This window comes from Nerophis ophidion, linkage group LG20, assembly GCF_033978795.1.
Source record: "Nerophis ophidion isolate RoL-2023_Sa linkage group LG20, RoL_Noph_v1.0, whole genome shotgun sequence".
Lineage (NCBI taxonomy): Eukaryota > Metazoa > Chordata > Actinopteri > Syngnathiformes > Syngnathidae > Nerophis > Nerophis ophidion.
The window spans coordinates 32,592,780-32,736,958 of record NC_084630.1 but is presented as its reverse complement, the minus strand read 5'-3'; the positions used below and the strand labels follow the sequence as shown (position 1 = coordinate 32,736,958).

At 41.3% G+C, this 144,179-nt stretch overlaps 3 protein-coding genes across 7 annotated transcripts in view; all 3 read right to left on the bottom strand.

Moving 5' to 3' along the window:
* Positions 1-3,206, bottom strand: part of myh11a (myosin, heavy chain 11a, smooth muscle) — a 44,661-nt gene extending 41,455 nt beyond the window's left edge. For 2 of the 3 annotated variants that reach the window (XM_061881005.1, XM_061881007.1), the window contains exon 1: positions 3,047-3,206. The gene's annotated coding sequence lies outside the window, so the exon portion shown is untranslated. Of the gene's footprint in view, positions 1-3,042 lie in introns of all 3 variants that reach the window. The other variant, XM_061881006.1, reaches the window with a different exon arrangement.
* Positions 3,207-16,104: 12,898 nt separating this feature from the next.
* On the bottom strand, positions 16,105-34,287 carry cep20 (centrosomal protein 20). Of its 2 annotated transcripts, none has more exons than XM_061881002.1 (4): positions 34,179-34,287; positions 28,445-28,681; positions 17,046-17,130; positions 16,105-16,475 (listed from the first exon to the last, which is right to left on the bottom strand). In XM_061881002.1, the coding sequence occupies exons 1-4, from the start codon at positions 34,204-34,206 to the stop codon at positions 16,352-16,354; spliced, it is 474 nt and encodes a 157-aa protein (XP_061736986.1). In that variant the 5' UTR covers positions 34,207-34,287; the 3' UTR covers positions 16,105-16,351. The 2 variants fall into 2 exon arrangements, with proteins under 2 accessions (XP_061736986.1, XP_061736987.1); XM_061881003.1 differs by having other exon boundaries at positions 28,484-28,681.
* Positions 34,288-38,461: 4,174 nt separating this feature from the next.
* abcc6a (ATP-binding cassette, sub-family C (CFTR/MRP), member 6a) lies at positions 38,462-133,714 on the bottom strand. 2 transcript variants are annotated; one of them, XM_061881000.1, is made up of 31 exons: positions 133,264-133,714; positions 119,098-119,274; positions 118,894-119,019; positions 96,104-96,241; positions 92,333-92,455; positions 86,908-86,969; positions 86,656-86,787; positions 81,127-81,333; positions 75,061-75,238; positions 71,139-71,300; positions 70,968-71,060; positions 69,495-69,698; positions 67,131-67,277; positions 62,660-62,747; positions 62,126-62,195; positions 60,841-60,967; positions 58,590-58,766; positions 56,354-56,521; positions 55,999-56,182; positions 53,158-53,242; positions 52,946-53,063; positions 52,649-52,856; positions 52,273-52,583; positions 50,740-50,939; positions 50,537-50,663; positions 48,872-48,973; positions 48,620-48,766; positions 48,387-48,545; positions 48,098-48,264; positions 46,401-46,595; positions 38,462-39,805 (listed from the first exon to the last, which is right to left on the bottom strand). In XM_061881000.1, the coding sequence occupies exons 1-31, from the start codon at positions 133,303-133,305 to the stop codon at positions 39,697-39,699; spliced, it is 4,533 nt and encodes a 1,510-aa protein (XP_061736984.1). In that variant the 5' UTR covers positions 133,306-133,714; the 3' UTR covers positions 38,462-39,696. The 2 variants fall into 2 exon arrangements, with proteins under 2 accessions (XP_061736984.1, XP_061736985.1); XM_061881001.1 differs by lacking the exons at positions 118,894-119,019; positions 119,098-119,274; positions 133,264-133,714 and adding an exon at positions 106,490-106,607.
* Between the last annotated feature and the right edge of the window lie 10,465 nt (positions 133,715-144,179).

Here is a 144,179-nt window from a genome sequence, read left to right as displayed (position 1 = left end):
ACTCCCAAACAAAGTCCATATAGGGTATAGTATGTCTCGCGCTGCTCTTGTAGTTTACTCCAAAGTGATAATATTAAAGCAGGGAGCTTGAAGGGGGGCCTGGGCATTTAACAATCATGCGTCACATGGACCCCAGGAGAAATCCATTTTTATACTGTATGCAACAGTCATATATTGAATTCTAACAGCCACACAAGCATTGGTTGGAAGGATGCACGTGAAAAATACTTGCTACAACCATGCACTGTACTCTTCTGCTATCACACAGCCTTGGTCCAGTGAACATATGAAAACTACATTCACTTAAATGGGATTGCCCTTTAAACTCTTGAGTAGACAATTGAGTGATTCTTGGATTATGTACTAAGACTGCTGTTTTGACCCCCCTGCCTCTCACTGTACAAAACCACCACTCAATATATGAGAGTGGGAACTATGCTGAAAAAAGCCCCTAAATCCTTCTGAGAAAACATAACTGGACCTCTGGGAGATGCCAAAAAAAAACAACTTTTTTTTTTTTTTTTTTACATGAGATGAGCAGTGACTCAGTCAGCGAATGTACATGCTTCTCAGGAAACAACACTTTCAGATGATACCGCGATGCAGACTTTTCCTGTATGAGCAGCCAGCGTCTTACACACTTGAACTGTCACCACTGTGACTTGCGATAACCCTTCCTTTCGCTCTCTTTATTGTGCCAACACGGCCATTTAATGGGGAGGACACATGTCTGAAGTGGAGTTGACAGGATAATATTAACTGGCAGATTCAAAGACTCTGTTTGACTTCATGACCCCTTTGTTACGGATATTATTATTACCTTAGTCAAAGGTATATTTTCATTAATACAGTATACGATGAAAAAACAACACATTTTGATGACAATCTGGATAAACCACTTTGGTTATATTTTGAGCATTCTTCATTATTGACCTTCATTGCTTAGCAAATGAGAAGAGAATCTATTACGCTTTCTGACTTGGCGCTGATCCAAATAGTAGGACCTCAGAGGATTTCTACTGAGCACTTTTGTGGTGAATGGGTGAATGTGGAGTATAATGTAAAGTGCTTTGGGTATTGTGCAAGTATAGTAGTGAATTATATTTATATAGCGCTTTTTCTCTAGTGACTCAAAACGCTTTACATAGTGAAACCCAATATCTAAGTTACATTCAAACCAGTGTGGGTGGCACTGGGAGCAGGTGGGTAAAGTGTCTTGCCCAAGGACACAACGGCAGTGACTAGGATGGCTGAAGTGGGAATCGAACCTGCAACCCTCAAGTTGCTGGCACGGCCACTCTACCAACCGAGCTATACTATATAAATATACTATCTATATAGTAAAGCACTATATAAATACAGACCATGTACAAATTTATTATTTATAATATATATTGTGTATTTATTATTTTATATTCACAATATTATAATTATTTATAATATATAGTATATATGTATTATTATATATTTACAATATCATTTATAATTATTTATAATCCATCCATTTTCTACCACTTATTCCCTTCGGGGTCGCTGGTAATTATGTATAATATATATTATATATTTATTATTTTATATTTACAATCATATTTATAATTATTTATAATATATAGTATATATGTATTATTATATATTTAAAATATTATTTATAACTATTTATAATCCATCCATCCATCCATTTCCTACCGCTTATTCCCTTTGGGGTCGCTGGTAATTATTTATAATATATATTATATATTTACAATATATACTTATTTGTGTAAGGTAATTACTCTTCTCAGACTAGAATTCTCTGCAGAGACAGGAAATCGCAAAAAGCCGCTGCCTGACCAGAGCTCAGAAAATCTGCAGAGACTCCTCCCACCCCCACCAAAGACTGTTTCCACTGCTGGACTGTAGAAAGAGGTTCCACAGCCTCCGCAGCAGAACCTTCAGATTCTTTATTAGCTTCTTCACTCAGGTCATAAGACTTGAATCCATCACAATAATCCCCTCAATTCCCCCCCAAAAACAGATTAACTCGCTAGAATATAAAGACAATATAACATACATCCATAAACGTGGATGCATATGCGAAAGTGCAATATATTTATCTGTACAGTATTCTATTTATTTATATCTTCACCTTATTGCTCTTTTATCCTGCACTGCAACGAGTTAATGAAACGGAATTTCGCTTTTATCTGTACTTCCATCCATCCATTTCCTACCGCTTGTCCCTTTTAGGGTCGCGGGGGGTGCTGCATTCGGGCAGAAGGCGGAGTACACCCTGGATAAGTCGCCACCTTATCACAGGGCCTTCAGAAATTCAAAATGCATCAAAGTGGACCTGCATCCTTCCAAAAAGTTTGGACACCTATGCGTCGGGAGTGCCAATCATTTCACATGGTTGTACAAGAATAAGAAATATTCTTTATGTAATAGAGCTTATTTTACGATTGCTGCAGTAAACACGACAAGAAAGAACCCAGGGAACAAAGTGACCTTTGCAGGTCCTGTGAAGATTTGACTCATTTCCTCTTTCGGTACAACATTCTTCTCAGTGACTATAAACACATTTAGATCTAAATGGCTTGGTGTTGAACAACATGGGAACAGCAGTATTAAGATTAAAGCAGAAGGATGACACTTCCTTCAAGGGATTATAGCTGTTGAAGTTCTTTGTTTTTTTTTTTATTATTTTACGAAACGTGGTGTGGTTTGTCAAAATATTTTGGTTAAGTTTAATGAAAATAAATCTGATGTTGCTTTTTGGTAATTCAAAGGAAAATGCCGCAATGGTACTTTATGTTTATACATGAGGCAGATTAAGGCACTAAAATATGCACCATCACCATTTTTTACAAATACTTTATTTGGAAGTAACCCGTGTTATTACAAATTCTAAAAACACCACCACTTATTTCAAAAAACATGACAGTAATTTCTAAACCCAAACAGAAATTACAGTCGAATATTACGACAGTCTTCCAGTTCCTCAAACGTCCCACACTCAGCGTTGGCGTTACAACCAAACCCAAAGTTGTAAGTTTGAATACATACTCACTTAAAGTGAAAGAAAGACGTGTTTCAAGGAAAGCCTTGGAAGAAGAAAGCTGTGGTTTTGGAGCGTCCGGCGCAGACGAAGTACTCCACCACACGAACAGTCCGAAAAGACCCCTGTCGAATTGTCAGCCTTACCATTTAAACTGCTCGGTCGCGCGCGTGGGCGGGGCTTCACAGCTGCAATTTCCTCCACCCGGAAGTACGGCACCATCCACGAGGAGGCAGTGAGCATGCGCACTTGACTCTCTGGCAGGTTGGCTAGTGATGCGGTGCACGAAAGGGACTAAGGAATTCTCTTTAAAATAAGATAAAGGACTGTAAAAAAATATACATTCCAATTGAAAAAAATATATAAAGACAGGAAAATAAGATTTTACCATGAATTGGTTAACGTGGACACCAACTTAAACAAGTTGAAAAACTTATTCGGGTGTTACCATTTAGTGGTCAATTGTACGGAATATGTACTGTACTGTGCAAATAAAAGTTTCAATCAATCAATCAATCAATCAATCAATCAATCAATCAATCAATCAATCGAGCGATCAATCAATCAATCAATCAATCAATCCATCATTAAATCAATCAATCAATCAAATCATATGGACGTCCGTAAGTGTTTAAATATTGCTTTATATTTATTTTTTTACTTATTTTTTTTGTCTGGTTTTGTATTTGTTTTGTATCATCCCTTGAGGTACAGTGGGGCAAAAAAATATTTAGTCAGCCACCAATTGTGCAAGTTCTCCCACTTAAAATGATGACAGAGGTCTGTAATTTTCATCATAGGTACACTTCAACTGTGAGAGACAGAATGTGAAAAAAAATCCAGGAACTCACATTGTAGGAATTTTAAATAATTTATTTGTAAATTATGGTGGAAAATAAGTATTTGGTCAGCCATTCAAAGCTCTTACTGATGGAAGGAGGTTTTGGCTCAAAATCTCACGATACATGGCCCCATTCATTCTTTCCTTAAAACGGATCAATGGTTCTGTCCCCTTAGCAGAAAAACAGCCCCAAAGCATGATGTTTCCACCCCCATGCTTCTCAGTAGGTGTGGTGTTCTTGGGATGCAACTCAGTATTCTTCTTCCTCCAAACACGACGAGTTGAGTTTATACCAAAAAGTTATATTTTGGTTTCAGCTGACCACATGACATTCTCCCAATCCTCTGCTGTATCATCCGTGTATCCATTTTGGTATAAACTCAACTCGTCGTGTTTGGAGGAAGAAGAATACTGAGCTGCATCCCAAGAACACCAAACCTACTGTGAAGCATGGGGGTGGAAACATCATGCTTTGGGCCTGTTTTTCTGCTAAGGGGACAGGACGATTGATCCGTGTTAAGGAAAGAATGAATGGGGCCATATATCGTGAGATTTTGAGCCAAAACCTCCTTCCATCAGTGAGAGCTTTGAATGGTTGACCAAATACTTATTTTCCACCATAATTTACAAATAAATGCTTTAAAATTCCTACAATGTGAATTCCTGGATTTTTTTCACATTCTGTCTCTCACAGTTGAAGTGTACCTATGATGAAAATTACACACCTCTGTCATCATTTTAAGTGGGACAACTTGCACAATCGGTGGCTGACTAAATACTTTTTTGCCCCACTGTATATATTACTTTATTTTTGTTTGGTTTCTACTTCATGAAGTTTTGCACTTGTTGTTTTTTTGTTTGTTTTCATTAGATGGTCATGGATGAAGTATTGGCTGTTCAGAGTCGGGACCCAGGGTGGACCGCTCGCCTGTGTATCAGCTGGGGACATCTCTGCGGTGCTGATCCGCCTCCACTGTGGACGGGACTCTCGCTGCTGTGTTGGATCCGCTTTGGACTGGACTCTCGCGGTTGTGTTGGATCCACTACGGATTGAACTTTCACAGTATCATGTTAGACCCGCTCGACATCCATTGCTTTCGGTCCCCTAGAGGGGCCTGGGTTACCCACTTATGCGGTCCTCTCCAGGGTTTATCGTAGTCATAATTTTCACCGATGTCCCAGTGGGTGTGAGTTTTCCTTGCCTTTATGTGGGCCCTACCGAGGATGTCGTAGTGGTTTGTGTTGTGGTTTGTGCAGCCCTTTGAGACACTAGTGATTTAGGGCTATATAAATAAACATTGATTGATTGATTGATTATATATGGATGTATTTGTTTGATTTGTATGCTATCCATTAAGTAAGACTATGTATTATGTTATAGGGAACAGGAAAATATAATATTTTTTTCATCCTGTTCCTTTTTTATTTTTTTATTTTATTTCAATCTTCAATTTTTTTCTCCCATCCCCCCCCACTTGTTTACCTGTAGCTCACCTTTTTTGTAAGCCAGCAGACCTGTCAGCCATCCTGTTCTGTCTCCCTTTAATGTTTGTCTGATCTTGAATGGGATTGTGCTGAAAATTTTAATTTTCCTGAAGGAACTCTCCTGACGGAATAAATAAAATACTATCTAATCTAATCTAATCCATCCATCCATTTTCTTCCGCTTATCTGAGGTTGGGTCGCGGGGGCAATAGCCTAAGCAGTGGATGCAATAGTCCAATGGACGCAATAGTCCAATGCTACTGGACAATTGCGTCCAGTAGCATTGGTGTGTAAATGTGTGTTTAGTTGCTGAGGTTTAATTGTCCATTGATCAAAAATGCACATCAATGAAGGGGAAAAATAAAAAATGAAATGAAATGAATAGGAAACGTGCAATAATATGGAGCAAAGTACAGCTGATCTCTGAACTCTGTGAACACATGCCTACAGAACGTGTGTTTTTATAATATATTATCATGTTGTGCAATACGACACTACTTTGTTTCAATGATGGGCCACAAAGTGGATCCTGAATTTTATTTTTAAAAATAATGCCCCTTTTCGGGGTAACTTAAAGTCGTCCTTGAGTCAGTTGAACTAATTTGATGGATAGGATTTAAATGGCTGTTTTTAAGATTTATTTCTACATTTAAAACATTTCCTTGTGGTCTACATAACATGTAATGGTCAAAATTGGGGGGTCAGCTTTGGTTGATATCAGCACTTCAGTCATCAACAATTGCATCATCTGAGAAATGGACATTGAAACAGTGTAGGTCGGACTTCACAAGATGTGTAACTCAGATATTGGGTTTCTCCATGTAAAGCGCTTTGAGTCACGAGAGAAAAACGCTATATAAATATGATTCACTTCAACTTAGTCACCAGATTTTTCCTGTAAAAATGTTTGGTGGTTTTTACACCAAAAATGGTACCGGGGGCACGGCGTGGCGAAGTTGGGAGAGTGGCCGTGCCAGCAACTTGAGGGTTCCTGGTTCACACCCCACCTTCTACCATCCTAGTCACATCCATTGTGTCCTTGAGCAAGACACTTCACCCTTGCTTCTGATGGGTCTTGGTTAGCGCCTTGCATGGCAGCTCCCGCCATCAGTGTGTGAATGTGTCTGTGAATGGGTGAATGGTGAAATAGTGTCAAAGTGATTTGAGTTCTTTAAAAGGTAGAAAAGCGCTTTACAAGTATAACCCATTTACCGCTGTTGTTTATACATTCCAATTCTGATGAGTGGAATTTAAATGAAATGAGAAATAATATTACTGTTTTTTTAACCGCACATTTTTGGTGACTGAGCTGCTACATTTTTACCGTAAAATCTACATTTCACGTTTTTAAAGTGCATTACTATAAATGGAAAAATTGTATCACTGATAATTTTACGAGTGAAGGAGTTCAAGTACCTCTGAGTCTTGTTCACGAGTGAGGGAAAAGTGGATAGCGAGATCAACAGGCAGATCGGTGCCGCGTCTTCAGTAATGCGGACGCTGTATCGATCCGTTGTGGTGAAGAAGGAGCTGAGCCGGAAGGCAATGCTCTCAACTCACCATTCGATCTACGGTCCCATCCTCACCTATGGTCATGAGCTTTGGGTTATGACTAAAAGGAAAAGATAACGGGTACAAGCGGCCGAGATGAGTTTCCTCCGCCGGGTGGCGGGGCTCTCCCTTAGAGATAGGGTGAGAAGCTCTGCCATTCATGAGGAGCTCGAAGTAAAGCCGCTGCTCCTCCACATGTAGAGGAGCCAGATGAGGTGGTTCGGGCATCTGGTCAGGATGCCACCCGAGTGCCTCCCTAAGGAGATGTTTCGGGCACTTTCGACCAGAAGGAGGCCACAGGGAAGACCCAGGACACGTTGGGAAGACTATGTCTCCTGGCTGGCCTGGGAACGCCTCGGGATCCCCCGGCAGGAGCTGGACGAAGTGGCTGGGGAGAGGGAAGTCTGGGCTTCCCTGCTTAGGCTGCTGCCCCTGCGACCCAACCTCAGAAAAGCAGAAGAAGATGGCTGGATGGATGGATGGATGGATGGATGATCATTTTAGGGTAAATTTCAGGTGACTGAGCTGCCAGGATTTTACAGTAAAATCAACTGTCTTCTTTTGTACAGTGTAGCCTTGCGGACGTGCCATCAATGATTGTACTGCTTGAAAGAGGTCAGGATGAATATGTACTAAATTTGGTAGCCACAATTTGGGCATCCCTGGCATAGATTGTGTCTCCAAGCTACTTTCCGACCCTCTCTACAGAAATGCGCCGTTTTGTGGGCAGTCCTAAATACGTGGCGCACTTTAAATGCATAGTACTTGTACCTTCAAGGTACTCAAAGCGCTTTGACACTACTTCCATATTTACCCAATCACATTTACAGTACTTCATGTGTATTCTCCCCGTCATCTATGTTGTAGTTTATAGCACTTCATATCAAGGCGCCAGTTTATGCGTGACCTTGAACAGGCTATGGCAGGGGTAGGGAACCTATGGCTCTAGAGCCAAATGTGGCTCTTTTGATGACTGCACCTGGCTCTCAGATAAATCTTAGCTGACATCGCTTAACACGATAAGTAATGAATAATTCTGCTGGTAATCACAGTGTCAAAAATAACGTTTAAAATATAAAACATTCTCATGCATTTTCATCCATCCATCCGGTTCCTACCGCACCTGTTCAAGAAGTCGCATTAATGGTAAGAAGTATTTTATTTATTTTTGGTTAGCCTCAGAATAACAATGTTATTAAAACGAATAAGAGACCTATTATACTCTAAAAATGTTGGTCTTTCTTAAAAATGATATAGTTGTATTCAGTGTTAAAAAATAAATAAATGATATGGCTCTCACGAAAATGCTTTTAAAAATATGTGGCTCTCCGCCAAAAAGGTTCCCGACCCCTGGGCTATGGGTAAAAAATTAAAGATTTGGACTTCCAATTACTACTTCACCTGTACACTGCAGAGCTGACAAGGTTGGTTAATTAGGAGAAGGGACATACTGTATTCGGCTAACTTAGAGGCTTGCTTGCATGTTGTTACATTTTCTTAATATTTAAATTGTGTAGTATAGGGAATATGTAATTGACTCAGTCACTCCTCATAAGGCAAGTCAGCGGTCCCCTTTACAGGAATCCCCTTTACTGTAACCGCTCCGGAAATATCCCCCCCCTCAATAAGCAAAGTCATAATTCAGACGTTGTAGGGTCAGTGTGTGTGTGTGTGTGTGTGTGTGTGTGTTTGTGTGTGTGCTTATATACAGCTTTTTGGAATTCCACCACCACAAACAGCGGTACCCCAGCCTTCACATTACCTCTCTCCCCACTCCGTCTTTCCAGTGGAACTTCCTATATAAGGACAGTGTACTATTTGCGCCAATAAATCAAGGTGAGAGTTGATAGCTGGAGCCTGATCTGTGCCAGAGAGTAGAAGCACTGGTGTGTGTGTGTGTGTGTGTGTGTGTGTGTGTGTGTGTGTGTGTGTGTGTGTGTGTGTGTGTGTGTGTGTGTGTGTGTGTGTGTGTACTTACAAGGAGGACCTGAGCACTCCCTCTGGCCAACATCACACAAGCAGTGGTGATGCTCTCAGATTTTAAAAGGTAGGCTGACCGGTGCGTAGTGACGGGACAAGGAATAGGGAGGGAAGAAGAATGAGACGAGGGGCCAATGTGGAGGAGGTGGAGGGAAATAAAGAAGGAGACATATTGAACAGAAGTTGCAGCGTGTTCCATATAAGGAGAACGGGGGGGAGGTGGGGGTGTCTGTTTGGAATCTTAGTTTTCCGTGTTACTTTCAAAGAGTGGCGCAGACGAACAGTACGAGCCCCAGTGACTAAATATGGTACAGCAGCAATAGCTTTGCAGTCATACTAGAAGTGATAGTCTATGGGGATTTTTCATGACCGTATAGCTGTGGCTCACATTTATTCATTTTCTCCCACTTCTTTGGGTCCAAGTCGTGGAGGCAGCCGAGGCTTCTTGAACTTTGGGAACCATTTCTACTGGAGGGGGACCGAGGCATTCCCAAGCCACCTGCAAGATATCCCCCGCCCATTCTTGCTTGATGTACAACTTAAATTGCTCAACACTCCGGGGTCTCCAATGTGGTATTTTGATTCATAGTGCGCCACACATTTTCAATGGGAGACAGGTCTGGACTACAGGCAGGCCAGTCTAGTACCCGCACTTTTTTACTGCAACGCCACGCTGTTTTAACACGTGGCTTGGCATTGTCTTGCTGAAATAAGCAGGGGCATCCATAACAACGTTGCTTGGATGGCAACATATGTTGCTCCAAAACCTGTATGTACCTTTCAGTATTAATGGTGCCTTTACAGATGTGTGAGTTACCCATGCCTTGGGCACTAAAACACCCCCATACCATCACAGATGCTGACTTTTGAACTTTGCACCAATAGCAATCCAGATGGTTTGTTTTCTCTTTGTTCCAGAGGACACAACGTCCATTATTTCCAAAAACAATTAGAAATGTGGACTCGTCAGACCATAGGACACTTTTCCACTTTGCATCAGTCCATCTTAGATGAGCTTGGGCCCAGCAAAGCTGGTGGTGTTTCTGGGTGTTGTTGATAAATGGCTTTCGCGTTGCATAGTACTTTTAACTTGCACTTACAGATGTAGCGACCCACTGTAATTACTGACAGTGGTTTTCTCAAGTGTTACTGAGCCCATGTGGTGATATCCTTTACACACAGATGTCGCTTTTTGATGCAGTACCACCTATGGGATTGAAGGTCTGTAATATCATCACTTACGTGCAGTAATTTCTCCGGATTCTGAACCTTTTGACGATCGTAGACGGTGAAACCCCTAAATTCCTTGCAATAGCTGGTGGAGAAATGTTGTTCTCACGCATTTGTTCACAAAATGGTGAGCCTCGCTGGTTTTGGGTTTTGTAGATGACAGGTCAACCTCAACTGAATCCTCTGAATGTAAATGAGCAGCGGCTCTACTCAACTCCTTCTGAACGACTCCTAACCCTAGCTCTTAAGAACCTACAGATAAAACCACATTTTCTTTACTTGTACCCATGATGTTGCTCTTTCAGTCACTAACCGAAAAGCTTAGGAACATACACCGACCAGTAAATCGAGAGTTTTGCCTTTTGGCTGATACAGAGACCACGTTACTGCAGACGCTGCGACGATTCACGCAGTGGCGCTTGTGTAAAAGCCTGCCCTCACTGGCGAACAAGAACCTGGGATACTTGAACATTTGGAGCAAGACCTCACTGTCAACCCAAAAATTACAGCTATCCTTTCTTTAATGAGAACAATAGCCTTAGAATTGGAGGTGCTGAGTCTCCTTCCAGAGTCTTCATACTTTGTTACAAACTGCCCCATTATACGCTGAATGTTAGGCTTGCCCTTGACAGTTTGTTTGTGTTTTAGTTTTTCCTCTGCATGTGTGTTGTAGTAGTTCCTGTCTTTAGTTCCTGTCAGCACTCTTATTTTTGTTCAGTTTCCTGTTTGTCTCCCTGATTACTGTGTCCCCTCAGCTGCGGCTGATTGGCACTTGGCCACACCTGGCGTCAATTAGCCCATACTATTTAGACCTGTTTGCTCCTCCAGTCTGGGCTGGATTTTTGTATCGTCGCTCATTTCGTATCGTGTCTTTGCAGCGTAGTGGTAAGCTATATTTCGGTAGCTGTTTGTAGCTTACTGTTTTTTGTTCCCTGCTTTCAGTTTGTTTTCATACTACAAGTAAATAATAAATAAATGGGTTGTACCTGTATAGCACTTTTCTACCTTCAAGGTACTCAAAGCGCTTTGACACTACTTCCACAGTCACCCATTCACACACACATTCACACACTGATGGAGGGAGCTGCCATGCAAGGCGCTAACCAGCACCCATCAGGAGCAAGGGTGAAGTGTCTTGCTCAGGACACAACGGACGTGGCGAGGTTGGTACTAGGTGGGTAACAACTTCTGTTTCCTGCTCGTTATCTTCTAGCTCCCATGCTACCTCTTTTAGTTTGTTATCCGCCTTGTGCGTGGCTTTTGTTAGTACCCTTTTTGTTTGTTCTTGTCCTAGTATTTTAATTAAATCATGTTTCCTTACTCAACGCTTGCCTCCTTCTCTGCATCTTGGGGTTCGTCACAAACTAACCCTGACACTGAAGGCCACATCTTCCACAGACCTGAGGGCTCCCAAACTGGACACCTTGAATTGCTTGTTTGTGTCAACAAAATCTGTGCATAAAAATGATGAACAGATCAGAGGCCAACATTCATTTTGAACAGGCTGGACAAAGACTATATGGCAGGGTGGGGTGCAATAGGGTGTCATGAAACCCGCACTCCTGCAGCACCATCAACAAGGCAATATAAGGAGAAACTTCCATGTACCCTTCAGTACCCTTGCAAGGGTGTAAAGCTGATCCAGTGTTCTAAGACCGCGACGAAAACAACATTGCACCTCCTGTAGCCGTGGTTCGACTAAGCGGTCGTACTGTTCTCTCCATCACTCTGGAATAGACTTTCTAATGGAGGCTGAGGAGTGTGATCCCAATGTGGCGAGAATACACTCTCTTTTCGCCCTTCCTGAAAAGTCGGACCTCCAACCTCCAACCCGGTCTGCCAATCCAGATGGGCTGTTCCAGACATTCACTCAATGTTAAAGAGACCTATCAACCATGAGACATATCCGCTCCAGTTAAATATTTGTTTTAGTAATACAAAGTTGAACAAACGTCCAATAAGGAAAATCATCATCTCCTAGCTCAGCTGGCTCCCTCATTTCTTCCAATACTATTGTGACATTCTGGCCTTGCAGTTAATCACTTGTATGCTGATAAAGTGCTGCCTCGCTGTTGTCATTCCGCCGTCATTGTTAAAATCTCAAGCTCTCCTCTCATTAGTATACTTGGACTGGATAAGCACCAAATCAAACAACTGTTTGAAGACCAAACTTTATTTTTCTATGTCAGTGGTGTCAAACTTGTTTTCATTAAGGGCCACATCACTGTTATGGATGCCATCAGAGGTTCGGCTTGTAACAGTGAATAATATATGAATTTGGCTTGGCATTTAATTATTATCTATACAGTTTAGGTACACGTGAAGAAAAAAAATCCATACATTTTACAGTAAAAAACAGACTACCGTATTTCCTTGAATTGCCGCAGGGCATATAGTATGCGCCTGCCTTGAATTACTGCTGGGTCAAACTCGCTTCCCAAAATAATTAGCACATGCTTAGTATTACCGCCTGGTCAAACTCGTGACGTCAAGAGTGACACTTCCCCTGTCATCATTTTCAAAATGGAGGAGGCTGATTTCAATACCGGTAATTTGAAATCGCATAAAGGGAAGAAGATTAAGAGCTATTCAGTAGGTGTTAAGGTCCAAGCTTACATCTAACTCAAATTTTTAATCCATACCTTTGGTAAGTGCCGGAGTGAGAACAGGTTTTAAAATAATTAGCGCATGCTTACTTTTACCCCATGCCTTTGGTAAGCGCAGGAGTGAGAAGAGGTTTTAAAATAACTAGCGCTCCGGCGGCAATTCAAGGAAATACGGTAAACAGTCACTATAATTATATTGTAAAATATACAGTGTTTCTTTACAACATATTACAGTAAATGGAAAAACAATTCAACTGTTTTATAGTTAAAAATTGCAGCTTAGTCACCAGAATTTTACAGTAAAATTTATGTTTTTGAGAACATATTACTTTAAATAGAGACAGTACCACATTTCTTTTTTAATACTCGCAATTGACCTGTTTTTTTTTTCCATTTACAGTATTACACTATACAAACAACAACCATGGATTTTACAGTAAAAATGTCTTGGTTGCCAGAATTTTATAGTTAGAAAAACAAACAGTGTTAGATGTTTTTGTTTTCAATTTAAGAGGAACTCGCATGGCTGCAGTTGTGTGACCCCGAGATGCAAGAATCCAGGAGACCGGAGAGCAGGTAAGATGATTTTAATGTCATCAAAATAACAAAAACAAACATAAAGCAGTCATGCAAAGAAATGTTCCCAACATAGTTTTATCATTGAGCACTGAGGAGTGCTCGAGTGAAACATACATAGACATAGGGACAGCGTGGCGCAGTGGTATAGTGGCCGTGCGCAACCCAAGGGTCCCTGGTTCAATTCCCACCTAGTACCAACCTCGTCACGTCTGTTGTGTCCTGAGCAAGACACTTCACCCTTGCTCCTGATGAGTCCTGGGTAGCGCCTTGCATGGCAGCTCCCTCCATCAGTGTGTGAATGGGTAAATGTGGAAGTAGTGTCAAAGCGCTTTGAGTACCTTGAAGGTAGAAAAGCGCTATACAAGTACAACCCATTTATCATTTATTTATTTATATGTTGATTGACAGCAGGTGTGGACCGCTGCCAATCAACGGCAAGTGAGAAAAAAACAGTGCTCCGCGGAATAAACCGGAAATACAACAAAACAAGAGCACTGACAGTATTTATACCAAAAAGTTCTATTTTGGTTTCATCTGACCACATCCCAATCCTCTGCTGTATCATTCATGTATCCATTTTGGTATAATCTCCACTCGTCGTGTTTGGAGGAAGAAGAATACTGAGTTGCATCCCAAGAACACCATACCTACTGTGAAGCATGGGGGTGGAAACATCATGCTTTGGGGCTGTTTTTCTGCTAAGGGGACAGGACGATTGACCCGTTTTAAGGAAAGAATGAATGGGGATATGTATCCTGAGATTTTGAGCCAAAACCTCCTTCCATCAGTGAGAGCTTTGAATGGTTGACCAAATACTTATTTTCCACCATAATTGACGAATAAATTCTTTAAAATTCCTACAATGTGAATTCCTGGATTTTTTTTTTCACATTCTGTCTCTCACAGTTGAAGTGTACCTATGATGAAAATTACAGACCTCTGTCATCATTTTAAGTGGGAGAACTTGCACAATCGGGGGCTGACTAAATACTTTTTTGCCCCACTGTATATATTACATTCACCCCTGGTTAATGCCATTTTATGCTTGAAAATGTTTAATTTAGACGAAAAATGTGGTAAAGCTACAATATTTGAATGCAATGTGGCAAAAGACAACTTGTATTTGTGGAGGAACATTACTATTTGACAAAAATGGGTAAATATAGGTCCCAATTGATTATTTTTGCGAACCCCAACCATAAATGGCCATCTATTTGAAAGAAAATACATTTGTTGATGTGTTCGACCGCCACAGAATTTGTTTGCTTTCTAATTCGAGCCCCAAGGCAAAGATGAACACACTGTTTTATAGTCAAAGAATACGACCTTTAATATTTATACAACTGTCTCGTTTACACACGACTATTTTATAGTGTGGCAGAGCAGTCCCATCAATCATACGGCAAACTGCCAACTGACCGACCACTGCTCATCTTCCTCCACATATATAGCCATTTACAAGAGTGCACTCAAATCAACTACCAATAAATCATGGGAATCTTATCGCTGCAAATAAGGTTTGGTCCACTGCAACACAAGTCTGGACTAAAGAAGCTTGCTTTAACATTCTATATCTTTAGCTCTTTTTGTTAAGACGTTGTGGGAAATATTATAAATGAAGATACAGCATGTGCTAAAAATCTCAATAAACAGTTACGTAGTTCATTATAAGGTAAAATAAACAGGAAGCAGAAAGTGCAAGATGGTTCATTGTTGAATGGAGTTCATTCATGGTCTCAAATTCTGTGCTCAGCTTGTTGTCAGAGCTGGTAAATTGTCTTCTCCCTAATGATTAAGTTCCAAAAGTTAAAAGTGGTAACAATTTAAGGTTACCTTACAAAGAGAAGAACTGAAATGCACTAACTGGGATCTTGCTTCTGTGGATGTTCATTATTTGTTCCAAAAATCTCTGATTGCACACCAAATGAATGAATGTGAGCTTCCATCACAGTCATCCATCCATTATCTACCGCTTGTCCCTTTCAGGGTCGCAGGGGGTACTGGAGCCTATCTCAGCTGCACAATTTATTTTATTGATTTTCAAGAAGGCACACATCTTTTCTGATTCATGTTTGTGACAATACAAATACAATTTGCTGTTTATATGATCTTCTGATATGTCTATCTGTGTTGGCCCTGCGATGAGGTGGCGACTTGTCCAGGGTGTACCCCGCCTTCCGCCCGATTGCAGCTGAGATAGGCGCCAGCGCGCCCCGCGACCCCAAAAGGGAATAAGCGGTAGAAAATGGATGGATGGATGATCTTCAAGCGAAATATGAATGTTACTACATCTATGATGTAAATATCCAATTTGGGTCTTCGCCTGTAAATTTTGGCAACGCCTAATCTAGGCAGGGGCTTCACGGTGGCAGAGGGGTTAGTGTGTCTGCCTCACAATACGAAGGTCCTGCAGTCCTGGGTTCAAATCCAGGTTCGGGATCTTTCTGTGTGGAGTTTGCATGTTCTCCCCGTGGATGCGTGGGTTCCCTCCGGGTACTCCGGCTTCCTCCCACTTCCAAAGACATGCACCTGGGGATAGGTTGATTGGCAACACTAAATTGGCCCTAGTGTGTGAATGTGAGTGTGAATGTTGTCTGTCTATCTGTGTTGGCCCTGCGATGAGGTGGCGACTTGTCCAGGGTGTACCCCGCTTTCCGCCCGACTGTAGCTGAGATAGGCGCCAGCGCCCCCCGTGAACCCGAAAGGGAATAAGCGGTAGAAAATGGATGGATAATCTAGGCAGTCTTCTCTAAAGAAACACCGCCATCTAGTGGTAATTAGTAAAAACAGCACACCTAAATATTTGATTATTTATTTAAATATCTGAACGAATACAACAAGAAAACATCAACATAAGTATTTAAAAAAAACTAACATAAAATGCCAATGATTTCAGAAATAAAAAACAGATAAATCCATGTCGTATGACCAGGATATTCAAACAAAAAAACTCTAAAAGAGGTGTCATTGAGTTTGTGTTTTTCATCCATCGGCACATTTGTGGTCCACAGCACATCATTCATTACCTCAATGCAGTATCATGTCCTAGCTGTCAACTTTATGTCCTGTCTTGCTGACAGGACCGGGGGGAGCGGTGCCCCTTAGGAACACCTTCCTCCTGTCATCGCCACTATTCCGGAAGTGTGACACCAAACCGTACAGGAGCGGCCTGAAAAAACACAATATTATTGCAATATATTGCATGTTATGGTATTAGGGAAAACATGCTGAATGCTTTGGTTCTGGCTGGGGAAAATGTACTGCTGATGAGCGTGGGCAGAAGTGGTCACATAATGTGTATGTATGAAATATAATGAGAGTGAAGACTCATTGACTTCTCCAACAAATGACCATCCATCCATCCATCCATTTTCTACCGCTTATTCCCTTTCGGGGTCGCGGGGGGCGCTGGCGCCTATCTCAGCTACAATCGGGCGGAAGGCGGGGTACACCCTGGACAAGTCGCCAGCTCATCGCAGGGCCAACACAGATAGACAGACAACATTCACACTCACATTCACACACTAGGGCCAATTTAGTGTTGCCAATCAACCTATCCCCAGGTGCATGTCTTTGGAAGTAGGAGGAAGCCGGAGTACCCGGAGGGAACCCACGCATTCACGGGGAGAACATGCAAACTCCACACAGAAAGATCCCGAGCCTGGATTTGAACCCAGGACTGCAGGACCTTCGTATTGACCAAAGCTCCAAAATGAGTTGTCCTTGCAAGCTCCCTTACACAGACTTGGAGCTCAAATCCTCTGCGACTCCCAGCTCACTCGCCAGAAACGGTCTATCCAGTGGAACTTGGGGTTGGCCTGACTCTGGAACAACAAACAGAGCCGAGGTTAGCTAGAAACACACTTTTGTCAACAATGACGATTGGTTACAATTCAAATAGTACAGCTGCAATCTGACATAAAAATGTCCGTCAAACTGTGGTGCACAAGACGAATAGTTTTTATACTTGGCAATTTCACGCTGACCACTGTGCAAAGAATCCAAAAAGTTTCATAACCATTATTTTGTGCAAAACTAGTCATATTTTAAAAGGCAAGATCAGTAAGATTGAGGCAGGGTTGCACAGTTCCCTTTGGAAGGGAAGGTGTGAGTTTACTGAACCACACAATCCATCCATCCATCTTCTTCCGCTTAGCCGAGGTCGGGTCGTGGGGGCAGCAGCCTAAGCAGGGAAGCCCAGACTTCCCTCTTCCCACCCACCTTGTACAGCTCTTCCTGGGGGATCCCGAGGCGTTCCCAGGCCAGCCGGGAGACATAGTCTTCCCAACGTGTCCTGGGTCTTCCTCATGGCCTCCTACCGGTCGGACGTGCCCTAAACACCTCCCGAGGGAGGCGTTTGAGTGGCATCCTGACCAGATGTCCGAACCACCTCATCTGGCTCCTCTCGATGTGGAGGAGCAGCGGCTTTACTTTGAGTTCCTCTCGGACGGCAGAGCTTCTCACCCTATCTCTAAGGGAGAGCCCCGCCACCTGGCGGAGAAACTCATTTCGGCCGCTTTTATCCGTACGCTTGTCCATTCGGTCATAACCCAAAGCTCATGACCATAGGTGAGGATAGGATCGTAGATCGACCGGTAAATTGAGAGCTTTGCCTTCTGGCTCAGCTCCTTCTTCATCACAACGGATCGATACAACGTCCGCATTACTGAAGACGCCGCACCGATCCGCCTGTCGATCTCACGATCCACTCTTCCCTCACTCGTGAACAAGACTCCATAGTACTTGAACTCCTCTATTTAGGGCAGGGTCTCCCTCCCTACCCGGATATGGCACTCCACCCTTTCCGGGCAAGAACCTTGGACTCGGACTTGGAGGTGCTGATTCTCATCCCAGTCGTTGCACACTCTGCTGCGAACCGATCCAGTGAGAGCTGAAGATCCTGGCCAGATGACACCATCAGGACCACATCATCTGCAAAAAGCAGAGACCTAATCCTGCAGCCACCAAACCGGATCCCATCAACGCCCTGACTAGGCCTGGAAATAAAAGTTATGAACAGAATTGGTGACACAGGGTAGCCCTGGCGGAGTCCAACCCTCACTGGAAACGTGTCTGACTTACTGCAGGCAATGCGCACCACTGCGCCACAATCAGTCCGATACCCCATACTCTCGGAGCACTCCCCACAGGACTTCCCGAGGGACACGGTCAAATGCCTTCTCCAAGTCCACAAAGTACATGTAGACTGGTTGGGCAAACTCCCATGCACCCTCAAGAACCCTGCCGAGAGTATAGAGCTGGTCCACAGTTCCACGACCAGGACGAAAACCGCACTGTTCCTCCTGAATCCGAGGTTCGATTATCCGGCGTACCCCCCTCTCCAGTACACCTGAATAAACCTTACCAGGAAGGCTGAGGAGCGTGATCCCACGGTAGTTGGAACAAACCCTCCGGTTCCCCTTCTTAAAGAGTGAAACCACCACCCCGGTCTGCCAATCCAGATTTAGCGCCGCCGATGTCCACGAGATGTTGCAGTGTCTTGTCAACAAAGACAGCCCCACAGCATCCAGAGCCCTGAGGAACTCCGGGCGGATTTCATCCACCCCCGTGGCCCTGCCACTGAGGAGCTTTTTAACTACCTCAGCAACCTCAGCCCAAGAAATAGGAGAGCCCATCACAGATTCCCCAGGAACTGCTTCCTCATAGGAACCACGGAATTATTGTTATAATGTTGAGCAGCTTGTAATACAGGAGTACAGTATGTAACACACACATAGTTACTCAGTATTGTAGAATGCAACGTGGTTTAATATGGCTGTGTTGACTACATTATGAAATATTTAGTATTTACAACCATCTGCATTGGGGTTGCATCGTATAGATCAGTGCTCTCCGGTTTTCCACTTGTGCCAGATAGAGAAAAAAATAAGTGCATGAGAAATACAACTCAATGTAACGCTGAATTAGTGGGAGCCCCGAGCTTGTTTCTTTGCAATGAGATGCAGATGGAAATCAGCCTTCAGCTACTATCTGTCACATTTATAGTTTATATGTTAATCAATGTACATTGTATCATGTCACAAAGGTATAACACATATAACAAATGGCAACTTTTTCTATGAGGAGTTTTATTGTACATCTATAAACAAGCTTATTGGTGTGTCAAGGGGCACAGGCGAAAATTATGTTGGACAAAATGCAGTCGTTTATAAATTATTTAATGTTTCTCTGCGGCCCGGTAGCAAATGCATCACGGACCGGTGGTTTCGTATTATAAAATTGTATACATGTGGCCGACTTTAGAGTTTTTAGTACTATTTTATGTCGTGATCATGCATGTCGATGACACATTCTAACTGTGTACAACAATTTTGACAGTGACAAGCGAACAAAGGCTTCCTCAAGACACAATAGCAGGGCTATTCAACTGGCAGCCCGGAAATTACACCATATTGGTTTAGTTCAAAACTTAAGCGATTAACATTTTTGAAGCAAATGTTTCTAAAACACTGAAGCGATCCTGTTGTATAGAGGAACTTGAACCAATATAAACTCATTGGCAAGATCCCTGCATTGACGTTTTAACCTTGTTGGCAAGCCTAGAACACTGGAGTCAAATTAGTGATTCGTCAAGGCACCTTTTTAAGTCCTCTACATTTTGTCAGTGACATTTTTTTAACGTAGTATGGTTTTGGTACCTAAGGTTGTGACACTCGCTGCCATTGATGTGCGGGGTACCGCCAGAAAGCACAGACAGGATGCTTCCAAGTATACAGAATTTTAATCTTACAACACAAAATCGTTTCCCTTGTTCGTTCCTGCTATTCAGCAGTGCAAGCGTTCCCAGCCCCCTGGTCGCGTCTCTCTCTCTGGCCCCTCTCATGGTCTCCAGCGCTCAAGATAAAGAGACAGGTGATTAGATGACTCATTCCAGCTGAGAAATCTCCTCACCTGTCATCGCTTCACAGCCGGCTCCTGCACATGCCCCGCCCGCAGGGGACGCGTCGACCACGCCCCTCCACATGCCTCCACCGCCAGTTTAAGGCCGGGCACCCGTTCGGCCGCGACCACTCCCCCCCACCCCCGTAGAGGGGCGAGAGAGGAAGTCGGCCACGGCCATCTGCGTACCCGGCCGGTGGACCACCCGGAAGTTATAGGGTTGCAACGCAAGGTACCACTGGGTGATCCGCGCGTTGGCATCCTTCATGCGGTGGAGCCATTGGAGCGGCTTGTGTTCCGAGCAGAGGCTGAAGGGGCGCCCCAACAGGTAATACCGGAGGGCCCCAACCGCCCATCGGATGGCCAGGCACTCTCTCTCCACCGTGCTATACCTCGTCTCCCGGTCCGAGGGTTTCCGGCTGATGTACAGGATGGGGCGGTCGATACCCCCCACCTGCTGGGACAGCACCGCCCCCAGCCCCCGCTCTGACGCATCCGCCTGCAGACAGAAAGGGATGGAGAAATCAGGCATGCGCAGCACCGGCTCCTCGCAGAGTGGATATTTTACCTGTTCAAACACCCGCTGGCACTGCTCCGTCCACTGGACCAGTTCGGGCGGACCCTTTTGGGTGAGGTCAGTCAGTGGGCTGGTCAGGTCCGCGAACCGGGGAATGAACCGGCGGTAGTACCCAGCCATACCCAAAAACCGCCTCACCTCTTTTTTCGTCTTGGGGGGTGGGCATGCTGCGATCGCCGCCGTTTTGTCAACCTGCGGCCGCACCTGCCCCCCCCCCCAAGTGGTACGCCAGATACTGTATCTCCCTCCGACCAATCGCGCACTTCCCGGGGTTGGCGGTGATCCCCGCCCGCCTCAAGGACTCGAGTACCGCCCCCACCCGCTGCAGATATTCTACCCAGCTGTCACTCTGGATGACGACATCATCCAGGTACGCAGCTGCGTATGCCGCGTGGGGTCGCAGCACCCGGTCCATGAGGCGCTGGAACGTCGCGGGCGCACCGAACAAGCCAAACGGGAGTGTCACGAATTGGTATAAGCCTTCTGGAGTGGAGAAAGTCGTTTTTTCCTCGGGACTCTGGCGATAAGGGAATCTGCCAGTAGCCCTTGGTTAAATCCAGTGTGGAAAAAAAACACGCAGTGCCTAGCCGATCCAGGAGCTCGTTGACCCGAGGCATTGGGTACGCGTCAAAGCGTGACACCTCATTCACCTTGCGGTTGTCCACACAGAACCGTATAGACCCATCTTTCTTCCCTACTAGCACGATGGGGCTACACCATGCACTGTGGGACTCTTCTATTACTCCCAACTCCAGCATGGTTTTTAAGTCTTCCCGGACTATTTTACGCTTGTGCTCGGGAAGCCTATAGGGACGGGACCGCACCGTAATCCCCGGGCTGGTCTCAATGCGATGGCAGATGAGGTTCGTGCGCCCGGGCCGTGCGGAGAACACATCTGAATAGCGCCGCTGTAATTCAGCAACCTCCGCTCTTTGTGCCAATGTGAGCTGGTCATCACAAGGAAGAGGGGGAGGGGCAGAGCGCGGGACCTCAAGCCCCAGCTCCTCCTCCTCCTCCTCCTTCAATACCGTCACCATGGAGATAGGCTCGGCCTCCCTCCATGCCTTCAGCAGGTTCACGTGGTAAATTTGCATGTCTCCGCCCCGGTCCGAGCGCCGGACCTCGTAATCTACATCGCTAGTCTGCTGTGTGACCACAAAGGGCCCTTGCCACTTAGCCAGTAATTTAGAGCTGGAGGTTGGGAGTAGTACAAGTACTTTTTCTCCTGGTGAAAATTTCCTCAGGTGGGTCCCCCGATTGTACGTGCGCTGTTGCCGTTGCTGGGCGCGGAGCAAATTTCTCCGTGATAAGTGTGCCACCTTGTGAAGTTTTGCTCGCATGTCCAACACGTATTTAATTTCATTTTTACTGCGGCTGGAGCCTTCCTCCCAGCTTTCTTTAATAAGGTCCAGCACGCCGCGCGGCCTCCTGCCGTAAAGTAACTCGAATGGCGTAAAGCCGAGAGAGGTCTGGGGTGCCTCCCGCATCGCGAACATCAAGGGATCCAGCCATTTATCCCAATTAGGTTTGTCCTCGTGTATGAATTTACGGATCATGGTTTTCAGTGTTTTATTCAATCTTTCCACCAGGCCATCCGTTTGTGGATGGTAAACGCTGGTGCGGATGGATTGAATTCCCAGTAATCCGTATAATTCCTTTATTGTGCGCGACATAAAGGACGTGCCCTGGTCGGTAAGGATTTATTTCGGAATCCCTACCCGGGAGATGACCGAAAAGAGTGCTTGTGCTACACTCTTTGCAGAGATGGAGCGCAGCGGCACTGCTTCGGGATATCGGGTTGCGTAATCCACTAGGACTAACACAACTCGATATCCCCGTGTGCTCGGGTGAAATGGTCCGATGAGGTCCATTCCGATTCTATCGAATGGGACCTCTATGAGCGGTAATGGCCGCAACGGGGCTTTTGGGATGGCCGTCGGGTTCACCAGCTGACAGTCCGGACAGGCAGTACACCATCGGCGTATGTCCGCCCGGATGCCTGGCCAGTAGAACCGGACCATGACCCGATTAAGTGTTTTTTCGTACCCCATGTGGCCTGCGAGGGGATTGCAATGCCCCGCCTGGAAAACCATTTCCCGGCGGGGTTTTGGCACCAACAATTAGGTGTATTCTTCGCCTGTTTGAGTGTCACGGGTCACTCGGTATAGCCTATCCCTAATAATGGAAAAGTGGGGAAATACCCGCGGTTTCCCCGGGCGCACCAGCTGACCGTCAATGTAATCCACCTGGTCCCGGGCCGCGCGCAGAGTTTCATCCCGGGACTGTTCGAGGGGAAAGTCCTCCGTGGGTCTCCACTGGGGGGCCGGGGGGGCCTCCCGCAAAGCCCCCGCCAGTTCCCGCTCGACAGCGCCGCATGAACTCGCGTCGCCGCTGAGTACTGCGCGGATACTCCCCTGCCCTACAGCCCGTGAACGCATCCCCATACATTGTTCCACTAGCTGGCTAAACCCTGGCCAATTTGTCCCTAAAATCAATGGGTGCGTCAGTCGCGCGCTTACGGCGACTTTAAACCGTATGTTTTTGGCCCCGATACCAGATTTCGACAGGCACCACGGGATACGTGTGCACATCCCCATGTATACACATTATCCTCCCCTGTGTCGCGTGCCTCAACGCCCCGGGTCGAACCAGGTTCTGGTGGATCATGCATTGTTTACAGCCCGAATCCACCATAGCCCGGTGTGTACTCCCTTGTACCTTTACCGGGACACAATACGTCTCCCCTGGATCGGGGGAGGGTGCTGGAGGTCCGGCCACCTGTATCACCTGGCCCACCTCCATTGCGGAGCACTCCCGCCGCATGTGACCAGGCTGTCCACACCCCCAGCACACCTGCCCTGGTGCTCGTAGGGCCGTCTGCGGGGGAAGCCCGCCACCAGCAGCGCCGCTACCCTGGAAGAGAGGAGCAGAGGCACAATTATATCCCCTCGCCCCCCCTTGTGATGATGCTGTTGGTGTGTGTGTTTTTTTTTTTTTTTTTGGTGCAAATGTCCGACACGGGGACCTGCTCGTGGGTCACTGTTGCTGCTGCCGGTCGGACGCGGGGCTCCGATGGTGCTGCTGTCCCAGATGGTGTGGATTGTCTGCGCGGGGCCGGTGTGGGTTTCTCTGCTGTCGCTTCCTCTCTCCGCTCGTTGCGGTGTACCGACAGTTGGTCCTCGGCCAGCGTCACTGCTTCTGTCATTGTGTCCGGCCGGTGGTACCTTATCCACGCCGAGGTGCATGCTGGGATGGCTTCCAGGAATTGCTCCAGCACGATGACCTCGAACATGCGGTTGTCCATATCTGCCGGTCCGAGCCATCTTGCGGCCGCATCGCGGAGCTGCTGCCCGCGGGCGAATGGCCGGTCTTTTGGCCCCAGCCTTAGTGAGCGGAATCGGCGCCGGTGGTCCTCCGCGGTGCTGCCGACCCGGTCCAGGATTGCCCTTCTCAGCTGCGGAAATTGAACTCGGGCTGCCGCCGGTAGGCTGAGCGCCGCCCGCTGTGCCTCCCCCGCCAGGAGCGGCAACAGTCTCACCCCCCACTCTTCCTGCGTCCACCCGCACGCTGTCGCTGTAGCCTCAAAGACATCAATAAATGCTTGCGGGTCTTCTGTCTCTGTCATGCGCTGCATGACCGCGCCCGCTCCGGCGCTTGATGCTCCCCCCTCTCTGTCCATTAGTGTCTGCAGTACCTGCATTTGTTGCTGGCTGGCCGCCGACACCTACGCCAGGACTCTCCCAAGCGCTTCCAGGGGGGTTGTAGTCGTCATTCTCCTTGGTTCACTTTAGTTGGGCGCCAATGTGACACTCGCTGCCGTTGAGGTGCGCGGTACCACCAGAAAGCACAGACAGGATGCTTCCAAGTATACAGAATTTATATCTTACAACACAAAATATTTTCAGGTCTTTCAACATAAAATCTTTTCCCTTGTTCGTTCCTGCTTTTCAGCAGTGCAAACGTTCCCAGCCCCCTGGTCGCGTCTCTCTCTCTGGCCCCTCTCATGGTCTCCAGCGCTCAAGATAAAGAGACAGGTGATTAGATGACTCGTTCCAGCTGAGAAATCTCCTCACCTGTCATCGCTTCACAGCCGGCTCCTGCACATGCCCCGCCCGCAGGGGACGCGTCGACCACGCCCCTCCAAAAAGGTGTTGCTGTAGCTTGTGTACTTCAGATGCAGTCAGTAGTCATTTATTCAACTTCCTTAGTTATACTGATAGTGGTCCTTGAGGATCCCTTTTAGGTCCTCTCTTTTCATCATTTGGGCTATTTAACTGGTGGCCCGCAAGTTTAGTTCAAAATTCTTGTGAAAGAGTCACATTTTTGCAGAAAGTCCTTATAACACCACAGCGCTCCTGATATAATGTAAAAACACTTTACTTACCACTGTGATTAGCGGACTACAATACTCTTCATTCAATGACCTTAAATAATGTAAAAATTATGTAAAAACAAGAGTATAAAAAAGTCCTACCTTTGTTCATACTACTGTCTCTACTCAACTGCCAAAGAACTGTAGACACCTTAATATTTGTTGCTTCCTATACTGTACATACTGTTACACTATTTGATCTTCCACTGGTACTGTATTTGACTACTGTACTTCTACTTGTACTGATACTTCTACCATAACTACTGTGACTTATTGTGCAACTTGTCTTGTAATTAATGTACATCAGAGCTATTAATTTTTTTGTATTTAGTGTATTAGATTCTGCAACTAGTGTTTGGATCCCTCTTTACCCAATATCTGAAGAACATGGAAAAAAGAATTTCACTCTGGTGTAGTCTGCGTGTGACGAATAAACTTTGAAACTTGAACCTAAATGACAAAATAAATAGACTAAAATCAAATATCTAATGTAGAGGATAGTGGTTCTCCAGAATAGTCAAAATAAGACAGTGAAGGTAGAAGTCCGGCATCCTGGTTCTCAGGTTTCTGAAAATGTGGCCCCCAGAATATTCCTGCACTACAGCATTTTAGTTGGTTAATGTCCCTGGACAGTCCAAAGCAGCTTATAAATCACTAATCCTCACCTCCATGGTAGCAAATAAACTGTGTTAGAATTTAATCATGTGTGGGCATTTCGATACAAATATCAACAGTCTTAATACCAGGTATCATTTTAGTAAATGGTTGATATCACAGTTTAGGTCAACATTACCACAAAACTGTTTTTGGCATCGTTGTTACTGTTAACAAACTCAATAAATGGGACAGCTTTATGGCAGCCAATTGTCTCCACGAGTCCATCTTAGCTAAACCTAGCACTGGGCTCGGTCCATCTTTCTGTTGCCAATCATGTAACAGCGTCCATTTTCCAAATACCTGTCAAAACTCCATCTTTTAACTTCCCAATTACAACATGAGTATTAACTTTTTTGTCCCACTCCTATGTGAAACGGGCTGAGCCCATCTTTCCAAAACCTACCACTGGGCTGAGTCCATTATTCTGTGGCCAATCACGCATCTTGATCTATCATTCTAAAAGCCTATCAAATGTCCAGCTCCATCTTTCACGTGAATTTTTTTCTTACCCGCCCCTTCGGAGTGATCATTTGTAAATTGAGCAGTTTTGCACTTTTCATTGCGGCAAGACCTATAGGCAATGCAGCCGATAGACTAGTGATGGGCAAACTACGGCCCGGGGGACACATCTAGCCCTTTGGTCAATTTAAACTGGCCTGCCAAATATTAAAACAAAATTGAGCAAAGATCTGTTTTGAGAATTGCTGGAGCCTATTTTAGCTGCATCCGGGCGGAAGGCGGAGTACACCCTGGATAAGTCGCCACCTCATCACAGCGCCAACAGAGATAGACAGACAACATTCACACTCACATTCATTCACTGATCGTAATAATCCACATTTTGTATCATTGACATCGCTAATAACACGGAAGTGCTGCTGCTGTCTGAACAAGGCACAGAGCTCTGCCCCCAATGCGCGCTCCCGCAGCAGGGAACAAAATATTTCAGGGATACAGTCCTGGGTTCCATGCTGCACTGGGGATCTTTCTGTGTGGAGTTTGCATGTTCTCCCCGTGACTGCGTGGGTTACCTCCGGGTATTCCGGCTTCCTGCCACCTCCAAAGACATGCACCTGGGGATAGGTTGATTGGCAACACTAAACTGGCCCTAGTGTGTGAATGTGAGTATGAATATTGACAGTCTATGTGTTGGCCCTGGAATGAGGAAGCGACTTGTCCAAGGTGTACGCCCAATTGTAGCTGAGATAGGCTCCAGCACCACCCCCCGCGATCCCGAAAGGGATATGCGGTAGAAAATGGATTGATACAGAATTTCGCACGACACCTGAACTGAGAGAGGAAAAATCTGGGAGCCGTCCCTGTATCATTATTGCAAGAGGCTGCAATGTATATATATCGCAGTATAGATTTTATGTCATTATCCTAGGGCTGGGCAACGATAAAAATTTTAATCGAAGTTAATCGCACTATTTCTCTGATTAATCGCGATTAACTGCACTGTATACGCAAAGCCCAATAATGAATTCAAAAGTAGTGTGTAGTGCATCTTTATTGGAATATTCCCCCATATGAACAAAAGCGCCAAAACATTTGTTGTGCAAACACAATTTAAATCAGTCCTTGTTAAACAGTAGAAGTTAAATAGCATATTTTATGAAAATCAACTCAAAAAATGTAAATACAAACACTTAAGCTTATTGCCACTGCCAGGGTATTTAAGTTATCCTGTTTGTTATGGAAAATAAATATAATCTACATACAAATCTCTGAGCCACAATCATAACATCTGAACAGGCAATTTCCGAGGTAACAGCAGAAACATTTTTTTTATCAGAGATCTTATGTTTAAAAAACCTATATTATAGGTAGTGGGCTGTTTTAGGGAATTTTTGATCAAATTATCCATAGTAGCAATATTAATAATGTTGTGTTTATTCTGCGTAGTGCACTTAAAATAATTATGACCATATCTAGGAATTGATATGATGGGAATTTTCCGATAGTTTGCTTGGTGCTTTGATAAACTGAACGCATATACATGGTACTATATTGTGATGTTATGAGCCAGGGAATAAAAGAACTACCCTACCCAGCATGCAACAGGAGTGACGAGCATGCGCAGTAGCCCGGTATAGGTTGTGTCGCCATGACGGCATTTTGTATGTTGTGATATGCACGCTCTGAAAGCAAATGTTAAGAACTCAGCCAACACGCCTCGTCTGCATTATTGATAAATAGACAGACAACACATATACTCCGCTGCTTCACAGGCCGCTGGATTCCCATGCTAGCTAGCCGGTCTAGCAAGCACGCGTCATTCAGTCCAAAACGGCCCGATCTATCCACATTCAGAATTGTCTGGCGGTCGTAAGTGATCCCGGAGTGACCACGCTGTAAGCCAGCCATGAAATTTGCAGAATTGTCAGGTATTTTTGCCATATGTTCCATCTTTACCAAGAGACCCTCGACGCCGAGCGACGCTATCTTGTTAAGAAAAGGCGTTAACAAAATAAAAGCATGTAAACAACATACGCAAATGTGCGATAAAATAATTGTCGGCGTTAATAGATTAATGAGTTAACTCATAATTAACGCATTAATTTGCCCACCCCTACATTATCCACTTGTGTATATGGAGCAAAAGAAGTGGCAACAGTTCGTGAAATATTACCTTTATGTGTCCTGCAGAGCCAAACGAGTGAAGGCTTACCAGATGTCAGTACCGATGCCGTGTATCGGTACTTGTTGAACTCTAGGTATTCCCGGATAAGCTCATTGATGAGCAGGTTTTCGTGGGACAACGGCGGACGTTGCTCTCGCTGGTCATCTAGGGCACCGAACACCTCTGCCTGGATGCGAGCTTTTAGCTGGCCCAGTACCCCGCGGGACTCCAGGGTTTCTCGGACCGCTAAAATGTGGGGATTTGAACCAATTAAAGTCTATATAGTCACTTCTAACTAAAACAACTAGAAATTGACCTGTTCGAAGATTCAGTGGTCTGGTTCTCGTGAAACTCTCGTTTGAAAGGTCCAAGGTTGTGAGGGATAAACAAACCGAGAAAATGGCTTCTTTATTATCGAGTGGTGTTGATTTTGGAGAAAATGTTGACTCTTAATATTTTATGCGATGGAGTGTTGACTCCTTGAAAGCCCATTTGGGTCCTTACTGCACCTGTGTTCTTATTTTCACGGTAACTGTTGATGTATATCCCATTTCTAACAATGGCTAAGGGTGGCCATCCGTTGGTTCACCTTTAAAGAAATGTTTACTGCAGATCTGTGAGTCTTTTGTAGGCTTCCAGTCCACCCACTTGTTATTACTGTGAACGTTCATGTTTTTAAGAGCAGGCTTAAGACCCACCTTTTCGATTTGGCTTTTACCTGATATTAATTATTTTATTGAAATAATTTGTATTTTATTTTTTATACTATTAGTTAAGCAAAATTGTATATAGTTATATTTATTTACTGTATATAGATACATATACATATATATCCATCCATCCATTTTCTACCGCTTATTCCCTTCTGGGGTCACGGGGGGTGCTGGTGCCTATCTCAGCTACAATCGGGCGGAAGGCAGAGTACACCCTGGACAAGTCGCCACCTAATCGCAGGGCCAACAAAGATAGACAGACAACATTCACACTCACATTCACACACTAGGGCCAATTTAGTGTTGCCAATCAACCTATCCCCAGGTGCATGTCTTTGGGGGTGGGGGGAAGCTGGAGTACCTGGAGGGAACCCACGCAGTCAAAGGGAGAACATGCAAACTCCACACAGAAATATCCTGAGTACTGTGAGGCAGACGCACTAACCCCTCCATCCATTTCCTACCGCTTAATCCCTTTTTTGGGGGGGTCGCTGGCGCATATCTCAGCTACAATCGGGCGGAAGGCGGGGTACACCCTGGACAAGTCGCAACCTCATCGCAGGGCCAGCACAGATAGACAGACAACATTCACACTCACATTCACACACTAGGGCCAATTTAGTGTTGCCAATCAACCTATCCCCAGGTGCATGTCTTTGGGGGGGGGGGGGAAAGCTGGAGTACCTGGAGGGAACCCACGCAGTCAAAGGGAGAACATGCAAACTCCACACAGAAATATCCTGAGTATTGTGAGGCAGACGCACTAACACCTCTCGACCGTGCTGCCTATATATATTACATATATAAATATATATATATATATATATACCCCAAAAGGGAATAAGCGGTAGAAAATGGATGGATGGATGGATATATATATGTATATATCCATCCATTTTCTACCGCTTATTTCCTTTTGGGGTCGCGGGGGGCGCTGGTACACCCTGGACAAGTCGCCACCTCATCGCAGGGCCAACACAGATAGACAGACAACATTCACACTCACATTCACACACTAGGGCCAATTTAGTGTTGCCAATCAACCTATCCCCAGGTGCATGTTTGTGGAAGTGGGAGGAAGCCGGAGTACCCGGAGGGAACCCACGCATTCACGGGGAGAACATGCAAACTCCACACAGAAAGATCCCGAGCCTGGATTTGAACCCAGGACTGCAGGATCTTCGTATTGTGAGGCAGACGCACTATCCCCTCTGCCACCGTGAAGCCATATATATATATACATATACAGATATAAAGGAAATAAGCGGTAGAAGATGGATATATATATATATATATATATATATATACATACAAACCCCGTTTCCATATGAGTTGGGAAATTGTGTTAGATGTAAATATAAACAGAATACAATGATTTGCAAATCATTTTCAACCCATATTCAGTTGAATATGCTACAAAGACAACATATTTGATGTTCAAACTGATAAACATTTTTTTTTTTGGGAAATACTTATTAACTTTAAAATTTGATGCCAGCAACATGTGACAAAGAAGTTGGGAAAGGATGGGGTGAGGGTCACCACTTTGTAAGCAAATTGTCGAACAGTTTTAGAACAACATTTCTCAATGAGCTATTGCAAGGAATTTAGAGATTTTACCATCTATGGTCCGTAAAATCATCAAAAAGTTCAGAGAATCTGGAGAAATACCTGCACGTAAGCGATGATATTACGGACTTTTGATCCCTCAGGCGGTCCTGCATCAACAACCGACATCAGTGTGTAAAGGATATCGCCACATGGGCTCAGTAACACTTCATAAAACCTCTGTCAGTAACTAGAGTTGGTCGCTACATCTGTAAGTGCAAGTTAAAACTCTACTATGCAAAGCCAAACCCATTTATCAACAATATCATGAAACGCCGCCGGCTTGGCTGGGCCTGAGCTCACCTAAGATGGACGGATGCAAAGTGGAAAGGTGTTCTGTGGTCTGACGAGTCCACATTTCAAATTATATTTGGAAAAAGGGGACGTGGTGTCCTCCAGAACCATTTGGATTGTTATAGGCGCAAAGTTCAAAAGCCAGCATCTGTGATGGTATGGGGGTGTATTAACGCCCAAGGCATGGGTAACTTACACATTTGTGAAGGCCCCATTAATGCTGAAAGGTCCATATAGGTTTTGGAGCAACATATGTTGTCATCCAAGCAACGTTATCATGGACGCCCCTGTTTATTTCAGCAAGACAAGCGTTACAACAGCGTGGCTTCATAAAAAAAGAGTGCGGGTACTTTCCTGGCCCGCCTGCAGCCCAGACCGGCCTCCCATCGAAAATGTGTGGCGCATTATGAAGCGTAAAATACGACAGCGGAGACCCCGGACTGTTGAACGACTGAAACTCTACATAAAACAAGAATGGGAAAGAATTCTACTTTCAATTCTACTTTCAACAATTAGATTCCTCAGTTCCCAAATGTTTATTTAGTGTTGTTAAAAGAAAAATGTGATGTAACAGTGGTGAACATGTCCTTTCCCAACTACTTTGGCACGTGTTGCAGCCATGAAATTTTAAGTTAATTATTATTTCCCCCCCAAAAAACAAAGTTTATGAGTTTGAAAATCAAATATATTGTCTTTGTAGTGCATTCAATTGAATATGGGTTGCAAAGGATTTGCAAATTATTGTATTCCTCTCTGAGCTGCCACCTTATCGTGGTAGAGGAGTTTGCGTGTCCCAATGATCCTAGGAGCTATGTTGTCCGGGGGCTTTATGCCCCCTGGTAGGGTCTCCCAAGGCAAACAGGTTCTAGGTGAGGGATCAGACAAAAAGCAGCTCGAAGACCTCTATGAAGAAGAAAAAACATGGACCCAGATTTCCCTCGCCCGGACGCAGGTCACCGGGGCTTCCCTCTGGAGCCAGGCCCGGAGGTGGGGCACGATGGCGAGCGCCATGGGGCCCGGCCGGGCACAGCCCGAAGAGGCAACATGGGTCACCCCTCCAATGGGCTCACCACCCATAGCAGGGGCCATAGAGGTCGGGTGCAATGTGAGCTGGGTGGAAGCCGAAGGCAGGGCACTTGGCGGTCCGATCCTCGGCTACAGAAGCTAGCTCTTGGGACGTGGAACCTCACCTCACCTCACTGGTTGACAAGACTCTGCAGCATCGCGTGGACATCGGGGGCGGTACCTCTGGATTGGCAGACCGGGGTGGTTGTTCCTCTCTTTAAGAAGGGGGACCGGAGGGTGTGTTCCAACTATCGTGGGATCACACTCCTCAGCCTTCCCGGTAAGGTTTATTCAGGTGTACTGGAGAGGAGGCTACGCCGGATAGTCGAACCTCGGATTCAGGAGGAACAGTGTGGTTTTCGTCCTGGTCGTGGAACTGTGGAACAGCTCTATACTCTCGGCAGGGTTCTTGAGGGTACATGGGAGTTTGCCCAACCAGTCTACATGTGCTTTGTGGACTTGGAGAAGGCATTCGACCGTGTCCCTCGGGAAGTCCTGTGGGGAGTGCTCAGAGAGTATGGGGTATCGGACTGTCTGATTGTGGCGGTTCGCTCCCTGTACGATCAGTGTCAGAGCTTGGTCCGCATTGCCGGCAGTAAGTCGAACACATTTCCAGTGAAGGTTGGACTCCGCAAGAGGCTGTCCTTTGTCACCGATTCTGTTCATAACTTTTATGGACAGAATTTCTAGGCGCAGTCAAGGCGTTGAGGGGTTCCAGTTTGGTGACCGCAGGATTAGGTCTCTGCTTTTTGCAGATTATGTGGTCCTGATGGCTTCATCTGACCGGGATCTTCAGCTCTCACTGGATCGGTTCGCAGCAGAGTGTGAAGCGACCGGAATGAGAATCAGCACCTCGAAGTCCGAGTCCATGGTTCTCGCCGGGAAAAAGGGTGGAATGCCATCTCCGCGTTGGGGAGGAGACCCTGCCCCAAGTGGAGGAGTTCAAGTACCTAGGAGTCTTGTTCACGAGTGGGGGAAGAGTGGATCGTGAGATCGACAGGCGGATCGGTGCGGCGTCTTCAGTAATGCGGACGTTGTACCGATCCGTTGTGGTGAAGAAGGAGCTGAGCCGGAAGGCAAAGCTCTCAATTTACCGGTCGATCTACGTTCCCATCCTCACCTATGGTCATGAGCTTTGGGTCATGACCGAAAGGATAAGATCACGGGTACAAGCGGCCGAAATGAGTTTCCTCCGCCGTGTGGCGGGGCTCTCCCTTAGAGATAGGGTGAGAAGCTCTGCCATCCGGGAGGAACTCAAAGTAAAGCCGCTGCTCCTTCACATCGAGAGGAGCCAGATGAGGTGGTTCGGGCATCTGGTCAGGATGCCACCCGAACGCCTCCCTAGGGAGATGTTTAGGGCACGTCCAACCGGTAGGAGGCCACGGGGAAGGCCCAGGACACGTTGGGAAGACTATGTCTCCCGGCTGGCCTGGGAACGCCTCGGGATCCCCCGGGAAGAGCTAGACGAAGTGGCTGGGGAGAGGGAAGTCTGGGTTTCCCTGCTTAGGCTGTTGCCCCCGTGACCCGACCGCGGATAAGCGGAAGAAGATGGATGGATGGATGGATGTATTCCGTTTATAATAGTAGTATAAAAACTAACCACAAAGTGACGAAGTTTACTGAAAAAAAGTATGGAGACGCTTGGCTTTGTTTATCCCTCCCGAGGACCTCGATAAATTGGTCATGCGCAGAAGCCAACTTCGAACCGGTCAATTGTGTAGAACAGGGACTTTTGCTATATGTCTAACTCGCCTGTTAATAAGACTAAAACTAGCCAACGCAGCTATCAACCTAGCACAACAACAATGATAATATTTAATTTCCCGTGAATACGACGTTTATTAACACACAATGTTATTAATACATTAACATTTTTACCGCAGCAAAGCATTAAAGCCAATGCTAGCTAGCGTAACCGTCGTTATTTACAGTGTAAGCAACAAGCAAAACTAAAAACGACAACAATCTGTGTCATTATAAGTTGCTGCAGAAAAGGTGAGGTATTTCTGGATGTTTAAGGTAAAACTCTAAGAGCAACCAAACAACAATAACAAGCATCTTACCACATTTCAGTTCGGTGATGTTCGCCATTGCAACAAGTGTAAACAAACCAGCGACTTTTCTTTGTGCAGTCTAAAATGAGGCTGTCTGATACGTGACTGCCATCTAGGGGCCAACTGGCAGTACTACACATAACTGGAGCAAAATACATATGCACCATAGTATATTTGAACACCTGTTTTAGTGGTTTTCAACCTTTTTTAAGTGATGTACCCCCGGTGAACATTTTTTTAATTCAAGCACCCCCTAATCAGAGCAAAGAATTTTTGGTTGGAAAAAAAAAGAGATAAAGAAGTAAAATACAGCACTAGGTCATCAGTTTCTGATTTGTTAAATTGTATAACAGTGCAAAATATTGCTAATTTGTAGGGGTCTTTCTTAAACTATTTGGAAAAAAAAAGATATACAAATAACTAAAAACTTGTTGAAAAATAAACAAGTGATTCAATTATAAATAAAAAGATTTCTACACATAGAAGTAATTATCAACTTAAAGTGCCCTCTTTGGGGATTCTAATAGAGATCCATCTGGATTCATGATCTTAATTCCAAACATTTCTTCACAAAAAAAAAAAAACCCTTAAACATCAATATTTATGGAACATATCCACAAAAAATCCAGCTGTCAAAAGTGAATATTGCGTTGTTGCATTTCTTTTCACAGTTTATGAACTTACAGTCATGTTGTGTTGAAGTATTATTCAATAAATATATTTATAAAGGATTTTGGAATTGTTGTTATTTTTACAATATTTAAAAAAAAATCTCACATACCCCTTGGCATACCTTCAAATACCCCCAGGGGTACGCATACCCCCATTTGAGAACCACTGACTGTTTTACCCGAGGGTAGTTTATATCAAAAAGTGAATGTCTTTTATTTCATGAACAGTAGATTAATCTCACGTGGATTTCTTAATTTCTGAACAATTTTGATTATTACATTTTACAGCAAGCATAAACCAGTACAGTATCTGAATTAATTACAAAACCCACAACCAGTGAAGTTGGCACATTGTGAAAAAGATAAATAAAAACAGAATACAGTGATAGCTTGGTTGGTAGAGCGGCCGTGCCAGCAACTTGAGTGTTGCAGGTTCGATCCCTGCTTCCGCTATCCTAGTCACTGCCGTTGTGTCCTTGGGCAAGACACTTTACCCACTTGCTCCCAGTGCCACCCACACTGGTTTGAATGTAAAAATTAGATATTGGGTTTCACTATGTAAAGTGCTTTGAGTCACTAGAGAAAAAGCGCTATATAAATATAATTCACTTCACATTTGCAAATCCTTTTCAACCTATAATCATTTCAATAGACTGCGAAGACAACATACTAAATGTTCGAACTGGAAAACTTTTTTGCAAATATATTAGGTGCCGGGCAGCACGGTAGTAGAGGGGTTAGTGCATCTGCCTCACAATATGAAGGTCCTGAGTTCGATCCCGTACTCGGGCTCTTTCTGTGTGGAGTTTGCATGTTCTCCCCGTGACTGCGTGGGTTCCCTCCGGGTACTCAGGCTTCCTCCCACCTCCAAAGACATGCACCTGGGGATAGGTTGATTGGCAACACTAAATTGGCCCTAGTGTGTGAATGTGAGTGTGAATGTTGTCTGTCTATCTGTGTTGGCCCTGCGATGAGGTGGCGACTTGTCTAGGGTGTACCCCGCCTTCTGTCTGATTGTACCTGGGATAGGCTTCAGCAACCCCCACGACACCGAACGAGAAAAACAGTCAAAAATGGATGGATGGATATTAGTTTCAAAAAAAGCTGGCACGAGCGGCGAAAAAGATTGAGAAAGTTGAGGAATGCTCATCAAACATTTATTTGGAACATCCCACAGGCGAACAGGCTAATTGGGAACAGGTGGGTGCCATGAGTGGGTATAAAAGCAGCTTCCATGAAATGCTCAGTCATTCACAAACAAAGATGGGGCGAGGCTCACCACTTTGTGAAAAAATGCGTGAGCAAATTGTCCAACAGTTTAAAAACAACATTTCTCAACGAGCTATTGCAAGGAATTTAGGGATTTCACCATCTACGGTCCGTGATATCATCAAAAGGTTCAGAGAATCTGAAGAAATCACTGCACGTAAGCGATGATATTACTGACTTCCGATCCCTCAGGTGATACTGCATCAAAAAGGGACATCAGTGTGTAAAGCATATCACCACATGGGCTCAGGAACACTTCATAAAACCACTGTCAGTAACTACAGTTGGTCGCTACATCTGTAAGTGCAAGTTAAAACTCTACTATGCAAAGGAAATCCATATATCAACAACACCCAGAAACGCCACCGGCTTCAAACTCTGAAGCTGAAGAATTCCACCTGAAAAGCTTAAAAAAATGATCTCCACAGATCCCTGACTTTTACTGAGAGTTGTTAAAAGGAAAGGCCATGTAACGCACTGGTAAAAATGCCCCTGTGCCAACTTTTTTTGCAATGTGTTAATAAAGTCTTTCTCAGTTATAACATTAAGTATCTTGTCTTTGCAGTCTATTCAATTAAATATAAGTTGAAAAGGATTTGCAAATCATTGTATTCTTTTTTATTTACGAATTACACAACATGCCAACGGGCAGCACGGTGGTGCAGGGCTTAGTATGTCTGCTTCACAATACGAAGTTCCTGAGTAGTCCTGAGTTCAATCCTGGGCTCGGGATCTTTCTGTGTGGAGTTTGCATGTTTTCCCCGGGACTCTGGCTTCCTCACACCTCCAAAGACATGCACCTGGGGATAGGTTGATTGGCAACACTAAATTGGCCCTAGTGTGTGAATGTGAGTGTGAATGTTGTCTGTCTATCTGTGTTGGCCCTGCGATGAGATGGCGACTTGTCCATGGTGCACCCCGCCTTCCGCCAGATTGTAGCTGAGATAGGCACCAGCGCCCCCCGCGACCCCAAAGGGAATAAGCGGAAGAAAACTTGCCAACTTCACTAGGTTTTGGGTTTTGTAAACATTTTTAAAAAAAAATATTATTAACTACATTTGCGCTCTAATTATCAAATGAAGTAAATTCATTAAATTCATCTGAATTGAACTCCTGAAATCCAATAACTTCTGCCAGTTATTGTAAATATTGTATCAGTAACATTCTTACTTTGGTTCATATTGCTGTGTGCCAAATGTGAACATTTAGCCACACTTTTCTAGCAGATATTTTAGCTCAATTTTCTCACATTCAACTCACTTTTCTCACATTTAGCTATTTTTTTTTAAATCACAATTAAGTTTAAATGAGATGTTTACTATAAATGTTATATATTAATGGTGAATCTAAATCTAAATGTTGAATCTACAATTAAATTTTACATCTGAATCTATTAAGATGGTTTATAATTAACATTTATATTTATATTTAACATTCATATCTACAATTTAGATCAGGGGTGTCAAAGTAATTTTAGCTCAGGGGGGGCCGCATGGAGGAAAATCTATTCCCAAGTGGGCCGGAATGGTAAAATCATGGCATGATAACTTAAAAATAAAGAATTCCAAGGTGTTTTCTTGGTTTTACTTTGGCTAAGAATAGAACAAGCACATTCTTAAAACATACGAATAACAAATAATCCTCTGGACAAAACACTTCAAGTTTGTTGAAAATTCTGAGAAAATTGGTGCAGCTTCAAAAACACCATGAGCTTAGACTTCATCTCAGTGTATCTACAAAGCAAGGTTTAAACTTTTAAGAAAACGTCTTTCTGGGATTGAACAAAAAACACAACATGTAAACTCTTCTAGGTATCCAATACCTCCTTTGTCATGTCCACAGATCTATTCCAGATCTAACTCAACAAACCGTAAGAAACGGAGGTAAAAACTATTCAAAAGGGTTAAGTTAACTTTTCTCGTGTTTGACAGAGACATTTTGGAGCAACGAAGGTGCCAAATGACGATGTGTTCAAAGCAGAAGACATAAAACGGCAGGTTCTAAGTTTCACGTTGGTCGAGGAGGAGGAACCACAGCCACCCATACTGTGTACCTCTTGCTTGGCCCCAGTATAAACTGTTTGCTTGTCTAACAGAATTGCTATTGTGACATCCAGTGGACACCTTTAGAACAGCAGTTTCTTTCGTTAAAAGGGACGCACAGTAGAAAATGGATGGCTGGATGGAGAAAAGTGAGCTAAATGTGAGAAAATTTGGTTAAAATGTGAAAAAAGTAAGCTAAATGTGAGAAATATATTCCTGCTAGTAAAGTGTGACTTAATGTTTACATTCTGCAGCCCATAGCCATGCAGTTTACATCAAATATGAACTCCAACACATCCATTTCACAGTATTGAGTCAAATACATTTATTATCATCCAGCAGTTTATGTATACAACAAAACAATACAATAATATACATCGATCAGTGAAAAAAGAAATAGCTTGTTATAAAAAGTATAAATATAATACATTTCTCCGAATTTTGAAAAATACCACAAAAATATACTACATGGTTTGTACTGTGTGTATATTGTCTAAACCAGTAAGACAAAACCAGAGTATGAGTTTTCTCTGTGAAAAGTTCATACAATTCTTGGAATCAAGGCAAAAGGTTGTTGCGGACTATCTACACTGTAAATTCTGAAAAAAAAAAAAAAAAATAGAATAGTGAATTCTCTGTAGATCTATATATAGATATATACGTATGGCCTGAGTTGTGTGGTGGTGGCGGAGGGACAGTCACTCACCAAGATTTATTTTCATTGTTTCAAGGAAACGTTCTCTGCATTCATGGCGGTTTTTCAGATACAGAAATCAGGTTAAATCTAACCAACACGGTTTCCTTGGATGTGTTTACTTTGACAGAAATACTCAGCCTGTGAATGTCTCGGTCCAACACTATTGTTTGTCTCCTATTCTGTCATATATTCCATTTTGGCCACTTCGAAATAATTCCCGATGGTTATGAAAAACCTCACTTCCCTCACATTTGCCAGGTTGAACCCTCTGGAGGGTCAGTATGCCAGAGTATTCCCCCTTTCCTCCTTTCTAGGACAGTCAAACAAAAATATAAAAGCAAATGACCGTTTTTTTTTTGGCATTCAAGGCTTTGAAAGTGTATGTAAACATCAACGTTAAAGCCTGAGAAAACATGAAATACATGTCATGTGCTATATAACATTTAGAAAACGACTATAATAATACTGTTCCCATTGGAAAGGGGAATACAAGTCTTTATAATCGGTGCTCCTATTTCATTCCAGGTTTCAGCCTCAAATAGGAAAAAAAAAAAAAGATTCCACTTTCTCTATATACATTACCAATCGCTTGCACACTCCCAGCAACCCGCTATAGCTTTGTTTGAATGTTCATAATCTGAGGTTAACTTCCGGACCGCGTGTCCAAGTGTGAAAAACCCAAGACTGGCGTCTGCAGCGTTTCTGGACAGTCAATCGTAATGCCCTGCTTGCAGCTGCCACAATGTCTGGAAGGGCTGATTCAACTTTTGTTGAAAAGCCATACAAAAAACAACAGAAAGGTGCCAAGTTTGCACGGGAGCGAACGTGGTCTGAGAACTGTAAAAGACTTAGACCAGCCCAGCTTCCCGGCACATTCGGAAGAACTGTCCCTGCTGTGCGATGAGGTTGGCTGGAGAATCCATTTCAGAGATGAGGCCTCGGTCCATAACAATCACTCTGTGGAGAGCAAAGACAGGTTTTGAGCATTTTTGACTCCGGACTATGATAATGTCAATATCAATGATTATGTGAGTTCGTACTGTAGAACTCCAGTTAATGATCTGCATTGTTCCAGTTGTTTCTAGACCAGGGGTAGGGAACCTATGGCTCTAGAGCCAGATGTGGCTCTTTTGATGACTGCAGATGGCTCTAGGATAAATCTTAGCTGACATTGCTTAACACGGTAAGTAATGAACAATTCCGCTGGTAATCACAGTGTCAAAAATAACATTCAATATATAAAACCTTCTCATGCATTTTAATCCATCCATCCGGTTTCTACCGCACCTGTTCAAGAAGTCGCATTATTGGTAAAAAGTATTTTATTTATTGTTGGTTAGCTTCAGAATAATGTTGTTAAAAAGAATAAGAGACTTATTATACTCTAAAAATGTTGGTCTTACTTAAAAATGTATGCATATAGTTGTATTCAGTCTTAAAAAAATATTATATGGCTCTCACAGAAATACTTTAAAATATTTGGCTTGTATGGCTCTCTCAGCCAAAAAGGTTCCCGACCCCTGTTCTGGACTGTGTGTTTCATTCACATTTCATTACTGCCAAAAAAAATGCTTTTAAAATGCGGTGGTATTTCAATTACTGTCACAAAAGGTCAGTCAAAAAACAAATCATACACATTTTTCCCATATGAAGTGATGTAAATCCAAGTAATCCATTCCAAACACACCAAGGTATTAACACAGAACACTTCAAATAGAGAATAATTACAATCACTCGGATATGTCAGGACGAGGAGGTTTTGGCAGCTTGCGGCAAGGATTGTTTTCCCGGGATGCAAACAGACTAAACCGAACATGGCTTGACGTTAGGAACATATTTTATCTCTACTCAAAAGTGGTACAAACAAAAGGCGCTCACAAGGCGAAAACACAAACTTGGCGCAAGGAACAAAACTAACACTTTAACGTAAACCCTGAACATAAAATATACAACACTTACTCTGGCTTGAAAAGAGCAGCAAGGACTATGAACAAGAACTGTGGCATTGACAGAGCAAACACAGAGTAATGTCGCCAGGACGACTAACTGAAAAAACAGGCTTAAATAATAGTCTCTTGATTGGAACAGGTGAGTGCATAAGGCAGGTGAAACTAATGAGTAGTCATGGAAACCAAAACAAACAAGAGTGCACAAAAACAGGAACTAATGGAGTCGTCATGGAAGCTAAAATAAACAAAGGTGCACAAAAACAGGAACTAATGGAGTCCAAAACTAGTAGAAAAAAACAAAACATAATCCAGACCACAGAACATGACAGGAAAAGCCCAGACCTCCGCCAGGTCCTATCTCACAATTGTAAAGAATCCTTTTGAAAAAAAACACTGAATCCACACGGTGATCCCGAAACCTTCAATAAAGTATTTGCTTGTTCTTTATTCAATTTCTGGCATTTCCTGAGAGTTTAATGAAAATCCTCCTATATGTTTTTGAGGTTAAGTTGCTAGCTGACAAACTGACAGTGTCATGTCTTTGTGATTGATCATGTTTTGTTTGGTTATGTTCTGTTGGTTTTTGGACTCTGTCCATGCCATAGTTTGTACTGATGTTCATTATTCATGCTACTTTGCTCATGTCACAGTAAGTGTTGTTTGTTTTATGTTCATAGTTTATGTTTAAGTATTAGTTTTGTTCCCTGCGTTAAGTTTTGTGCCTCCACTGTGAGTGCCTTTTGTTTTGTAGCTTTTGAGTAAAGATTAAAATCATGTATTTACCTTCACGCCATGTCCCGTCACCTTCCTTTGCATTCCGGGAAAACAAACCCCATCACAGACAACCAAACCCCAGCAAATCTAAGGACAAATTACAAACCCTGTTTCCATATGAGTTGGGAAATTGTGTTAGATGTTAATATATACGGAATACAATGATTTGCAAATCCTTTTCAACCCATATTCAATTGATGCACTACGAAGACAAGATATTTGATGTTCAAATTCATAAACTTTATTTTTTTTTGCAAATAATAACTAACTTAGAATTTCTTGGCTGCAACACGTGCCAAAGTAGTTGGGAAAGGGCATGTTCACCACTGTGTTACATCACCTTTTCTTTTAACAACACTCAATAAACATTTGGGAACTGAGGAAACTAATTGTTGAAGCTTTGAAAGTGGAATTTTTTACCATTCTTGCTTGATGTACAGCTTAAGTTCTTCAACAGTCCGGGTCTTGTTGTCGTATTTTATGCTTTATAATGCGCCACACATTTTCGATGGGAGACATGTCTGGACTGCAGGCGGGCCAGGAAAGTAGCCGCACTCTTTTACTACGAAGCCACGCTGTTGTAACACCTGGCTTGGCATTGTTTTGCTGAAATAAACAGGGACGTCCATGATAACGTTGCTTGGATGGCAACATATGTTGCTCCAAAACCTGTATGGACCATTCAGCATTAATGGTGCCTTCACAGATGTGTAAGTTACCCATGCCTTGGGCGTTAATACACCCCTATACCATCACACATGCTGGCTTTTGAACTTTGCGCCTATAACAATCCGTATGGTTATTTTCCTCTTTGTTCCGGAGGACACCACGTCCACAGTTTCCAAATATAATTTGAAATGTGGACTCGTCAGACCACAGAAGACTTTTTCAATTTGCATCAGTCCATTTTAGATGAGCTCGGCCCATCGGTGTTGTTGATAAATGGCTTTCGTAGTAGAGTTTTAACTTGCACTTACAGATGTAGCGACCAACTGTAGTTACTGACAGTGGTTTTATGAAGTGTTCCTGAGGCAATGTGGTGATATCATTTACACACTGATGTCGGTTTTTGATGCAGTACCGCCTGAGGGATCAAAGGTCCGTAATAACATTGCTTACGTGCAGGGATTTCTCCAGATTCTCTGAACCTTTTGACGATTTTACGGACCGTAGATGGTAAAATTCCTAAATACTTTGCAATAGCTCGTTGAGAAATGTTGTTCTAAAACTGTTTGACAATTTGCTTACAAACTGGTGACCCTCGCCCATCCTTGTTTGTGAATTACTTAACATTTCATGGAAGCTGCTTTTATACTCAATCATGGCGCCCACCTGTTCCAAATTAGCCTGCACACCTGTGGGATGTTCCAAATAAGTGTTTGATGAGCATTCCTCAACTTAATCAGTATTTATTGCCACCTTTCCCAACTTCTTTGTCACGTGTTGCTGGCATCAAATTCTAAAGTTATTGATTATTTGCACAAAAAAAAAGTTTATCAGTTTTAACATCAAATATGTTGTCTTTGTAGCATATTCAACTGAATATGGGTTGAAAACAATTTGCAAATCATTGTATTCCGTTTATATGTACATCTAACACAATTTCCCAACTCATATGGAAACGGGGTTTGTACATCATGGCCAGGGGACTACAGATGAAAATTAGCCTTCTGGCAAATCCTGGCTTTTTTTTAACAATGTGTAGTCATGTGTATTATGAAATTGCATTGTACCCTTCGAAATAAACTAATCTAATTTAACGTCTGTAGCTTTAAAACAGGCTGCAAGAGAGTTTTTAGCAGCCGGGGGCGTTTGTTCAATAGCGGACTGAAATAAACTGTCATGTCTTTGTGATCATGTTCTGTTTAGTTATGTTCTGTTTTGTTTTTGACTCCATTAGTTCCTGTTTTTGCGCACCCTGGTTTGTTTTAGTTTCAATGACAACCATTAGTTTCACCTGGCTCATTTGTTTGGACTGACGCACCTGTCAATAATCACAGCACTATTTAGGCCTGTAGTTGCCAGGCAGTCAGGTGGCGACATCACCCTCTACACACCCTCGATACCTGATTGCTCACTTCTTGCCATACATTCATGTTTTTACGTCACAGTAAGTGTTTTCGTTTTTGTTGTTCATAATTCTGCCATTGTGTGAGTTTTTGTTTTTGTACCTCCTCTGTGAGTGCCTTTCATTTGTACCTTTTTTTGAGTTAAGATTAAATGTCATTACCCTCACGCCATGTCCGTTCCAATCGCTTTGCACCACGGGAAAACAAACCACACCATAGTCCACGTTATGACATAAAAAAGTAAACCCTCTTGTTGGTCATGCATTCTCTTTGTCTCTGTGGGACGAGGCGAGGACGATTGCAAGCAAACACAGAAGTTTAACCTTGTAACGCAAACGTAAGGTAACGTAGTGGAAATGATCTGGATTATTTCTAACTAACTGCTGACGGACAAACTACAGCGACAACAAACAGGCTGCGAAAGGGTTCACTCTACATCGGTATCAGCAGCTTGGCGCGTTTGTTCAATAGCAGACTGAAATAAGCAAAGTCAACCCTCTTGTTAGTCATCCATTGTCTTTATCTCTGTGAGTGGAGGCGGGGACCCTAGTATGCACACACAGAGAGGTTCGTTCATGTAACTTAAACGTAAGGTAACATATTATAAATTATCCAGACCACATGTTCCCTGTCGCATTTTCTGGAAGTTCAATCAGAATCTGGATGCTTGCTAACTAAGTAAAAAACTAGCTAACCGACAAACAAACAAACAAACACATTTACTAACTAACAAAGCCCAGCGATTACAAACCGGCTGCAAGTGGGTTCACTCTGCATCGGTATCAGCAGCTGGGTGCATTTGTTTTGATTGATTGATTAAAACTTTTATTAGTAGATTGCACAGTTCAGTACATATTCCGTACAATTGACCTAAATGGCAACACCCGAACAAGTTTTTCAATTCATGGTAAATTGCTATTGTTTAATAGCAGACTGATATAAAGAAAGTAAAACATTTTGTTAGTCCATTTTTTAAATCTGTGGGTGGAGGTGGGGCCCCTAGTACACACACAGAGAGAGGTTCAGCTTTGTAACTTAAACATAAGGAAACATATTGTAAATTATCCAGATCACCCCCACAATTTGATCACATGTTCCCTATCGCATTTCTGACATTTCCTGAAGGTTCAATCCGAATCTGGATTGTTACTAACAACCAACCAACCAACCAACCAACCAACCAACCAACCAACCAACCAACCAACCAACCAACCAACCAACCAACCAACCAACCAACCAACCAACCAACCAACCAACCAACCAACCAACTAACTAACAAACTAACTAACTAACTAACTAACCAACTAACTAACTAAACAACCGACCAACTAACCAACCAACTAACTAACTAACTAACCAACCAACCAACCAACAAACTAACAAACTAACTAACAAACTAACTAACCAACAAACTAACTAACCAACTAACTAACTAACTAACTAACTAACCAACTAACTAACCAACTAACTAACTAACTAACCAACTAACTAACCAACTAACTAACTAAATAACTAACCCTGGCGATTACAAACCGGCTGCAAGTGGGTTGGCGCGTTTGTTTAATAGCAGATTGAAATAAACAAATAAAACCTCTTGTCAGTCCATGTTTTTTTAATCTCTGTGGGTGGAGGCGGGGCCCCCTAGTACATACACACAGAGAGGTTCAGCCTTGTAACATAAACGTAAGGTAACTCAGTAAGAATAATCAAGATCATTAACTATATGAGTAAGAATAATAATATACAGTATGGGCCAAAACTTAGGACACACCTTTTCCTTCAATGTGTTTTCTTTATTTTCATATCAAAACTATGACACCTGTGAAGTGAAAACCATTTTAGGTGACTACCTCTTGAAGCTCATCCAGAGAATGCCATGAGTGTGCAAAGCAGTAATCAGAGCAAAGGGTTTGCTATTTTGAGGAAACTAGAATATAAAACATGTTTTCAGTTATTTCCCCTTTTTTTGTGAATTACATAACTCCACATGTGTTCATTCATGGTTTTGATGCCTTCAGTGACAATCTACAATGTAAATAGTCATGGGAATAAAGAAACCGCATTGAATAAGAAGGTGTGTCCAAACTTTTGGCCTGTACTGTATATATGACACATGAAATAGATAAATTATAATAAATAAATGATAAATGGGTTGTACTTGTATAGCGCTTTTCTACCTTCAAGGTACTCAAAGCGCTTTGACACTACTTCCACATTTACCCATTTACACACACATTCACACACTGATGGAGGGAGCTGCCATGCAAGGCGCCAACCAGCACCCATCAGGAGCAAGGGTGAAGTGTCTTGCTCAGGACACAATGGACATGACGAGGTTGGTACTAGGTGGGATTTGAACCAGGGACCCTCGGGTTGCGCACGGCCACTCTTCCACTGCGCCACGCCGTCCCAATTAATATTTAACACCACTTTTACCTTTTTTGAAGATAAAGAAGGACAGCAGGGGAGAGTCACGACACCTTGGTACTATGCTACAAGTTCTTTGTTGAATTACATAGTGTGTCTCCCCTTTTTTAAAAAAAAATAAAAGTGCACTAGCAACTATAATTTGGATGATTTTGGAGTCCTACAAACTTTTTGGGCACCTGATTCTGCAGAATGATACAGATGCAGACTATTTTGTACGACGTTTAGTCGTACAATACCCAAGACGGTATATTAAAGCTTTTTGGATTGTAATTTCAAACAAAGCATACTAAAACCGATGTATTGCAGTAAATATCTGGATTCAAACTATACCTTGTGTAGTCCATGATAGTGTTGAGGCGGTGAGCGATGGTTAGGACAGTACAGTCTTCAAACTGTGTGCGGATCGTCGACTGGATCAGTGTGTCGGTCTCCAGATCCACCGCGGCCGTTGCCTCGTCCAGGACCAGGATTTTGGTTTTCCTCAGCAAAGCTCTTGCCAGGCACACAAGTTGGCGCTGACCCAAACTGCACATATTTGCAGGAGATAAGAAGGTGTATTAGCTGGCTTGTGTGTGTGTGTGTGTGTGTGTGTGTGTGTGTGTGTGTGTGTGTGCGCGCGTGTTAACGTTGCAACATAGCATTAATCCTTGTGCTGTCAAATGATTAAAAAATGAGTGAATAATTAATTATGTGTAATTAATTCATCTAAATCTATTTTTAATCCCACATCAAATGCTAAAAAAAGCCATGAATTTGAGGTATTTTCATTTAAATGTTTAACATTATTATAAAGAATAAAACATGGCTGTATTAAGTAATTTTAAAAAAAATACTTAAACATATACTAACATAAAACAACAGGTTCATATAACAGGGTTTCTGCAGGTATCAGCAAATCTAACTTAATTCTATTTAATGCATTGATAATACAATTCAAAACTATTTTAATGCCGATGATGTCCTACTTCACATAGTCAAAAGCGTACAATTGTCTGTACAGACAAAATTTTAAGTATATGACAGTGAAAAAGTTGAATAGTTGAAATGTTGACATTGTGGCCCAATTAGACTGCAATGTAATCACAATATACAATAACAATGCAAGTAGCCCTTTCAAACACAATAAACACATTTTTGATTCTTGTAGTATTTTTAACCAATATGATTAGAAGGTCAATAATGTAATTATCCTAAATAGGTTAAAAAAAACATCAAAATCATATGGACTCTCAATATTTTTTGGTAAAAATTGCACTTCAATAAATATTAAACATCTTGAAGTGCAGTTTTTTCCCGAATTGGGGAAAGTGTGGTTTGTTTTGTTGTCTCTTTTGTTGCCAATTGCAATTGTATGATTTTACAATACCTCTAGACATCATATTCAATGATTTTCAATGTCACTTAAGACCTTAAGTTTTGCAAAATCTATTTGATGACTTTTAATGCTTTTTAAAGACCCACGGAAAGTGCTGAAGTTAACAGGTCAAAACAGTAGGAACACGTTTCTGAGCATTAAGCATTCATTACATGTTGAACTTGTTGCTTTTTCCTCTGCTTCAGATAATATGAAACGAATACAACAGACTCATCAATATTATACTATGATAGAGGTAAGTCATTTTAACGTGGGTCAAAACACGTTCTCCATAGCTCGTTAAATAGATTAATGCGTACGTACTTTGCTAAAAACAAGACAAGATTTAAACTTAAATCATAAACACACTTCTGACACATCTTTAAATTATTAAAAGTATTTTACACAATTTGGTAGATATGATTCATCCAATCCCCACTATTTAAAGTCGCTAACATCACTGGCCAAGTCTATGACAGAGTGAGACCTCCCTTTCGCCGTTGTTGCCCTTCGTCAAGCACAAGAATAGGGCGCGGCAACACAAGGACATACAGATTAAAAATTTGATTAACGCGATTAAAAAACTTAACGTGCTAAGTATGACTGTAGTTAATTAATCGCAACTAACATGATAGTTTGACACCACTCGTTATTGCTGCATTCAAGCGTGTACCTCAGGTTCTCTCCCCCCTCTGAGCATTCATGGTTGAGTTTGTCAGGCAGGTTAGATACAAAGTTCTTGAGGTGGGCAAGTTCCAGTGAATTCCAAACATCTTCATCTGTGTAGGTGTCAAAGGGGTCGAGGTTCATCCGTAAGGAGCCAGAGAACAGCACAGGGTCCTGAGGAAAAGTTCCACAGACGATATTTGTCACATGATATACGTTGTAATTATCATCTCGAAGTAATGTAAACAGTTTATGTGAAGAAATCCAGAGCTGAGCATGTGTTGTTAATAACTTACCTGAGGAATAATCGTAATGCGTGATCGCAGATCATGGAGTCCAATGTCGGCGATGTTGACTCCATCTATAAAAATCTTTCCCTTTGCTGCCTCTAAAATTCTGAATATTCCCAAAGCAAGTGAGGATTTCCCAGCTCCCGTCCTTCCAACAATGCCCACCTGGAACACATTTGGGAGAACTCATGTGTCACAAAGTCCTGCGTAAGCCCTGTTATGAAATCCCAATGACTCACTTTCTCTCGTTCATGGATCTGCAAGGTAATGCCTTTCAAAGCCAACTCCAAGCCTTTGCGGTACTGAAGCCCATAGTCCTGAAACTCAATGGTGCCTGTCTGGGGCCAGGCCAGCGGCAAAGAGCTGCCTTCCAGGCTCCAGCTGGCCTGTAGCATGTGAAGACAAGGAACTAAGTCAATGTTGTATTTTTAAATGAGGAAAAAAAGATTCCCTTTTTTCGTTCATTATGTGTCTGAGATGGAAACACTGACCTCTTTTGCAGTGTCAGCATACTCATTGACTCTCTCCACCGAAACAATGTTGTTTTCTACATCGGTCCAGGATCTGACAATCCAGCTCAGGATTCCAGTCACCTGTAATGAGGTCGATGTATTATAACTAGTATTACCATATCCATAAACATATTCATACAGTACTGTGCAAAAGCCCTGGAACAGATAAAGATACTAAATGTACACACAAAAAAACTCCAAACATGTTTCTATGAAACTGAAAGAAAAAATGCATTCAAATGTAATGAGGCTCTTGAAAAGGTGCAGGGATTTATTTTTACTATTATAACATCAATAAAACCTGAACTACGATCCAGGAAGTAGACTAAAGATAACAAACCAATGATTTATTCATAACATCTATTACTTTTGCGCAGGACTCCCTGTCTATTTTTTCATCCATTATTGCCATTGGTTGCATGAACCTCCTGGAGTGTATTATCTAAGCCTTTGATTGTAACCAGTTGACATTGAAAAATATCATGTTAATTGCAATTAATTAATCACAGTCATATTTAGCATGATATATTTTTTAATCACGTTAATCCGATTTTTAATCTGTATGTCCGTGAGTTGCCTCGCCCTACTCTTGTGCTTGACTAAGATCAACAACCCCATAGCTACAGCAAAAAAGGATCTCTCACTCTGTCACAGATTTGGCAACTTTAAAATGTAGGGATAGGATTAATTATTATTAGTGTAAAATATTCACAATTAATTTAAAGATTTATCAGAAGCGTGTTTATGATTTGATAATACAAAAAAGTTAACATGGGGTCCCCTCATATTGTTACAATGTTAAATACATGTGTTAAAAAAAGTCAAAGCATTGAAATAAAATAATTCATGTATTTTGGTATGAGCTTGTATGGAGTTTTGGATGCCTCTGTTTGCAGGGTTTTGCAGTCTGGCTACGTTGTGATGTCACAGCAGGGACGGTCTAATTTAGCCATCAAAGAGAAACAAACATGTCCAGATCCTGGACAGGGAGGACGGACGGTATGAAAGAGGAGTCAGGGAAGCCATTTACGTCAAGGTTGAAAAACCATCCCTGAACAGAGACACACCACCAATCTCCCATAATAAAACATTGTCCTTTCAACCTTTCCGAGAAGACTCTGCAATTTAGCTTCCAACAAATAACAGGAGTTACAAACATTCTATTCACAGATGGTCCTTTGTGTAATTTGTTTATAACTGAATGGAATGCTAGCGTTGGTGATTCCGACTATTTTGTGTTAATAGTGGTCGATCCACAGCAATCGTTCTATCACTCAATACCTCAATGTGGGGATAGTCTACTCCAACAACTTTTGTTGGCTTTGACAGTAAGATTTCTTGTTTGCATCTCAACAGTTGTTTTTCTCACTACGATAGGGCGCAACTATCCTTGCCCAGGCATACTCTCCTGCTGTTGGGTCAGAAATAATTGGGGTTTTGGCATCTGACCAATCTAAGTCCACGACTAGATCTGACCAATCTAAGTCTATGAGCATGAACTGATGAAGCTTACTTGGCGAGTGGCGATCAATTGAATGCCCTCAGAAAACTAATGATACACGTATCACAGTTTGAAGATCCCTGCCCTAGACAAAAGTCATCATTTGCAAATGCCTTTGAGACCCAAACGTGTTGGCGTTTTACCTGGAGGGAGTGTGACACAACCAGACCCACGATGCCAGGACTAAGTGTGTTTTTTCCCATTACAGAAAGAATGGCGGCTGCTAACACCACTCCATTGCCAAGAAACTCCAGATTGACTGCCAACCATCTGTGGGGGAAATATTGCAATTTAATTATTGTAATTCTACCGCACAAATGAATGAACTATAGTGGCGATATCTCACCGCGTGGCCACAAATCGGGGGAAGTAGGAGGTCTGATTGAAGTCTACCCTGTCATTGGCCTGTAGAATAAACCTGGACTGATCGCCAAAGGCCCGAATGACGCTGGCGCCCTGTACCGTCTCGTTGAAGTGGGTGTAGATAGGGGAGCGGCTCACAGCTTCCAGTCTTCGCAGCTGACATGATGTAGCAACGTAGAAGCTCTATAGTGGGAAAAATGAAATAGTTTTATTGACAGATGTAGTCTGGAGCCTATCCCATTTTCACTTGGGTAGAAGGCAGGGTATACCCCGAAACAAGTCACCACCTCATCACAGGTCCATGCATATATATTAGGGCTGTCAAACAATTAAATATATAATTGGGATCGCATTGTTCATAGTTAACTCAAAATTAATTGCGATAACCACAGATATAGTATATATATATATATATATATATATATATACATATATGTATTCATTCATATGTATATATGTATATATATATATATATATATATATATATATATATATATATATATATATATTTTATTGTTTATTGTTATTTTATTTTTTACTGTTACGTCTAAAAGTGTGATTTAATTTACTCTGTCAATATATGTTCTTGTCTATTTTTATTTGTGTTTGACTTTCTCTTCAACTATCACCGAATTACAATATTTGAGTCTTAAACCATCTCTTTATTTAATCTTTTTCTTCTGTTATTATTTGTATTGACAGATGTAGTCTGGAGCCTATCCCATTTTCACTTGGGTAGAAGGCAGGGTATACCCCGAAACAAGTCACCACCTCATCACAGGTCCCTATATATATATATATATATATATATATATATATATATATATATATATATATATATATGTATATATATATATATATAAAAGGGCTGTCAAACAATTACAATAAATAATTGGGATCTCATTGTTCATAGTTAACTCAAAATTAATTGCGATAACCACAGATATAGCATATATACATATATATACACATGTATATATGTATATATATATACATATATAAAATATGTATTCATTTATATATATATATATAAGTATATATACATGTATATATATACATATATAGATTTATTTTATTGTTTATTGTTATTTTATTTTATTGTTTATTGTTATTTTATTTTATTGTTTATTGTTACATCTAAAAGTGTGATTTAATTTACTCTGTAAATATATTTTCTTGTCTATTTTTATTTGTGTTTGACTTTCTCTTCAACTATCACCGAATTACAATATTTGAGTCTTAAAACATCTCTTTATTTAATCTTTTTCTTCTGTTATTATTTGTATTAGCGTTTGTCTGTTCTCACCTGTTGTATCATCTGCAAATAGAACTAACTTTAAGTCCATTGTACCTTTACAAATATAGTTTATATAGAAATTGAACAATTTTGCTCATACTATTGATTTCTGGTGTCCACCACAAATATTTTTGTTGCGGAGTGTGTTTGCCTAGCTTTATGGTTGGTACATGTTGCAATACTGCTTATTCATGACGTACCAAACCATAGGATATTTACCTGGACAAAGGCATAGAGGAAGGCGAGAGGAAGGATGACCACAGCTGCAAAGGGTGTTGCCATCAGCACAATGATGCACACCTCCATGAGTTTAAAGACGTAGCTCAGCATCATCTTTAGGCCCTCTGGCACCATGCAGTCAATGGCGTCAATCTCTTTGGCAAAGCGGTTGAGCAAGTTCCCACTGGGAGTGCATTCGAAGAAAGACATCGGCGAATGCAACACGTTGACCAGCAGATCCATGTGCAAGTGGCGGGAGGCGATGATGCCGCATAGAGAGATAGCCACGGTGGTACCAAAGATGGCAACGCCTGAAAAGACCCCAAATAAGTTGAGTTTTATGAAACATGAAATAATGATTGTCTCTCAGTCTAACCTTGAACAAAGCCCAGCACTCCAAAAACGGCTAGTTTCAGGTCTGCATCGGTCTGAGTACCGTTAACGATTGGGTCATCGGCCCACATGCTGAGCCAGTAGTTATAGGCCAGCGAGGCTCCCTGTTGAAAGGCGTACAGGAAGACAATAGGGATGATGATGGCCAGGCCGATGGTCTTAAAGTACTTTTGGTACATATCCAGCCTCACCTGTAGTGATGGAAAGGTATACACATGATTTAATTTATTGTTGCAGTCTGTTAGTAGATGTTTAACTCATACACAACATTCAGTCTTACTCTTCCAGTGCGGGCCTTATCAACCACCGTCAGCCTGCCGAGGTCCTTCTGGACTTGTTCCTGCTCGGCTTCAGACACAGGCTCCATATTCTGCAGGTTTGTATTAGTTGTGTCACCCCTGGCACACATTCAAAGGAAGGTTTAGGCAATGGAAATTGAATGCTCATCGCTTACCCAATTCCTGTTGTGCTTTTGTGTCCGTGTTGGCCTACCCAATGAGCTGCTCCTGAGATAAATCTCTGGAGAATGGCATGAAATCAACCATGCTGAGACGAGCATTGGACCTCCTTGAACCAGCTGCAAGAAAATACATTGTATAATATCATAAGGTATTTGCTGCATACCCTAAAGAAGAACTGTACTTTTTTGGAATTTGTTTGTTTGACTGTGCCTTTGACTGTGCTTGTGCCTATAAACATGCCATGAGTCTGCATTCAGTGAGAGCAGACATTGTACAACAAGTGATTGCTTTGTTATGTTTGTAGTAAAAATGTATTGTTCAGCACTAAGCAATACTGCTACATAATGCTTTTAGTTTCACTAAAGCTGGATCTATTTAGTACACAGCTTCTAAAACTTGTCGCTCATCTTCCTTATATTCAGGCTGAAAAATATAAGGTTCATGAGCATTATTTGTCCCAAAGTAATTGTTGAAGGGAAAAGCGAACATTCCAGCTATGAAATTAATATAGTGCTTAAAATTACCAAATTGTGTAAATGTTACATGTAATTCTGAATGGTACTGTTACTACATAACATATATACTTAGCGCATGTCTATAAAACATTGATGGATGATTTCTTTAGAGCTGAGGTTCTCGAGCTTTTTTCAGTAATGTACCCCCTGTGAATTTTTTTCAATTCAAGTACCCCCTATTCAGAGCAAAGCATTTTTGGTTGAAAAAAAAGAGATAAAGAAGTAAAATACAGCACTATGTCATCAGTTTTTAATTTATTAAATTGTATAACAGTGCAAAAATATTGCTCATTTGTTGTGGTCTTTCTTGAACTATTTGGAAAAAAATATATAAAGATAACTGAAAACTTGTTTAAAAATAAAGAAGTGATTTAATTATGAATAAAGATTTCTACAAATAGAAGTAGTCATCAACTTAAAGTTGCCTCTTTGGGGATTGTAATAAAGATCCGTATCGATTCATGAACTTAATTCTAAACATTTCTCCACAAATAAAGAAATCTTTAACATCAATATTTACGGAACATGTCCACAAAAAATCTATCTGTCATCATTGAATATTGCATTGCTGTAATTTTTTTCAAAGTTTCTGAAATTACATTCATATTTTGTTGAAGTATTATTCAATAAATATATTCATAAAGGGGCTTCACGGTGGCAGAGGGGTTAGTGCGTCTGCCTCACAATACGAAGGTCCTGCAGTCCTGGGTTCAAATCCAGGCTCGGGATCTTTCTGTGTGGAGTTTGCATGTTCTCCCCGTGAATGCGTGGGTTCTGGCTTCCTCCCACCTCCAAAAACATGCACCTGGGGATAGGTTGATTGGCAACACTAAATTGGCCCTAGTGTGTGAATGTGAGTGTGAATGTTGTATGTCTATCTGTGTTGGCCCTGCGATGAGGTGGCGACTTGTCCAGGGTGTACCCCGCCTTCTGCCTGATTGTAGCTGAGATAGGCGCCAGCACCCCCCGCGACCCCGAAAGGGAATAAGCGGTAGAAAATGGATGGATATTCATAAAGGATTTTTGAATTCTTGCTATTTTTAGAATATTTTTTTTTAAATCTCACGTACCCCTTGGCATACCTTCAAGTACCTCCAAGGGTACGCGTACCCCCATTTGAGAACCACTGCTTTAGAGCACTTTATAGGCAGGCTAGAGCGATTCCTATTGGATCCATTGTTAGCTGACTTTTGCTAACATCTATTTATGAGTTAGAATGCATTAAAAAACATTTGTGTGCTTGTCTCATATACAGATTGTGAATGAAAGGCAACATTCCCCAAAAAGAACAGTTCCCAATTAAATGTTGAACAGCCTTACAATATTATAAGCACAGCCTCATGAGTTTCAAAACAAATACAATTACACTCAGTTCCTATTCAAATAATGGTTCCATAGTATTATTTCGTCAAACAAACAAGTGTTATATTCGACCTGAATCACAAGATCGTTCAGGTCTATTGTGGCGAATTAGTGTTTACTGTACAAGACATTTATCCTCCTGCTAACTGGCATCCTTTGCAGAGGACATTAGTTTTTGGTTTATAGTGATTACTTAACGTAAGAGTGCCCCAACTTAGGAATGTTTTTCGATAACAGCTGTCTCTCAGCGTGTTGTTATGCTTTAAATCGCAAGCATAAATTTCAGTTACATGCATCTGTTAGTTGGTGTTGAAAATGTCACAGTGAATTAAGTAATATCCGACAAAAACATCTGGTCTTACTGGCTAGCTAGAGATTGAAAAAACTTTGCTTTTCCAACCATGGCAAGGAAGAAAATGAGTGTGAAAAATAGTGCTGAGAAGCAGAAGCAGATGATATTCATTGGATTAAAAAATAACTCATCAAAAACATGTCGCCAACTTGGCGAAGCAGTTTGAGCGTATTACTGCTGGTCTGCACCATACTGAAGCAGAAGGACTCCAACGCTGGCCAAGAATGTTAAAATATAATAAAATAATATACAAACAGAAGATGCTGATGGTGTGTTTGACGGAGAAGGAGGTACCATAAAAGTCCACTCTCCAAGATAAATGATCTACATTGATATTACTTTACTTCACAAAACTACTGCAGTTGTTAGTAGTACATTATATTGTATGTTTTTTTATACAATATTTATTATCTAAAAGTGTGTTTTTGTTTTTAAAAGGCATGTTACATGTTACTAGTTACAAGTGTTTTGAGTTATGAGTTGCATCACAGAGCCAAGTTGAGTTAAATAAAACAAATAACAGTGTTTTTCAAAACCAACATATTCAGCACAAGGAACACTGTTTTTTCAAGCGTTATAGATAACAAACACAACAAAACACTAAAAGAAACTTTCCAAAAACTTTCAATTTATGGCTCCTCACCTCTTTGTATGGCGCTTTCTTTCCTCTCTCCACTTGCGAAGGTGTGGATGAAGTCCGCAAAAGCTCCACGGCGGGTAAGGAGTTCCTGGTATGAGCCGCTCTCTGTGATTTCTCCGTTTACGAGGACGAGGATGAGGTCAGCCTGCGGCAGGAAGCTCATCCCATGGGTCACCAAGATGCGGGTCTGCAGAGCCACACAAGCAAAAGGAAAATATGCACAACCAAACGTTAAATTTTGGCTGTCTGAAGAAAAGAAATGTCGACAAAGTCTATGTCTTGTTACGACAACAATGTCGTGAGTGGTCGAGGTGTCAGGAAACTACATTTTCTCTATGTGAGCTCAGTCGTACTCTACCTTGTCTCGAAGTACACCTTTGGGTCCGATAACTTTTTCGAAAATGTGCTGCCCAACGTGTGCGTCAACAGCCGACAGCGGGTCATCCAGCAAGTACACATCTGCTTTTCTATAGACAGCCCTGGCCAGGCTCACCCTCTGCTTCTGTCCACCTGAGAGGTTTAGTCCCTGCAGGAGGAAGATTGGGAGTCAATGCTCATAGAATTTAAATGCAAGACAGAATAAGATACTATAGTGGTAACTAGCTTTTTGTTAGAAAACGTCGGATGAAACAGAATCGTACAAAAACCGAAGCGTTTTTTCGCAAAATAAATAATGTACTGCAACGCCAGTCCATACGTTCCACCCAAAAATTATAACACAAACATATTTAACAAAGAATATATTGTAACTTCCGGTCTGTTAAGCGTACGTATATATAAGCTAATTTTTACTTGTCTCGGCCAGAAATATGCGTTCTAAGAACTCTGGCTTTTCGGGACTCCCTGAGCCCCAAAGAAGTCTGGGCGCTATAGACCGTTTTCTATTCAGGCTCCAGTACTCTGGAATGCCCTCCCAGTAACAGTTAGCGATGCTACCTCAGTAGAAGCATTTAAGTCCCAGCTTAAAACTCAATTAGACACCCTAGCCTTTAAATAGACCCTCTGTTTGACCAGTTGATCTGCCGTGTCTCTTTTCTGGAGTGGTTTTTAGGTGGCATCAGATCAGTTTCTATGTAGGATGCGCGCTAGTTGTTCCAAGTCGAGAACTGGGGTGGACCACCACTCTATGCATGTTCGGGATGTATCTGCGCCCCGATGTGTCTACATGCAACAGGATCCCCTGCTGGCCTCCCTATGGACTGGACTCTCGCATTATTAACAGTATCCACTCGGCATCCATTGCACCGGTCACCCAGGGGGCGAGGGGTACTCACATCTGCGGTCCCTTTGAGGGTTTTTCGTTGTACCATTGGGTTGAATTTTTTCTTGCCCTGATGCGCAATCAGAGCCTATGGTGTCTTTGGGGTTTGTGCAGCACTTTGAGGCTTTTGTGATTAAGAGCTATATAAATAATCTCTAATTGATTTACCCCGCCTTCTGCTCGATTGTAGCTGAGATAGGCACCAGCGCCCCCCGCGCCCCCAAAGGGGAATAATCGGTAGAAAATGGAGGAATTGTATTTTGTACATTTATTGGCATAACAAGTCTAAAGGCTGCAGATCCACACTACAAATTATTTGCCACTTGCCAAGATTTAGAATTTTTTTCTAGAAATTTCCGAAGTTTTAAGAGCTATTTACTTATGTTTTAGTCACTGACTAATCTTAATTTCAGCATGAGTAATACATCTTTTTTCAATTGTAGTTTAAACATGTTAAAAGTGAGAAAATAACTAAATATTTTCAATGTTTTACTCCACATAAAAAACCTTGTTTAAAAATGTTCTGTTGTTAAGTAGAAAATGAATGATAACGCGGGCAAACAGACTAATTTGTTACGCGTTATGTGATAACCTAGATGGCCTACCAAAACCTGTGCAACATTTTGAAAAAATATATAAAATGGGTTAAGATAGGGTTATTTAACTGGCAAGTTGAGTTCAAAATTTGGGAAACAAGCATTTTGCAAACAATCCCTAAAAACACTAGAGCGCTCCTGTATAGAAGAACTTTGACCACTGTAAACATATTTAACTGAGGCATTCCACAGGGCACACCTTTAGGTCTTCTCATATATGACCGTTACAATTTTTTTTTAATAATGTGATCTATCTAACGAATATGTTGCTGTGCCGTGTTTACTTCAGATGCATTTAGTAATCATTTCTTCAACTTTAGTTATACTAGTGGTTTTCCTCAAGGTTCTATTTTAGGTACTCTCTTTTTCATCATTTCATCATTTAGTTGGTAGCCCCTGAGTTCAGGTAAAAAAAAAAAAACAGTGAGAGACTCACATTTATGAAGCAGAGTCGTAAAAATCCTAGAGTGCTGTCATAAAGATGATCTTTGACTAGATTTTTTTGCAGAAGGTCCTTAAAAACAGCAGAGCACACTTGTAACTCTGACAAAATAAACTGAACAAAATCAAATATTTACTGTAGAGTATGCCAGTTGTCTCAAATATACAAATATAGACTGATAGTGAAGGGAGAAGTCCGGACTCCCGGTCCTAAGCTTTTCGAAAAATTTGCCCCAAAACAATTTGATTGAATATCGGTGGCATACGAAAACCAATGTACTTATGTAACTCCTTACCTTTTCTCCAATTTCCGTTGCATCTCCAGCAGGTAGGATGTTTAGGTCAGGCAGCAGTGCGCAGGCCTCCAGCACACGATGGTACCAAGTCTTCAGCTTCTCACGGCCAAATATGATATTATCTTGGACTGTGGCATTCTGGATCCAAGCCTGCTGGGGCACATATGCGGTAGAACCCTGCAAAGAGTCATATCAGAGAGAAGGCTGAGCTAAAGGCTAAGATAGACTTTACTTATCCTATATTGCGGAAACTGTGTAAAATGTACAGTTCACATATATACAGCATAGACAGGAGAACAAAGGTATGCAGTTAAAGTAGGAACATACAAAATACTAAGTAAATACGCTATACACACATATTGCACGCCATAAAAACAGATTATGCTATATACACATTACAGTATTTACAATTGTGGACAGGCATGACATGCAGTAGCTCTCCAAGGTTCCGCACTGTCATTCCACTGGGTTGAGTTTTTCCTTGCCCTGATGTGGGATCTGAACCAAGGATGTCGTTGTGGCTTGTGCAGCCGTTAGAGACACTTGTGATTTAGGGCTGTACAAATAAACATTGGTTAATTGATTGATTGATTGATTGATTGATTGATTGAACAGTCGATGTAACAGTCTGTTGCTAAAGGAGCTACTACTGTACATATACCTTCCTTCAAAGATACGCACACTTTGGGCCTGATTTACAGAAAGTATGCATGTACTTGATAGCACATGCAATGCAGATCTACTAAACGTGTGCAAAGTGGATTGCGTATGTTAAGTGAGCAGAATAAGACGTGCAATCTATTTTGGCTCTCTGTCTTCATTAATATGCAGCATGTATGTTGGTTAGCAAAATGCCCACGAAACTGGGAAAAGATGCAAATATATTACACAGCACGCAAAATGTGATTTTTCAACACTCCTTATGGTTTCGTGAGCACTATTTAGTGTTTTATTTAGCACTGCTGGAAAGTATGCGCAAATTAACAGTTTCACACACGAATGCAGGATCAGTGCTCTCGCTGCCCTCAAGCCGCAAAAAAGGCGAGGAACAGAGAATGTGTGTGTGTCAACCTATTTCCATGGTCTGTCTCTGTTATGAATAAAAATATTAGACATTACATAATTTTTATAAATTTATTGCTGCTTGCTGGGTGAGTGAAGGGGTTAATTAAAACAGATTCCATTGATACGTTTTGGTGTCTGCTGGCGTTTTTTTTATGACGGGCCTTTTTTATATTATCTCCATTAAGAATATGTAATATTAATATATCTCTTATGGTATCGAATCAGACACCTCGGTCTCCTTAGACGCATCCGCTCATCCATGCGGACTGGACACTGGCCGAGAGTTAGTGGGAGGATGAGGGTGGAGTCGGCTCTCTTGGTTGCTTTGTTGGGTCTGCTCCTGTCTCTGGCCATGCTCCCCTACCCCAGCAGAAGATGGGAAGATGGTGTGGAACACCGCAGAGGCCACCACAGTGAATAAGATTTTTTGTTGTTGTCTTTGTTTTACTTTTGTAACCAGCCATTTCTGTATGTAGAAATGGCTGGTTACATCAGTTCTGCTCTTTTAATGTCTTCAATGTCCTTTGTGTTCTCAGATGTTTCCCTCTTACACACATGCTTATGTGTGCTATGGCTATGAGTTTTTTCCCCCCCCTCGGCCTCAGTCTGGACCCCCTCTCCAGGGCCCAGGCTTAGACTGAATATCTTTTTTCAGGCGCCGGAAGTTGGCAGACCCTTCAGCAATCCTGTTCTGTCTCCTCTAAAGTTTGTCTGCTCTTGAATGGGATTTGTGCTGAAAATTAAAATTTCCACTAGGGAACTAATAAGGTATTTCTGATTTTGATTCTGATTCTTATATGAAAAATCACTCCTTGAGCAGAGTAAGTGCAGCGTCTCTCCAATGAGCCCATCTGCAGCGCATACAAATGGGTTTCATTGTGTATACACTGACTGGACTGCTTCTAAAATGCCCGTAAACACATGTATACTGCTTGTTTGATAGCAAAACCCCACAGGCAGGAGCATGATGATTTAAAAGTGCAGTAAATGATCGAGTGTCTCCATGGTGACAGCTGAGTTGTACACGCCAAAACCTCATTTAACTAAGGCGGTCTGCCCCAGTTATGAATAGCACGTGCAATAGTACACACATTTTTATGGATTGCACATGTTGTCCAGCACATGGTATTTGGATCTTTGTAAATGAGGCCGTATGAGTGTTTCATGCGGAGCACATGCTTTGTACCTTCACACTGACATGGCCACTTCTTTTCTCTGTTTCTCCAAGCATGGCGGACAATAAAGAAGACTTCCCGCTGCCCACGTGTCCGACCACAGCCACCAGGGAACCCCGCGGCACACGGATGGAGATCCTGTAATGTGAGGCAAGAATTGTTTTGTAAGTAAATAGTGGTTCTTTTAAAAATGTTATCTTTAAAAAAATACTTGGTAACACTTTAATATGGGGAACATATGAACCATTAATTAGTTGCTTATTAACATAGGGTTATGGTTAGGGTCAGGGTCAGGGTCTGGGATAGGGTTTGGGTTGGGGTGAGTGGTAGGGTTAGGGTTAGGGTTGGGGGTAGGGAAGACACTTAGTTAACGGCTTACTGGTTGTATAATATGGCCATGCAGAATAAGGCATGAATAAATACTTAATAAGTACTTAATAATGACTAATTAACAGCCAATATTAGGGCTGTGAATCTTTGGGTGTTCCATGATTCGATTCAATATCGATTCTTGGGTCACGATTCGATTCAAAATCGATTTTTTTTCCCCATTCAACACGATTCTCGATTGAAAAACGATTTTTTTCCCCCGATTTAAAAGGATTCTCTGTTCATTCAATACATAGGATGTCAGCAGGTACTACTCCAGTCTGATGACATGCAAGCAGAGTAGTAGATTTTTGTAAAAAGCTTTTATAATTGTAAAATACAATGTTTTATCAACTGATTGTAATAATGTAAAACTGTTTTAACTATTAAACAAACCAGAAATATGACTTATTTTGTCTTTGTAAAAATATTGAGATGCGATGCAAGTGTAAGCCACCGTGACACTATTGTTCTTTTTTTTTAATGTTTATGAATGTCTAATAAAAAATTTCAATGAGGGATTTTTATTCACTGCTATGCTGAAATTAGAACTAATATTGATACTGTTGTTGATAATATTCATTTTTGCTTCACTACTTTTGGTTTGTTCTGCGTCATATTTGTGTCTCCTCTCAATTGCTCTGTTTATTGCAGTTCTGAGTGTTGCTGGGTCAGGTTTGGTTTTGGAATTGGATTGCATTGTTATAGTATTGCTGTGTATGGTTTTGTTGGATTGATTTAAAAAAAAAAAAAAAAGAGAATAGATTCTGAATCTCACAACATGAGAATCGCGATTCGAATTGGAATCGATTTTTACCCACACTCCTACCCAATATGTTACTAATTTTCATTTTGATAAGCAAGTAATTAATGGTTCATATATTTCCCATACTAAAGTGTACCAAATACTCTTTTGATGGCGCATACTTTTTAAGACAAGGGGGCCCTTCTGTAGACCAGGTGAAAGTTCCATTTTCAATCGTCACATCCTCTCCATCTACGCAAGGCAGAAAGCAAATCAAGACAAATGAGGAATAACCCTTAGTGGCAAATTACTCTTTCAAAACAAAAAATCCAGAGTCAGTGGGCTGCTGTGGCGTGGATACAAGTCGATTTGCTTCATCATAAGGATTACAAAGCTGTCGCATTTTTTGCAGGGTGTCATAGCAAGTGTTGACAGATGTGAAAAAGGAAACTAACGTGTTCACCTAATTTCACTATAAAGCACACATTTGAATTCTTGCGCTGATTTACGTTTAACCGCTAAATAAGAACATCCTGTCATTACGTTGTCTATCTGTCACACTGGAGGCCCAGGAAGTGACAGTGCACATCATTTATGTCAAACTGTTGTGCTCCACAAACACAAACAACTAAATCTTGCGGTATGATTACATTCCTTCAGACAGCCTGTACAAGGGAAAAACAGTGTAATCATTTGAGCATGGGTGTGGTTCTTACCAGAACTAATTAGAGCCTTTAATACATTGTCCACTTTGAGTTCTTCTGAACACAGATACTTTCCCAGACGTTTTAGGGAAACCACAGCCTGGAACACAGAAAGTAGTTTATCCTCTGACCGACCACAGCTTTATAACCACTTGCATAATCCCATGAGATGTAATACAAGAGCTGCATCTAAATTTTGGATTGAGACTGTCAGAGAAATAAATATTAATTTAACCATTACTTAATTATGGTCAGTTAGTAGTGATATAAAACTGTACCGCGTAATGCTGAGAGACAGATTTTGGAATGATGCAGGGGAATTTGACACCACTGCAAACTACAACCACAGCAATAAACACATTGTCCAAATAAAACCCATTCCAGCATCACTCAATAACCTGAGCGTTAGTTTAAAGATACTCTAAAGAAAATAATTGTCATACAATCCTTGTAGTTATGAGAAACCTGATTCCTTTTATTGACTTAAACATGAATCAGAAACTCGATTCACTCAAGTCACTCATGTGCAGAAACTCAGGTACACGATACTTTGCCTCCTTGAGTCAGTGAAACTCAAGTCTTCGTCAACCCGGGAGTCTGGGAAATTCAAGTCTTCATCAAGTATTTGTGAGTCAGTAAATATCGAGTCTTTGTCAAGTACCTGTGAGTCGGTGAAACTTGTGTTTTTGTCAACTGATGAGTCAGTGAAACTCAAGTCTTTGTCGAGTACGCGTGAGATAGTAAAACTTAAGTTTTTGTGAACCCATAAGTCAGCAAAACTCAAGTCATCATTAGTCTATTAGTTATCAAAAATTATGGTTTTGTCGAGTACTCGTGAGTCAGAGAAACTTGAGTGTTTGTCAAGTTACCGTACGTCAGTAAAACTCGACTTTTTGTCAACTGGTGAATCAGTGAAACTCGAGTCTTTGTAGAGTACCCGTGAATCAGTCAAATTGGAGACTTCGTCAACCTTTGAGTCCGTGAAACTTGAGTCTTTGTGGAGTACTGGTGAGATAGTAAAACTTAAGTTTTCGTGAAACCAAAACTCTATTCACTTGAGTCACTCGTCAAAAAGCACATGCGCAGAAACTCACGTACACAATACTCTGCCTCCTTGAGTCAGTGAAACTCAAGTCTTCGTCAACCCGGGAGTCAGGGAAATTCAAGTCTTCATCAAATATTTGTGAGTCTGTATATATCAAGTCTTCGTCATGTAAGTCAATGAAACTTGTTTTTTTTGGTAAGCCTTGAGTCAGTGATACTTGAGTGTTTGTCGAGGACCTGTAAGTCAATGAAACGCGAATCATTGTCAACAGGTAAATCAGTGAAACTCGAGTCTTTGTAGAGTACCCGTGAATCAGTCAAATTGGAGACTTCGTCAACCTTTGAGTCCGTGAAACTTGAGTCTTTGTGGAGTACTCGTGAGATAGTAAAACTTAAGTTTTCGTGAACCCAAAACTCTATTCACTTGAGTCACTCGTCAAAAAGCACATGCGCAGAAACTCACGTACACAATACTCTGCCTCCTTGAGTCAGTGAAACTCAAGTCTTCGTCAACCCGGGAGTCAGGGAAATTCAAGTCTTCATCAAATATTTGTGAGTCAGTATATATCAAGTCTTCGTCATGTAAGTCAATGAAACTTGTTTTTTTTGGTAAGCCTTGAGTGAGTGACACTTGAGTGTTTGTCGAGGACCTGTAAGTCAATGAAACACGAATCTTTGTCAACAGGTAAATCAGTGAAACTCGAGTCTTTGTAGAGTACCCGTGAATCAGTCAAATTGGAGACTTCGTCAACCTTTGAGTCCGTGAAACTTGAGTTTTTGTGGAGTACTCGTGAGATAGTAAAACTTAAGTTTTCGTGAACCCAAAACTCTATTCACTTGAGTCACTCGTCAAAAAGCACATGCCCAGAAACTCACGTACACAATACTCTGCCTCCTTGAGTCAGTGAAACTCAAGTCTTCGTCAACCCGGGAGTCAGGGAAATTCAAGTCTTCATCAAATATTTGTGAGTCAGTATATATCAAGTCTTCGTCATGTAAGTCAATGAAACTTGTTTTTTTTGGTAAGCCTTGAGTCAGTGACACTTGAGTGTTTGTCGAGGACCTGTAAGTCAATGAAACACGAATCTTTGTCAACAGGTAAATCAGTGAAACTCGAGTCTTTGTAGAGTACCCGCTAATCAGTAAAATCTGAGTCTTCGTAAACCTGTGTGTCAGTGAATCTCGAGTCTTTGCCAACCCATGAGTCAGTGAAACTTGCGTCTTTGTTGAGTACACGTGAGATAGTAAAACGTAAGTTTTTGTGAACCCATAAGTCAGCAAAACTCAAGTCTTTACTAGTTAATTAGTTATCAAAAATCATGTTTTTGAGGAGTACCTGTGAGTCAGAGAAACTTGAGTGTTTGTCAAGAACCCGTATGTCAGTAAACTCAACTCTTTGTCAACTGGTGAATCAGCAAAACTCGAGCCTTTGTACAGTACCCGTGAATCAGTCAAATTGGAGTCTACGACAACCTTTGAGTCAGTGAAACTCTAGTGTTTGTGGAGTACGTGTGCAATTGTAAAACATCAGTTTTTGTGAACCCCTAACTCTATTCACTTGAGTCACTCGTCAAAAAGCACATGGGCAGAAACACACTTACACAATAACTAAAGTATTTGCAGAGCTTCCATTTGTCAGTAAATCTAGCAGGCTTAGTGAGTGAATTGTTTGTTTTGTCGAGCCTGTGATGCAGCTGACAGGAAGGGGAAAAGAGAGGTAAAGGCCTCAAAACAACAAAACTGTAAATGAAATTCTGACTAAAATGATCTGAAGTATTATTCATTCTTCTGTGTTTTTATACCACATACTTTGCAAGGAAAATAATATGCTACATTTCGACCCTGTTTTGTGCATTGGCAAGCTTTTGAGGTGAGACCCCAGAACTGTTTAATTTTCCTCATGAACGAGTTTTAAGGGATGTGTTCATGACTTACTCATCTCTAATGCATTGTATTGGATCTCATTACTAGCTTGTGCAAGTAAGTCACCATGTCATATCATATCAAATCAAATCAAATTAGATTTAATTTTATAAAGCACTTTTTATACATACAAATACAACACCAAGTACTTGACAGACATGCATCAGAAAGGACAATGCATTAACACATGTCATATTCTGGTTTTGTTCTGTTTTTGTATTGCACCCTGTTTGGTTTATGTCTTCCTTAGTTCCTGGTGGAACTTCCTGTTTGCTTCCGTTGCCATAGCTACACATTTATTGTCACCTGCCTCCTGTTTTTCACGCGCACTTGCTTTGTGATTATCATCTTTATTTAAGCCTGCCCTTTTTGTTCACGCGATCTCGCAATTTAGTTTCTGTTTCATGCAACAGGTGAAGACGCTGATTCCGGATTGTGGATTGTACTTGTTAGCTTCCACGCTATTCCTCTGTTTATTCCCTAGTTCACATGCTAGCGCCTTTAGTTCCTTCTAGCTTCCATGCTAGTTCTGTTTGTTTTGTCTTTAGTGCCTTGTGCAAGTGTTTTCTGTTCGTAGTCTGTTCTTTAGTATATAATAAATCTTAATTTCTTACCTTCACGCTGTGTCCAATTCCGACTGCATTATTCGAGAGAACGAACCCGTACCACAATGCCAGAAAAGCGTCACAAAATGGGGCACATTTCAATTTCTCACACAAACTTACATATGTTGGCCAGAGGGGGAGCACTTCAAATTTTTACACACACTTGTAGGTCCATGGGCAGGTCTTTAGTGTCATTGCACAAGTACAACAAAACTTATTATTTCATATGTTGACCAGAGGGCGAAATCTCTTAAAACTGGCACACAGTCCATTTGAAAAATCCCTCCCTTTTGGGACCACCCTAATTTTGATAGAATTAACCACCAGGGGTGCAAATGTTTTTTGTAACGTGCTTAAGGCCAACAACAAACGAGTCACGGACCACAGATGGCCCATGTGCGTTACTTTGGGCTGGGCAAGGCAGCTGTAGAAACTAACTGTTAATGGCTACTATAGTCTTAGTACTGTATTTGTTCATCCTACGGTCACATATGGGTCGCGGGTTGTTTTACGTCAGCACCGGAAGTCGTAAAATCAGCTGTTCACCTGGCGTGTTTTTTCGGGGATGAATAGGGAAGTCCTTATTCAGCTGCCGTCTTCTTTTACCATTTATTGCTGCCTTTGCACCTGTCAATATTTACTTCTATCTGCACATTAAATCAACAAAAAATTCTGACTTTGGAGCAATGTTCACAGACTCTAGTATTTGGCTCTCTATTAGATGCAATGGTTTACAGTATTTGGACCATGATTTCGGACCTAACTTGTTCACCGGAAGGTACTTTTCCTTGTTGATGTCTCAAGAAGGGTAGCAAGAACAAGAACACACACACACACGCGCACACGCACGCACACACACGCAAACGCGCTCACACAACTGAGTGTAATGGCAATCGTGAGTTAAGACATACCTGCATGGTCGTGCTTATTGCAAATGGAAGTTGGCTGAGAGGCGTCTTCAGGATGTTGATCAGCGCCATTGAAACAAAAATCTTCTGAGCATCCAGGATGTTTTTGTCGTCCAGCATTACGTAAACTCCAAACATTGCAAAAGCAATCTGGGGGATGGACAAAACATGACATTTTTAAAAATGACAATTATTATCAACAATACACAACAATGAATCAGAAATGCAGGAGGTGATGACACAAATGTGCTACATTTGCAGATGAAACAGGATGATGTTACTAGTCAAAAATCAACGTCTGTGTTGCAAATGCTTATGGCTATTGATGAACACTAACTAAACAGTTTATTAGTTATGCCGGCAATGTCAGATGCATACATATTCATTTAATATTTGTTCATATAGTAGATTAAAACTGTTGATTTACACTGCATGTACTGACATTTTTTTCTAGTGTGTCTGTCTCTCGTCATGAAATAAAAACAGAGTACGGTGCTACATCAATTTTCATATGGTCAACCATTAACATTTTTGCTGATATTATGGTTTCTGTGCATTTTTTCTTCTTGAGTACAACTGCAAAATAAAACTACCGTGGGGCCAAAGAAAGTTGCAAGTACCAGCACTTTGATAAAGACGGTGAGAAACCTTGGAAAATAAAATAAATTTAGTAGCAAAATACAAATATGGTGTCCTTGTGGCTTTCCCTTTCCCCTAAACTCTTGGTTCTTCACCATCTTCAATAAATGCTGGTTTACAGTATTCATTTTTTCATAATTTATAAGTATTTTATTTTATTCACATTGTTTCCTGCACGTAAAGTATGATTATTCCCTATGCAGAGAGTTTTGTGTTAGTATTTTTGAATGTCTGGAACTGAGTAATTGTATTTATATTATTTTTTATGGAAAAAATAGTTCCGTTATTTGTACAATTCGATCACTATATTGTAGTATTATTAGGGGTGTCCTGATACAATTTTTTCACTTCCGATTAGCTACCACTATTGGAGCCATGACTATTGGCCGAAACAAGTGAAAATACTCAGAGCACAATGGTAAGTATGAAAAACACTAACCTAACCATGTATGCTGTGGAAGTACAGTGTCAATTTGTTTTTGGCGACAACTAGTGGCCACAATAATTAGTTACAATAGTCTCATTATTCGGTAAATTGAACGATCCAGACATGTTTGTTACTAATTAGTTTTTATAACAGTTCGTCTGCTGTGACGACTTTTGTTACGTGATACTTCTATATATTGATAAGTGAAGTGTTTTAGACTTCAATATTGTTCAACATACTTAGTATGTCCAGCTCAGGAGTCGCCAAAATTATTGACTCGGGGGTGGCATTGGGTTAAAACAATTTGGCCGGGGCCGGGCTATATATATATATATATATACATATATAGTGTGTGTGTATATAGAAATGTATGTATATATGTGTACATATGAATATTTGTTGTATATTTTTGTATATAAATATATGTATGTATATATACATATATATGTAATTGTATATATGTATATATATACATGTATGTGTATATATGTATCTATATTTGTATATATAAGTTTATTTATGTATGTATATGTGTATATATATTTATATATAAATATATACGTATATATATGTGTGTATATATAAATGTGTATACATGTATTTGTATATATGATTGACTTGATGTCACGTTATTGATGGAAAAATACATTCCTATAGAATATGATTTCCCTGAGCGGCAAAGAGACACCGAGAGTAACAAGCAGTAGAACATGGATTAGAAAAGACAGATTTAAAAAATCAATAAAAAAAATTAAAATAAAATATATACTTTATTTTTTTATACATTTCAGACTTGGGCCTGATTTTGGACGCTGGCGGGCGTATCTGGCCCGCGGGTTGTAGTCTGGTGACCCCTGGTCTAGCTTGTGTGGTATTGTGTAACCCTGAGCTGTTGTGTAACTCCGAGCTCCCAGAATTGTGTAATATAGCATGTTTACGTTTCGTAAATGACTTATTGGAGGACACTTTGATGTCAACTGGCTGTCTAGGATTTCACAAGTTTTCAACCTGCAGGACTGATTGAATCGGGGCCTAAATATTTTAGATGCAAGCCGAAATCATCCGTCACTTGTTTTTTTTTTTGCTGATATCTCACCGATATCTGATATCAATATTTGACCGAGACACCCCCTAATTATTATTATTTTACTTGGGGAAAAATTACACTGCACAGATAGTGGGTTTCATTGTTAATTGTCAACCATTAAAAAATATATATTTATTTATATACTTCATGCTTTGGTGTGTTTGGTATCTATGTGAAAAACAACTGCCTCGCTACAGTATTCAAGAGTCCTTACCATGAAAGAAGAAGAATTGAAAGATGCAATAGAGATGGAGTAAAGGATTTGGGATTTCTTCAAGGCCTTTAGTTCTTTTTGTCTGTAACCCAGAACTTGCTCCAAGAAGGCCTTTTCCCAGGCGTAGAACTTTAGAATCTTTATCCCATTCAAAATCTCGTTCATGAGTCTGATGCGGCCATCCATGAACTTCATTTGAATCTCCTGTGAAGTGGACAAACGGCAGAGTGAAGCAATACCCAAACGTGTATAGCCGTGGTCAAAAGTTTACATACACTTGTAAAGAACATAATGTCATGGCTGTCTTAGGTTTCAAATGATTTGTACAACTCTTATTTTTTTGTGATAGAGTGATTGGAGCACATACTTGTTTGTTTCAAAAAACATTCATGAGGTTTGGTTCTTTATGAATTTATTATAGGTCTACTAAAAATGTGACCAAATCTGCTGGGTCAAAAGTATACATACAGCAATGTTAGTATTTGGTTACATGTCCCTTGGCAAGTTTCACCGCAATAAGGCGCTTTTGGTAGCCATCCACAAGCTTCTGGAAAGCTTCTGGTGGAATTTTTGACCACTCCTCTTGACGAAATTGGTGAAGTCCAGCTAAATGTGTTGGTTTTCTGACATGAGCTTGTTTCTTCAGCATTGTCCACATGTTTAAGTCAGGACTTTGGGAAGGCAATTCTAAAACCTTAATTCTAGCCTGATTTCGCCATTATTTTACCACTTTTGACGTGTGTTTGAGGTCATTGTCCTGTTGGAACACCTAACTGCGCCCAAGACCAAACCTGATGATTTTAGGTTGTCCTTTTTTACATTTACTCTCTGTAAAGCACCAGTTCTATTGGCAGCAAAACAGGCCCAGGGCATAATGCTACCAATAAAATGCTTGACAGTAGGGATGGTGTTCCTGAGATTAAAGGCTTCACCTTTTCTCCTCCAAACATATTGTTGGGTATTGTGGCATAACAGCTCAATTTTTGTTTCATCTGACCACAAAACTTTCCTCCAGAAGGTCTTATCTTTGTCCATGTGATGTCAGAGGTCAGTAGACCCAGAATAAATTCATAAAAGAACCAAACTTAATAAATGTTTTTTGTGACCAACAAGTATGTGCTCCAATCACTCTAATACAAAAAATAAGAGTTGTAGAAATGTTTGCAAACTCAAGACAGCCATGACATGATGTTCTTTACAAGTGTATGTAAACTTTTGACCATGACTGTATATCAGTGTCCCTGAACCTGATACAAGTAACAATTCATTCAAATTTAGTACTGGGTTTGATAAAAGTAGCTAAAAAAGAAAAATTCTGCCTTCATTCTCTTTCTAGTTATTGTTGTTGTTGAGTTGAAAAACAAAACAAAAAGTAACAATGAAACCATCCAGGCACAAACCCACATGGCTCCTCAGCTATTTAAAGCAGCTGTGGCAAACATGCAACCATCGACTATTCCTAAAGATACGTACCTGCAGCTTGCTCCTTTTCTTGGCGATCAGTCCATTCAGAGGGAAAATGAGAATGACTGTGGCGATTCCTGCTAAAGCTGATGGTCCAAGGTGCTAACAATCAGAAGGGACAGCATGGTTATCGTCATACTTTTTCAGGTATACTCACAAATCGGTTAAAATTGTACGTACTTGCCAAAGGAAGAAGAGGCAAAGGGCGATTTCTATAGGCGCAAGCCACACAGCGTTGAAGTAAACCACAAAGTCCATGAGCTTCTGGGTGTCAGCTGAAACCAAATTGACAATCTCTCCGACGGTGCACGTCCTCCTGGCAGCGCTGTTTATCACCAAAGACTGGATTGACGAGAACAGAAACATTTTCATTTTGAGCATATAATAGTTTAAGTGTAAGGCAATATTTCTGCCCATTCAAAGCTATGAATCCATCAGGAATATGAAAAACCGTACTCGGAAGGACTTTTAGTGCAAAGAGGGTTGATGATGTAATTCCTGTCAACATTTGCATTTTAAATGCACAACACTACTGCAGTGGAACCTCCATTTAGGAACACCTCATTATAAAGACCAGAGATCAAATACAAATATGTTTTGTTGTACTAGGCCGCTTAGTCTGTGATCAACATTTCTTTGTCTACTTTTTTCCTCAACTTTTACAGGCCGTAAGTGGTGACTCATCAGCGTTCCTATTCTGTTACCTTGTACAAAGTGTGTCAGCTCTCAAACGGGTTTGTGCTGAAAATGATATTTCATTGTACTTGTGCAATGACAAGAAAGACCCTTCCTAAACGGTCGAGCATCATCTTATGTTGCTGATTGTATTGTGCTGTATGTTCCGTACCGAAATCTGCATTCTAAGAATGCCGGCTAATTAGTCTGCCGGCTTTAGGATGTTTTCCGTATTTTACCATATTTTCCGGACCATAGGGCACACCTGATTATAAGGCGCACTGCCGATGAATGGTCTATTGTCGATCTTTTTTCATATATAAGGCGCACTGGATTATAGAGCGCATTAAAGGAGTCATATTATCATTATTTTTTTTTCTAAATGGAAAACACTTCCTTGTGGTCTACATAACATGTACGTAATGGTGGTTCTTTGGTCAAAATGTTGCAAAGATGATGTTTTACAGATCATCTTCAAGCCGCTTTCTGACAGTTGCTTTCGGATTCTCCGTTTCGCCGTGGAAGGTCTGATTTATGTGGCTCACCTTCGACAGTGTCTTCTCCCCGTCATCTTTGTTGTAGTGGTGTAGCGTGCAAGGGCGGGAGTGGAAGAAGTGTCAAAAGATGGAGCTAACTGTTTTAATGACATTCAGACTTTAATAGAATAGAATAGAATAAAATAGAAAGTACTTTATTGATCCCTGGGGGAAATTCAGCACCACTGTTCGCTCACAATAGACAATAATAATAATAAATAATATATAACATATATTATATATAATATATATATTATATGAATAATATAATTATATTCTACATATATTCTACATTTAAGTGCAGTCAAGAAGGAACATATGCATTACACAGTCTGATGGCTGTCAGTATGAAAGACCTCCTGTGTCGTTCCGTGTTACATTTTGGGAGTCTGAGCCTTCCACTGAACGTGCTCATTCTCTCCGCAAGGTCCGAGTGTAGTGGGTGGGTGGTGTTGTCCATAATGGCTAGGAATTTTGCTAGACTTCCCCTCTCTGACACCACCGCCAGAGAGTCCAGCTCCACTTCCACCACGTTACTGGCCTTCTCTACCAACTTGTCCGGTCTGTTTGTGTCCCTCACTCTCAGCCCGCTGCCCCAGCAAGCCACGGCGTACAAGAAGGCGCCCGCCACTACCGACTCGTAGAACATCTTCAATATCTTTGTACAGATGAAGGATCCTACTGTAGCCTCCTGAGGAAGTAGAGGCGGCTCTGTCCCTTCTTGTAGAGGGCCTCAGAGTGTTTTGACCCATTCAGCTTGTTGTCGACGTGTACACCGAGGTATTTATAATCCTCAACCATGTCCACATCCACCCCCTTGATGTAAACAGGGGTCGCTGAAGTACTCCCCTCCTTCCCAGGTCCACAACCAGCTCCTTGGTCTTCGTCACATTGAGCTGGAGGTGGTTCTTTCCACACCATGTGACAAAGTCCTCGACCAATGCCCTGTATTCCTCATCATCACCATTCTCAATACACCCCACTATCGCAGAGTCATCAGAAAACTTCTGAAGGTGGCAGGACTCTGATTGATAGTGGAAATCGGTGGTGTAAATGGTGAAGAGGAAGAGGACTGTGCCCTGCGGGGCCTCGGTATTGCTGACCAGCCTGTCAGACACACAGTCCTGCAGTCGCACATACTGTGGTTGTACTTAAATCAATAACAGACCGGCATCTCCTCATCCGGAAACAACAATAAGAAATATGTCCCATTAAAAACCGTCCGTCCGGAACTCTCGAATAACTAAATTCCTTGGGTGAATAATGTAAACTCACTACACCGGTGTGTTTTAGCGCTTTCATGGCAAGTTTACTGACAGATAAAAGTAGGACTAAATTCCTTGGGTGAATAATGTACACTCACTACACCGGTGTGTTTTAGCGCTTTCATGGTGAGTTTACTGACGGATAAAAGTAGGAAATTCACACTACTTTATATTAGAAATGGCAACAGTGGAGGATGAACGTCCCATACCAAGAAGATAAAGAAAAAGAAGAAGTTTATCGACTACCATTTCGACACAAACTACAAAGGCGGACGCGCGCAATTTTTCAGGATTTATACTTGTATGTTTAATGCGACAACAATCCATCAAGCAGTGTGGCTTCAAAGCTTACCAAAGTCCTATTAAAACATTTTGATGGATTTTTGAGCGCTGTGTTGTAATGTTCTATATTTTCAATGGAACACATAAAATGTAAAGTGTTGTTTACTAGGGTCATATTGCCATCATAGTGCAGTCTACACGTATTTCTTATGTTTTACTGCCACTGGTCAAACTTATCATTACACCATGTACCACATAAAATTGCTTCGACGTCAGTAAGAAAAAACATAATTATTCTGTACATTAGGTGCACTGGCTTGTAAGGCACACTGTCCAGTTTTGAGAAGAGAAAAAGGATTTTAAGTGTGCCTGATAGCCCGGGAAATACGGTACACCTTAAAACTCATTTAAAATACTCTAGCTTTAAGTTAGAGCCTGTTTGGACCAGTTGACATGGTGCTCTGTCTTTTTCGCCTGCAGGGAGAGGATACCAGGCAGTTTCGGATCATTTCAGAAGAGGGACCAGCTAGCTACTAATTTGTGTGCTTTTTAAGTGGTTTAAACATTTTTTTTTTAGCCTTTTTACAACCATTTTTGTGGTTTTGCTAGCTCAGTGTTACTTCAAAGAAAATAAAAACTCTTGCTTTATTTGGCTGAACCCCCAAAAATTAATCAACAAGGTAAAGTGTGTAGAAACGTGATGTCCCATTTTCACAACATTACAAAGTGGATTACATTTTTTATTCATAGTCAATGTAGCAACCTGCTGTTAAATTAAAGTTTTGTGATGTCAAATTGTGAGTACACCACAGGGCTAGTGACAATGTGTTATTATTAAATAGAAAGTTGATCCCCTTGTGATGTTTGTTTGATGTACGGTACTGTATAGCAATTTATATTGTGTTTAAAAGTTACACACTTTTATTAAACAATGGACTTTTTTCAAGGTTGGAACCTATTAGTCATGTTTACATTGTTTCTTATGAAGACTTTTGCTTCAACTTTTCTATTTACAAACCCTGTTCAAGAACCAATTAAGTTTGTAAACCAAAGTTCCACTGTATTTTTGAATCGGCATGTGGCTTAAAAGGAAGTTTTTGCCACATTTTTGCTGCTGTATGAGATCCGTGACCCCAAAAAGTGTTGGAGCCACTATGGATTGAATTTTCACAATATCATGTGAGACCCGCTCGACATCCATTGCTTTCGGTCCCGTAGATTGATTGAAAAAGTGTGAGACCCCCTACCTTATTGTGTACATACACCTTTTTATTTTTTTTTACTTTTGTCATTACAGTATCTTGAAATATGTGGCTTGTTGATAAAAAACAAACAAACACTCACCTTTCTGTAAACCAAGCCCATGACAGCCGTCTTAACCCTCATTCCCACTGTGAAGCAAGTGTACATGTACTGATGGTTGAAGAGGGACTGGAGGCAAGAGAGCAGAAACATCAGAGTAGCGTAGAAGTAGCCCTTCCACAATGGAGCATCCTCATCCCTGATAAAGTCCAGGAGAAGACTGCAGAGGTAGAGGAAAAAAATAAAATGTGATCTTCTCTGAAAGTTCATATTTTCCAATTAAAGCAAAGCAGATGAGATTTGACAGTCATGGTGCTTGTAATGTGTCTTTTTTCTTCCATTTGGCATTGATCTTCTGCATAAAAACAGTGTCCAATACTGGCCACACAGTAGCTTGAGTTGCGCAACATTGCCTGGCCTCACACCAAACGAGAGGCTGTCTTATTGCGGTCTACCCTTTATTGTGTGCCTTACCAGGGTAAAGGGCTTTGGCTTGCTAAAATCCATGACCCTATTTAACACTTTCAATAATTGTGTGTTTGTGCATCAAAAACAACATTCCAGGCTGGCCAGGGGTGGCCTTGACCTGTTTAGTTTGCTTGGCATTGACAGAAGTGATTATAGTCAATAAATCAATGCCACACTTGAGTTTGCCCATGAAATTTTTGTTGCACTACGAATGACTGCAACACAACAAAAACATGAGTTCAATCCAAGTAGTTTCAGTCCAACTTGAGGTTTGGAGATGTTGGCAGATTCCTTACACATTACAGTGCACTCGCTGTCACTCTGGTTTGTGGGATGCAGAGCAGTGAAAATGTGTCCCAGCAACACACACTCAACATTTTCTACTTCTAAATATAAAGTATTGCATAACTGCAAATATGCCACAGAACTGATTTTTGTTATTTCAACAGAATAGCTTCATTTGCGTTTAGGAATGGGCACCAAATCTCGGCAACAGTTAGGCGGTAGTGAATGGCAGTGACCAGACTGAAGAACCAAGTAGTCATTGGTGCTAAATTAACAAACTCAGCAACAGACCCGCAGCAAATGCCTGAAAGTTATAATATGCAAGAAACATCTTGTAAGTAGAGATACATATTGTTAGGATTAGCGCTGCAGCAATTGATAATGTTAGTAATTGAGTAATCTATTGATTAATTTGTTCGATTAATCGAGTAATTGGATAAAACACTCTATAACCTAATGCATATTGCTGGAAAAATAATTTCTATGTAACAAATGTTTTTCTGCTTGTCATAATCAGTTATACTTTTCTAATAAATGCGTATCAGTATAGCTCCAGGTTCGATCCCCGTGTCCGCCGCCCTAGTCACAGCCGTTGTGTCCTTGGGCAAGACACTTTACCCACCTACTCCCAGTTCCACCCACACTGGTTTAAATGGAACTCAGATATTGGGTTTCACTATGTAAAGCGCTTTGAGTCACTAGAGAAAAAGCGCTATATACTGTAAATATAATTCACTTCACGAGAACTACAAAACCAATGAATTTGGCACGTTGTGTAAATTTTAAATAAAAACAGAATACAATGATTTGCAAATCCTTTTCAACTTATATTCAATTGAATAGACTGCAAAGACAAGATATTTTATCTTCCAACTGATAAACTTAATTTATTTTTGCAGATAATTATTAACTTAGAATTTAAAGGCGGCAACACATTTCACAGGGGCATTTTTACCACTGTGTTACATGGCCTTTCCTTTCAACAACACTCAGTAAACGTTTGGGAACCGAGGAGACACATTTTTGAAGCTCTTCAAGGGGAATTCTTTCCCATTCTTGCTTGATGTACAGCTTAAGTTGTTCAACAGTTCGGGGTCTACGTTTTGGTATTTTAGGCCTCATATTTCGCCACACATTTTCAATGGGAGACAAGTCCGGACTACAGGCAGGCCAGTCTAGTACCTGCACCATTTTACTATTGTAAACGCTGTTGTAACATGTGCAGAATGTGGCTTGGCATTGTCTTGCTGAAATAAGCAGGGGCGTCCATGATAACGTTGCTTTGATGGCAACGTTATGTTGCTCCAAAACCTGTATGTATGCCTTCACAGATGTGTAAGTTACCCATGCCTTAATCGAGTAATCGGATAAAACACACTCTGTCATCTAATGCTTATTGCTGGAAAAATAGCTTATATACAAGTTTTTTTCTGCTTGTCATAACCTTTGTTATTCTTTTCTAATATATGCATATCATCAACATTAAAATTGCACTTTTAAAATGTGTGCAATAATAAGAATAACAAAAAACGTCAGCTGTTCATGTGCTCTTTTGCAGCGGCTATGCGGAAACTGTCAGTTTAATTCAGGTTTTGGGCACTGCAAGCTTATTAAATGATTAATGTCCGCAACAGAATATAAATCAAAGCTTTTTTTTAATCAAATGTATTGATTAAATTGATGAATTGTTGCTATAGGTAATTTGAGCTGCAACCTTATCGTGGTAGAGGAGTTTGCGTGTCCCAATGATCCTAGGAGCTATGTTGTCCGGGGGCATAAAGCCCCCTGGTAGGGTCTCCCAAGGCAAACAGGTTCTAGGTGAGGGATCAGACAAAGAGCAGCTCGAAGACCTTTATGAAGAAGAAACATCATGGACCCAGATTTCCCTCGCCCGGGTCACCGGGGCCCCCCTCTGGAGCCAGGCCCGGAGGTGGGGCACGATGGCGAGCGCCTGGTGGCCGGGCCTGTTCCCATGGGGCCCGGCCGGGCACAGCCCGAAGAGGCAACGTGGGTCCCCCCTCCAATGGGCTCACCACCCATAGCAGGGGCCATAGAGGTCGGGTGCATTGTGAGCTGGGCGACAGCCGAAGGCAGGGCACTTGGCGGTCCGATCCTCGGCTACAGAAGCTAGCTCTTGGGACGTGGAACGTCACGTCACTGGGGGGGAAAGAGTCTGAGCTATTGCGCGAAGTCGAGAAATTCCGGCTGGATATAGTCGGACTCACTTCGACGCACAGCAAGGGCTCTGGAACCACTTCTCTCGAGAGGGATTGGTCCCTCTTCCACTCTGGCGTTGACGGCAGTGAGAGGCGACGGGCTGGGGTGGCAATTCTTGTTTCCCCCCGGCTCAAAGCCTGTACGTTGGAGTTCAACCCGGTGGACGAAAGGGTAGCCTCCCTCCGCCTTCGGGTGGGGGGACGGGTCCTGACTGTTGTTTGTGCTTATGCACCAAACAGCAGTGCAGAGTACCCACCCTTTTTGGGACACTCGAGGGAGTACTGGAAAGTGCTCCTCCGGGTGATTCCCTTGTCCTACTGGGAGACTTCAACGCTCACGTTGGCAACGACAGTGAAACCTGGAGAGGCGTGATTGGGAAGAATGGCCGCCCGGATCTGAACCCGAGTGGTTTTTTGTTATTGGACTTTTGTGCTCGTCACAGTTTGTCCATAACAAACACCATGTTCAAACATAAGGGTGTCCATATGTGCACTTGGCACCAGGACACCCTAGGCCGCAGTTCCATGATCGACTTTGTAGTTGTGTCATCGGATTTGCGGCCTCATGTTATGGACACTCGGGTGAAGAGAGGGGCGGAGCTTTCTACCGATCACCACCTGGTGGTGAGTTGGCTGCGATGGTGGGGGAGGATGCCGGACAGACCTGGGAGGCCCAAACGCATTGTGAGGGTCTGCTGGGAACGTCTGGCAGAGTCTCCTGTCAGAGAGAGTTTCAATTCCCACCTCCGGAAGAACTTTGAACATGTCACGAGGGAGGTGCTGGACATTGAGTCCGAGTGGACCATGTTCCGCACCTCTATTGTCGAGGCGGCAGATCGGAGCTGTGGCCGCAAGGTAGTTGGTGCCTGTCGGGGCGGCAATCCTAAAACCCGGGAAGTCCTGTGGGGAGTGCTCAGAGAGTATGGGGTATCGGACTGTCTTATTGTGGCGGTCCGTTCCCTGTACGATCAGTGCCAGAGCTTGGTCCGCATTGCCGGCTGTAAGTCGAACACATTTCCAGTGAGGGTTGGACTCCGCCAAGGCTGTCCTTTGTCACCGATTCTGTTCATAACTTTTATGGACAGAATTTCTAGGCGCAGTCAAGGCGTTGAGGGGTTCCGGTTTGGTAACCGCAGGATTAGGTCTCTGCTTTTTGCAGATGATGTGGTCCTGATGGCTTCATCTGACCGGGATCTTCAGCTCTCGCTGGATCGGTTCGCAGCCGAGTGTGAAGCGACCGGAATGAGAATCAGCACCTCCAAGTCCGAGTCCATGGTTCTCGCCCGGAAAAGGGTGGAGTGCCATCTCCGGGTTGGGGAGGAGACCCTGCCCCAAGTGGAGGAGTTCAAGTACCTAGGAGTCTTGTTCACGAGTGAGGGAAGAGTGGATCGTGAGGTCGACAGGCGGATCGGTGCGGCGTCTTCAGTAATGCGGACGTTGTACCGGTCCGTTGTGGTGAAGAAGGAGCTGAGCCGGAAGGCAAAGCTCTCAATTTACCGGTCGATCTACGTTCCCATCCTCACCTATGGTCATGAGCTTTGGGTCATGACCGAAAGGATAAGATCACGGGTACAAGCGGCTGAAATGAGTTTCCTCCGCCGTGTGGCGGGGCTCTCCCTTAGAGATAGGGTGAGAAGCTCTGCCATCCGGGAGGAACTCAAAGTAAAGCCGCTGCTCCTTCACATCGAGAGGAGCCAGATGAGGTGGTTCGGGCATCTGGTCAGGATGCCACCCGAACGCCTCCCTAGGGAGGTGTTTAGGGCACGTCCAACCGGTAGGAGGCCACGGGGAAGACCCAGGACACGTTGGGAAGACTATGTCTCCCGGCTGGCCTGGGAACGCCTCGGGATCCCCCGGGAAGAGCTAGACGAAGTGGCTGGGGAGAGGGAAGTCTGGGTTTCCCTGCTTAGGCTGTTGCCCCCGCGACCCGACCTCGGATAAGCGGAAGATGATGGATGGATGGATGGATGGTAATTTGGTGTAAATAAAGGTGTGAAAAGATGTTAACAGATATTTTTTTTTACCATTTTATTACCATAATATTCACTTGAATATGATTACATATGGTGTTGGCTGATACATGTAGAATTATCATCATTGGACAATACGAATGAAAATAATACATAATTATTATTTTGATAATATTATTATGAGCGCATCTTCTGGGAGTTAAGTCCCTCCATGTTTTTACTGTAAAAAAATATTGATGTTTCTGTAACTTTAACCAAGTTTCTCTGAACGCACCATAGTTATGTGCGATTCGAAGCAAAGGTGAAACTTGTACATCACCTTTTCTCTTGCTGACACAAATAGATTTAGCGGGAGTGTATATTGTAGCGTCCCGGAAGAGAAAGTGCAAGGGGTTCTGGGTATATGTTCTGTTGTGTTTATGTTGTGTTACGGTGCGGATGTTCTCACAAAATGTATTTGTCATTCTTGTTTGGTGTGGGTTCACAGTGTGGCGCATATTTGTAACAGTGAAAAAGTTGTTTGTACGGCCAACTTCAGTGTGACCTGTATGGCTGTTGACCAAGTATGCCTTGCATTCACTTGTGTGTGTAAAAAGCCTTAGATATTATGTGATTGGGCCGGCACGCATAGGCAGTGCCTTTAAGGTTAATGGCGCTCTGTACTTCACCCAACATCCGTGTACCACTCCGTACAGCAGCGTTTAATAAAGTCATAAATTTTACTCTTTCAAACCGATACCGATAATATCCGATATTACATTTTAAAGCATTTATTGGTTGATAATATTGGCACTCCGATATTATCGGACATCTCTAGTTATGACATCTGTGTTGAGTGAAGTGTTCCAAGTTAGGTTTGCTGCTGTCCCGGTGGAAAGGAGCATTTCATATATTGAAAAGGGGGTGTTGACGACATTCGGAATTTGATTCAAACAGCCCTATTTATGAAATTTCACAGCTATATCAAATTCATAATAACATTTATGACATTTTTTTTTTTTTTTATAAATTACATATTTTATTGGGGTAAAATTTCTTCAAACTTATGATAGTCTTCATTTACACTTACATGTCCGTATTCTTCTGTCCATAACTGGTTTAAATGAAAAGTGCCATCCATATTGAAAACGCGTCACATTTAAGGAGCAAACAGCTGTGCTTTGTCTTACCTCAACACCTGGGGAATGGCGAACATGAAGGCATCATGAAATATGATACACATGGTGCCGGTCAGGAAGTAGGGACCAAACTTGCGTGCCAGAGTCCTGAGCAGGAAGAAACCGGAGCTCTGCTCCTTGTGAAGCTTCCTGAGGAGCTGAGCTTGGTCAGGCAACCTGCTTCCCAGTGCTACACCTGACGTCAGGGCCTTCTCCTGCCTGTCACGGACACAAATATGGTAACACACATGGCATCTGATGCTGCGGCTTATAAAAAACACACTGGTTCCATCTTTATATAAATTGTAACCTAAGCACAATCACAATCGGCCTGAGCCATTCAATAACACTGAGAGTTAACCTTATTAAAATAAAACAAAATAATAATAAATAATAGTTTGGAACTGCATACTGAAAAATCATAGGATGCAGGGTCACTTTGATGTTATACATAATTGATTGGTAACACTTAAGAATGGGGAACACATATTCACCATGAATTAGTTGCTTATTAACATGCAAATTAGTAACATCTTTGCTGTTAATTAGTCATTACTTATTAATGCCTTATTCTGCTTGGCTTTATTATACAACCAGTAAGCCTTTAACTAAGAGTGTTCCCAGCATCAAGGGTTGAACACCAAAAATGTTTCCCGGGCGCGGCCACTGCTGCTGCTCACTGCTCTCCTCACCTCCCAGGGAGTGAGCAAGGGTAGTGGGTCAAATGCAGAGAATAATTTCGCCACACCTAGTGTGTGTGTGACAATCATTGGTATTTAACTTTAATTATTGTCTATTAGTAACCCTAACCCTAACCCTAACCCTTATAGTGTCCAAATAACTCTGAATTAAGTCTTTGTTAATAAGCAACAAATACATAGTGAATATGTTCCCCATACTAAAGTGTTGTAAATTGATTTAGTAAAATGGATAAAAACATTGTTAAAGGGGTCTATTGTATATTTTTAAATGTTCAGACTTATGTATATGCAAAAGTGGATCTACTCCACTATATTTACTTAAGTAACTTTTTGGATAAATTGTACTTTTCAGAGTAGTTTTATTGCAACACACTTTTTACTTTTTGTTGAGTATTTTTGTGAAGAAGAAACTGTACTTATATACTGTTACCTTGAGATTCATTCCATTCGCCACATTTATTCATATCATCATAATATTGATGAATAATCTATTGATTATTGCTTACAAAGAAACATTCTTTTGGCTTGTTAAAGAGACTTCTTCCAGTGGGCATTGTCACATGACTCTGTTTCCTCAACATACTAGCCAACCCTCTCGGATTTTCCAAGAGACTCCCGAAATTCAGCGCCTCTCCCGAAAACCTCCCGGGACAAGTTTTCTCCCGAAAATCTCCCGAAATTCAGAGGGAGCTGGAGGCCACACCCCCTCCAACTCCATGAGAACCTGACTCAGCAATGTTGTGACCCTCTTAAACAGGACAATACTACCATCTACTGTACATAGAATAGAATAGAATGTAATTATATTCTACATATATTCTACATTTAAGTGCAGTCAAGGAACATGCATTAGGGAGTCTGTTCTGAAGCCCACAGTAAAGAGACGTAACTTCATCACGTCGCTGGGTTATTGACTCCAACCCAATATATTACACCGTCGACGAGCAAAATGAAGAACTACGCTTGCAAGTTCCAGAACGATTGGAAACAAGAATTTCTGTTTATCCAGGAGAGTTCCGAAGGGGAAGGGGTATGTTGCCTGTAAATTTTGTAGAACAGACTTCTCCATTGACCTCACCGGCTGAACGGATATACTGAGCCAAGAATGGTCAGCGAAGCACAAAGCGTCCGCAGCGCAGCATCGTTCACAACCCAGTATTATGGGCCACCTTGCAAAATGGAGACCCAATGGTGTAACTTATGCTGAGACAAAGATGGCTATGCTGATAGCTGGAAGCAACATCCCGTTCTCATTTGCGGATGTTTACAACAAATCAGTGATAAATGTTCCTAGATTCGGAGATCGCTCACCAATACGCAAATGGCAGAAAAAAGGTTACTCAAATAGTGAAAGGTAAGTGTTTTTTTTTATTGTTTTTTTAGTAACCAGCAAGCACAGTACAGTTAGTGGAACAACTGTGTTTTTATTACTGTGTATTTGATAGGTGCCGTCGGAAATTCAACTATTTCTTGTATTTATATATATAATAAAATAAATATATATAGCTAGAATTCACTGAAAGTCAAGTATTTCATATATATACATATATATATGTATATATATATATATACATAAATATACATATATACACATATATATATATATACATATATATACACATACATATATACATATATATACACATATATATACACATATATATATATATACACACACATATATATATATACACATATATATATATATATACATATATATACACATATATATAGATATACATATATACACATATATATATACACATATATATATATACATATATATACACATATATATACATATGTATACACATATACATATATACACACATATATACATATACATATATATACACATATATATATATATATACATATATATATATATATATATATGAAATACTCGAGTTGGTGAATTATACTCCTCCCCTCTTAACCACGCCCCCACCCTCCACCTCCCGAAATCGGAGGTCTCAAAGTTGGCAAGTATGTTTCTCAATCCAATGTCAGTGCAAGTGGTGTTTAATTACACTTCTGTAAAAAGAGACATGACGTCAGATGAGGCAGCACGACTCTTTAATGTTTACTTAGAAAAGTAAAAAACAACATTTATACCATGCGCTGTCATCTGTGTCGGTCGAAATGTTCCCTTTATCCAGCCTACACAAATTCCACTTCCAACTAGAGAAAACATGTTGTGGTATGTCTTTTATGGTTTAGCTGTGCATAAACAATGATTAGCTCTGTTACGTCGCAAGTGACTGTAAAATGTGCATATGTTGTAGTATATGACTTCAGACGAGGCAGCACAACTCCTCAATGTTTACTTAAAAACTATGATAAAGAACATTTGTATCATACGCTGTCATCTGTGTCAACTAGAGAAAACGTGTTGGGGTAAATTATAGATGTTTTTTTTTTTATTTTAGCTGCGCATATGCTAACGTAAGCCTTGTTATAAAGTCACAAGTGACTGTAAAATATGCATATTTTGTAGTGCATGTTATAGTAGTGTCTCTTTGTCTTTTACACACACACACACACACTCATGCACACGCACACACGCACACACACACACACACACACACACACTACGGTTGTTGTACAAGTACAATAAAACGAAAACTATTTAATAAATCCCTAGTTACTCATCAGTTAGTCAGTGCTTGAGTAGTTTTTTCACTGATAACTTACTCTTACTCAATCAACTCTCTCTCTATATATATATATATACATATGAGAGAGAGAGAGACATATATATATATAGAGAGAGAGAGAGAGAGAGAGAGAGAGAGAGAGAGAGAGAGAGAGAGAGAGAGAGAGAGAGAGAGAGAGAGAGGGAGAGAGAGAGAGAGAGAGAAAAGAGGACTGTAGAAAAAACAGTGAGCATCATGGATGATGCCAGTCACCCTCTGCATATTGTTATCAGAAGCCAGAGGAGCCTGTTCAGTGCTAGACTGCTTCATCCCAAGTGCAGGACTAATAGACTCAAAAACTCCTTTGTCTCAAACGCCATCAGACTGTACAACTCCTCCCTGGGAGGAGGGGGACTCAAAACAATAACATATACCCCCATTATTTATCATTTACTTTTTTAAGTTCGATCTCAATTCTGTACACTGCTGCTGGAATTGCAATTTTCCTGAGGAGACTCTCCTGATGGAATCAATAAAGTACTATCTATCTGAGTGTTTTACAACCTTTTCTGAGCCAAGGCACATTTTTTGCGTTGAAAAAAAATTCGGAGGCACACCACCAGCAGAAATCATTAAAAAACGAAACTCAGTTGACAATAAAAATTTGTTGTGGCAAATGTTGGATATGACTTTAAACCCTAACCAAGCATGCATCACTATAACTCTTGTCTCAAAGTAGGTGTTGTCACCACCTGTCACATCACGCCGTGACTTATTTTGAGTTTGTTGCTGTTTTACTTCTTGTCTTGCGCTCCTATTTTGGTGGCTTTTTTTTTTTTGGGGTATTTTAGAATAGAATATATCTTTATTGTCAAGCAAAAAGGCCTCAAAAAGGCCCGAAACATCATAAGGGACCCATCTTACCCTGGACATAAACTTTTTGAACTGCTGCCCTCGGGCAGGAGATACAGGACAATAAAATTTCGGACTAACAGATTTAAGAACACTTTTTACCCGAGCTATAGTGTCACTGAACACAAGACAATATCGACTGTGCATGTGAGCTGTGTGCTTGGTATTTTTATGCATTGTATGTATTTTTATCTATTTATCTATGTTTTTATGTGTTATTATGAATTTGCACTAAATTAGTTTTGCTTACAATTTTGTTGTACAATGTGCGATGACAATAAAAGATATATTCTATTCTATTTTTCTGTAGCAGTTTCATGTCTTCCTTTGACCCATATTTCCCGTATCTACTTTGTTTTAGCAATCAAGAATATTTCAGTTGTTCTTATCCTTCTTTGTGGGGACATTGTCGATTTTCATGTCATGTTCGGATGTACAATTGTGAATGGCGTCTTTGTTCCACAGTAAGTCTTTGCTGTCTTCCAGTATTCTGTTTTTGTTTACTTAGTTGCCAGTTCAGTTTTTGTTTCGTTCTGCATCGCCTTCCCTAACCTTCAATGCCTTTTCTTAGGGGCACTCCCCTTTTGTTTATTTTTGGTTTAAGCATTAGACACCTTTTTACATGCACACTGCCTCCTGCTGTTTCCGACATCTACAAAGCAATTTGCTAACGGCTGCCACCTACTGATATCAGAGTGTTACACGGTTACTCTGCCAAGCTCAAGATAGCACCTATACTCAAAACAACACATAATTTGCAGACTATAATTAATTGTTTGCAAAAAATATTTTTAAACCAAATAGGTGACAGTAAGTCTTTGCCGTCATCCGGGATTCTGTTTTTGTTTACTTAGTAGCCAGTTCAGTTTTAGTTCGTTCTGCATCGCCATCCCTAAGCTCCAATGCCTTTTCTTAGGTGCACTCCCCTTTTGTTTATTTTTGGTTTAAGCACTAGACACCTTTTTACCTGAACGCTGCCTCCCGCTGTTTCCGACATCTACAAAGCAATTCGCTACCGGCTGCCACCTACTGATATGGAAAAGTTTTAGACAGTTATTCTGCCGAGCTCTAGATAGCACAGACACTCAACAAAGACACATAATTTGCAGACTATAAATATTTGTTTGCAAAAAATATCTTTAAACCAAATAGGGGAAATGAGAAAATCTGCCAAGGCACACCAGACTGTATCTCACGGCACACTAGCAGTGGTTGAAAAACAGTGATCTGTCTATTTATCTATCTATCTATCTATCTATCTATCTATGCACGGAGCAATCAAGCGGTCTCACTTTTGAATTTTGGCACATTCGGCCGTCCAGTCCTCCTGCAGCTCAGAGATGATTTTGTGTGACGTGTCTTCCTCTCTCAACGTCCACAGGTCCTCCGCCGCTAAGGGAGTTCGATAGCCTTTCACAACAAGTCTGAAAGTGGAGATGATTCACAATCATTAGCAGAAAACACACACGCACGTAAACAAGCGCAACATGTTGCTGGGGTGAGTCACTTGTGGGCTCAAATAGAGGTGGTTTTAAGGACCTTACCCAGTAAACCACCAGAAGAGGATCTTAGACAGAAACGAAGCGTCTTTCACAGGGCAAGGATTCTGCAACAGAATTAAAACCAGACTGACTCTTGTTTTCCCGGGCCTCAGATCACAGCAAAGTTGCACACTTTTTTTTGACGGATGCACAGAGCGTATGAGTTAAGAGTGTATTTATGAAAGGCAAACATCAGGTGGTGCAGAGTGCAGACCATGAGCTGCCACAAGTTTGCATAAATAGAGGCCAGTGTTAGCGCAGAGTAAAAATGACGTTTTGAGGTGGAGAGCGGCAGACAGAGCGGAAATGTGTCATTGCAAACCGTCCTATACATGCACACACATGCACACACACACACAAACACAACGTTTGTCTTCACGCACATATGTTGTTTCCCTACATCCTGCCACCCCCTCACCAGGCTATTTGCTCTTTTCATGACCAGCGCCCGCCGCTACCCCGAATGGATGGATGGATGACCAACACTCCAGTGCTTCATCCTCCACTTCCTCTCTTACTGTGAGTAACCATAACTCGAGAGGAGCGGAGGGAGAAGAGAAGGACACACCACGGGACAACCGGTGGGTGCGTCCACCACACCAGTCTGTGGCTTTTACGCCGCACCGGGAATGGGTTAGGGACTTTTCCAGCTGTTTTTATGGTTTATCACTAGGGAAATATTACATCACGACTGTCTTTAATTGATGAGGGTTGATTTTCGTTGCCCAGGAGGAGGCGGTTTAGTGGGTAAAATATCAGGAACACCCTAAGTATGACGCCGTGCTGTTCCACACCACTGGAAAGTTCAACAACAATACAGAGTAGTGTTGTCCGGATACCAATATTTTGGTACCAGTACCAAAATTATTTCGCTACTTTTTGGTACTTTTCTAAATAAAGGCGACCACAAAAAGTTGCATTATTGGCTGTATTTTGAAAAAAAAAAAAATATATATATATATATATTAGGGTACATTAAACATATGTTTCTTATTGCAAGTTTGTCCTTAAATAAAATAGTGAACATACAAGACAACTTGTCTTTTATTCGTAGTTAAACAAACAAAGGCTTCTAATTTAGCTGCTGATGTATGCAGTAAAATATTGTGTCATTTATCATTCTATTATTTTGTCAAAATTATTAAGGACAAATGGTAGAAAATTAATTATTAATCCACTTGTTCATTTACTGTTAATATCTGCTTACTTTCTCTTTTTCAACATGTTCTATCTACACTTCTGTTAAAATGTAATAATCACTTATTCTTCTGTTGTTTGATACTTTACATTTGTTTTGGAGGATACTACAAATTTTGGTATCAATACGATACCGAGTAGTTACAGGTCATATTCAAAGTCCTCATGTGTCCAGGGACATATTTCATGAGTTTATAAACATAATATACATTTGAAAAAAAAAACGAAAGAAGATGTTGTGATGCTAAAAAAAATTGACGTAATCATAGTAGTATTGACATGATACGCTACTGTACTTGGTATCGTTAGGTGTAGATCCACCAGTGGCGTTTGCTTACATTTTGATGCCGGTGAGATACGGTGTGTAGTACAGTACTTTTCAGAGGTGGTATAGTACCGAATATGATTCATTAGTATCACGGTATGTACTAATACTGGTATACCATACAACCCTAATACAATGTATTGTTTAGTAATTACATTTTAAAGTGAAGGCTGCATATAGAAAAATTAAGGATGTGAAGTGTAACTTTGATACATTTTGTACATTAACGATGCTAAAACCAATCCAATGCAGGTCATTTATAAAGGCCATCCATTCATAATTTTTTTTTTACATCTTGTCCCTTGTTTCAGCCATGTTTTGCTATCGATAATTCAGTTCTCTGACTTGCACGCAGCTTTTGTGTCTGTATTCAGCGGTCACGCAATCAGCTGACATCTGCCACCGTGACATGGCGGGTGTTAAAATCTCAACACAGTTCTGTTACATTTAAAAAAACCAAGAACAACAATATATATTTTTTAATCACTGTAATGTGCCTACCGTGTCAAAATGCTATGAGCAAAAATGTCATGTGGCTATATATTTCATGTAGTTGCTAATTTCTAAGTTTAATAACTCACTCTTTCAGTCTTGTTATTATATGAGTCATCTTTGACTAAAGAACCTTGTCAAAAATAAAATAGAGTTGTCTGAAATGGGCCTATTCACATTTTAGTTGGTGCAGTGTGTGTATTTTCAGATTTAGGGTTGAAAAAAGACAAAAATGTGTGTTTATTTGGACAGATTTGCAACAAGTAACTAGCAGTGATTTAGCTAAGCTGTGTGAACACTATGTCAGATATTAGCTTTGTGTTATAGGTAACAAACTAATGTAATATGTAATGCCAATTTTTTTTACAACGCTTTGAAGCTTGCGGATTATACAATGGTGCGGCTAATTTATGGATTTTTGTTTGTTAACGGCCATAATGTTTTGTACTCATCCAATAGTTTTCACATTACACCGACAGACACATTGAAGAGGTGTGTGATTGTTTGTGCTGCGGCCGCCATTTTTTGGACGAGTTCGCTTAGTGCAGGTGCTGCGGGTTGAACATGTACTTCCTGAAGTACATCCCGTTTCGCCTACTATTCTTTTATAGTGTTTCTACTCGAAAGCATTCTTCATTCATCACTCCAAGAAACGTACATTTTACAATATACTTAAAACAATTCATACCTACAAAACCGTCCCATGTGGGATGTCTGAAGGAGTCTTATCAGGCATATTTTTTCGTTCTATCGTAATATAATCTGGCTAGCGTCATTAGCATTAGTGAATATGATATCATTAATATAAGTTTCTGTGTTAGTATTGCTGTAAAAACTTACAATGACATTATTTTTGGATTGTTTCATTTTTATGAATTAACTTCAACGTCACCGTGGAGGTATTAAGTCTGTTTAGCTGATTGGAGAGTTAGCCTCCGCAGCTAGTGGGTCCGTGACGATGACTTCTGTTGTGTTTGATCAGCCGTCTTACTGTCGTGTGACAGGCAACAATTACAGTATGTACAAAACTCAAAACCAGTAAAGTTGGCATGTTGTGTAAATCGTAAATAAAAACAGAATACAATGATTTGCGAATCCTTTTCAACCTGAGTAGACTGCAAAGACAAGATACTTAACGTTTGAACAGGTAAACTTTGTTATTCTTTTCTAATTATAGCTCATTTGAAATTTGATGTCTGTAACATGTGGCACAAGTGGCAAAAAAAACCTGGGAAAGTTAAGGAATGCTCATCAAACATTTATTTGGAACATTCCACAGGTCAACGGGCTAATTGGGAACAGGTGGGTGTCATCATTGGGTATAAAATCAGCTTCTATAAAATGCTCAGTCATTCACAAACAAGGGTGGGACGAGGGTCACCACTTTGTGAACAAATGTGTGAGCAAATTGTCAAGGCGCTATTGCATGGAATTTAGGTAGATGATTTTACCATCTACGGTCCGTAATATCCTCAAAAGGTTCAGAGAATCTGGAGAAATCACTGCACGTAAGTGGCAAGGCTGAAAACCAACATTGAATGCCAGTGACCTTCGATCCCTCAGATGGTACAGCATCAAAAACCGACATCGCTGTGTAAAACACACCACATGGGCTCAGGAACACTTCAGAATACCACTGTCAGTAACTACAGTTGGTCGCTACATCTGTAAGTGCAAGTTAAAACTCTATGCAAAGCGAAAGCCATTTATCAACAACACCCAGAAACGATGTTGACTTCGCAGGGCCCGAACTCATCTAAAATGGACTGATGCAAAGTGGAAAAGTATTCTGTGGTCTGACGAGTCCACATTTCAAATTGTTTTTTGGAAACTGTGGATGTCGTGTCCTCCAGACCAAAAAGGCAAAGAACCATCCGGACTGTTCTAGGCGCAAAGTTCAAAAGCCAGCATCTGTGATGGTATGGGGGTGTATTAGTGCCCAAGGTGTAGGTAACTTACACATCTGTGAAGACACCAAAAATGCTGAAAGGTACATACAGGTTTTGGAGCAACATGTGTTGCCATCCAAGCAACATATTTTTTTACGGACGCCCCTGCTTATTTCAGCAAGACAATGCCAAGCATTACAACAGCATGGCTTCATAGTAAAAGAGTGCAGGTACTAGACTGGCATGCCTGTACTCCAAACCTGTCTCCCATTAAAAATGTGTGGCACATTATGAAGCGTAGAATACCACAAAGGGGATCCCGGACTTTTGGACAACTTAAGCTGTATATCAAGAAAGAATGGGAGAGAATTCCACCTGAAAAGCTTCAAAAAAGGTCCCCTCAGTTCCCAAACGTTTACTGAGTGTTGTTAAAAGAACGGCCATGTAACACAGTGGTAAAAATGTTTCGTGCCATCTTTTTTGCAATGTGTTGCTGCCATTAAATTCTAAGGTAATGATTATTTGCAAAAAAAAAAAATTGAGAACATTAAATATCTTGTTGGGCTTCACGGTGGCAGAGGGGTTAGTGCGTCCGCCTCGCAATACGAAGGTCCTGCAGTCCTGGGTTCAATCCCAGGCTCGGTATCTTTCTGTGTGGAGTTTGCATGTCCTCCCCGTGAATGCGTGGGTTCCCTCCGGGTACTCCGGCTTCTTCCCACCTCCAAAGACATGCACCTGGGGATAGGTTGATTGGCAACACTAAACGGGCCCTAGTGTGTGAATGTGAGTGTGAATGTTGTCTGTCTATCTGTGTTGGCCCTGAGATGAGGTGGCGACTTGTCCAGGGTGTACGCCGCCTTCCGCCCGATTGTAGCAGAGCTAGGCGGTAGCGCCTCCCGCGACCCCAAAAGAGAATAAGCGGTAGAAAATGGATGGATGGATGGATGAATATCTTGTTTTTGCGTCTATTCAATTGAATATAAGTTGATGAGGATTTGAAAATCATTGTATTCTGTTTTTATTTACGAATTACACAATGTGCCAACTTCACTGGTTTTGGGTTTTGTAAATGAACATTTACAAGATCTTTTGTACCGTATATATTCGCAGCTCATAATATATGTACAAATATTAATTTATTTAAACATTTTGTGTGTGCAGTTTTAATACTAATATATGGTAAATATATGGTTTTAATACTAATATATGGTAAACAAATAATGTCTTAATCATATTTTTTACAATATGTCGAGACCCCCCCCCCCAAAAAAAAAGAGCTACAAGTGGGTTTATAGGCTTGTTGTGCTGGTGGTCAGAGAGAAAGAGGGTCCACTGGAAGTTGAAACACATGTGTCAGGCTGATGGTATGCAAGAGGACAAAACAAACACATAGTTCACACTTTCCTCATAGGAGGTGAATCACGTCATTGCCTCCAAAAGGCAGGAGGTCCTGCAAACAAAAGTTCTAAACCGCAGGATGGATGCACAGGTTGGCAGAAGTGGGATGCATTCTCCTCTTTCCTACCTTTCCCAAGACATTTTTCCCCTCAGGAGGTAGGTCGGCAAAGCAGCACAAGAAGAGCTGGACCAGCTGGATGGCGAAGTAGGAGAAAAAGGCCAGATATCGCACTGTATCGGAGGCAATGCCCTGTGGAGTAGGTAAACACCAATTTTAGAAGAGCACAAGTCAGTGAGTTTATTCGGTGTAACCTAATCCAGGCACGTTTTCTTAGTCAAAGCCACTGATGAACTGGCGTTATATAACTCACTTTTTTTTTTTTAACCGCATCAGCTGTATTCTGTTGGCGCTTACGGAGATCTTTAGAAGTATTGCTTAAAAGAATTTCCCAACATCCTGTCTGTCATTCATCTTCATTTTGGCTTTGTGTGGACTTTTACCACAGTCACAGCATTATAGGAACTTTACTGATTTTCCCCACTCTTACACACCTTATATGGCTTATAGAGCGATAAGACCATAAATCACACTTCAGACCCAATGCTCTTAAGCTATATTCTAACACAGGGGTGTCAAACGTATGGCCCGCGAGCAGGATTTATCCGGCCTGCGGGGTATAAATATGAGCTGAAATTTTTGAATGAAAGCCACTGCTGTTCTAAATGTGTCCACTAGATGTCGCAACAGCAAATATTTGTATCTTTGTAGATTAAGCTACATCACACTTGCCAACCCTCCCGAATTTCCCGGGAGACTCCCGAATTTCATTGCCCCTCCCGAAAATCTCCCGGGACAAACATTTTCCCGAATTTCTCCTGATTTCCACCTGGAGAACCATATTAGGGGCGTGCTTTAAAGGCACTGCCTTCAACGTCCAGTCACATAACATATGCTGCTTTTACACACACATAAGTGAATGCAAGGCACACTTGATCAACAGCCATACAGGTCACACTGAGAGTGGCCGTATAAACAACTTAACACTGTTACAAATATGCGCCACGCAGTGAACCCACACCGAACAAGAATGACAAACACATTTCGGAAGAAAATCCGCACTGTAACACAACATAAGCACAACAGAACAAACACCCAGAATCCCTTGCAGCACCAACTCTTCCGGGAAGCTACAATTTACACTCCTCCGCAACCACCAAACCATCGCCCCCCCCTTAAAACCCTGCACATCCCCCCCACTTCAACCCTGCCCCCCCCCATCTCCACCCTGCCCCCCCCATCTCCCGAATTCAGGGAATGAAGCTATATATGTAAAAAATAAATAAACCACATGATGTTAGTGCACCAGTTGAGGAAAATGAGCAAACTTCATAAAAAACTTCCTGTAATTTGATTTTGATAATATTTTTATATCTTGATAGATTAATAATTGCACCATTGAGTTCACTGATGAACATGATCACATAATACATTCAGAAAGTATAAACAACAACAAATAAAGATAGAGTACTATTAACCACAACATGTAAGTGTAAAAAAAAAAAAAAAAAATAAAAATACAACGATAGGATTTTGTGCATTTTCAGAATGTGCGTGTTCCATTTTTATAACAAAGAAAACAATCTGAAGTTGTCTTCATTTTTAAGTTATCGTGCCGTGATTATACCAGTCCGGCCCACTTGGGAGTAGACTTTTCTCCATGTGGCCCCCCATCTAAAATTAGTTTAAACTCCCCTGTTCTAACACGCCCTTTATGGTGAGAGACAAGCATAAAAAGAGAAATTGTGGTGTTAACCAATGCCATCTGACTTTAAATCAACAGCTGGGATGTTAATACCCTTATTTGTCTGCACTGCAGCTGCAGGAGATGCTATTCTTTAAGTGCAGAAGCTTTTTGTTTTGGCACATGTATACTTTTGGGAGAGTGCCGTAGCCATAGCTGCTTTGTTGTGCAGCAGCATGTATGGAATTTACAGCCATGGCAAACACTAAAGCAATTTTCCCAGAACGGTATATGGTGCTATGCCCAGAAGGGGATATAAAGAGAATGAGTTGATCGGGTCCACATATAGAAAAAACAAGGTCAAGATGGTAAGCGTGGGTGGTAGGAATATAGGTCAAGTAAGAAAGGCCAAGGGTTACAATGGTTGTCCACACATATTTATACCATGAATTGATTTACGTGGACCCCGACTTAAACTAGTAGAAAAACTTATTCGGGTGTTACCATTTAGTGGTCAGTTGTACGAAATATGTACTGTACTGTGCAATCTACTAATAAAAGTCTCAATCAATCAATCAATATTTATATTTTATTATTTTATTAATTTATTTACCTATGATACTGTACTGAGTCTCTAATTTATTTTGTACACTTATCCATTTTGTCTATTTGTGCACTTTCGTTTTTGAAGTTTTTCTTGATTTATTATACCACATGTGACTATTTAAGTGCATCACTTCCTATTAGAAAATTGCACGCTGACAAAGTTTTATGTTTATAAAAAAAAGAAAGACACGAATTTTGCTGGCCTTGCTTTTTCTTTGAGTACACTTTTTGCCGTGCACCTCTTTATCTTTGTTTCATTACGTTTTTTGGAGAGCGCGTGTTTTTTACTGTATTTTGACCAGGGTCAACAATCACCATTAGTTTTTAACACTGTTGCACATGTTTAACATCCATCCATGCATTTGTGGGTTCTTCCGAAGATGTTGAAGTCGTAATGATTTGTGCAGTCCTTTGAGACATTTGTGATTTGGAGCTATATAAATAAACATTGATTGATTGATTGATTTTCTACCGCTTGTCCCTTTCGGGGTCGCGCAGGGGGTCGCTGGAGCCTATCTCAGCTGCATTCGGACGGAAGGCTTCACCGTTATCGTTAGTTTTTAAGCCAAAATGCGTCCGTTCTCCCTTTTCTGTCTACACACGTTGTCTGCTTTTAAGTACTCTGTGTGTGTGCGCTGCCGAACATGCTTGTCTGCTCATAAAACCAGCAATGTCAGGATGTGACGACGACGAGGAGCGCGGGGGGGGGGTGGTGGACCGGTACTTTTCAGAGGCAGCATAGTACCAAATATGATTAATTAGTATCGCGGTACTATACTAATACGGATATACCGTACAACCCTATCGCAAACTATGCAATTTGTGACCAGGGTGAAGAAGTGTCAGGTTGGAATTACAAAGGAAAAATGCAGTAGATAAATTATGTAACAAGAAGGTGTGTTTATTTTAATGGTATTGAAATGCGAGGCTAGTTTGCAAAATGCGGACGCATGACCGGACATCTGGCAATGTGTTTACGGTGCATGGACCCATAAACGCGGCGCTGACGTTCTTTCGGTCTGACCCCTCACTGTCACGTCTCACCAGCATTCATCCGATACCCATCATTACTCCCCCACTTTTGAGAAGTGTGGGAATGTCACACTCAGGGCGATAAAACAGAAATATGGATGCGTGTGTTTTGTGTGATTTAAAAAAAAAATAAAAAATTCTACGAACTCATGCCTTTGTGGACCAAAATAGGCGCATTCAACAATGATTGCAGTGTCTCACAGGAGGCACAGGAAGAAAGAGAAAACTTAGAAACCAGAATTGGCAGTGTCGTCCTCCTACACTCGGTTGATGTTCGGTCAACTTGGTTTGAATTGGAGGATACAATGCAAACACTTTGCTGACATAGCATACATCTCAAGCTGTGCTCCTGGAATCTGGCGTCTAGACTATGGGGTAGCGGCACACATGATTAGATATGACTGCATGGTATTTGGGTCACTGAGTCCATGACCGACAAACACGCTCACATTCGAATTCGTAAAAAATCGACATAATTTCCAAAATATCGGGATAAAAACTGAACAATAAAAACATACCTCATCGAGGGCCAGCTGGATCTTTGCTCTCAGAGGCACCAAGGAACAAACAACAGCCAAAACCCAGAAGAGGAAGAGGAATACAGAAGAGCGACAACCTCGTATTCTTTCCAACTGGATGATACACAAAGCCAGGATCTGGAGAAAAACAGAGAAATGATTTATGAAGTCAAATAGGTAGCTCCCTGCAAAGCCAGCAAATAGAGCAAGTGTATGCTTGGAATGCTGTAATGATTGCTACCAGTTATGAAAAACACATAAACCTTTGCTCCATATCGGGCCTGCACAAACAAAATCGTAATAACACAAACTTGTATTTTTATTTTTTACTTAAATCTGCTGCCTGTCACTGGCTCAAAGTGTTACCAAAAAAATGTTAAGAACACCACCAGCTATGTTACAATTAGAGGTTTGAAGGAACAGACTGAACCCAAAAATGACTATATTTTTCACGATTGCAAATTGGAATGGTCGTTTGGACCAAATAGGATGACTGGTGGGGTACACACGTCCAGAGAAGCCACCGCAATTTGCAATCCTGTTGTTCGGATAGTTTGATACGTTCAACGGTAGCTAACGTAAATCGCTATATGTATGGCGTAGTTTTAAGGACGATGGAAGGATGGAGAGCTTGCTGTGTAATGAAGTGTATCTCTGGTCTTGTAACCCCCTGCCGTGCAGGAGGGCAACACGACAGTGGGGCTGGATCAAAAGAGATGTCGAAGCTGAACAAAAAGTTGCTTTATTACAAGCGAGTGTCATTCAAACAAGTCTGCAGTACCCGGAGAAACCTAAAAAACTGTTTTATATTCCGCCTTCTGTGTGTGTGTGTGTGTGTGTGCTAAGTCAGGAGAGCGCATCCTGGACCATAAAAGTAGGTTGACCATATTCTGAAATCCCAAAAAGAGGACACATATATGCGTGCCAAGGCGGGCAGCACGCCAAGGCCGGGACTAAGTGAAAATTTGCCAATGCAATCGAACTTGCTGTATAAATAATATTTTATTTAAATGAAGCATTTTTTTGTCCTCTGTTGATAGCAGTGTTGGTGCTAGGAATTTTCAAAATGGGGTACCAGGGACCCCATCAAGTCATAAAAATGGGGTTCCACAGTAAATTTTTGGGGTCCCACTTTTTTGTAAGCGTTTTGAAGACAAATGATAAATGTATGCATGTATCTCACATTCTATGTTGTGTTTTGGAAAAAGGTTGTCATAAACGTTACTTAAATCATTAAAAGAAATTATTAAAAAAAATAATACACATTTTTATGCATATGTAAATGTATTCAGTTATAAACATTCACTTACTTTCTTCTTCCCTTTATGGATCTCAATTTTACCGCTGTTGGTAGTTTTTTCTATGTTTTAATTTACTAAGTTGTAGGTGTATGTATTTCAGTATAAAAGTGTGAAAAAGGTTTTGCTTCTGTGATGAAATCATGATAATGCTGTGCCAGGGCCTACATACATTTATATTTAAAGCTTAAATCTCTACATCAACTTCAGATTTGTTCCTCATTTCAAAATGTTTTATTTTTTTTGTTTGTTTGTTTTTCGCCCTTTTTTTTTATGGCAAACGCACAAAATATGTAAAATCTTCCACCAAAATTATTTTTCAAAGTGGAATATTTGATGGGACGTAATCGCGTTTTAGGTGGGGGTTAGGGGGGGTGTATATTGTAGCGTCCCGGAAGAGTTGGTGCTACAAAGGATTCTGGGTATTTGTTCTTTTGTGTTTACGTTGTGTTACATTGCGGATGTTCTCCCGAAATGTGTTTGTCATTCTTTTTTGGTGTGGGTTCACAGTGTGGTACATATTTGTAACAGTGTTAAAGTTGTTTTTATGGCCACCCTCAGTGTGACCAGTATGGCTGTTGAACAAATATGCCTTGATTAATGGCCAACCTGCTATCTCGCTCTTTCCGCCTCCCCTCACTAATTCTGCTGCGTGCACACACCTTTACAATTTGTTTTGTTTAATTCAACCCATTCTTAACCCTGCACTTACATTGAAAATACACGCAACCCTCCCTCAAAACGCCGGACATTAGAGGGATTTAAGAAACCCCGCCCGGACAGCCCGGACAGGCCTGTAAAAGAGGACATGTCCGGGGAAAAGAGGACGTATGGTCAGTCTAATAAAAGGAGATGTTCGTGTGTAAGTGTATGGAAAACCATTGCTTTAAGTCATAACTCAAATGTTGGTATTGAGCTACACAGATAGTCTTTTCTCAAGGATATGGTTATCACTTTTGCATTCCAAAGTCTTAATTAGAGACACTTTTCCTACAAGAAGTGATCCAATCCACCTGCGAATATCAAACTAAGGGGCCTTATCTATTTTACGTGCTCAAACTGAAACACCACTGTTTAATTAAACTTGGTGGTTTGCTTTCTCCAAGGTGAATGTAATCATTCACCCTATGTAGAAGATAATATGAGTTAATTCAGTGTTTTTCAACCTTTTTTGAGCTAAGGCACATTTTTTTCATTGAAAAAATTCTGAGGCACACTATTAGCAGAAATCATTCAAAACTGATCTCAGTAGCCGATATAGACAATAAAAACTCGTTCTCGCAATTGTTGTATATGACCAACATCTGTGGTCCTCTCCAAGGTTTCTCATAGTCATTCACATTGATGTCCCAAAGTGTTGGGAGTTTTTCCTTGCCCTTTTGTGGGCTCTGAACCGAGGATGTCGTTGTGGCTTGTGCAGCCCTTTAAGACACTTGTGATTTAGGGCTATATGAATAAAGATTGATTGAGAGACAACATTCACAACAACACGACTCGTGCCGGGGGATCAAACCCAGGACCTTGTTATTGTGAGGCACTTTCACTAACCCCTGTTTTACCCGTGCTGCCTATGGTCATTTCCATTCCAGTAAATAATAATAAAATATGTGAGATTACTTTAAAACGGAAGCACATGGCCCAGACAATGTCGTGTAATGTGTTTGTGTCTGTGTGCATGTAAAACTTCAACGGCGGAGCTGGCGGAAGAAGGTAGATTTAAGAAATATCACAACGGCTGCGATGGCGGAAGAAGGCTGCAGCAAAAAAGGGTCCCCAGTCGTCTTGGATTCCATGCCACAGGACCCTGACCCGATTCTGTCAAGTATCGTGTGGTGACTGTCTGTACACCAGTCTCCCCACGTTAAACTAAGTCACACACAGGCATCTTCCAAAAAGGGATACACCTCTATCAGCAGGATGGTCATACTCGTTTGAGTGAACGCCGATGATGGGGGTGCATGTAAAAAAAGTAATCCAAGAAATGTTCCATCTTAAGCAAGAAAACCGTGATTCACTGTTTTTGCAGTATTGTGGAGCCACTTCTCTAAATGTTTATGCTATTTTATGATAATCGATGAGTCCATGAAACAGGCCATCAGTTGGATTCAGTGGAAGATAATAATAGTTTGAGTTCCTATAGTGGTCCTAACAATTTGGTTTTTGGGATTTTCCCTGGTCTGGACATATATGATACAGTCTATGTTAAAGCCCCATAACTGCGCCGTGACGGCTGTCTTTGGTAGAGTCATCTGTTGTGGGTGTTGAACCACAGTATGATCCAAGAGGTTGGCCAAGTGAGATGTCACAGTATTGGGCCAGCTCACCCAGTGGAGAGAAATTGGCTTTAGGTTTCCATCGGAGCACCACATTGGTTAGTCTGGGACCAGCCACAGTCACGTCCATTAAAAAGTAATGGTTTTGTTAGTACGATTTTCACATCAACAAGCTGATATGGGAAGAGTTCTGTGTGTTGGCCTGGAGGTTTAATGTCATTATGTGACCTCAAACAAGTCAACATCTCCAGCTTCTCATTTGGAGTTCTAACACTGATGACTTGTTGTTGTTTGCTTCTTCTTTTCCACTACAGACTTTATTCGTCAGTTGTTTTCATCTCTGTAGAAAAACAACTCAAGGTTTTGTTTTTCTTTGACTGTAACGACATAATCTCGAGCTAAACCATATAACATGTCTGGAATCGTACCAGCAGGAGAGGGTGAATTGATCCGAATATCAATTAAATCGATATCAGTGGTTTTAACAGTATAAAATCGAATAGTGTGGTTGGATGATTTTTTTCAGTTTTTGTTCTTGCGCAGGTGTGGGTTCAGATGAGGGGATGTCATTGCGGTTTGTGAAGCCCTTTGAGGCACTTGTGACTTGGGGCTATGTACATAAACTTTGATTGATTGATTGAGGACACCAGTCGCATTGACCGGATTAGGTAAACATTCGCACTTGAGGTAAAAGATCATGTGCGGTCAAAATACATTGCGTGATTATACATGTTTAATGTAATACTTTTTGTTGATTAATTAAAATTTGTTAAACAGTGACAGGCCGTGCGTTTCCCACCTACACTGCAAAAACTGAAATCTAAGTAAGATTAAACATCTCAAATAAGGGTGATATTTGCTTATTTTCTGTCTGATAAGATAATTCTTCTCACTAAGCAGATTTTATCTTAGAGTGTTTTACTTGTTTTAGGTGTTTTGGTCCTAAATGATCTCAGTAAGATATTACAGCTTGTTGCTGAGATTTTATGACCTCTATTGAGTAAAACATGCTTGAAACTATTTTTGTCCAAATGTTCAAAACACACCCAGCAGTGGTGCACGGGAAGGCGGGGAAGAAGATGGTAAAAGGCGGCTAAAATGGTCAAAAGTCCCAATTTTTTCCAATATACCTCCCCAGGTTCTAGTCCCGGGATGCAAAAAATTTCCAAAACGCACCCAGCAAAGTGCCGCCGGAAGTGGGGGAGAAAAGTGGGAAAAGTCTGCAAAAGTCCCCAAAAATGTTCAAAATACCTACCCAGGTTCAAGTCCCACAAGTCCCGCCACGGGCCTAACAAGTTCCGGGATGTCCAAAATGTCCATAGCACGCCTAGCCGAGTCCCACGGGGAGAGGGCAATAAAAGTTGGAAAAGTCGGCAAAAGTCCCAAAAATGTTCAAAATATCTACACAGGTTCAAGTCCCCCTTTCGCACTCGAAGCCGCGTGTGATTTTTTAAAATTTTCCCGACTTTTCTCACTTTTCTACCCGCCTCCCCGCGGGACTTTGCTGGGCGCGTTTTGGACATTTTGGGCATCCCGCCCGGCGGCGGGACTTGTGGGACTCGAACCTGGGTATTTTGATAATTTTTGGGACTTTTGCCGACTTTTCCAACTTTTATACCCCCTCCCCGTGGGACTTGGCTGAGTGTGTTATGGACATTTTGGGCATCCGGGGACTTGTGCGAGCATACATAAGATTTTATGTTAGAGTGTTTTAATATTTTTAAAGGTTTTGGTCCTAAATGATCTCAGTAAAATATTACAGCTTGTTGCTGAGATTTTATGACCTATATGTAGTAAAACATGCTTGAAACTAGAATATCAAGTGTTGTAAAGCTGTGTCATCAACACTAAGAAGTATGACATTTTTTTTTCAAAGTAATCATTTGTTATTTCAAACATGAAAAAAAATCATGACTTTGACACAATTGTGTCTCATATTAAAACAGATGACAGCCAAATGGACTTTGCTGTTTTATTTTCAATAATACGATAGAAAATACGTACTCATATAGTAGTACAGTTGTTATAAGTGAGAATATACGTATTTGAAGGTATTTTTGGGTTCATTAAGGTTAGCTGATTTTACTTGTTTTGGAAAGTCTTGACAAGCCACATTTTCTTGTTCTATTGGCAGATAATTTTTTCTTAGTTCAAATAAAATACCCCTCATTTTTGTATTTTTGTTTCTTGTTTTTAAACACTGACGTTTTGCAGTGTAGGCCTACAGTAAAGTCGGACTCCAGAGATTACCTCTCAAAATACCGTATTTGATGTCAGCTCATGACCATTGCTGGGAAAATACTATACAGAAACACATTTTCCGCCCTACTGCGCGTTGAATCACATCAACAGTATACAAAACGGGTTATGTTTTGGCGCATTTAAAAACAATTAAAACGCATCAGCAATAGAAACATATCTTTGGTACTGTCAAAAATAAAATCGCATTAAACATATTAAAAATAAAAAAAATTTAATAATTAACTCACAATTAGTAGGACCTATCCAACGCCATATAAGCCAGTGGTACCCCTCGTCGTCGGCTTATTTGAGTAGAAATAGTGAGCAGTTCATCGCCAGAACAGCTGACCTAGCTTCCGGTGTTGGCGGACATCATCTCCCAAGATGTAGTTTCTCTTTAAATATCCTTCTAGAAAATGGCCTTGCAAATATATATCTGCCACCTAATCAACATTTTGTTCTCCTTCTCTGCTACGCCGCAACACTTCCCACTTACTGCTAAATTGAAACTTGTGATTGGATACTCACTTTGGAATGACAAGTGGGTATACCATCACAGTCTCGTTAACATCAGGCTACCTAGATAGGTTACTGTCAACAACTTGTGATCTGATTGGCTATTGCAACTGTCTATAAACTCTATGTGTTCTCAAAGTCATCCGCTAACGGTCCCGATGAGTATCCATTCACAGGACGCGTAAATGTCACGTTCAACGTGAGGCCATCGAGAAGGCCTTTACTGACAACAACTCGTGATCTGATTGGCTATCGCAATTGACTATCAATTATATGTGTCGCCGTACACTTACAGTGCACGGACGTCCGCATTGTTGATGCTGAAGGCCCTGGGCAGATCTCGAACAGCATGGCAACATAAGCAAGCTGAATTCTGATTGGATACAAAGTCTAATCTAAAAACAACAGCACTGGAAGAAACATAATATATATCCATCTGGTACTAGGCCATGTACTCAGTAACCTTGTAACTACTCAGGGGCCTTATGGTTGGAGTGTTCGCCCTGAGATTGGTAGGTTGTGACTTCAAACCCCGGCCAAGTCATACCAAAGACTATAAAAATGGGACCCATTACCTCCCTGCTTGGCACTCAGCATCAAGGGTTGGAAATGGGGTTTAAATAATCTAAAATGATTCCCGGGCGTGGCCACCACTGCTGCCCACTGCTCCTCTCAACTCCCAGGGGGTGGAACAAGGGGATGGGTCAAATGGAGAGGACAAATTTCACCACACCTGGTGTGTGTGTGACTAACATTGGTACTTTAACTTTACTTTAATAATATGACATGAAGAGAATATGAATGCTTTTAGATATATTTAGGGAAAATAAATTAAGAAGTAATTGTATCTTTAATTATGATTGTGGAGAGGCGGAACTGACGGTCCGACAAAGATGCAGGGCAGGGCATGCTGGAGCCCGGCCCAAGATGGCGGCGAGGAGGCGGAGAATGCGAGCGAGCGGCGAGACGGGGCGTGCCGGGAGCGACGCCACAAGTGAGATCAGGTGCGTGGATCGCACACCTGGACACAATTTATGAATCTTTTGCACTGTTAAAAGGGGCGGCAGCTGTTAACCTGAGGAAGAGTGGTGGAGAATCAAGAAAGAGAGCGACAGCGAGAGGCAGACATGGACGGCTGAAAAGCGACACGGAGGAGCGAGCAGCGAGAGCGACGGAAGCTGAAAAGCAACCCGCAAAAGACTTTCTTGATTGAAAAATAAAGAAGTCTACACCTGCTCAAAGATGTCCCTGTTTGGTGGTCCATTGAACCCGCACGACGGCTTGAGTCCATCACAATGATGATAATTTCTCGTTATGTTTTGCCAGCAGAGAAGGCCTTGCTGACCCTGAATGCACACCGCTGGCTTTAAAGGCCTACTGAAATGAAATTTCCTGGTTTAAACAGGGACAGCAGGTCCATTCTATGTCATACTTGATCATTTCGCGATATTTCCATATTTTTGCTGAAAGGATTTATTAGAGAACATCCACGATAAAGTTCGCAACTTTTGGTCGCAAACAGAAAAGCCCTGCCTTTACCGGAAGTCGCAGACGATGACGTCACCAGTGGAGGGCTCCTCACATATTCACATTGTTTTTAATGGGAGCCACCAACAAAAGGAGCTATTCGGACCGAGAAAACGACAATTTCCCCATTAATTTGAGCGAGGATGAAAGATTTGTGTTTGAGGATATTGATAGCGACGGACTACAAAAAAAATAAATAAATAAATAAGTTAAAAAAAAACGTGATTGCATTGGGACGGATTCAGATGTTTTAGACACATCTACTAGGATAATTCTGGGAAATCCCTTATTTTTCTATTGTGTTGCTAGTGTTTTAATGAGTTTAATATTCCCTGATAGTCGGAGGTGTGTGTCTTGACGCCAGTGTCTCAGGGAAGTCGACGGCAGCTTTATGGACGGCGCAAGCTCAGCTGATCTCCGGTAAGAAGCGACTTTTTACCACAATTTTCTCACCGAAGCCTGCTGGTTGACATTCGGTCGGGATCCATGTTTGCTTGACCGCTCTGATCCATAGGAAAGTTTCACCTCCAGGAATTTTAAACAAGGAATCACCATGTGTTTGTGTGGCTAAAGGCTAAAGCTTCCCACCTCCATCTTTCTACTTTGACATCTCCAATATTAATTGAACAAATTGCAAAAGATTCAGCAACACAGATGTCCAAAATACTGTGTAATTATGCGGTTAAAGCAGACGACTTTTAGCTGTGTGTGTGTGCAGCGCTCATATTTCCTAACAGTCCGTGACGTCACGCGTACACGACATCATTACGCGACATTTTCAAGAAGAAACTCCCGGGAAATTTAAAATTGCAATTTAGTAAACTAAAAAGGCCGTATTGGCATGTGTTGCAATGTTAATATTTCATCATTGATATATAAACTATCAGACTGCGTGGTCGGTAGTAGTGGGTTTCAGTAGGCCTTTAGGCATTACCTTTGAATTCATATATTGTTGAGCCAATGGTAGTTTTTTTCTTTTCTTCACTTACTTTGTACAACTGACTTTAATTCATAAATAATTAAATAGTTGTGTGTTTAAAGTATTTATCAACAAGTTACAAGTCAAATCACAAAAATCATTCAATAATCTTGAAAAAAATTGTGAAAAAAGAAAAAAATATCAGCATCAGTATAGGCAAACTGAATCTGTATTTACTTGTCTGATCAATACCAACATTTGCAGTACAGCCCAATCCAACTTATTTGAATTTATTTCGGACACACTTCTGAGTAAGGCTGCGGAGTCTTAAATTCATACCTTTTGTCCTGAAAAGATAATGTTTGAATTACCCAATATGTAAAGATTGTGCTACGCATTTAAACATTCCTCTTTTCAACTTGCCATTTTACTGCAAACCATCTAGGAGTGGGTGGTGGGGGGGGGAGATCACTGAGCTCTGAGTAAAAACCCTGCCTTGTAATTACACATGAGGAAGGATCGGGTTTTACAGTACGTCATGGGATGATTTATTATAGCCGTGACTTCTGTCCACTTTTCATCAAAAGCGACCATGCTTTATATTTGGGCTGACAACATGTTTGGCTGTAACGATTGGCTACCATCAGCATTTAGGAGAGGGGCCCTCAATAGGTGGATCGCATGCCACACCCTGCCCACCAGTGTTGTAACGATACCAATATTTTGGTACCGGTACTAAAATTATTTCGGTATTTTTCGGTACTTTTCTAAATAAGGGGGACCACAAAAAAATGACTGGCTTTATTTTAACAACAAATCTCAGGGTACATTAAACATATGTTTTTTATTGCAAGATAAGTCCTTAAATAAAATAGTGAACATAGAAGACAACTTGTCTTTTATTAGTAAGTAAGCAAACAAAAGCTCCTAAATAGTCAGCTGACGCATGCAGTAACATATTCTATCGATCAGCATTCTATTATTTTGTCAACATTATTAACGACAAGTAATAGAAAATTAATTATTAATCTATTTTTTCATTTACTGTTAATATCTGCTTACTTTCTCTTTTAACATGTTCTATCGACACTTATGTTAAAATGTAATAATCACTTATTCTTCTGTTGTTTGGTACTTTACATTAGTTTTGGATGATACCACAAATTTGGGTGTCAATTCGATACTAAGTCGTTACAGGGTCATACATTGGTCATATTCAAAGTTCTCTCGTGTTTAGGGACATATTTCCTGGGTTTATAAACATAATATACATTTAAAAATAACGAAAGAAGATATTCTGATGCCCAAAAAATATTGACGTAATCAATGTAGTATCGACTCAATACGTGCGTGTACATTACAGTGGATGTTAGGTGTGGATCCACCCATGGTGTTACTCCCTCCGAGGTCTTTATAAAGGCTCAAGTTGTTCCTTTTTCTCACACAGACATTTATTTCAGCCACGCCTTCTTCTCGTTAACAACGACGCCAAAACGATGACAAAATAATGCCGTCAGAACTAACAAATAAGAAAAACAGAACTTACAATTAGTCTGACATCAAATAATAGAAAACACATTAATTTCACGTACATTTTCAGAAAGAATCATACCTCATTGGCCTCACAAAAGAGGGAAGATAGTTTATTTTCAAGCCGAGAGTCCATTAACCTTTTCCATCAAATGTTTGCTGTCTCATGCTGCTTCCCTTATTCCGTCACTTATTAATTGTCCCCCCAACAATGTGACCAAACCGGAACAAAAAATGTGTTCCCCTCCAATTAACATTGGTTTTGTAAAAATAATAAAGTTAACATATACTGTACTTGCATGAAATTACCAAAGGAAATACATTTTTAATCACATTATATGTAAATATGAACTTATATTTATGCATTGTATTTATTTACTCTAACCAACTATGAAATTATATAACATATATACAATGTGCTTCTGTCAGCAGTACACATGGCGTTTGTTTACATTTTGATGCCGGTGAGCTACGGTGTGTAGTGAAGTATGTTTACCTATTCCTCATCCTGCAGGGATGATACTTGTCAATCAATCAATCAATCAATATTTATTTATATAGCCCTAAATCACTAGTGTCTCAAAGGGCTGCACAAACCACAACACAAACCACAACGACATCCTCGGTGGAGCCCACATAAGGGCAAGGAAAACTCACCCCAGTGGGACGTCGGTGACAGTGACAATGATGACTATGAGAAACCTTGGAGAGGACCGCATATGTGGGCAACCCCCCTACGGGGGCCAAAAGTAATGGATGTCGAGCGGGTCTAACATGATACTGTGAAAGTTCAATCCCTGGTGGATCCAACACAGTAGCGAGAGTCCCATCCATAGTGGAGCCAGCAGGAAACCATCCCAAGCGGAGGCGGATCTGTAAGAAACTTACTTTATTTGTCGCCATGGAGGCAAATATTAGTGATCTTGAAGTAGCTAAAACTCTGCCGACGGCGGATGGACGTTAGCCGCTAGGTAGCTAGCCATATCTTAAAGCACTTCTTCCTGAGGGTGTTTCAGTGTTATAGCTTCACCTTTATCTTTAGTTTTTAAGCCAAAATGCATCCGTTCTCCCTTTTTTGTCAACACAGTGTCTGCTTGTAAGTACTCAGTGATTGTGCGCTGCCGAACATGCTCCTCTTCTCGGAGGGGTGCGGGACCGGTACGTTTCACAGACGGTAATGTGCCGAAAATGATTCATTAGTATCGCGGTACTATACTAATACCAGTATAAAGTACAACCCTACTGTAGGACTGGGCGATATATCGATACACATGATATATCGCGGGTTTGTCTCTTTGCGATATAGAAAATGACTATATTGTAACATTCGAGTATACGTTCTCAGGCAGTTGTTTTAGCTACGGGAATTACATTACAGGCTCTTCCCACTCCTTCTTGTCTCTCCTTCCCACAGACAGTAAGCGCAGCTTCTTGCATACGTCACAAACTGTCACGTCATACGTCACATAAGTACACGCCCTCGCCCAGCAGAGAGGTAGCAGCGTGGCTAATGTTAGCTGTGATGCTAGCGGAGTGTTGCGAGTGGTGATATGAGAGAAAGAAGGTGATAATTAAGGAATAATTAATTCCCAAAGAAAACAGCACGGGGTCCATCGTCTGGCGCTGGTTCGGCTTCAAACGGGAAGATGTCGATTAGACAACTTTAATTTGTCGAGTGTGGGGCACAAGCGTTGCTACCAAAAGTAGCATTACTGCTAATATGTAGCATCGTTTGAAAAGTCACCAGCTAATAATTGTTTAATAAATACAGTTTTGGTCAATTAACTTAGTTGTGATTTCCTTCTCTGCATGAAGGTTTAAAATGAGCATATATTAATGCAGTATGAACAAGAATGTTTTAATATAGACACATAAAATCCCCATACTGCTGTGATTATATGTATCAAGTGTTCATTCAAGGCTAAGGCCAAATACCGAGATATTTATCGTATATCGCGATATGGCCTAAAAATACAGAGATATTAAAAAAAGACCATATCGCCCAGCCATACCCTATTTATTACCCACAAAAGTTTTTTTTTTTTTTAGTCCAAACGACACCCAAATAATTAAACCATTAAGCAGGAGAAAAATACCAAATAGGTTTGGCGCTACTTGTTAAATGGCAGTATGCATCGCTTGTAACGCCGCTCAGAATTCCCTTGCGGTACGCATTAAAAGTGAGCGGACAGCAAGTGTTTTCTTGCGTCATGCATTTACACAGTCATCAAATACAAGAAGTATTCGCCTTAGTAATGGATATCCAGTAATTAAAGGCACCGATGCTTTAATACGGCCATGAAACGGGAGGCGTGGAAGTGTGCGGAACAACTCCACAAGCCAGCACATGACTGTGGATAGTGCTTCGAAGAAAGAGCTTTGGAGTCACTCTTCTGTCGTTTGGTAACAAAATACATAAACACGCCACTTCTATGCTAGGATAGATATAAGAATAACCAAACATAGAAAAATAGGGTAAAAAGATACCTCGAAGATTACTGCTACCACACATGTTTGTTATCTCTACCGCTGCTGTGATAAATGATACAACCCCGAAATAAGTGACCGTTTCTGGAATTAACCCTCAATACAAGAGACGTCTTAGTGTATTTTTACCCAAACACGTGCTTGTGTTTACTCAGGAGTCTGCAAAGACCGCAAGTGGGCAAGGCTGTCTGAGTTGGAGCGTGAGGAACCAAGCAGGAGCTGTGTCAGGCTTGCAGGGAGTTTTGTGAATAATAACGCTACACACAAGCAGGCGTTTCTCTGTGGACTTTTTACTGTTCACAGAAGCTTCCATCACTCCTCGGGCACTTTAGTGCCGCCCTCGTGGCTTCCTGGAGCATTTTTAAAAAAGGATTGAAAATGGAAAAAGATGTGGGGAAATGTTTTTTTTTTGTTTTAGTATGTTTTTTGTTTGAAGACAAACATGACACAAACCTTCCCAATTGTTAGAAAGCCCACTGTTTAATATGTTTGTGTTAATGCTTCACTGATGAGAATAGTTAATGAACACCGTTTTGTCCTACCAATTTTGGTGGTTCTTGAACTCACCATAGTGTAGACTGTGACAGGAGTTTATTTTCATGTAAAATCTTCCACTCCTTCTTTGTCTCGTTTTGTCCACCAAATGTTTTATGCTGTGCGTAAATGCACATAGGTGAGCTTTGTTGATGTTATTGACTTGTTGGAGTGCTAATCAAGCATATTTGGTCCGTGCATGACTGCAATTTAATTAATGCTAACATGCTATTTAGGCTAGCTGTATGTACACATTGCATCTATATGCCTCATCTGTAAGTATATTTGAGCTCATTTAATAACCTTCACTTGTATCCTCTTTGTATATAATTTAGTTGTGCATGTCTAATGACACATTATCTGTATGTAATATTGGCTGCATTTCTGATAGTTGTTTGTGTGCCATATTGTTCCAGACCACAGCAAACATTACCCAGCTTCCCAAAGATAGTAATAAATATTTTAAAAGAAGCCAGCCTGGTGTTCTTTTAACTTGGACACACACATCTATACCTTCGACCATTAAAAGCCAGTAATTTCCAGGAGTTACCTCACCTTCTGAGTAGTTTCATATGTATATATATATATATATATATATATATATATATATATATATATATATATATATATATATATATATATATATATATGTCCTAATTGTATTATCCAGAGAATAGTGCTCGATACCATGGTAGAGCGCAATATGTACATTATGTGTGGGAAAAATCACAAGACTACTTCATCTCTACAGAACTGTTTCATGAGGGGTTCCCTCAATCATCAGGAGATTTTTTTCATCTCCTGATGAGTGAGGTAACCCCTCATGAACCCCCTCTTGAAACACACACACACACACACATATATATATATATATATATATATATATATATATATATATATATATATATATATATATATATATATATATATATGTATATATATATATATATATATATATATATATATATATATATATATATATATGTATATATATATATATATATATATATACACATATATATATATATATATATATACACATATATATATATATATATATATATATATATATATATATATATATATATATATATATATATATATATATTCATTAGAGCAGGAAAATATACAGAGGCTATTCATCCCGACAAGCCTTGTAAACAGGCTTGTCGGGATGAAATAGCCACTGTATGTATGTATGTGTATATATATATATATATATATATATATATATATATATATATATATATATATATATATATATATATATATTGATATACACAGACACATTTTTTTCTCTAAATTTGGCCCCCCCAGTCAAAATAATTGCCAAAGGCCTGCTTTAGACCTACCAAAGCGTGGTTTCTCATTCGTTAGCTATTCTTTCTGACTTTTTTTTAAGCACACAATCACTGATGGAATGTTCGCAAGTCTAACTGGGTCCCATAACCATCTCCATTACCTTAAATATGAAATATAAAACTGAACTGCTTACTCATGGTGTTGCTGTGCTTTTATAATTGCAAGCGGTCTATTGGCATATTTTTACTTTGGGGACTCTCTCAGTTCATCATGAGCGAGATGTGACAACATGGCGAGTGTGACGGAATACAATGTCCAATTCTTAACACCATGTAACACCAAACTATTACATTTACAGCGAACGGTTTCCTCACCTGAAATAGGAACAGATGTCAGTACAAGTGCACTCTGCAGTCTGATGATTAATGGCCAAACTGCCATGTTTACAGGGTATTGCAATATTTACATTGCCTGCAAAACTATAAATCAGTCCTTTCGTTATGCAGTCGCACGTCAGTGTCTTGGCAGTGTGCGACACATTCTATATTCTTTCATGTATTTGCACGTTGGCATGTGAGCCCCGTGCAGTATTCCCAGAAATGTTCTGCATGTGGCGGGACTGTCTGGTGAGTGCTTTGAGGTGGAAGATTTCTCATTGCTTATCGCTGCTTATTGTTGTGATGTGTAATGACACGACTGATTTCTTGGTATGTTTACAAAATAAGCTGGCTAATAGCTGGTGTGTCATGATCTCGGAGCTCTCCTGCCGTCTAGCTTTGTTTTGTTGCAATGTTTAGTTTCTGGGCCTACACTAGGTGCCAGTAGATTCCTGATGTTTCACCCTTCCAGTCGTGTAGGTCTCCTCTGCTTTGGCTCCACTCACGCTTCTCGTTCCCTGTGTTACTTGTTACTTCTCCACATCTTATGTGTGCACTTTCTGTTTCTCACACCTGAAGTGTGCATCCTTAATTATTTTTTTCTTCACTACTTTATGAGTTCTCTTTTTGTTATTATTCCTATTTGGATTGTGACATGGTGATGTCACGAAATATACACCACTCACAAAACGATGAATGCAGATTTCAAGACAAACCAAATTTTTTTTAATAAAAATGTACTATTGTAGCAGTTGATTTAAGGACGTAGTTGACTTTGTCTTCATTATTCAGGGTACTGTTGGATTGTGCACATAACAATGTTGTTCTTGTTTAGCATTCATATATGCAGTTAAGAGCGAGTAATTCGGTGCGGGGCCATCAGGATATTCTCCCAAAGGTGTGGTTGTTGGGTGTGGTTCCTGCCATTTTTGAGTGTGTGTGATATAAGTCTTTATTCATTGTCGTCTTTGCTGAATAAACAATGCACACGTTTTTGTGTGTCAAAGATGTCTTGCTTTCACACTACAACCTTTCTAGGTGAACCCTCTTTAATCTGTAAACCTTTAAATGCACATGGAATGTTTCATAACGTTTCGTAGAATTGGCTGTTCTCTTACAATGAATTAAATGACTACATTCACAGCAGGGTTTTTTTTCTCCACAGAAAAGCATACTGTCTGCTTTTCTTTTTTGTGGCCAGTGACTGTGTTTTTTTGGCCCGCAGCATATTCTTAACATAATATTGAACATGACTGCATCAGACCTATACAAAAGAGGCTTAGCGCCACACTGAAAAAGTTAATATAGGACTGTCGAGTCTGATGAATTAACTCATGTTATCAATCACAAAAAATATCATGTTAATCATGTATAAATGCAGATTCACCAATTATTTGTTGGTTTGGAGATGAGTGAGAAGACTCTAATAGTGTGCTCGCTGGTAAATTTCACTTTAAAACACACCCTGACTGTACTTTAGATAAAACTGTTTCTGACAATAAAAATGCATTTCTGTCAAAATATTGGGATCGTTTTTAGGTAAATTTAAATTATATACAGCAACTTTGATTATTCATGAATTATCCAAATTTAAAAGTGTGATTAGTTTGATTAAAAACATGCATTATTTGTGTAAGCCGTTATAGGCAAAACATTTAAAAGGTTTTAAAAACCCTGTTTGAGGGTATTAATCCAGGGGGTGAAAACGTTCTTATGAAATGAAATGAATTATATTTATATAGCGCTTTTCTCAAGTGACTCAAAGCGCTTTACATAGTGACACCCAATATCTAAGTTACATTTAAACCAGTGTGGGTGGCACTGGGAGCAGGTGGGTAAAGTGTCTTGCCCAAGGACACAACGGCAGTAACTAGAATGGCGGAAGCGGGTATCGAACCTGCAACCCTCAAGTTGCTGGCACGGCCACTCTACCAACCGAGCTATGCCGCCCCATATTTTAGTATTTGCCTTGTCACAATGTCTATAACTGGCTGTGTTTTTCTTTAAATTTACATTTTACTGCTGACCTACATTAGATTGGTTTCGGTGTGTCTAAGAAACCAAAAGTGATGTAAAATCAACATGACCCATTAATCATCATATTTCATGTTTTTCTGCATGTGGCTCTCACTGGAAAAAGTTTTGGGGCCCCCAATGCAAGTAATGCAACTGTGCTGGACACAGTCGCGGTCATTTAGAAAATAAATATTGTAGTAAAACATGTTTTTTTTTATTATTGTTTTGATTGTAAGTGATGCAAAAGTCAAAATGCAAGCAAGATTAAACAGAAATCCCATTACTGACTAAAAATACCTTCATTCTTACCATGACAGACACATTTTCTTATCTTATTGTACACGAAAATGAAGACCACTGAACATAGATAACACTTTTAAACTGCCAACAATACTCCATTCACATTTTGTTACCTGATTTTTAACCAAATGTTAGTGATATTGTTATTATAAGCGCTAACGCAGACAAACTGTTTATAGCGGCGCATTGTCACAGAGAGAAAACTAGCTTGTTGCTGCTATACTGACACCATTAGCTGGTGAGCTGCTTTCTCGCCTCGAATCTTCTGAAAGTTTATTGCAGATCATAAATCATGCCTCTCACTTTGATAGTAAAAGTATGAGGACATAATATGACAAGTTGGTCAACTTTTCCTTCTAATTTAGACCCTGAAATGGTGAGTAAGACATAAAAAGACGTTTGATTTCACCCTCTTTTTTTCTTTGACACTATTTCCGCATTCACCCATTCACACACACTCATTCACACACTGATGGCAAGGCCCTAACCAGGACTCATCAGGAGCAAGGGTGAAGTGTCTTGCCCAAGGACACATTGGACGTGACGAGGTAGGTAGAAAGTGGGGATTGAACAAGGAACCCTCAGTTTGCTGGCACGACCACTCTCCCAACCGTGCCACGCTGTCCCCAAAATGAATGATTGCCAATATTTTGCCAAAAAAGTGCAGGTCCCCTTTGAGGGAGATGTTATAATATCTAATATATATATTTTTTAACCATCTAGTTTGAGACACAAAATGTTTGAAATTCATCAAATCAAACACAGCCTTGGCAATCATTAACTAGCCACAATGAATCAATGAATAATGTAGATTAGTCTAGATTGGGACAAAGGTTTGGGTGGATATTCCGGGAGCCCCTACAATGGAAATGCTAAAAAATGATTAGTACCAAATGTAACTGAAAAATAATTGTTCTTAAAACTAGAGATGTGTGATAATATCAGACTGCTGATATTATCAACTGATAAATGCTTTAAAATATAATATCGGAAATTATCGGAATCAGTTTCAAAAGTATCATTATCGGTTTCAAAAAGTAAAATTAATGACTTTTTAAAACGCCGCTTTGTACACGGCCCTAGGGAGAAGTACAGAGCGCCAATAAACGTTAAAGGCACTGCCTTTGTGTTCCGGCCCAGTCTCAAAGATATCTATAGGTTTCCACACACACGCAAGTGAAAGCAAGGCATACTTGATCAACAGGTCACACTGAGGGTGGCCGTAGAAACAACTTTAACGCTGTTACAAATATGCACCACACTGTGAACCCACACCAAACAAGAATGACAAACACATTTCGGGAGAACAGCCGCACCACAACACAACATAAACACAACAGAACAAATACCCACCCTTTGCAGCACTAACTCTTCTGGGACGCTACAATATACACCCCCGCTACCCTCACAACCTGCCCCCCATCAACCACCCCCCACCCACCACAAACGCCACCCACCTCAATTAACAGTTGGACAATATTAGAACATCAGATGTCGGCAAAAAGCCATTAACGGACATCTCTACTTAAAACTGAATTTAAAAAAAAGTGGAACTTCAATTTATGAACCTTTCATTGTACGAACCTTCCGATCTAACCAAATGATAATTTGCTTTGGTGTACAATGTTCCAGCGTATGGACAATTCATCCACCATTGTGTGCCCGGCAGCACATACAATGTGGTGCTCATAGTTTTTCCAGCTCAGTGTCGCTGTTTGCTAGTGTGCTCAGTGATACTTTGTGTGCTTTTAGCATCTTAACAACAAGTTTTTAATTAGCTTAATATGAGTCCAAAAAAAGCAAAGGACGTGTGATTTGAAGAAGTGTGGTTTGAAACATTCAGAGAATATCCAAAGTGTTGTCGACACTGCCTTCTCCCCTTCCCGTTTTCAGCTGCACGCAAAGAAGATTAACTCACAAGGGGATTTTATTTTTCATTTTTCATTTTCTAATCAATGTAGCGACCTGGCTGTTAAAGTTAAGGGGTTTTGTCATGTCAAAGTGTGAGTGCACCATAATGGCACCGCTGTAGTGTTTGCTGGTTGTAAGAGCACTGTGCTGTTGTGTATCCTTGTTTATCTTTTTGTGTTTTGTGTTTTTTGCCTTTGGGTTCGGGCCCCTTTGGGACCGCGCAACAAGCGGTGGCATATTTGTGATTTCTGCGCTGCTTTTTGGTGATTTTTGATCTGCCCGGGGGAGCCTTTTGACCATGAAAATGTTTGCACTGGAAACCAGCTGCTGGCTCTCTGCCACCCCCGAGTCCGCAGGCAAGAGACCAGAGGAGATGCAGAAGAAGAGACGGATGAATGAGCTTCACGGAGCCCTGGCTGAATGAGCATAGTTTGGACACTTCAGTCTCATTGGACTAATTTTCGCTCATCCGTGCGGACTGAACATGGGCCGAGAGCGAGTTGGCAGCCTCGGATGGAGTCGGCTCTCCACATTGTTTTGTTGGGTCTGTTCCTGTTTTTGGCCGTGCACCCCCCACTGCCACCCCACCCTAGCAGACAATGGTGTGGAGCACCGCAGAAGCCACCACATTGTATATGGGTGTTGAAATTGTGTTTTTGTTCTGTTGTTTGTTTATGCATGGTGTAATCATATGTGCACAATATGTATTATTTATGCCCAATGTATGGTTTTTCATTGTGTGTTTTTCTCTTGTAGCTGTATGTAGGAATGGTGTTGCTGACAAAGTGGCAGCTGGTTGCATCTACTCTGTGCTCTTTTAATGTGGTTTTTACTTTATTCTTTGTGGACTTTTTCTATCTGCACTGCAACCACATAATTCACCCATTGTGGGATAAAAAAAGTCTATCCCAGCCTATATATCCTATCCTATCTTATCCTATCTCATCCCATCTCATCCCATCCCATCCCATCCCATCCCATCCCATCCTATCCTATCCTATCCTATCCTATCCTATCCTATCCTATCCTATCCTATCCTATGCTATCCTATCCTATCATATCATATCATATCCAAACCTATCCAACCCAACCCTACCCTATCCTACCCTATCCTATCCAACCCTACCATCCTACCCTGCCCTTAGGGTAGGGTAGGGTTGGATAGGATAGGATAAGATTGGATAGAGTAGGGTATAGGTAGGGTAGGGTTGGATAGGATGGGATGGGATAGGGTAATGCAGGGTTGTCTATGGTAGGGTAGGGTTGGATAGGATAGGATAGGATAGGATAGGATAGGATAGGATTGGATAGAGTAGGGTATAGGTAGGGTTGGATAGGATGGGATGGGGTAGGGTAGGGTTGGCTAGGGTAGGGTATCCTATACAACCCTACCCTACCCTACCCTACTCAATCCTATCCAATCCAACCATACCTTACCCTATCCTATCTTACCCTACCCCACCCCATCCCATCCCACATAACCCTACCCTACCAATACCCTACTCTATCCAATCCTATCCTATCCTATCCTATCCTATCCTATCCTATCCTATCCAACCCTACCCTAGCCTACCCCATCTCATCCCATCCCATCCTATCCAACCCGACCCTACCTATACCCTACTCTATCCAATCCTATCCTATCCTATCCTATCCAACCCTAACCTATCCTATCCTATCCTATTCTAAATGAAGACAGTTCAGTTAATTGTTGTTTTGGCGTTGTTATTAAAGAGATAGTTGATCCATCACCCCTTTTGTTTGATACAGTGCTGTGTAGCATTTTGCATTGTGTTCAACATTACAAACTTTTACTAGAATATAGACTTTTGATGAGGCTGGAACCCATTATTTATATTTACATTGTTTCTTAATGAGCAATTTGCTTTACATTCAAACTTTTCTGTTTACAAACCCTGCTTATGAACCAATCAAGTTTGTAAATAGAGGTTCCACTGTATTGAATACCCTCAAAGTCCGATATAGTGGTGTCCTATTGCCGTGGACCATAAATGTTGTCTTTTTTTTCCCCCACCAGAGTCATTTGCGTTTTCTTTCAACAAATTATGGCATACCGTATTCACAAACATTCACAGCAAATCTTTGTGAGGGCCTCCAACAAGAAGGAATGAAAAAACAAACAAAAACATTTTATAAAAATGACAAAATATCGACTGACATTTTCATCTAAGATTATATTTCTCCTCTTTTGTTGAGAAAAATTGTTGTATATTCTTGGGTAACAGATTGTGGCTTGCTTTGTGTATAATTTTAGCAGTTTGCAAATTCACTATGTCGTGGAATTTCAGTATTTTTGATTTATCGAATAAAGGGTTTGAATGTTCTCTATATCCAACATGATGTATTATTGTAACTGAAGTTTGAATGTATTAAGATGTATTAAGTTAACTGAAGTTAACTATTGTAGTTATTTACCCATATTTCTGCACAGTAACTCAGATATGGTAACACTAACAAGCAGTAGAGAATATGAAGTAATTTTTGGTCCAGAACATGTTTCGCTTTATTCGTTATTGACGTGTTTTTTGCTACTTTATGTTGTATATTTTCTACATGAGATTTCCAGTTCAATTAATCATCATTTGGCATCATTTACTCTTTCAATTTCTTTTCCGTCTATTCGTGTTTGTGTTTGACTTTCTCTTCTACTGTTACCAAATAGCATTATTTTAGTTTCACTGAGAGTGAACGATAGTCCATTTTTGTCAAACCATCTTTTTAATTTGTTCAATTCTTCTGTTATTTTTTGAGTTAGCTTCTGTTTATTTTATTATACTATTAAATGATGGTATTTTTGGGGAAATATTTCAATATGAAAGGTTCGGGTGTACTTTTGAATGTTATTCATGTTAATAATGCACGGACAGAAAAAATATCTGTGGTATTAAGTTTAAAGCATTGTCCTTGTTATGTTGTAAATTATTTCATGTTCATTGTTTTTTGAAGCATTTTAGATAAAAAAAAATGCAACTTAATCCTGGATTGTAGCCTCTCTATTTTTCGCTCGCATACATAAGTGGACTTTTTGTGAAGTGAATTATATTTATGTAGCGCTTTTCTCTAGTGACTCAAAGCGCTTTTACATAGTGAACCTGATATCTAAGTTACATTTAAACCGGTGTGGGTGGCAATGGGAGCAGGTGGTTAAATTGTCTTGCCCAATGGCACAATGGCAGTCTTGGATGGCAGAAGCGGGGATCGAACCTGCAACACTCAATTTGCTGGCACGACCGCTTTACCTACCAAGCTACACCGCCCCATTTGTATATAGTATGAGCACTATATACAAAGTTACTGTACCACCAAGCTTGTTTTCACCATGCAATGTTACACAAAAAAATTCAAGTACTTTTTTTTTTTTTGCTGCCAGTGGCTGAAATATCCTGGGCGAAACCTTCAGAATAAAAGCACTTTCACAAGTTGAACTGCCGACCTTTTAGTTTTGTCATTATGTGCACTCAAATTTTAGTATGTGACTATTTTTATCAACTTTGAGTGTACGTGCACAAAGAAATGAAGAAAGGTCAAGAGTATTTACCACAGTCAGGCTGCGTATGATGGGGCTAAGAAGGAAGACTACGTGCTGCTCTATCTCCTGGCTCCTCTCCAATAGAATGTAGAAGAACTCCACAGAGCCGAAGGAGGCCAACAGAAAGCCGAGCGCCTAAAATGTACAGTGAGATAGGTTTTCAGATTGTACACGCAAAGGACAACACAAATAAATCTTCCCGACATGTCTCACCATCTTGGCGATGCAGAGGGAGGACATCTGAATGCGTCCATGGTCATGGCAGTAAAGGTGAAGGCAGTAGATGGGGGCCAGCAACCACAGATACGCACAGGGCACCCACACTAGAACGGTGTTCTGAAAACACTCTGTCAAATCTGGGTTGGCTGTGTACCAAGTGCGGTTCCAGTCCTGCAAAAGCCAGAACACAAAGATATATTTGTTAAGAACAAAGCACAAGTATTTAAAAAAATAAATATATATCATATCAATCATCTGAGAGTGTGAACAGACAAAACCGAATCCAAAGGATTCAGAATACATTTCACCCACTATAGCAGGGGGGAGTGAAACCACAAAGAGTCAACAAAAAAATGTGTGAGAGTCCAGGCTGGACGGTGTGAGGAAGCCTTTTTACTTTCTCAGAAAAGCTGAGTCAGCGTTAGAATGTCCTTCATCTACTGGTTTGGGTCCGAATTTAAGTAGGACAAAACAAGTCGAATAGGTCAAAGATCTTGTCGCTAGATCAGTGGTTCTTAACCTGGGTTCGATCGAACCCTAGGGGTTCGGTGAGTCGGCCTCAGGGGTTCGGCGGAGGTCAAAACACACCCGACTCATCGTGTAAATAAAAACTTCTCCCTATCGGCGTATTACGGATACGGCAACATCAGAAGTCACACTGTTTTGCAGGCGTGTAATTTGTTGTGAGTTTATGCACTGTGTTGGTTTTGTTCTTTGAACAAGGTGATGTTCATGCACGGTTCATTTTGTGCAACAGCAAAAAAAACATGGTAACACTTAAGTATGGGGTACACATTCAACATTAATTAGTTGCTTATTAACATGCAAATTAGTAACATATTGGCTCTTAACCAGTCATTATTAAGTACTTATTAATGCCTTATTCGGCATGGCCTTAATATAACCCTAACGCTCTAACCCTGGTCCTAACCCTAACCCTTTTAAATTAAGTCCATCCATCCATCATCTTCCGCTTATCCGAGGTCGGGTCGCGGGGGCAACAGCCTAAGCAGGGAAACCCAGACTTCCCTCTCCCCAGCCACTTCATCTAGCTCTTCCCGGGGGATCCCGAGGCGTTCCCAGGCCAGCCGGGAGACATAGTCTTCCCAACGTGTCCTGGGTCTTCCCCGTGGCCTCCTACCGGTTGGACGTGCCCTAAACACCTCCCTAGGGAGGCGTTCGGGTGGCATCCTGACCAGATGCCCGAATCACCTCATCTGGCTCCTCTCGATGTGAAGGAGCAGCGGCTTTACTTTGAGTCCCTCCCGGATGGCAGAGCTTCTCACCCTATCTCTAAGGGAGAGCCCCGCCACACGGCGGAGGAAACTCATTTCGGCCGCTTGTACCCGTGATCCTATCCTTTCGGTCATGACCCAAAGCTCATGACCATAGGTGAGGATGGGAACGTAGATCGACCGGTAAATTGAGAGCTTTGCCTTTCGGCTCAGCTCCTTCTTCACCACAACAGATCGGTACAACGTCCGCATTACTGAAGACGCCGCACCGATCCGCCTGTCGATCTCACGATCCACTCTTCCCTCACTCGTGAACAAGACTCCTAGGTACTTGAAGTCCTCCACTTGGGGCAGGGTCTCCTCCCCAACCCGGAGATGGCATTCCACCCTTTTCCGGGTGAGAACCACGGACTCGGACTTGGGAGGTGCTGATTCTCATTCCGGTCGCTTCACACTCGGCTGCGAACCGATCCAGCGAGAGCTGAAGATCCCGGTCAGATGAAGCCATCAGGACCACATCATCTGCAAAAAGCAGAGACCTAATCCTGTGGTTACCAAACCGGAACCCCTCAACGCCTTGACTGCGCCTAGAAATTTTGTCCATAAAAGTTATGAACAGAATCGGTGACAAAGGACAGCCTTGGCGGAGTCCAACCCTCACTGGAAATGTGTTCGACTTACTGCCGGCTCTGGCACTGATCGTACAGGGAACGGACCGCCACAATAAGACAGTCCGATACCCCATACTCTCTGAGCACTCCCCACAGGACTTCCCGAGGGACACGGTCGAATGCCTTCTCCAAGTCCACAAAGCACATGTAGACTGGTTGGGCAAACTCCCATGCACCCTCAAGAACCCTGCCGAGAGTATAGAGCTGGTCCACAGTTCCACGACCAGGACGAAAACCACACTGTTCCTCCTGAATCCGAGGTTCGACTATCCGACGTAGCCTCCTCTCCAGTACACCTGAATAAACCTTACCGGGAAGGCTGAGGAGTGTGATCCCACGATAGTTGGAACACACCCTCCGGTCCCCCTTCTTAAAGAGAGGAACCACCACCCCGGTCTGCCAATCCAGAGGTACCGCCCCCGATGTCCACGCGATGCTGCAAAGTCTTGTCAACCAAGACAGCCCCACAGCATCCAGAGCCTTAAGGAACTCCGGGCGGCTCTCGTCCACCCCTGGGGCCTTGCCACCGAGGAGCTTTTTAACTACCTCAGCCCCAGAAATAGGAGAGTCCACCACAGATTCCCCAGGCACTGCTTCCTCATAGGAAGACGTGTTGGTGGGATTGAGGAGGACTTCGAAGTATTCCTTCCACCTATCCACAACATCCGCAGTTGAGGTCAGCAGAACACCATCCGCACCATACACGGTGTTGATAGTGCACTGCTTCCCCTTCCTGAGGTGGCGGACGGTGGTCCAGAATCACTTCGAAGCCGTCCGGAAGTCGTTTTCCATGGCTTCCCCGAACTCCTCCCATGTCCGAGTTTTTGCCTCCGCGACCGCTGAAGCTGCACATCGCTTGGCCTGTCGGTACCTGTCCACTGCCTCCGGAGTCCTATGAGCCAAAAGGACCCGATAGGACTCCTTCTTCAGCTTGACGGCATCCCTCACCGCTGGTGTCCACCAAGGGGTTTTAGGATTGCCGCCCCGACAGGCACCAACTACCTTGCAGCCACAGCTCCGATCTGCCGCCTCGACAATAGAGGTGCGGAACATGGTCCACTCGGACTCAATGTCCAGCACCTCCCTCGTGACATGTTCAAAGTTCTTCCAGAGGTGGGAATTGAAACTTTGTCTGACAGGAGACTCTGACAGACGTTCCCAGCAGACCCTCACAATGCGTTTGGGCCTCCCAGGTCTGTCCGGCATCCTCCCCCACCATCGCAGCCAACTCACCACCAGGTGGTGATCGGTAGAAAGCTCCGCCCCTCTCTTCACCCGAGTGTCCAAAACATGAGGCCGCAAATCCGATGACACAACTACAAAGTCGATCATGGAACTGCGGCCTAGGGTGTCCTGGTGCCAAGTGCACATATGGACACCCTTATGTTTGAACATGGTGTTTGTTGATTTAGTAAACATTGATTGATTGATTGATTTGTTATGGACAAACTGTGACGAGCACAAAAGTCCAATAACAAAACACCACTCGGGTTCAGATCCGGGCGGCCATTCTTCCCAATCACGCCTCTCCAGGTTTCACTGTCGTTGCCAACGTGAGCGTTGAAGTCTCCCAGTAGGACAAGGGAATCACCCGGGGGAGCACTTTCCAGTACTCCCTCGAGTGTTCCCAAAAAGGGTGGGTACTCTGAACTGCTGTTTGGTGCATAAGCACAAACAACAGTCAGGACCCGTCCCCCCACCCGAAGGCGGAGGAAGGCTACCCTTTTGTCCACCGGGTTGAACTCCAACGTACAGGCTTTGAGCCGGGGGGAACAAGAATTGCCACCCCAGCCCTTCGCCTCTCACTGCCGGCAACGCCAGAGTGGAAGAGGGTCCAATCCCTCTCGAGAGAAGTGGTTCCAGAGCCCTTGCTGTGCGTCGAAGTGAGTCCGACTATATCCAGCCGGAATTTCTCGACTTCGCGCACTAGCTCAGGCTCTTTCCCCCCCCAGTGAGGTGACGTTCCACGTCCCAAGAGCTAGCTTCTGTAGCCGAGGATCGGACCGCCAAGTGCCCTGCCTTCGGCTTCCGCCCAGCTCACATTGCACCCGACCTCTATGGCCCCTGCTATGGGTGGTGAGCCCATTGGAGGGGTGACCCACGTTACCTCTTCGGGCTGTGCCCGGCCGGGGCCCATGGGAACAGGCCCGGCCACCAGGTGCTCGCCATCGTGCCCCACCTCCGGGCCTGGCTCCAGAAGGGGGCCCCGGTGACCCGCGTCCGGGCGAGAGAAATCTGGGTCCATGATTTTTCTTCTTCATACAGGTCTTCGAGCTGCTCTTTGTCTGATCCCTCACCTAGAACCTGTTTGCCTTGGGAGACCCTACCAGGGGGCTTTATGCCCCCGGACAACATAGCTCCTAGGATCATTGGGACACGCAAACTCCTCTACCACGATAAGGTTGCAGCTCAGAGAGGAGTTAAATTAAGGTCTTTGTTACTTAAACTATGTTCCCCATACGAAAGTGTTACCAAATACATATAACTTTGTCTTGAATTTGAAAAAAAAAACATTTTATTTTTCACTAAAGAAGGGTTCAGTGAATGTACTTATGACACTGGTGGGGTTCGGTACCTCCAACAAGGTGAAGAACCACTGCAATAGATTATTTGTTGGCATGTTATTTATAGATGACAAAGAAAACGCCTCAAAAAGGAGAAGTAACTTGGCTTGTTGTTGTTTTACTTGTTTTATTGCCCCAGTAGCCTGCAGGGTGTCTGGCTGCGCGAACGAGACACCACAGAAAGCAGTTAAAAGTTCCAAGAACGGCGGCACTGATTGGCATAGCTAGACAAGGGAGCCACAATGTCATTATATAACATCCACAGCTCTGTGATTAAACCCTGGTAAGTGGACTATTTGGACAAACAGCATTGGTCTAGTCAAAAGAGGGGAATAAAGACGTTTTACAGGTTGCTTCCTTCTAGCCATCCTGAAACATGGAGGAGGACCTAGTTTATGAGCCGTGGCAGAGAAGTTACAGGACTGTTGATCGCATTCTTTAATTTGGTTGGCGTCTACCACTGCCAGTTCTCGCAACCAGCACGTCTTTAAAGAGATCCCGCGGCGTTGTTTCATTCAAAAAAGGCAGAAGTTGTGGCGGCATCATCATGACAACAAGCTTGCTCAAAAAGCCTCCAGCATCCGACACTTTCTTGCCGAGGAGCACTTCCCTAACTTGAGATTTTGTTCCTTTTCCCTTAGGGAACCTGTTTTGAAGAGGCTGACAACATGAAGAAATGCACTCAAGCGAGGATTTTCTTTTGAAGGGCAAAGGTTGTCGTTTGGATTTTTAAAAATCCTTTGTGTCCCTTTTCTAATCTAGTTCATCCCAAAAGTGATTGACCTTAAATTCAAACAATGGTGAAAAATTCAAGCAAGGCTTTCTCTGCTGGACTAACATAACCAGAAATCATGATCATAATTACAGATAAAAGTAATATATATATATATATATATACCGTATTTCCTTGAATTGCCGCCGGGGCGCTAATTCATTTAAAACCTGTTCTCACTCCTGTGCTTACTAAAGGCATGCGGTAAAAGTAAGCATGCGTTAATTATTTTAAAACCCCTTCTCACTCCGGCACTTACCAAAGGCATGCAGTAAAAAATTGAGTGTGATGTAAGCTTGGACCTTAAATCCTACTGAATAGCTCTTAATCTTCTTCCCTTTATGCAATTTCAAATTACCGGTATTGAAATCAGGGTATATATATATATATATATATATATATATATATATGCGGCAATTCAAGGAAATACGGTATATATATACAGTATATATATATATATATATATATATATATATATATATATATATATATATATATGGGGAACATATAAACCATTAATTAGTCTTCTCTCGATAACTTCAGAATTATTGATTATGAGTAACCCTAACCCTAAAATTAAATTAATGGTAAATGGTTGTGCTTGTATAGCGCTTTTCTAGCCCTTTTTAAGGAGCCCAAAGCACTTTGACATTATTTCCACATTCATCCATTCACACACACAGTCACACACTGATGGCGGGAGCTGCCCTGCAAGGCGCTAACCAGGTACCCATCAGGAGCAAGGGTGAAGTGTCTTGCCCAAGGACAGAACAGACGTTATTTGGATGGTAGAAGGTGGGGATTGAACCAGTAACCCTCAGATTGCTGGCACGGCAACTCTCCCAACTTCGCCACGCCATCCCCACTGATAGTCACACACACACTAGGTGTGGTGAAATTACCCTTTGCAATTTACCTCATACCCTTGTTCCACCACCTGGAAGATGAGGGGAGCTGTGAGGAGCACCGGTGGCCGCGCACGGGAATCATTTTGGTGATTTAACCCCCAATTCCAACCCTTGATGCTGAGTGCCAGGCGGAGAGGTAATGTGTTTTTATAGTCTTCGGTATGACTGTGCCGAGGGTTTGAACTCACGACCTATCGATCTCAGTGCAGACACTCTAACCACAAGGCCACTGAGCAGTTTTTTTTAAAGTTTTTTTTTTAGTTTTTTCCTTATTTCCAGCACTTGAATAGGTGCATCTTACAACTTAGTAAGTCCAAAAAAACTGTCACTCATATTACATGTTCCGGCGTGAATAGTTATTTATTCCAGTTTACCATAAAGTGTGACTGGTCACAGCCTCTGGAGCTGCAAGGGTGTGAATCACGGTCGGACTCGCAGATACCTGTTCCTTTCGGACGACAGGGGAATATTTGTTTAGCTTACCACATAAGTAATTCTCGAAAATAGATGGAAGAAAGAGTAAAAAACATTAAAAAAAAAAAAAAATCAAAGGTCGCTGTTATGTAACGAAAGGCTTTGCACTCACTGAGCCTCAGTGGACTCTGTAGGTCCATTTAGGTTCATTTGAACTGTACATCTCTTGAGAGCCAGTGAGGGGGAGGGAACTTTCACAGACTCTTCTGACTCCTGTGGTCGGCAGCAAAGGGATGAACTCTTTCAGAAAAATGTTGGTGTACATTTCACTTCTTATTTGGTTTCTCACCCCAAAGTTAAAATGCTCCAGCAGCTTTGATGCCACAGTTGTATAGTTTCACCTGACAAATAGGGAAAAGCTGCTGGATATGCTCCCTGCACTATATAGATGTATTATATTGATGGAGGAGGCATGACATTGAAGTAGAAGACCTGTGTCACCAAAAGGTGGAATTGATTCAAACCCATCATAGTGTGACCAACAACTTAGAGACATCACCTTGTTTTAAGTTTATTACAACACCCCCCTCCTGCGGACCACTTGCTTGAATTAAAGGAGACCCATGCTAGATTTAATCTGCATTTAACATCCTTCGTCATGATCTAGAACAGGGGTTCCCGATCTACAGCCACCAGCATCCCAAGTAAAAAAAAAAAAAAAAAAGTATTCTGTTTTATTATCTTTTTTAAATCCATCCTGCTAAGCCCACTGAGGCAAATCACATTGTTGATGTAGACCAGGGGTCCCCAAACTTCTTGATTCGGGGGCCGCATTGTATATATATATATATATATATATATATATATATATATATATATATATATATATATATATATATACATACATATATATATATATATATATATATATATATATATATATATATATATATACTGTATATACACACACACACATATACATATATACATATATTATATATATATATACCGTATTTCGTTGAATTGCCGCAGGGCATATAGTATGCGCCTGCCTGGAATTACTGCCGGGTCAAACTCGCTTCCTAAAATAATTAGCGCATACTTAGTATTACCGCCTGGTCAAACTCGTGACACTTCCCCGTCATTATTTTCAAAATGGAGGAGGCTGATTTCAATACCGGTAATTTGAAATCGCATAAAGGGAAGAAGATTAACAGCTATTCAATAGGATTTAAGGTCCAAGCTTACATAACACTCAAATTTTTACTGCATACCTTTGGTAAGTGCCGGAGTGAGAAGAGGTTTTAAAACAATTAGCGCATGCTTACTTTTACCGCATGCCTTTGGTAAGCGCAGGAGTGAGAAGAGGTTTTAAATTCATTTGTCGCCCCGGCGGCAATTCAAGGAAATACGGTATACAGTATATACTGTATGTGTGTACACACTCCGGCCCTCAGCCAAATTATTTTAACCCAATGTGGACCTGAAATCCAAAAAGTTTGGTGACCCCTTGTCTAAATAATATCTATTGAAAATGTTTTGGTGTACACTTTAGGTAAATTTTGCTGCACTCTTAATTTTATAACCAGCTTTTTAAAGTTGTCCTCAAGATGTTTGATCGGTCACAACATTTGGTACACTTGCGCACACTCTGATCGATTTAGGCTCTGCATGAAAAAAGCTGCTTTAAGCATAACTGTGCTCATGAGATGAAAATATCATTATTTTGTGTTTCCTCATAGCCTGAAGCCGAGGGGGAGGAGCAAGTCCGCTCTGGCAGAGAGCTTGCGTTAAGGTCCAAAAGAGTACAGCCACCTTGCTGTGATGTCACAACGTAGCCAGACTGCAAAAAAACCCACGAACAGAGGTAGCCAAAACTGTGTCAGATCACGGCAGAAAGCACGGACCTTATGCTCTGCCATTGTTTAACACAAGAGTGTCAAAGTCATTCTAGATAGGGGGCCTCATGGAGAAAAATCTACTCCCAAGTGGGCCAGACTGGTAAAATCACGGCATGATAACTTAAAAATAAAGACAACTTTATTTTTGTTCTAAATGTGAGAATCTTTGCTGACACATTTAAGTCAGGATATGTTGGAGAAGGAGCGTGGTGTTGCGAGTTGTTGTGATTATATGTAACATTTTTATGTGTGCTATGGCAAATGAGTTTCTTTCCTTTGTACTCAGTCTGGACTCCCTCCCGAGGGTTCAGCCTTTGACTGATATTTTGTACTTTTCCCCCCTTTCCCAATACCATCTTTTTCCAACCTTTTTTAAGGAGCGCCGTAAGTGGCTGATCCGTTGACTGTCCAGTCTTGTCTCCCTGTAACGTATGTCTGCTCTTGGTGGGACTGTGCCGAAAATGTAATTTCAGTTCTTATGTGTCTCGTACATGTTAAAGAATGGACAATAATAAAGCATCCTGAATACTGAATCCTGTGGTGGTTTTCTTTGTTTAAAAATAAAACAAGCACATTCTGAAAAGGTACAAATCATATGTTGTTATTTTTTTACACTTACATGTTGGGATTAATAGTATTCTATCTTTATTTGTTGTTATTTATACTTTTTGAGTAAAAATGTGATAATGTTCATCATTCAAATCATTGGTGTTAATTTTCAATCTATCAAGATAAAGAAAATATCAAAATCAAATTACAGGAAATTATTTGTGTAGTTTGCTCATTTCCCTAGACTGGTGCACTAACATCATGTGGTTTATTTTGTACATACCGTATATTACCAAATAGTAGCCTGGGCGTTTATTTCACAAAATCGATTTTGGAGACAGGCGTTTAAAAGAAGCAGGCGGTTATTTGCACAAGGCTTTTATTTATTTTTGCACCAGCCTGCACCAGCCCATTATTTGGTTACAATGGTATCTTCTCGACGGGAGCGTCCTTTTGTGCAACAGTTGTTCTCCTCCTTTAGGGTAAAGTTGTTCTGACGCAGGAATGGATAAAGCCAGCCACTCGTTGCACCAAACACCACCCCAGTGTCTCTCGTGTCTCTCGCGGTGGCATACAACTCCTTGGTCATAATGCAGATCATTTTGCGGGACACACAGTGGTTCAGTCCATGAATATGATGAATCCACTGACACAAATTAGCATCAGGCTCCTTGCTCACTTCCACCTGATAAGCGAGCCCGTTTTCCATCGATTGTCGAATGAGATAGTAGTTCTCCCTTTTTATGTTTCCATTCTCGTACACATTTTGGGTCAACGTTAAACTTCCTGGCCGCTGCCTAACCAGAATTCTGGTCCTCATACTTCACAACGGCTAGCTTGAACTTTAAGTCAAACTTTCTGTTCTTCTTCCCCCTTAAAGTATTCCCGTCCATCAGTTGTGGTGTACCGGTATCCTGTTCATTCAACTCACTGCTACTGTTGCTTGCCATGTTGAAACTTTTCCTCGTGGGTTTGTATTTGTCGTTGAGTGTGTGTTACGCCATATGCGGTGACCCATTGCAATATGTTGATTACCCAGAATCCCCACGTAACGTAAGCCATCACGGCACAGATTTCGTTAAGCCTTTGATTGTCATGTAACTCTCTGGACTCCACGTGTCTGCTGTTACCGTAATTACCAGAATTACTGCACCTTTGCTTTTCCTTTTAGCTTAAGAAAATGGGCTTAAAGGCCGACTGAAATGAGATTTTCTTATTTAAACGGGGATAGCAGGTCCATTCTATGTGTCATACTTGATCATTTCGCAATATTGCCATATTTTTGCTGAAAGGATTTAGTAGACAACATGCACGATAAAGTTCGCAACTTTTGGTGCTGATAAAAAAGCCTTGCCTTTACCGGAAGTCACAGACGATGACGTCACCCGTGTGAGGCCTCCTCACATCTTCACATTGTTTATAATGGGAGCCTCCAACAAAAAGATGATCTATTCGGACCGAGAAAACGACAATTTTCCCATTAGTTTGAGCGAGGATAAAATATTTGTGTTTGAGGATATTGATAGCAACGGACTAGAAAAAAAAAAGAAAAGAAAAAAAAATCAAGTAAAAAAAAAACGTGATTGCATTGGGATGGATTCAGATGTTTCTAGACATATTTACTAGGATAATTCTTTCTATTGTGTTGCTAGTGCTTTAGTGAGTTAAATAGTACCTGATAGTCGGAAGGGTGTGTCCACGGGTGTTTTGAGGCCAGTGTCTGATGGAAGTCGACGGCAGCTGTATGGACGGCACAAGCTCAGCTGATCTCCGGTAAGTGGCGACTTTTTACCACAATTTTCTCACCGAAGTCTGCTGGTTGACATTTGGTCGGGATCCATGTTCGCTTGACCGCTCTGATCCATAGTAAAGCTTCACCTCCGGGAATTTTAAACAAGGAATCACCGTGTGTTTGTGTGGCTAAAGGCTAAAGCTTCCCACCTACATCTTTCTTCTTTGACTTCTCCATTACTAATTGAACAAATTGCAAAAGATTCAGCAACACAGATGTCCAAAATACTGTATAATTATGCGGTTAAAGCAGATGACTTTTAGATGTGTGTGTGTGCAGCGCTCATATTTCCTTACAGTCCGTGACGTCACTCGTACACGTAATCATTCCGCGACGTTTTCAACAAAAAACTCCCGGGAAATTTAAAATTGCAATTTAGTAAACTAAAAAGGCCGTATTGGCGTGTGTTGCAATGTTAATATTTCATCATTGATATATAAACTATCAGACTGCGTGGCCGGTAGTAGTGGCTTTCAGTAAGCCTTTAATGAAATCAATATGATTTTATTCTAAATTATGCAAATAACAGCCCATGGGCTGCTCTTTGGACATAGGCGGTTATTAGGAAGAGGCGGTTAATTCACAAACTGGGGTCAGACCTTGGGCGGCTATTAGGACATGGGCGGTTATTTGCCCAAAGGCGTTTATTTGGTAATATACGGTATGTAGCATCATCTAAAAAGATACAAATAATTGCTATTGCGACATCCACTGGACACATTTAGAACAGCAGTTTCTTCCATTCAAAAATGTTGGCTCATTTTCATACTTGGCAAACCCATCCTGTCGGCTGGAAAAAAACTGTTCGCGGGCCGGATCCGTACATTTTGACACCCCAGGTTTAACATATTTGACATTGTAAGAAGATGTGTAAGTCAGGAACTATTACATTCTTCATAGGATCCATTTTTAAGGACAAAAAACAATAAATGCTTAATCCTAAATCATCACCCGCATTAGTTATTATTTACTTTTTATATTATATCTCAATTTTGTACACTGCTGCTGGAATTTAAATTCTCCCGAGGGAACTCTCCTGAAGGAATCAATCAAGTACTATCTATCTATCTATCTATCTATCTATCTATCTATCCATCCATCTAGCTATCTATCTATCTATCTATCTATCTATCTATCTATCTATCTATCTATCTATCTATCTATCTATCTATCTAGTATATATTTTGTACTGTATGCACATTTACAGCCTGCTGCTTCCAGTTTGCTTTCATGTGCATGTTTGAGAGAAATCCCCATCACTACCTCAAGGATGTGACCAAAGAGCCAACAATGATGTTTTCCAACAGTATGTGTAAAGTTCATAACTCCTGCAGTTAAGAAGCGAAGGCAAACAATCAGGCGGGATAAGAACACCTCCGCTCCAGCTTTGAAGGGGACTGCATCTTCACTTCACAGTAACGTTAAGATACCACGGGTGACTTTCAATTTTCCCGACAGCATGTGACGGCTGTTTGAAGGCTTGCAGGAGCAAAAACCAGAACGCATGGTAATGAGAACCAGAGAGAGTGAGGGGGATGGTTAAAGAGGCATGCCGGGACTCTGCACATTCAATAATTGGCAGCATTCCAGATGGAACACGGACATTGTTCTGTTCTGGAGCTTTGACATATGTAAAATGGAGGATTTTCCAAAGCAGAGGTGTCCAAACATTTTCCAGCGAGGGCCACTTTTATACATATAGGAAAAATACTCAAACCAAAACAATGTGGGTGAACATATGCTAAGATTTGAAAAACACTCCTGCATCTTAGCTTTGTGTTTTGGATCATTGGTCCCCAACCAGCGGTCCGGGGACTGGTACTGGTCCGTGGTGCATTTGCTACCGGGCCGTAGAGAAACAATGGTTAATTTATAAACTTCCGTATTTTTCTCTGACTTAACTTTCGCCTGTCCCACTAAACACACTAATATGCTCATTATCCATCCATCCATCCATTTTCTACCGCTTATTCCCTTTCGGGGTCTGGGGGGCGCTGGCGCCTTATCTCAGCTACAATTGGGCGGAAGCCGGGATACACCCTGGACAAGTCGCCACCTCATCGCAGGGCCAACACAGATAGACAGACAACATTCACACTCACATTCACACACTAGGGCAAATTTAGTGTTGCCAATCAACCTATCCCCAGGTGCATGTCTTTGGAGGTGGGAGGAAGCCGGAGTACCCGGAAGAAACCCACGCATTCACGGGGAGAACATGCAAACTCCACACAGAAAGATCCCGAGCCTGGGATTGAACCCAGGACTGCAGGACCTTCGTATTGTGAGGCAGACGCACTAACCCCTCTTCCACCGTGAAGCCCTTAATATGCTTATTAATAGATGTATATTACAACTTATTTGTTATAGTACGTGGGACAATGAACATTAATGGATTTTTATTTATTTATTTTTTTCTTTTTCTTCCTTGGCCTAAGTCTGGACCCCCTCTCCAGGGGCCCAGGCCTAGACTGATTAACGTAACATATTATGGTAAGAGTCATTCGAATAACTGACATATAGAACATGCTTTACGTTTACCAAACAATCTGTCACTCTTAATTGCTAAATCCCATGAAATCTTATAGTTTCTTACGTGAATGAGCTAAATATTATTATTTGATATTTTACGGTAATGTGTTAATAATTTCACACATAAGTCGCTCCTGAGTATAAGGCGCATCCCCGGCCAAACTATGTAAAAAAACTGCGACTTATAATCCGAAAAAAAAAAGGTATTTAAGTATTTCTGATTCTATCTCTCCGATAAAACGGTAGTGTGTCAAATGGTAGCCAAAGGCTAATTTTCAGTCCTCTTTTTTTGCTGTTTTTGCTGTCATTATCTTTGACAATAATGCATCAATTAAAGCGGTACCTGATGGAAAAAAAAGGTTGAGGGATCCCTGTTATGGATAAAAAATCAATACGATCATTCATGATTATTTTAATAATGATTTTGTTTGTACGTATGTTAACCGTGGCTCTAAAGCAGACCTGGCCAAATTAAGCTTTTTAATCAGGCCTGCCGGACATTCCCAAACAATTGAATTATTCACAGTTTTTGTGTTATATTTTGCAACCCGTTTAGTTTGTCTATAGAATGTGTCGCGGGCCAATAAAAATGCCCCCCGGGGCCGCACTTTGGACACCCCCCGTTTTAAAACAAACGAACATGCAGCATGCAACATGCTCTGCAGCTCTCCTGACACTTTATGGCGATCACAGTCTATTAAACTCCCTCAAAAGACACTTTTTTGATGACTTGAGAAGAAAATGCAAATGCCTAATTATTTTCAAAGACAAGTTTTGCAGTAAAACGTGACAATTGGCAAGACAAGTTTTGCAGAGACTCACCCACAGAGGGTCCAGGCCACTGAGGCTGCAGAAGGCATCCATCCACTCGCTCGTTCCTTCCTCTGTGGTGCTTCACTTCCAGCCCCTGCTTCTCACACTAGGTAGGACGCCCTCAGCACCGGTGTGTGTGTGTGTGTTTTTATGTATGTGTGTGTGTAGATAAGAACTTTGACTGTGTGTCCTTATTGGACGTCTCCTTTAATTCTGATGCCTTGCTTATGTGCCTGAGTGGCTCACTGTTTATTAGCCAGAGTGATGGAGTGTCTCCCTTATGATAGAACATCAGTCCACAATGAAAGTCTGTCTCTGTTTGAACTGCTGCTGCCCCGAGAGCTACTGTGCATCTGAGTCTCACCCTGCCTCCTCGCCTGTTTATGAGTGTGCCTCCTTGTTAGGTAGGTGGAAATATTTATTTCTCCCTCTCTCTGTCTCACCCGCTTTCTCTCACACCCTCTCCCCTGTCCCACATCTGCTGGATTCGGATCAAAACACCGAAGCTACTCCCCTTGATGGGATGACACTCCCCCCACCCCCCCACCCTCGCACTCTCCTCCCACTCGCTGCCTTCCTCCCTGACTTATTCTGCCACCCTCACACCTCGCCTCCTCTGACCGCACAGTTTGTGCAACTTTCGCCGTTTAAAAATTGCGACCATTGCATCACTCAAAACATGTCAAAGCCAGGATGTGACAAGCTCGGTCGGCAATGGGTGATATGTCTTCATGTAAGGCTGGACAAACTGGAACATTTGTGCAGAAACTACAAAATACTAGTACTATACTGTAGTACACAGGTGTCAAACTCAAGACCAGGGCCCGCCACATGATACTTTGGGGCCCGCAAAAGCCTGGAAAAAAATGGGTTTTAATAAATTCCTTTTTTTTTGGTTTTGGTAAACAATTTTGTATGGGGAATAGATATTCACCACTAACTAGTTGCTTATTAACATGGAAGTTAGTAACGTATTTGCTCTTAATTAGTCATTATTAAGTACTTATTAATGCCTTATTCAATCAATCAATCAATGTTTATTTATATAGCCCTAAATCACAAGTGTCTCAAAGGGCTGTACAAACCACAACGACATCCTCGGAAGAACCCACATAAGGGCAAGGAAAACTCACACCCAGTGGGACGTCGGTGACAATGATGACTATGAGAACCTTGGAAAGGACCACATATGTGGGCAACCCCCCCCCCTCTAGGGGACCGAAAGCAATGGATGTCGAGCGGGTCTAACATGATACTGTGAGAGTTCAATCGATAGTGGATCCAACACAGCCGCGAGAGTTCAGTTCAAAGCAGATCCAAGACAGCACCGAGATTCCCGTCCACGGGAAACCATCGCAAGCAGAGTCGGATCAGCAGCGTAGAGATGTCCCCAACCGATACACAAGCAAGCGGTCCATCCTGGGTCCCGACGAGCGGTCCATCCTGGGTCCCGACTCTGGACAGCCAGTACTTCATCCATGGCCATCGGACCGGACCCCCTCCACAAGGGAGGGGGGGACTGAGGAGAAAAAGAAAAGAAGCGGCAGATCAACTGGTCTAAAAAGGAGGTCTATTTAAAGGGTAGAGTATACAAATGAGTTTTAAGGTGAGACTTAAATGCTTCTGCTGAGATAGCATCTCGAACTGTTACCGGGAGGGCATTCCTGAGTACTGGAACCCGAACGGAAAATGCTCTATAGCCCAAAGACTTTTTTGGGGCTTTAAGAATCACTAATAAGGACAGATTAAGTTCAACAGCCCAGTAAGGCAATTAGTCTAGAAGGATCTCTGATAAAAAAATACCCCTTCCAACCCGCACCAAGCCAGCGTGGAAGGTGTGGGCTAATAACCAGCATGCAAAGTACGCCAAATGGCAGAAACATGCTGAGGCTTTCGTCCAGCAGTGGAGTGACAAAGGCTGATGATGATGAATAAGCCGGAGTCCTTTGAACGCAGATTTCTTGCCGGGACATATGGTACAATACAATCGGCAAGATATTAAGCCTTGCCTTATTATACAACCAGTAAGCCATTAACTAAGAATTTTCCCTCAATAACCCCAGAATTATTGCTTATTAATAACACCAAACCTAACCCTTTTATGGTCCCCTAGTGTCCAAATAACTTTAAATTAAGAATTTGTTACTTTAATAAGCAACTAATTAATGGTGAATATGTCTGTGTTGGCCCTGAGATGAGGGCGAATTGTTCAGGGTGTACACCGCCTTCCGCCCGATTGTAGCTGAGATAGGCACCAGCGCCCCCCGCGACCCCAAAGGGAATAAGTGGTAGGAAATGGATGGATGGATGTTCCCCACCCTAAAGTATTAACTTTTTTTTTTTTTTACTAAATGCATTCGTTCTTTTAATTTTGACTCAAAATGAAAATCTATCCATTTCTACCGCTCGACCCTGTCATAGGTGCAGGGGGTGCTGGAGCCTATCTCAGCTACATTCGGGCGGTGGACAGGGTACACCCTGGACAAGTTGTCACCTCGTCGCAGAGAAAAAGAAAATGCATATTTTAAAGTTTGATATTATCTAGTAATGCCACATTAGAAAACTGGAAAGAATTGGATATCTCTCGTTAAAAATATACAACATAAAGTAGCGATAAACACGTCAATAATGATTAAAGCTAAACATGTTCTAGACCAAGGGCGTCAAAAAGGTTTTACCCGGTCCGCGGGATGAGTTTGCCAAGCATAAAAATGAGTCGACATTTTTGAATGAAAGAAACTGCTGTTCTAAATGTGCCCACTAGATGTCGCAATAGCAATTATTTGTATGTGTGTAGATCAGGGGTCACCAACGCGGTGCCCGCGGACACCAGGTGGCCCGCAATGACCAGATGAGTAGCCCGCTGGCCTGTTCTAAAAATAGCTCAAATAGCAGCACTTACCAGTGAGCTGCCTCTATTTTTTTTATTTTATTTATTTACTAGCAAGCTGGTCTCGCTTTGCTCGACATTTTTAATTCTAAGAGAGACAAAACTCAAATACTATTTGAAAATCCAAGAAAATATTTTAAAGACTTGGTCTTCACTTGTTTAAATAAATTCATTTATTTTTTCACTTTGCTTCTTATAACTTCCAGAAAGACAATTTTAGAGTAAAAATACAACCTTAAAAATTATTTTAGGATTTTTAAACCCATATACCTTTTTACCTTTTAAATTCCTTCCTCTGCTTTTCCTGACAATTTAAATCAATGTTCAAGTAAATTTATTTTTTTATTGCAAAGAATAATAAATACATTTTAATTTAATTCTTCATTTTAGCTTCTGTTTTTTCGAGGAAGAATATTTGTGAAATATTTCTTCAAACTTATTATGATTAAATTTCAAAAAAAATATTCCAGCAAATCTAGAAAATCTGTAGAATCAAATTTAAATCTTATTTCAAAGTCTTTTGAGTTTATTTTAAAATTTTTGTTCTGGAAAATCTAGAAGAAATAATGGTTTGTCTTTGTTGGAAATATAGTTTGGTCCAATTTGTTATATATTCTAACAAAGTGCCGATTGGATTTTAACTTATTTAAAACATGTCATCAAAATTCAAAAATTAATCTTATTCAGGAAAAATGACTAATGATGTTCCATAAATTCTTTTTTAAATTTTTTCAAAAAGATTCGAATTAGCTAGTTTTTCTCTTCATTTTTTTCGGTTGAATTTTGAATTTTAAAGAGTTGAAATTGAAGATAAACTAAGTTTCAAAATTACATTTTAATTTTTTTCGTGTTTTCTCCTCTTTTAAACCGTTCAGTTTAGTGTTTTTTTGCATCTTTTATTCTCTACAAAAAACCTTCTGTAAAAGTAAAAAAAAATGTACGAAGGAATGACAGACAGAAATACCAATTTTTTTTATATATATAGATTTATTTATTAAAGGTAAATTGAGCAAATTGGCTATTTCTGGCGATTTATTTAAGTGTGTATCAAACTGGTAACCCTTCGCATTAATCAGTACCCAAGAAGTAGCTCTTGGTTTCAAAAAGGTTGGTGACCCCTGGTGTAGATTATGCTATTTATGCAAAAAAACAACAACAACACATGTTAGTGCACCAGTCGAGGAAAATGATCAAAATACATAAATAACATCCTGTAATTTGATTTTGATAGAATTTTTTATCTTGATAGATTGAAAATCAACACCAATAAGTTGACTGATGAACATTATCACATGAGTTTTTCAGAAAGTATAAATAAGGATAAATAAAGGTAGGATACTATTAACCCCAACATGTAAGTGTAAAAAAAACCCAATAACATTAGGATTTGTATTTTTTTTCTTTATGAACATTAAAACCAATGAGTTGACTGATAAACATTATCACCATAATTTATTCAGAAAATATAGATAACGACAAATAAAGTATATATAACATTAACCACAACAGGTAATTGTTAAAAACAACAACAACAACATTTTGTTGTGTACATTTTCATAATGTGCTTCTTCTATTTTTAAACAAAGAAAACTATCTGAAGTTGTCTTTAATTTTAAGTTATCGTGCCGTGATTTTGCCGGCCCACTTGGGAGTAGATTTTTCTCCATGTGGCCCCCATCCAAAATGAGTTTAAACACCCTTGTTCTAGACCAAAAAGCACTTCATATTCTTTACTGCTCGCTAGTCTTACCATATCTGAGTTATTGTGCAGAAATATGTGGAAACAACTACAAATGTGCGCTTCATTCACTAACAGTGTTACAAAAAAGATCAATTAGAAAAATACATAATGTTGGATAGAGAGAAAATACATAAACCCTTTTTGAAAAAAAAAAAAAAAATCACAAATATTGGAATTCAACAATTTGGTGCATTTGCAAACAGCTAAAATGATGTATAAAGCAAACTATAACCTCCTACCCAATAATGTACAATTCTTCTCAACCAAAGAGGAGAAATATAACCTGAGAGGAAAATCAAATTTAAAACATTAGTATGCTCTTAAAACACTTAAAACCTTTATCATATGGTATACTATTTATTTATTATTTATTTGTTCCTTGTTCTGTTATAGAGAACAAGGAAATGGGATACAATTGCTATGGCATGAAAAGGGGTAGGATTAAATAAGCTCTGCTTCTTCCTACTCCTTTTCAGACGTGCTGTAACGAAACAACTGAAATTATGTGATACATTACATTGTATCGTATGCATGTTCGAAATAAACTGAACAATGAAAAATATACTGTATTGCAAAACTATTTTTGGGAGATAAAAACAAATTGTGAAATAACTGCTTGTCACCTTTATTTATGATATTAAAGCAAGTTATACATAGAAACACAATTAACAATCAAATGCATATGCATTTCGATTAATCATGATTAATCACAGGTTATTACTCGCATGCATAATGTCCATCCATCCATCCATTTTCTACCACTTATTCCCTTTGGGGTCGCTGGTGCCTATCTCAGCTACAATCGGGCGGAAGGCGGTATACACCTTGGACAAGTCGCCACCTCATCGCAGGGCCAACACAGATAGACAGACAACATTCACACTCACATTCACACACTAGGGCCAATTTAGTGTTGCCAATCAACCTATCCCCAGGTGCATGTCTTTGGAGGTGGGAGGAAGCCGGAGTACCCGGAGGGAACCCACACAGAACATGCTAACTCCACACAGAAAGATCCCGAGCCCGGGATTGAACCCAAGACTACTCAGGACCTTCGTATAGTGAGGCACCAACCCCTGTTCCACCGTTCTGCCTGCATGCATAATGTAAATATTTTTTTTTTTTTTTAAAGCATCCCTCTGAAAGGAACCCTTTCTGCAATGTGGCCCTCGATGAAAATCAGTTTGACAGCCACGCTGTATCATATGTTTTGTAGTCCTAGATAATTCATGCTTAGGTGTTCATTTTGTGGGATTTTGTGTCACATGCATTTTCAAAAATTGCCCAAAAACCTGCTGATATATGGTGAAAAGAGGACGAAATGCATTCATAAGTCATCTAAGTCATCTTGAAAAATGCACTGTAAGTGGAAACCGTAAAATCATCATGCGATGCAAATGCCAGAAATGGGGAAGCAACAGACATTTAAACAATAGCATTCACAAAACACTAAGGATAAGGAAGGAAAAGTTCTATTTTGGTTTCATCTGACCACATGACATTCTCCCAATCCTCTGCTGTATCATCCATGTATCCATTTTGGTATAAACTCAACTCGTCGTGTTCGGAGGAAGAAGAATACTGAGTTGCATCCCAAGAACATCACACCTACTGAGAAGCATGGGGGTGGAAACATCATGCTTTGGGGCTTTTTTTCTGCTAAGGGGACAGGACGATCGCTTGCTTCTACTCCATGTGTAACATTTTGAGACTCCCCTTCAGTGATGACACTATTTTATTTGCTCTAATGTTGAATCCACACAGACGATATAGATTCACAGTTAACTGTCGGCAGATTGAGCTTCGAAAACAGGAATCGACGATTGCAATTTTGGACGGTTCCGAGAGAATCAAAATGTGAGGCCCAGGTACCATAGACGCCCGATGTCCAACTCCTATTCATACTATATGATGAGGGGACAGGGCTGCGGAGTTAGCACTGAGTGCCGGGACGAAGAGGCTTCGCGGTGTCTTGGCTGGGTGAGCAGGTGGACACCTCCGTCTCCTTGGACATATCCTCGCTCATCCATGCGGACTGGACACTGGCCGAGAGTTGGTTGGCGGCCGAGAGTTAAGTCGGCTCTCTTGGTTGCTTTGTTGTGTCTGCTCCTGTCTCTGGCCATGCTCCCTCCACCCCAGCGGACAATGGTGTGGAACACACCGCAGAGGCCCCCACAGTGTATATGTTTCTTTTACTTTTTATTCATAGCTGTATGTAGAAGTGTCTGGTTGTATCCGCTGCTTTAATGTCTTTAATGTCCTTTGTGTTCTTTGATGTTTGATGTTTCCCTCTTACACACATGTGAGAGGGATGTGTACTATGGCTATGAGCTGTTGTTGTTTTTTTCCCTTGGCCTCAGTCTGGACCCCTTCTCCAGGGCCCAGGCTTAGACCGATTTATTTTATTTTATTTTATTTTATTTTATTTTAATCTTCTATTTTTCCCCCCATTCCCCCCTTGTTTACCTGTATCTCATCTTTTTTTGTAAGGGGCGCTGGAAGCCGGCAGACCCGTCAGCGATCCTGTTCTGTCTCCCTGTAATGTTTGTCTGATCTTGAATGGGATTGTGCTGAAAATTTCAATTTTCCTGAAGGAATTCTCCTGAAGGAATAAATAAAGTACTATCTAATCTAATCTAATGTAATCTAATGTAATCTAATCTAATCTAATCTAATCTAATCTATAGCTTTGTAGAGGTCGTTCCCTACCCGTTCCACGGATACCACGTCACAGGAGTCAGGCGTGCCGTTTAACAGAGTTTTAAAATCAACATGCGATGCCAAGAACATTCTTTTCAGATGTCTGTCTCTCCAATTTCTCCCACTGTTAAAGACAACAGTTGATTAGATTAACACGTACCACCTGCGAAGTCTAATCACCTGCCAGCTGTGCCTCGCCGTCCTGCACATGCCCCGCCCCTAGTCGATGGTGCTCTGCCCTCAACACCAATGACTGAGGCGGTGACCTCCTGCAGTGCGCTGATCACACCTTCCCCCCACAAGCTTGTCTGCTCTTAGCCGCCAATTAAAGTCCAGCAAGCTCTTCTCTTCAAAAGGGCAAAGCCTCATAAGTGTATGTAGCCCAGAAAAGGTAGTGCATATTATATTTGTGTACTGCATGTCAACAACATGATGAAACCCCACAGGTTGGGCCATATAATGCCATACATGTGAAAGGAAGTGAGTGTCTCCATGGTGACAGCTGGCATACACACATTAAATAGGGTGGTCTGCACCGCTTTTGCACTTGATATCCATTGTGCACAGTCAAAACCCAAAACCAGTGAAGTTGGCACATTGTGTAAATCGTAAATAAAAACAGAATACAATGATTTGGAAATCCTTTTCAACTTATATTCAATTGAAAAGACTGCAAAGACAAGATATTTAATGTTTAAACTGAGAAACTAAATTTATTTTTGCAAATAATCATTAACCTAGACGTTAATAGCAGCGACACATTGCAAAAAAGTTGGCACACGGGCGATCTTTCCCACTGTGTTACATGGCCTTTCCTTTTAACAACACTCAGTAAACGTTTTCAAGTGGAATTATTCTCCATTCTTGCTTAAAGTACAGCTTGCTTTTTCGTATTTTACGCTTCATAGTGCGCTACACATTTTCAATGGGAGACAGGTCTGGACTAAATGCAGGCCAGTCTAGTGCCTGCACTCTTTTACAACAAAGCCACACTGTTGTAACATGTTGCTGAAATAAGCAGAGGTGTCCATGAAAAAGGTTTTGAATGGCAACATATGTTGCTCCAAAACCTGTATGGACCTTTCAGCATTAATAGTGCCTTCACAGATGTGTAAGTTACCCATGCCTTGGGCACTAATACACCCCCATACCATCACAGATGCTGGCTTTTGAACTTTGCGCCCAGATTCCTCTTTGATCCAGAGGACACACAGTTTCCAAAAACAATTTGAAATGTTGACTCGTCAGACCACAGAACACTTTTCCACTTTGCATCACTCCATTTCCTGAAGGAATCAATAAAGTACTATCTATCTATCTATCTATCTATCTATCTATCTATCTATCTATCTATCTATCTATCTATCTATCTATCTATCTATCTATCCATCTATCTATCTTAGATGAGCTTGGGCCCAGCAAAGCCGACGGCGTTTCTGGGTGTTGTTGATAAATGGCTTTCACATTGCATAGTAGAGTTTTAACTTGCACTTACAGATGTAGCGACGAACTGTAGTTACTGACAGTGTTTTTTTTTACGTGTTCCTGAGCCCATGTGGTGACATCCTTTACACACTGATGTCGGTTTTTGATGCAGTACCAGCTGAGGGATCGAAGTTCACGTGCATTCAATGTTGGTTTTAGGCCCTGCCACTTACGTGCAGTGATTTCTCCAGATTCTCTGAACATTTTGATAATATTACGGACCGTAGATGGTGAAATTCTTAAATTCCTTGCAACAGCTTGTTGATAAATGCTGTTCTTAAACTGTTCGACAATTTTCTCATGCATGTGTTCACAAATTGGTGACTCTCGTCCCATCCTTGTTTGTGAATGACTGAGCATTTCATGGAAGCTGATTTTATACCCAATTGTGGCACCCACCTGTTCCCAATAAGCCTGTTCACCCGTGGGATGTTCCAAATTAGTGTTTGATGAGCATTCCCCAACTTTCTCAGTCTTTTTTTTCACTTGTGCCAGCTTTTTTGAAACATGTAGCAGGCATCAAATTTCAATTGAGCTAATATTTGAAATAAATAAAGTTTTCCAGTTCGAACGTTTAGTATCTTCTCTTTGCAGTCCATTCAATTGAATATAAGTTGAAAAGGATTAGCAAATCATTGTATTCTGTTTTTATTTACGATTTACACAACGCGCCAACTTCAATAGTTTTGGGGTATGTTAATAGGCCATCAATATAGCCCAGAAAAGTTGGTGCATTTTATATTTGTGTACTGCATGTCAACAGCATGATGAAACGCCACAGGCTGGGCCATATGATGAGATAAATGTGAAGGGAAATGAGTGTCTCCATGGTGACAGCCGGTATACACACATTAAATAGCGTGTTCTGCACCACTTTTGTACTTGTTTTCCATTGTGTACGCAGTCTTAGTAGATCACCTAAACAACGCCCACTAATAATACGTGCAATTTAATAGTTTGCACATGCCGTTTAGAACCTATTTATATTATATTTATATATATATTTTATATTTAGACTTTAGTAGATTAGGCCCTTTGTTTGTATTTGTTTTGTTTAAATAAAGCAAAAAACGTGTTTCCCTGTTTTCCTCTGTCTGGATCAGCTTTCAAAGTGAAGATTTAAGTCTCACCTTAAAACTCATTTGTATACTCTAGCCTTTAAATAGACTCCCTTTTTAGACCAGTTGATCTGCCGTTTCTTTTCTTTTTCTTCTATGTCCCACTCTCCCTTGTGGAGGGGGTCCGGTCCGATCCGGTGGCCATGTACTGCTTGCCTGTGTATCGGCTGGGGACATCTCTGCGCTGCTGATCCGCCTCCGCTTGGGATGGTTTCCTGCTGGCTCCGCTGTGAACGGGACTCTCGCTGCTGTGTTGGATCCATTATGGATTGAACTTTCACAGTATCATGTTGGACCCGCTCGACATCCATTGCTTTCCTCCTCTCCAAGGTTCTCATAGTCATCATTGTCACCGACGTCCCACTGGGTGTGAGTTTTCCTTGCCCTTATGTGGGCCTACCGAGGATGTCGTAGTGGTTTGTGCAGCCCTTTGAGACACTAGTGATTTAGGGCTATATAAGTAAACATTGATTGATTGAAATACAGTCTATAGATTATTTTAAAACAAAGCCACAAATGCTGAGAAAAATGGCAAATATTTTTCACTGCTCCTCGTGGTCTGTGGAAGCACGTCATACTGTTGCGTGGTCATGGTCAAAACACAAGGGAAAAGTACAGCACAGCAGCTGTGCAGGAAAATATGACACTGTCCTCGCTGGGACTGACACAAGCGGCATCATGGCCGCAGAGAGAAACATGGAAAGCTTGGCAGGGAAGACGACCACTACCTGATCCTACGTCTCGACATGTGCAAACAGGAGATTATTATTATTATTTTTATTATTATTATTATTATAATAGTGAGTCATCACTTTATGTTCTCCACCAGACAAGGGAGTTTTTCTTGTTTGTTTTTTTTTAGACCATCCAGCTGGATTAATGTTGCATTACATACATAATTGAATAAAGTGAAAAGAGCAAAAATAAAACTCTGAGTCATTTCATGGTGAACTTGAGTTTGAGTTTATTTGGAACATGCAAGCCTACAACA

What these genes read in the sequence shown, in the direction of transcription:
- cep20 (XM_061881002.1), bottom strand. Translation starts at nt 34,206, where the DNA reads ATGGCGAACATCACCGAACTGAAATGTG. An exon ending in GCTCTGCAGGACACATAAAG is followed by an intron (nt 17,131 to 28,444) that starts GTAATATTTCAC and finishes TTGTTGTTCCAG; the next exon opens with AGTCAGGCCAACCCCAAGTT. An exon ending in GATTTGAGCTCCAAGTCTGT is followed by an intron (nt 16,476 to 17,045) that starts GTAAGGGAGCTT and finishes GTGTTTTTTCAG; the next exon opens with GCCGCTCCTGTACGGTTTGG.
- abcc6a (XM_061881000.1), bottom strand. Translation starts at nt 133,305, where the DNA reads ATGGATGCCTTCTGCAGCCTCAGTGGCCTGGACCCTCTGTGG. An exon ending in CAACGGAAATTGGAGAAAAG is followed by an intron (nt 56,522 to 58,589) that starts GTAAGGAGTTAC and finishes TTCCTCCTGCAG; the next exon opens with GGACTAAACCTCTCAGGTGG. An exon ending in CCCCGATTTGTGGCCACGCG is followed by an intron (nt 50,664 to 50,739) that starts GTGAGATATCGC and finishes TTTCCCCCACAG; the next exon opens with ATGGTTGGCAGTCAATCTGG.